Below are 144,179 nucleotides of genomic sequence, written 5' to 3' on the forward strand. Positions count from 1 at the left end.
GCGCCATTCGACGGCCAACACCGCGGTTCCTGGTGTGTCCACTGTGCCGTGCGTGTGATCATTGCTTGTACAGCCCTCTCGCAGTGTCCGGAGCAAGTATGGTGGGTCTGACACACCGGTGTCAATGTGTTCTTTTTTCCATTTCCAGGAGTGTATATAGAAGGAAACATTCCACGTGGGAAAAATTATATATAAAAACAAAGATGAGGTGACTTACCGAACGAAAGCGCTGGCAGGTCGATAGACACATAAACAAACACAAACATACACACAAAATTCAAGCTTTCGCAACAAACTGTGCATGGGGGCTTTATTAAATACTAATTGAAAATACTTTTAGTTTTTAATAGCTGTAAGTCCGATTACGCTGTTTCGTAAACGGTTGGCCCTGACTAGTATTATTACGCTATCTGACTGCAAAGAACAACAACAAAGAATGAAATGAAAATTTTTGTTAACACAATTAATTAATTAAGTCCCCAGCAACTATAAAACCTACAAAACCAAAGCACAAATGTAATTGTTCTGTGTGTGGGAGTGTGACTCAATGTACACATCTGGCACGGTTCTTCTTCAACAAGACAAGAAATTTCAAATACCATTTATACTGACGTGATAAAAGAAAATTACAAATACTATAATTGCGTAAGGAAAGCAAAATTAAACTCTAATACAAGAACACACGCCAGATGCTTTGTTGACTGAACCTGTAATGACGCATTATTTAGGACACTGAAATAAAAAGAAACGGAGTTAGTTACCTCATTTATATTGATGAAAATCACTCTAATCCTTACAATATATCTCTACACCGATTCTCTACTACCACACCTCAACAAGACTCTTCAGTATCAGATCTCAGCAAGCACTGCCTACTAGCACATCTCAACAAACACTCCTCTGCTACAACATCTCAGCACAGACCAGCCCGAGTCCTCGACAGGCACTGACTACTACGAGCTCTTGACAAGCACTGACTACTACGAGCTCTCAACAAGCACTGTGAAGGCGGCTTAATAATACTCTTTGACGCAAACTCTGGCGCAGTGGCTCAGTGTAGCCACCTTTCATATGCCCCTCCTCCACAGGCCAGAATTTGATGGTATTTTTGCCAGCATTGGTGGTGAAAATACTACCAAATTCGTCCACAAAAATACAGACAAAAATAAAAGATAATATTAATACCTAAGTATCACATAATTAGTTAAAATTTTGGCTTTGCACTGACCTTTCAATAACCTAATATATAAAATACAGTAGGCAATACAAATTCTTTTCATACATGTGGCTGTACATAATAGTTTACACAATACACAAAAAATCAGTTTATACAAATGTTCACATAAAATACTTTTAATTGTTCAAAAAAAAAAAAACAAATAGTTGATAATTCCAGCCCAGAAATGGTCAACAGGTGCAAACACCAACAAGTGACATCATTTCAGTAAAAGCAGTCCATCAGTTTCACCCAGCAATGTTGAGCAGGTGCAGACACCAACAAGTGACATCATTTCAGTAGAAGCAGTCCATCAGTTGCACCCAGCAATGTTGAGCAGGTGCAGACACCAACAAGTGACATGATTTCAGTAGAAGCAGTTCCATCTGTGGCACCCAGTAAAGTTGAAGAGGTACACACAGCAACAAGTCACATTAGTTCAGTAGAAGCAGTCCATCAGTGGCACCCAGCAATGTTGAGTAGGTGCAGACACTGGCAAGTGACATCATTTCCATAGAAGTAGCTTCATCTGTGCACCCAGTAATGTTGAGCAGGTGCAGACACCAACAAGTGACTTCATTTCAGTAGAAGCAGTTCCATTAGTGGCACCCAGCAATGTTGAGTAGGTGCAGACAGCAACAAGTGACATTATTTCCATACAAGTAGTCCATCAGTTGCACCTAGCAATGATGAGCAGGTCCAGAGAGCAGTCCATGATATTCACTATCACTGATCACACAGTTCATCAGCAGAAATTAAACATGTCTTAGTGGCACCAATCATGTAGAAAAAGTGCAAGTAACAGTCCATAATATTCACTATCACTGATCACACAGTTCATCAGCAGAAATTAATCATTCCTAAGTGTCACACATTATGTTGAAAAAGTGCAGGTAACAGTTCATAATATTTACCATCACTAATCAGACAGTTCAGGCATGAACAATAGTTTGAATGCACATACAAATGCTTTTACACTAATCATACAAATCATAACAAACACACAAATGATGTCAGATAATTTTCATATTAACTATTACAAATACTCAAATATCAGTAAACCTATAATATTTATGGGTGTCAGTGCAAGCCACAACAAACAAATAAAATAATATTTAGGAGATAGGTAGGTAGGATTAGGAAAGGAAAACACACAAAACACACTCACTCATCTTTCATCCACATTAAGTACTACTGTGTAATTGAATAGTGTTAACTGTGTAAATGTAATTCTGTCAAAATTTGATGTTCATCTTGTGTATCAAGTAGTAGTGGCAGCAATGTATAACAGTCAATAATAGTTAAGTCAACGTCATAGACATCATGTCAAGACCAATGTTTGCCAAACCAGATCAAATGTACTGTTGTTGAACAATTGTCAGTGAACCAAGATATGCAAATACTTCCTCTCTTCAAAAAAAAGTATATACTGCTTATTGATTTAACAAAGTGTGTGTATAGACTATCTTCTTTCTACTTTAGTGTTCTAGTCTGCTATCTTCATCCTCCTTGTTCCATAAGACCAACAAAAAATATATGCTCCTCACTTACTTTACTTCTTATACACCAAAACTCCAATAATCATCAGCATCACATAATCTCAATACTTCAATAATACCTCTTACGTCGATACATATAAACCTTATCATTAATAGCATTTACCTTACCTCTTGTCCACAAAAACTCCAATAATCATCAACTTCATACAATCTCAATAATACCTCAATAATACCTCTTCAATACGTCGATACATATAAACCTTATTACCAATATCACTTCACTTCCATAACAACTCTTTCCTCTAGTCAGTCTCCTCGAACAAGTACAGATAAAATCCTAATGCAAACCTCATCATCCCATACAATCCGAAGACACATTGTCAACACACAACCTCTGTGTAATCCATCTGACCCAAATCTTCTACTCATTATGAATTATAAACAAAGAAATGCATACATGACCTCTAACAGACTTAGTTCGAATAATTCTCAGTAATTAAGTACGAGTACGGAGTTTGAATGATAGTAATATTTCACAGTGTGTACACCACTTCAAGAATTATGGCAAACAGAAGCAAACATGTGGAGTATTTCTTGTGTCAAGTGTCACTTCCTATTTCAATTGCTCGCGAAAAATGCAGTGTAATAACTGTCAATGGTCTAAACCTAGTTTCGGTATGTCATGTCGTTAGCTTCCTTCCTATTAGCATAAATTTATACAGCTTCCATAAAACCTCCAGCTCATGTGACTTCAACGAAGTTCTTTGTACCAATGTCGTTCGTCGAATTATAGCAGTTCATTTTCTTATCTTAAAAATATAAGGCACTGAGCGTAAGCAAAACAAGCAATAGCGAGTAAATATACCAGTAGTGAACAGAATGTCAAAAAGTGGATGCAGCACAAATCCTACAACGAGGATCTGCCAAGCAAACAATCTGTAATTAATCCAATAGTGTGACCTAAACTCTCTGTTTGTACACAGTATATCAGCATTTCTATACACCAAATTAAAGAGTAGTTATGACAACAACAGATATGTATAAATATGCAATCCATACGCATAGCAGAAAACATGTCATTAGCATCATATCAGCATAAGCAAATAAGTGTTCATATGTAATCTTAATAAGTAAACATGAAGGCGCAAGCAGATAAATCACAAAGTATAACTTACATACCTAACCACATCAGCACAATAAATCAGGGGACAATTATAATTTAAATAAATAAGCACAGCAGGCACATAATTAAAAAATATGACATCAGTGAAAAAGCATAGCAGCCAAGCGATGCATAATATACACAAGTTACAACCCAGTTCATTAATAATCATTGTCAAAATCAGTTAACGTACGCAAGCACGTCGCTTCACACGTAAATTCATAGAACATGAAATTAGCACAAAGTATGAATCACGTAATCGCGAGCAGCAAATTACGTCTAAAGTACGTACCTAAGTGGAAATATGTTACCTGAAAAATGAACTCAATTAATAGTTACCCTTTTTAGTTTATTAGTTTCTTCTTCGAAATTACATTCTTCCTGAAAATTTATCGATAGCAAGTCCTCTTAACGTCGGAGACACACAGAATTTACCTGAAGTTCTTAAATATTTTATAGAACCGTATCCTGAAAAATACTGAATGTTAATAACATAATTCATCAAGTCACTATAGCTTTATACTGAATTTAATCGGAGAAATTAAACTGTGTATTTGTTTACGGCTGTCAGTGCATTCGCACTGAGCGCTCGATCAGCTGTAGGCGCGTGACGTAGGAAGCAATTGTTCGCGGTCAACGACTGCCTTGTGCGGCGCGCAGACTTGACTGTTGCTTTGAGTATGTGCCGCCGCCAAAACACAGCGCGGTATCCTTGTACTCTCCGCATGTTTACATCTAGCTGTTGGTTTCTCAAAAGTATGTCATCCCACAAAAATTTTTCAAAAGTATATCATTCCACAAAAATTTTGGAAACTACGAACCTCACGTTTTGTGGTAGGTACAGCATAATTACGAATAGCGTCTAATTTTTTTTGGATGAGGAAGAATACCTTCTGTAGAAATAAAGTGACCGAGAAATTTCACCTGAGAACGACCAAATTCAGATTTTTCTAAGTTCACTGTAATGCCAACTTTTGCAAGAATACGTAATGATGAATCCAAAATTTTGTTATGCTCAACTCCAAGAACGTTTAGCAATAAGAAAGTCGTCAACATACGAAGTAATATTGTCACGAAGATAAACAGGTAACCTTTCGTTTAAACTACGAATGAATGCTGCAGAAAATATAGTAAGTCCAAACGGTAATTTCCGAAGTCACTTTTGGGTAAATTAGTCATATCAGGTTATTGTTTACTTACTCACTAGATGGACTGATAGTCGACGAGTTGGTTTGACAGATGCAAAGAATAGTAAAAGAGTAGGCAGCGGTGCAGAAAACTAAAAGGGAAATAGCACCACTACAGCTCGGGGCCCTATGCTCGCTACGGCACATATTCACTTAGAGTAGTGAATCCCCTGAGGACATTAATAGCCGCACATAATTTCCAGTTTGTGACTTTGTGGCAAATCTGGCGGAAGTGCGTACGTAAATTGATCTAACCATGAACATGGATGTATGTCATTCTTAGAATTGCGGAAGATCTTAAATTTCCGAACAGTCAAAAAGTGTTTATAGTCAAAGTTTTCGCCTCGTGGCGACAAAGACCTACCACGTCTGTCCCAGTCCGAATGTCGATTATTGTTAAATTCACGCGCCTGGCGCTCTCTTGTTGCATCCCGTAAATGAAACAAATTATTTTCTTCAAACCCCTCTGATATCTGTGATTCCAAATTTCTTTTGCTGTCTTTTCCTACAATTTCGCCTTCGATCTGTTTGACTTGCTTTCGTAATGCCTCAACTTCCCTTTTCACGCGTTCATTAAATTTTCCCTGATTTTCAACATGCTTATTTATGTTCTGGTACTCTTCGGTTTCTGCAAATGGCAATGGTGCTGTATCATCCGAATCTCTGTCCCCATGTAAACTAAGATTTGTCAATTTATCTGATATCTCCTCAACTCTTTCCGCTAAATCACCTATTTTTTCTTTCTGTTTATTTACGTCTTCCGTAAGTGTCGCGACTCGGGTTTCAGTATTGACACATTTGGTAGTTAACTGTTCATATTGTTGTGTTAGATTATTTATTCTGTCATTTGGTACGGATTCCTCGATTCTCTCAAATATTTCTTTCTTATCGTGTGCACGTTGTAAATTTAACTCTGAAAATTTTTGTACTATCACGCGATCTCTTTCTTCCTGTTCTCTATCCTGTTCCTTTTGTCTGATCTCTACTGCAATTAATCTATTATTGTGAGCATTCAAAATCGGTTGTACTTCTTCTCTGATTTCTTTCTTTAATTCATCTTTCATATTTTTGAAACATGTCCCTATTCGTGAATCTATCCGTGTTTCCAAAGTTCCTATCTCTGTTTTTAATTCAGATCCTAACTGTGATACAAGTGAGTCTAACCGTGTTTCCATTGTTCCCATTTGTGATCCCAGTGAGTCTAACCGTTTTTCCATTGTTCCCATTTGTGAGTCTAACCGTGTTTTTAATTCTGATCCCAAATTTAATATTACACCCATCAACTGCTCCATGTTAAATGGTTCAGAATTCTTTTCGCCCCTAACATTTCCCGCAAAACTAACTTCCTTCTGCACAGCCATAAGGCTATCTGTGTTCGATACTATTCCAGAATCTTCTGTCGTTAATCTCGGATTCTGTGAATTTTCTGATTGAGAAAAATTTTGAAATGGTTCCGGACTATTTTCCCGACTTATTACACTGTTTTCCACTTCATTATCCATCATACTGTTTTCCTCTGTTGGCGAGTTCGCAATGTTAACAATTTCGTCATTCTCACTATTCACCATTTTCGCCTTTTTCATTGATCGCGTAATCATTTACAAAACATAAAAAAATCGTCACTGTACGAAAATTACACACAATGACTCTTTATCTCCAACAATACCATTTACATGAAATGTTTCCCTCAAACACGATTAATCGAACAATTGAAATAATTGCACTAAATTGTCAAACGCGTAAACAAGACAACAAATCAAATTCTGAGAAAAAATACCATTAGAAGAATGACAATTACCAAATCTACACATGCAAAATAGACTACAATTACTAAACTCAAATTACTACAACAATACTACGGTCTACTATTTTTACAATCAGAAGATTCCAAGGGAGGATCCGAAGCAGCGGTCGCCACGTGCATGGGGGCTTTATTAAATATTAATTGAAAATACTTTTAGTTTTTAATAGCTGTAAGTCCGATTACGCTGTTTCGTAAACGGTTGGCCCTGACTAGTATTATTACGCTATCTGACTACAAAGAACAACAACAAAGAATGAAATGAAAATTTTCGTTAACACAATTAATTAATTAAGTCCCCAGCAACTATAAAACCTACAAAACCAAAGCACAAATGTAATTGTTCTGTGTGTGGGAGTGTGACTCAACGTACACATCTGGCACGGTTCTTCTTCAACAAGACAAGAAATTTCAAATACCATTAATACTGACGTGATAAAAGAAAATTACAAATACTATAACTGCGTAAGGAAAGCAAAATTAAACTCTAATACAAGAACACACGCCAGATGCTTTGTTGACTGAACCTGTAATGACGCATTATTTAGGACACTGAAATAAAAAGAAACGGAGTTAGTTACCTCATTTATATTGATGAAAATCACTCTAATCCTTACAATGTATCTCTACACCGATTCTCTACTACCACACCTCAACAAGACTCTTCAGTATCAGATCTCAGCAAGCACTGCCTACTAGCACATCTCAACAAACACTCCTCTGCTACAACATCTCAGCACAGACCAGCCCGAGTCCTCGACAGGCACTGACTACTACGAGCTCTCGACAAGCACTGACTACTACGAGCTCTCAACAAGCACTGTGGAGGCGGCTTAATAATATTCTTTGGCGCAAACTCTGGCGCAGTGGCTCAGTGTAGCCACCTTTCAGGTATGAGTGGCGGCAACTTGAAATTAGCGGAGATTGAGGCCTGGCGGATGACGAGAAGAGAGGATATACTGAAGGGCAAGTTCCCATCTCCGGAGTTCGGATAGGTTGGTGTTGGTGGGAAGTATCCAGATAACCCGGACGGTGTAACACTGTGCCAAGATGTGCTGGCTGTGCACCAAGGCATGTTTAGCCACAGGGTGATCCTCATTACCAACAAACACTGTCTGCCTGTGTCCATTCATGCGAATGGACAGTTTGTTGCTGGTCATTCCCACATAGAATGCATCACAGTGTAGGCAGGTCAGTTGGTAAATCACGTGGGTGCTTTCACATGTGGCTCTGCCTTTGATCGTGTACACCTTCCGGGTTACAGGACTGGAGGATGCAAAACCTGTCCCATGCACCCTCCCACCACCACCTACTCTAGTCCTGTAACCCGGAAGGTGTACACGATCAAAGGCAGAGCCACGTGTGAAAGCACCCACGTGATTTACCAACTGACCTGCCTACACTGTGATGCATTCTATGTGGGAATGACCAGGAACAAACTGTCCATTCGCATGAATGGACACAGGCAGACAGTGTTTGTTGGTAATGAGGATCACCCTGTGGCTAAACATGCCTTGGTGCACAGCCAGCACATCTTGGCACAGTGTTACACCGTCCGGGTTATCTGGATACTTCCCACTAACACCAACCTATCCGAACTCCGGAGATGGGAACTTGCCCTTCAGTATATCCTCTCTTCTCGTCATCCGCCAGGCCTCAATCTCCGCTAATTTCAAGTTGCCGCCACTCATACCTCACCTGTCTTTCAACAACTTCTTTGCCTCTACACTTCTGCCTCGACTGACATCTATGCCCAAACTCTTTGTCTTTAAATATGTCTGCTTGTGTCTGTATGTGTGGAGGGATATGTGCGTGTGTGCGAGTGAATACCTGTCCTTTTTTCCCCCTAAGGTAAGTCTTTCCGCTCCCGGGATTGGAATGACTCCTTACCCTCTCCCTTAAAACCCACTTCCTTTCGTCTTCCCCTCTCCTTCCCTCTTTCCTGATGAGGCAACAGTTTGTTGCGAAAGCTTGAATTTTGTGTGTATGTTTGTGTTTGTTTGTGTGTCTATCGACCTGCCAGCGCTTTCGTTCGGTAAGTCACCTCATCTTAGTTTTTATATATACATTAAAATGTAAAATAATATAGAATAATCTGTAGCCAATAAGATGGACGGCTTCAGGAAAGGGAACTGCACTAGTCAGTTGAGCGAGTATGTTCGGCAAACGGGAAGTGTGGCTGGGGACGGGCGGTGGAAGAGTGCTCGTGCAGACACGAAAGTGGACAGTTCTGGTGTACGTACGAAAGGGAACAGTTTGGATTGAGACGCGAAAGCGGACAGTCGGTCTTTAGGCAGCTAGGAAGTGAAACGACTTAGAAAATTTTGCGTTGTGTGGTATCACGGGACTTAGTCTGAGCAGTGAACAGCTGCGCGCCTGGTGTAAACTAGGTAACTTTTCGTGTAAATGACGAGGTGGAGTACCGGACTTGCATTTCGCGATGAGATTGTGAATATTCAAACTCTGTCAAATGGATATGTGCTTGAGTGTAACAGTAACTCTAAATAGGACCACTTTCGCTATTAGTTTGCTTTCTGAAAAAACATTATTCTAAACAAATCGCAGCTGTGTGACCTAAATTATTTATCGGTCATTAATTTAGTTCCTGATATTATTATTACTGTTATATATGTTATATTAACTTTGTATTTCGCAAACTTTCCATCAGACAGAAAATTTAGCCAAAGGTTCATAAGTGTCTAATTTGGGGCGTGTAATGCATTTGAGCCAAGGCATTTCAATGAAGGGGAACTGCGTGTGAGCCCGAACATCTTTGGGATGTTAGGTCGCAATTGGGGGCTCGTCCAAGATAGGAATTTGGAAAGCATTAGTTGAGGGATAAGAATCTTGCAAAGTGTTTTAACAGGATTGGATTTTGGAAAAAGTTAGTTGCAGAATATTAACTCTGGAAAGTTTTAGAACTGGATTTGAATTCTGCAAAGTGTGTCCAAAAGTATTATCTGAACTTCGCCGGCCGCTGTGGCCGAGCGGTTCTAGGCGCTTCTCAGTCCGGAACTGCGCTGCTGCTACGGTCGCAGGTTGGAATCCCGTCTCGGTCAAAGATGTGTGTGATATCCGTAGGTTAGGTAGGTTTAAGTAGTTCTAAGTCTAGGGGACTGATGACCTCAGATGTTAAATCCCATAGTGCTTAGAGCCATTTGAACCATTTTTGAATCTCAACTTCGATAGGCAGGAGCTCTCGCAAAATTTAAATGTGAGATCGGTTCAGTACTGAATACTACGTTTCTTTAACCCTTTCAGAAGCAAAATTAAAAATAAATAATTTTTAATTTTTCCTTGTTTTTATTGTATTAATTTTCATACAGTGAGACAGAAAAATGTAAAAATTAGATGAAATATACATAAATTGAACACTTACAGGGTGGTTTCAAATGGAGCCACTGCCTGCTAAATGTCTTCTTCCTTTTTTTTTTTTTTTTTTTTTTTTTTTTTTTTTTTTTTTTTTTTTTTTTTTTTTTTTTTTCGTATGGTTCTGACGGGGTACTGCGATGGCCAGGACTATCTTTGAAGACATTACTGCCTACCAGGCCTGTGGCAACATGTCTTCAAAAATCCTTCAGCACTTGCTTCACTGTTGGATTACATAATCGAAACAGAATAAATTTATTTCCAATAGAAATATCAACTATACACCAAAATAGTCTTAGCCACCACCTTCATAATTTCCTGTCTACTGCATAAAAACTGTTGATCGTATCTGCCTTATCGACACATCCCATATTTGCGCTATATGATTTCACTATTTTTGGGCAAGGTACCTTCCATCCTTTTGTTTACGGCTGACTTCTTCAATCCATACAGGCAAATCAATTGTAGACAGCAACATGACTACATGTTTGTCTTTCCATTTGATGCAGGCATTGCCATCAGAACGAACTGGCCAGTCAAACTCTCATCTTTGCAACTCTTTGTCTGTTTTTATTGTAGGAAGTCCTTGTCTGTGTGATCTAATTGTTCCACAGGCAAAAAGTCCGTCATCTTTTAGCTTCTGTAAAAGTGAGACACTGGTAAAAAAATTATCAAAGTATATGTGGTATCCCTTTCCTTCCAAGCCTTTACACATATCTCTCAGAATTCTCTCTCCTAAGGATTTTTCCGCTATGGCTTCAACTTTTCCAGTATATATCTGAAAATCACAAATATATCCAAGCTTATCAGCTCTGACCCAGATTTTGTATCCCCTCTTGATTGGCTTTTGGGGCATATATTGTTTGAATGCGATTCGTCCTTTGAACTTCACCATGCATTAATCTATAGCTTGTTCCTTAGTAGGTGCTTAGAATTCTTTGAAGTTTATCAGTATCTGATTGATTAGTGGACGGATTTTATATAATTTGTCATAATTTCTGCTCTCCCTTGAAGGCATAACAGCATTGTCATTGATGTGAATGTGTGTCAAAATCCAGCTGAACCTTTCCACTGACATTAGTGAGGAAATGTACTCATCTCGAAGTTCCTTATGGGATGACCAGCAATCACGATAATAACAAGGTTTCTTGATTCCTATTTGAATGTTTATAGCCAAAAATACTTTTAGTTCTGCTTTAGAAAGAGGCCTGAAATTGCCACTTTTCTGTGTTGCATACAGGTTAGACTGGAAAACTATGTGTTCTAACACAGTGTCACAAAACAGACACACACACAAAAAAATCTACTGGTTGCATACCTTCACAGTCATTTTTAAGTTTTCCTCATACACCAGCTTCCTCTGAAAAATTGGCGGCAAAGTTCATTGTACTGATGTCCTATCTCCATGAAAAATTCACAATGGAAGACAGTGGCAAATCGTCATTAGTGCTGAAACTATCATCACTGTCATTGTCAAAATGGTCCTCACTTTCCGAAATAATTTGAGATAAAACAGGTGTTTTCATTCGCAAATCCAGATCACTATCTTCAGATAGCACACCACTTTCACTGCCACTGCTAGTGCCAATCTGTGTGTCTGTATCTGAAGGAATATCTGCGAAAAGGCACTCCAGAATTTCCTCATCCTATAGTCTGTGAGAATATATCACGTGAAACTGGGAAAAAAAAAATTCGTCACACCTACTAATTGTGCCGTTACAGGAGCAGTGGTTTCAAATGGAACCACCGCAACATTCACGGAAATAAATACATTATTTTGGTTATTATGGCAGTACATATAGTATTAATGTAAACAGAACAGTATTCTATATTTAATACATGCATAAAAGTTACCTAATACAGAAGAATGCAGTCACAATTTGAGAACAAAGACGTTCGCGCACAGCGTACAAAAATGGCTATCCAACTCGCCTCACTATGTGCTAATGTTTACAGATTTTGAAGCGGTTCCACTGACAGCCGCTAGAGGGCAGCACCAACTAGGCTGCTGAATGGTGTCCCCAATTGTAGCCACTGCCGTTTTGCCACAAAATGAGAAAATTGTAGGTGGTTTCAAACGGAACCACTTCCCCTGAAAGGGTTAATAGTTGTGAATTTACAGTTTTAATTCTCACTGTTTAACGACAATCTGTGATCTAAGTCTCAAGACTGTGGCAGCTTAGACATTTTGCGTGGGGGCTCTGGGCTACAAATTCTGCAACAGTTGTGTGCACCGAGTTTTAGCAGTGTTTAAGAGTGATAAAAAGAAAACAAAAAACGCCGAAGAAGAGGCGACATCGAAAGCACATGGTTCCAGCCAGCAGTGGAATCTTCAACGGCGATTCATCGCTTAGCGGCGGCTGCAGCACCACAGCAGAGGCTACGAGATCTTCAGCATCAGCTTCAACTGCAACATTGGCAGTAATATCATGGCAGTAGGATCTAGCACGACACAGCTTAGTAGCTGCACTGATAGTGACATTATGTATGCTTCTGTATTTCAATCATTAATAATAGATGTCGATAATATTAAGCAGTCGGCCAGTTTGTGTGGGTCTGAAAATACTAGCGAAGTAGGGCAAATAGTCCGAAAACAGACAAGGTACATGAATTTGTGGGAGACATGATGTTGCAATTAATGCAAATGATAAGAGGATTGGTATCCAAAATTGAGTCTGTTAAAACTGATATGGGATTCAAAACTGATTCTATGAAATCCGATATGGGATCTAAAATTGATTCTGTTAAAACCGATATGGGTGACGTAAATTTAAAAATTGATTCGGTTCAATCCGAATTAGTTTCAGTTGTGAAAGAAGAAATAGGTAAAATGGCTAGTGTAATCGCAGAACTGATAGACGGAAAATAAAAAACCATTCTCGATGAAATGGGCAAAATTTCTGATGAAGTTAGGATACTTGTCTCTAAGGTAGATCAAGCAGAGAAAAATTTCAGTGATAAGGTGGAGAAGTTGCAGGCAGATCTGGGAAGCAAAGTAAGAAATTGTATGAGTAGGCAAGATGCTCTAACGGCTGAGACGACAGAGGATATTAGCAACTTATCCGTTCGAATAGGTAAAGGGGAGAAAGAAGTAGATAAAATACATGAACTAGTAGAATCTTGCATTCGTATTGAAAATAGTGAAGTTAAAAAGCAAATCAATGAAACAAAAAGCGATTTGAATTTCTTAGCTGCACATCAAACCTCTACAGTGATCATTGTTCCGTGGATGAACTCAGGATCGGTCAAATGTTTTGGAGACGATGGGAAATATCACCCAGTAAATTTTCTAGCAGCATGCAGAGATGGTTTTATAAGGGGAATTTCTGACGAGGCGAAGATAAAATTCGTTAAAAGACATTTGGAAGGTGAGGTACAATCGTGGGCAAATATACACAGTGATACGTTCACTACCTACGAAATATCTGAAAGCAGTTTCCTGAACAAGTTTTGGAGTGAAGCAAAGCAAACGCAACTTCAAAATGAGTTTCTGAACGGGCCAACATTTAAATATGGGAATGGGTCGATGCGAGAATTTTGTAAACGTGAACTTGTGAGATTAATGCATGTGAAATGTCCATTGGGAGTGCTTACTGAAATTATGATGTTGAAAAGGTGGTTATGAAACGGTAACAGGAACCCATCCAATGATAAATTTCAAAGGAGTAATGGGAACGGATACTTTCGTGACAGGGACCGACACCAAGAACGTAGATTTAGGGACCGGGCGAAATGAACGAGCGTAATGGGAGATTGGGAAACTAAGTTTTGTCGCATCTCAGGTCCGGAGATGGCAAAATAAACCGGCTATGAATAGCATGCGAGTAAACGGAAATGTGACAGGTGTTAGTAAATCGGCAGAAAGGCGCCAGAATTTTGAAATGAGATTAGTAAGAGATGAGAATCAAATAGGCAAATTTTCCAATCAGATAGTACATAAAAGGCGTAATCCTAAGATAATGAAAGAAAACGATAAAGCCAATGATGACGATTTAGGGCTAAATGATTTGTTTTACGAATGTGAGTCGAAAGAGTGTGTGAATGTTAACACAATGAAAGAATCCATGTGCCAAAAGGGGGCTGAGGTGGAGCTGAATTTGGTGGAGTTAGATGGTATAGAAAATTCAAAAGAAGTACTAACTAGCGGTAACGATTATAGTGATGAAGGTGATGATGTTTCAGGTGATATTGTGACGGCGAAAGTTATGAAAGAGGTTAACAAGGGCGGGGTGCAATAGTCTCGTCAGCTGAAACTTCCTGGCAGATTAAATCTGTGTGCCGGACCGAGACTCGAACTCGGGACCTTTGCCTTTCGCGGGGCAAGTGCTCTTCCATTCTGGAAACATCCCCCAGGCTGTGGCTAAGCCATGTCTCCGCAATATCCTTTCTTTCAGGAGTGCTAGTTCTGCAGGGTTCGCAGGAGAGCTTCTGTAAAGTTTGGAAGGTAGGAGACGAGATACTGGCAGAAGTACAGCTGTGAGGACGGGGCGTGAGTCGTGCTTGGGTAGCTCAGTTGGTAGAGCACTTGCCCGCGAAAGGCAAAAGGTCCCGAGTTCGAGTCTCGGTCCGGCACACCGTTTTAATCTGCCAGGAAGTTTCATATCAGCGCACACTCCGCTGCAGAATGAAAATCTCATTCTAGTCTCGTCAGCTGTTGGCGAATTTGTGTGTGTGTATCGGCAGATATTGGTGAATTATTTTTGAAGGAAGGTGGTAATGATTTATGTGTTGAAGTTACTGGTATTGATACTTCAGAGGAAGAAATCTGTTTGTAGGTATCTTTCTACTAATGAAGGTGAACCCAAAATTCTGGATGTATCTGTGGATCTTAAATGTTTGTTTGAGAATGAATGTCGATCTGAATTTGATGTGCGATCTTCAATTAATGTGGTGCAGGAGCATGTAGGAGAGGAAAAGATATTATGCTCAGGTTTAAATTTAATGGTACTGTTGATTCTGAAATTGCACGACACTGTAGCTATGACTTACGTGATGTAACGGCAAAGGATGGTGAAACTATGAAGGGTTCTTATATTGGTGATCTGTTGATGGAGGTAAATGAGGTTTTATGTAGCGAGTTGTATTATGTATCAGCAGTTGTTCAAAGTGCTGTTTGGGAAGGTGTTTGTAATGATGTGAAAGTAAAAAGTAATGCTTTATTTCATGATAATGATGTAAAAATATAAAAAACAGCTCTTTTTCATCATGAGCTGTTAGAGAGGGGAATAGTAGAGAAATAGTCTGAAGATGGTTCGAAGAACCCTCTGCTAGGCATTTAAGTGGGAACTGAAGAGTAATCATATAGGTGTAGTTGTAGATGTAGATGTTATTAATGGCAAATAGTAAAAGTGTAATGCCCCACAAGACCTGCCTTCACAACACAGCGAAAGAGATTTCTGCATACAAAGCAGGAAGACCTCAGCTTTTTGGTTAACTTACCCACATGCTGGCGCCACTTTGGTTTATTATCCATCTGATGCCCAGGAACTTCACACATGGGGTGCCATCCAACGTATGCCCATTGATCTCTGTTTCTGTGAAGTCTGGTTTATTTGTTTGAAAATTGCATAATATAGGTTTTTAAAATTAAGTATTAATCTTTAGTTGTAAGCCATTCATAATCCTCTTAAATTGTTCTCCTGGCTGTGTCTCGTGTGGATGTGTTTATCAATATTATGTGTCATAAATAAATGTTACAGTCTTTGAATACCCCTCTGAATGTCCAGGGCAAATCATTTATGAATACCAAGAACAGGAGGGGAGGCAAGCATCAAACATTCCAGCACACCATATATAAGGGATGATCAAAAAGTTACTCTCTGACAGCTGAAGAGTCCAAAATCAGTACATGAATCAGACAAAATGACCACAAGCATTGAGGCAATCATCCTACTCATGCACTAAGTTATAGATACCAGTTTGGTAAAACACCATGTCCTGTGGCATGAAGAAGTCCATTAGTGCCTGCTGTGTATCCTTGTCCGACAGGAATCATCGACCCTTCGAGGCCTTTTTCAGAGACTGAAGACATGATAATCACATAAGTAGAGATGAGAACTATAGGGTGGATGCTCAAGTGTATCCCACTTCAGCTGGCATAGCTTCTGCATCTTGTGTTGAATAGTGACCACCGTGGAACATGGTACACCACTTTACAATGGTGGTTTTGGATGGACATGCTGCCCCATAGACATTCTTCATTCTCTGATGGATGTCTACTGGTGTTTGTCCTTCAGCAGCCAAAAATAACAGCATCTTTCTCCTGTTTGAACACATGTGGTAATAAAATTGCCACAGTTTATGTTTCCGCATTTACCACACAAGTCGGAAAGACACGAATGCAACACTAATCCCCTCCCTAAATATCACTGTTTATACTCCCACATGAGTCACACTCCACTGCACACATGCTGCAGCAATTTCATTAAATAGAAACTTTCTGACTGACACCTACATGATGTTTTCCCAGCCTGAATTGAATCTTATTCTCGTCATATCATTTGCTGACCTGACCTCATGTTTTCTGTTGTCAAGATGTGACCATTCAAGTGGAAGACTTTAATGTCACGTCATTTTAGTTTCCCTAGCATAACTTTATAATCTACCAAAAGCTACTGCATATTTAAGTCTTTCAGTAAATACACCTTGACTGATCTGGTTACAAAGATAACACTAGGATGGTGCTACCAAGTCAGCATAAGATTTTAATATTTTGGCTGATATAGCATCATGAACCTCATTGTAAAGGCTGAATACTACTAAATTTTGAGGTAAATTCTTGTGATTGTCCAAACTGAGTTTTAATAAAACCTCATAAAAAGAACTGCTGAATTTTGTCACATGAAGGTGCTTACATTTAAAGTTAAATGACTATAAGCAATTCCTTTCATTGTCACAGACAAAGTTGCATAGAGCAACTATTGCATGCATTGTATTACGTATTTTATTGCTGTGTCTTGTTGTGTATAGTCTGCTTAGTGTTTTGTCTATGGTGTAAATTCAGTATGCCTGACCTGTGCAGTGCATGGAGTGTTACTTACGACTTACAAAAGATACTAGTTTGAGGACAAGATTGAGTCAGGTGCTGATGTGAAAGAAAACTTGCAAATTAGGCTATTGTGCATGAATGATTGTAGGCCTTCAGTGCACTGATGTGCCTTTCCAAGATCAACTGAAGGAAGCATGCATTGTGCCTGTGACGTTTTGTCATTTATCCACAGTTTACTGTTTACCATGTAATTTTAAGCTATAGTGGTATTTTCTTGTAGAGTGGTGAGTATTTACCATACATCACAATTACACTGCATAAGTTAAATAGTAGCTTCATTTTGCTACTCTGCTATGATCCACTCATTGCCTAGTTAGCTGAAAATTGTACTAGAGAGAGAAAGGTTGAGGTGGGGAAGGGGTGTGGGAGGCTTGGTTTCAAAGAAGAATTACCCACATTCAAAGTGCCTTTCACAACACCAGTATAGTTTTTACAGCTGCTCTTAGTGAAGAACTTTGCAGAGCATGGCAGGTAAAAGAAACTCATATACACTGCCTAACAAAAGATAAAAAGTAAAGCACCCAGAAAAATAGGCTGGCTGTCAATGTACGTTTGTACATGTCCACACCATTGGAAGGTATGTAAATGATAAAACGAGTTGCAATTTGTAACACACATCTGCACTTTGTACCATGGATGGCATGATGATTTACGTTGGCACTTGCCGACCTGAGTTGGCTGTAAAGCCCTGCATATGTATGACGAACTCCTCTGATGGAATGGGCAGGCTATGAAAGGAGGGAGAGTGGTTGTGGTGGAGAGAAAAAGAGAGAGAGAGAGAGAGAGAGAGAGAGAGAGAGAGAGAGAGAGAGAGAGAGAGACGGAAGAAGCCTGGGCGTACGTACAGAAAGCATGGCATCAAGCGAGTGTGCTGGTGTTTACTTGACAGAAGCTAAGCTGGCCAGAACAGTTAGCTTCAGGCACAGAGAAAATGAAAGGCACGGTGACTCAAAGTAGAGAGTGGTGCATGTAACATGTCTCAAGTGGCTAGATACACTATGAGATCAAAAGTATTCGAACATCCCCAAAAACATATCTTTTTCATATTAGGTGCATTGTGCTGCCCCCTACTGCCAGTACTCAATATCAGCGACCTCAGTAGTCATTAGACATCGTGACAGAGCAGAATGAGGTGCTCTGCAAAACTCACGGACTTCATACGTGTTCAGGTGGTTAGGTGTCACTGGTGTCGTATGTCTGTAAGCGAGATTTCCACACTCTGAAACATCCCTAGCTCCACTGTTTCTGATGTGATAGTGAGGTGGAAACATGAAGGGACACAAAAGCTCAAAAGCGTACAGGCCAACCTTGTCTGTTGACTGACAGAGACCACTGACAGTTGAAGAGGGTCATAAAGTGTAATAGGCAGACATCTATCCAGACCATCACACAGGAATTCCAAACTGCATAAGGATCCACTGCAAGTAATATGACAGTTAGGCAGGAGGTGAGAAAACTTGGATATCATGGTCGAGCAGCTGCTCATAAGCCACACATCACACCGGTAAATGCCAAAAGGTGTCTCACTTGGTGTAAGGAGCGTAAACACTGGACAATTGAGCAGTGGAAAAACATTGTGTGGAGTGACAAATCACGGTACACAATGTGGTGATCCTATGGCAGGGTGTGGGTATGGTGAATGCCTGGTGAACGTCATCTGCCTGCGTTTGTAGTGCCGACAGTAAAATTTGGAGGTGGGGGTTCTAGTACCTTCCGCCGCGGAAGTCGAACACGCGCCAGAACAAATGCACGTGGTCAGCCCATAGAGGGCTCCGCCTCTGCGGCGGCTATTCCGTGCAGCGGCTCTCGCGCAGCGAGGGCGCCACCGCTATGCCACATGCAGACAGCGGCCAATAGCCTCTCCCTCCGGTTTCGTATATAGGGACCCACTCTGCCCTAGTCCAGTCAGTCTGGTACTCGCTCTGGATTTCATTTCTATCTCGGCGGTACTGCGTTTTGGTTGTTGCTCGTTGTTGACATTTGCCTGGCTCTGGTTCTGAGTGGATTTACTGTTGGCGTGTGGTGTTGTGGTTTCCACAAGCCTCCGTTGTTTATCTCTACCTTGTTGTGTCGGTCATAGCCGGTCGTGGTCAGTTGTTGTCAGTTGTCGTTGGCCTGTCGTCCGACTCATCCTGTGTTTACCCGGTGGTGCGTGCTCCACCGCCAGCAGCTTCCCCGCCTGGTGGCTCCAATCCGCAGCCCAAGGCGTTCCTGCAGTTGGTTTTGGTTACTACAGGGGTGTTATGGTGTGGTTGTGTTTCTCATGGAGGGGGCTTGCACCCCTTGTTGTTTCGCATGGCACTATCACAGCACAGGCCTACATTGATGTTTTAAGCACCTTCTTCCTTCGCACTATTGAAGAGCAATTCGGGGATAACAATTGCATCTCTCAACATGATCGAACACCTGTTCATAATGCACGGCCTGTGGTGGAGTGGTTACACGACAACAACATCCCTGTAATGGACTGGCCTGCACAGTGTCCTGACCTGAATCCTATAGAATACCTTTGTAATAATGTGGAATGCTGACTTCATGCCAGGTCTCACCGACTGACTTTGATACCTCTCCTCAGTGCAGCACTCCGTGAAGAATTGGCTGCCATTTCCCAAGAAACCTTCCAGCACCTGATTGAGCATATGCCTGCGGGAGTGGAAGCTGTCATCAAGGGTGGGCCAATACCATATTGAATTCCAGCATTACTGATGGAGGGTGCCACAAACTTGTAAGTTATTTTCAACCAGCTGCCTGGATACTTTTGATCACATAGTGTACACGAAATGATAATGCGGCTGCTGCATTACTGGAACATTTGCAAAAGGTACAGGTATTCGCTAACATTATATGCTCATCCTCTTCGTTGTACATTAATTTACATTGCATCGGTATCACATTGCTCATCCTTGTGGTCAAAGCGTTCTGTTCTGTGGATTGGGCAGCCTTTGATTTAGAGACAAAATGGTAGCTTGAGTGTGTCATGTTAGAGAGTGGTGTTGGGATCAATCATGTATAAATCCAGCTCACAGATTTTAGGGATTGTGGGAACCCTGAACACAACAGTACGTCATGGAGGTCTGCATCCTCATGAGTTACCTCTTGTTAGACAGCATCACGGTGCCATTTTTCAACATGACAATACCCTTCCAAATATGAACAGTGACTCAATGAGCTGTCTGTATGATTTGAGGTACTCCTTTGTCCAGCAAGATCCCCAGATCTGTCCTCAACAGAACATTATGGGAACAGCCTGGACAGCATATCTCTCTCTGTCAGCATCTGGGAAATCAAGGAATAGTTACAACAGTTGGAGGCCAGTTTGCTTCATCAGAGGATACAACAGCTTTGACACCCTTCCCAACTGAATCAATGCCAGCATCAGAAGGGATGCAACATCATACTTATTAGTGGGCTCATACCATCAAGTTCTTTCTAAAATTTCACAAATTTTTGCAGTCACCAAAATAACATCATATACCGTCTCAGCTTGTACAGTTTCATTTTGTTTTATCCTATCCTTCCAAGTGCTGCACTTTTTGTTTCAGCCAGTGTGTTACATCACAATTTTCTTATTGTATGTCACACAAAGCATTCTACACTCCTGGAAATGGAAAAAAGAACACATTGACACCGATGTGTCAGACCCACCATACTTGCTCCGGACACTGCGAGAGGGCTGTACAAGCAATGATCACACGCACGGCACAGCGGACACACCAGGAACCGCGGTGTTGGCCGTCGAATGGCGCTAGCTGCGCAGCATTTGTGCACCGCCGCCGTCAGTGTCAGCCAGTTTGCTGTGGCATACGGAGCTCCATCGCAGTCTTTAACACTGGTAGCATGCCGCGACAGCGTGGACGTGAACCGTATGTGCAGTTGACGGACTTTGAGCGAGGGCGTATAGCGGGCATGCGGGAGGCCGGGTGGACGTACCGCCGAATTGCTCAACACGTGGGGCGTGAGGTCTCCACAGTACGTCGATGTTGTCGCCAGTGGTCGGCGGAAGGTGCACGTGCCCATCGACCTGAGACCGGACCGCAGCGACGCACGGATGCACGCCAAGACCGTAGGATCCTACGCAGTGCCGTAGGGGACCGCACCGCCACTTCCCAGCAAATTAGGGAGACTGTTGCTCCTGGGGTATCGGCGAGGACCATTCGCAACCGTCTCCATGAAGCTGGGCTACGGTCCCGTACACCATTAGGCCATCTTCCGCTCACGCCCCAACATCGTGCAGCCCGCCTCCAGTGGTGTCGCGACAGGCGTGAATGGAGGGACGAATGGAGACGTGTCGTCTTCAGCGATGAGAGTCGCTTCTGCCTTGGTGCCAATGATGGTCGTATGTGTGTTTGGCGCCGTGCAGGTAAGCGCCACAATCAGGACTGCATACGACCGAGGCACACAGGGCCAACACCCGGCATCATGGTGTGGGGAGCGATCTCCTACACTGGCCGTACACCACTGGTGATCGTCGAGGGGACACTGAATAGTGCACGGTACATCCAAACCGTCATTGAACCCATCGTTCTACCATTCCTAGACCGGCAAGGGAACTTGCTGTTCCAACAGGACAATGCACGTCCGCATGTATCCCGTGCCACCCAACGTGCTCTAGAAGGTGTAAGTCAACTACCCTGGCTAGCAAGATCTCCGGATCTGTCCCCCATTGAGCGTGTTTGGGACTGGATGAAGCGTCGTCTCACGCGGTCTGCACGTCCAGCACGAATGCTGGTCCACCTGAGGCGCCAGGTGGAAATGGCATGGCAAGCCGTTCCACAGGACTACATCCAGCATCTCTACGATCGTCTCCATGGGAGAATAGCAGCCTGCATTGCTGCGAAAGGTGGATATACACTGTACTAGTGCCGACATTGTGCATGCTCTGTTGCCTGTGTCTATGTGCCTGTGGTTCTGTCAGTGTGATCATGTGATGTATCTGACCCCAGGAATGTGTCAATAAAGTTTCCCCTTCCTGGGACAATGAATTCACGGTGTTCTTATTTCAATTTCCAGGAGTGTATATTGAGTGACTCATATTCATGAAAGTATTTTGGACACCACATGTAGGCGCTGTATAAATTGCACCTGAGGATAAAATTCCTGGAACATTTTACAGCAGACCAGGACACTGAAACTTCCTGGCAGATTAAAACGGTGTGCCAGACCGAGACTCGAACTCGGGACCTTTGCCTTTCGCGGGCAAGTGCTCTACCAACTGAGCTACTCAAGCACGACTCACGCCCCATCCTCACAGCTCTAATTCCGCCAGTACCTCGTCTCCTACCTTCCAAACTTCACAGAAGCTCTCCCGCGAACCTTGCAGAACTAGCACTCCTGGAAGAAAGGATATTGTGGAGACATGGCTTAGCCACAGCCTGGGGGATGTTTCTAGAATGAAATTTTCACTCTACAGCGAAGTGTGCGCTGATATGAAACTTCCTGTCAGATTAAAACGGTGTGCCGGACTGAGACTCGAACTCGGGACCTTTGCCTTTCGCGGGCAAGTGCTCTACCAACTGAGCTACCAAAGCACGACTCACGACCCGTCCTCACAGCTCTAATTCCGCCAGTACCTCGTCTCCTACCTTCCAAACTTCACAGAAGCTCTCCTGCGAACCTTGCAGAACTAGCACTCCAGGCAGAGCACTTGCCCACGAAAGGCAAAGGTCCCGAGTTCGAGTCTCGGTCCAGCACACCATTTTAATCTGCCAGGAAGTTACATATCAGTGCACACTCCGCTGTAGAGTGAAAATTTCGTTCTAGACCGGGATACTGTTGATGAGAAGAGAGTACCCTTTGGGGGTGCATCAGCTCCTTATTTGACAATTAACAAACTAAGTGAAATGGACCATGCGTATTAACATTTTGGCTGAATGCAAGAAAGCTTAGATCAACTGTTTTGAAATCTTCTACAGAAGTTGTAACACCAAGATGAGACCACATGTGCCATTCACAACATGAATTGTACTGCATTTTGTGATGAGCTGTTGCAGAATTCTGATGCACATTCGTAAATCACATTTGAATATATAATCAAAATAATGTGTGAACTGTCATTTTATTTGTCCATCCATCCACTCGTTCAACCTGGTGCCCTATATGCAGCCAATGACATGTCATGACTCGTATGGTACTTATCCAGTTTCACAGAGAACCAACAATACCCATATACAGGCTACTGTTAAAATGGGAGTTGCCACTCCCTAAGGCATTTTAACGGTACTGCCAGCTCTTTTACCCTCAACTCCCCCAACCTGCCACCCTCACCCACAAGCCCTCCAGGTGGAAACCATGCACCCTTTCTTTCTGCATCTAGTGTCTAGTGTGCACTGCATGGTCAAATGTGACATGTTTCACAGGAGTGATATGGGAACCAACGAAGTAGTTACCTAAATGGATGTGGAAAACCACCTTAAAACTAGAGCCAGGCCAGCTGGCACATTGGCCCTCATCGTTAATCTGCAAGGAGAAGTCAATCTGCGTCCGGCACACCTCCCTGTGTCCCAGAAGTGGACACATTAACACACTCTGAAATCCAGGTGGAGTAATTTAACTGTCACTACACAGTTTAAAGTTATTCATGCTTAAACCATGGTCTGGAATCCTGACACCCACCTCCCAATACATTTACTTCCAACTTATTTTCGTAGTTTACAATAAAATTCAGTTTCAGTTGAAGTATGATGAATCAGACGAAATACAAAAATAATTTACATGTACACTTTGCTTCCCCATTTAGGGCTCACAACAGAGTTATGTGCTCTAGTCCAGAAGTATTGAACACGTTCCCATCCACCACTATGCAAAAATTTTCAGTGGAATATTAAAACATGCACCTCGTTTGTCACTCTTTCTACAAAATTATCTCAATACCTATATTCAAGGACTAAGTCATTTTAGCTCCATGGCACTCTGCACAGCTGCATAACACATAGTAACATACTGTAAACAGAACTTGTGTGTACAGATGTAGGAAAACGTTTTCTGAGAAAAATGCCAAAGGACAACCAGTAACCAGTTTGTATAACAGCAGCCGCTTTCAAAGTTAGCAGCTTCCTTTCTAATTTACTTGATTAAATTTAGCTGGCATAATCATGAGTACTATTAAGCAGTATAGTGATAGTTTTATTGTTAATGTGTGTATAAATTAAGTTTCTATGATGTTCTTGTCTTTTGTCCATGTATACATTTATTTGCTCTGCATCCCTGAACGTTTTTCTCCTTGACAGGATCTATGGAACATGATGAATGAATGAACTCTTAAGCAAGTCATTTGGCATGAACCCAATTGTTTCTCCTATTTGGCTACTAATAATTGCATTTTAAATTAAACTTAGTAGCTTGTAAAGAAATTCTAAAAAAATTTACACAAATAAACACTACTTGCACCATTAAACAAACTGGGAAACATAGTGCCAACATGCAAAAAGGAATAAATAATGGCATGCAAAATGAAGGGAGAAGCAAACAAATGGATGATTTAAAATCTGTTTACAGTTGCCATAGCTACAACAAAACAACATAACATCTATTGAGAAGAGATTTATTTTGTATTATATTGAATGGGGAGAGAGGAAGACAATGCAAACAAAGTCATTAACCTGCCCAAAGAAAAACAATCACCTGTTACTTGGACAGAAATTGCTCTGAAACAAATGAAAAGAGTGCAGTCACCTGGATATCATTAGTTAACTTATACAGGGATCACCTTATTACCACACTGCCCGGTATCTTTGGAAAATTGTAGGTTATCTAGAATCTAAGTTCAAAGAACAGCATGGATTTGGGATAACAGAGGAACAATTGGCCTTATATTTACACTCCAACAAATAACAGATTTCATAACAGTGCACTTAGATTTGGAGAAGGCATATGACAATTGTGCTGAGGTACAAAATATGAGACTGCCTGGGAAGGAAAGAGTGTCTCCATCACTTTAATGACAGAAGTTCGGATGCTGTATGGTACATGTAAGAAGAGTGAACAAATAGGAACCAGACAGTCAAAGCGATTTAAAACAAAAAGAGGTGTACAACAGGGCAGTTCTTTCTCCACCTGTACTCCCCATCACACTCATGGATACTGTAAGGACATAAAAAAAGTAAAAATAGACCTAAACATTCTATTTGTATACGATACCATATTTGGGGTGAAACCAAGATAGAGGTACAGAGGAAATTGGATATGCGGAACACCACGTTCTAAGAGTTTGTGTTAACTGTGAGCAAAAACAAGACAACAGCAATGAGAATGAACAGAACACCCACTCCAAGTAATATATTTCTGGAGTGTGAAGACTGAGAATGTCAATAATTTCACATATCATAGTGTTAGGGCAAGTAATCACAGTATCATTCTTGAGGTTCTGAGCAGCATAACCAAAAGATCTGAATTCATCAATTTAGTACAAAGACTTGTCTCGGATAAGGTTGTTCCTGTGTACACAGACCATGATCATCTTTCCTTCTTCCCATCATGCCCTCTAGTTTGGAGAACTGTGTCATAAAAACAAGGCACATAAATCACTATAAACTTATGATGTGAAATGTCTTATGTCTGTTCTACAAAAGACCAGGGAGGCAAGCTCAAAAATGAGCACATAATGAGAGATATGCAAGTGGAAGTGACAATGCAGGAAAGGTTGAAGCACTTTTGCTGTGTGAAACAGATGCAGACTAACAGAATTATTCACCTGTACTGGGAAAGAAATGCGAGAGGATAAAGTACAAGAAAGATTGGCTGGACCAAACTAAAGAAGACCTTGAATGGAAAGGAGAGCTGTGACGAGGGAGAAAATCTACCAAGACAGAAACAGATTGGTGCAAATCATTCCTTGCTGGAAGAGCTCCCTGGTATTTATGACAAAGATGACAATGATAATGGCAACAACTATGACAATGAACATCTACAGCAAAATAAAACAATCTTGTGTACTTCCAGTTCAAGAATGGAAGTGAAATTTTCGTGTTCTAGATCCATTCAAGAACACGTACACTTAAAAACAGGATATACAAGGCACTTAAGGTTGTGTCTGATGTGTTTTCCATTAACGGAAAAATCATGACTTAGAAAGTTGGAGGGGGGGGGGGGGATGGGTGTTAACTAAATATCAGTGATTAAGGAGGGAATCCACACTTTTACTCAAATTACAAATTATAACTGCCAATGACATAACAACCTTTATGGATCACTATTTGGGCAACAAATATGGATGAGTTGCTCACCAACATCGCCTGCACACGGGGCAGTGAGTTAAAGTTCCTCTGGACTAAACACATTACAGATAACAAAGATTTGGTCAACAAGTCACATTTATCCCCTGATTGGTATCTGGATGCACTCAGGCCTGGGCTGAAGGCCCCCAGAGGGCAGTGTAGCAAGGATACAGTTGTTGGAGGCTTTGCTACAGTGTGGAAGATCCCAGCATGACAATACCTCAACACAGATGAAAGCAGGTTAGGAGCTGTGGACTGAGGGAACTAATGCAGTGGGTGAAGATGATGGGACACATACACTTTATTCGGCCCCCACTCCTTGGTACATTACATTTGGCTGAACAGACAATACTGTTGGTTTAGAACCCTACTACCTTTTGTTTAGGGACCCAAAGATAGATTCCTAGAGTCGGAATAAACAAAACCAAATTGGATGTTATAATGTTATCAAGAATGTGGTGTAAAATCGAAAAACAGGACATCCTTATTATTGAGGAACATGGTGGAATGAAAATTCAGGTACAGCCTTTGTTGTAAACAAGAAACTGAATACCACTTTACAGGTGTCTCAGAACTCTCAAGAATGATATCAAGATTAGTTTTAAAAATAAACAAAATATATCTATGTAGAATTATTTCATGTCCACACAACAACCTATGTGATGAGGAGCTAGAAGACCTTTATGCAAAATCACACAATCTGACAAATGACAGCAAATCCCACTACATGGCAGTGAATGTTAATGCAAAAGCAGCACAAAAACTGAAGACTGATTCTTCAGTGATTAATTATGGATATAATACTTGACATAACTGAGGACATAGGCAAGTAGAAATAGCTGAAACAATAAATACTTGTTCTTAACAAATTTAGCAGCCAGCTATTCTCTTCCCCACAAAGCTTACTGTACAAGATTGATAAAAAAGCGAAGATACAAACAGTTCCAATTCAAAATCAACAGGTGAAGCTCTGGTACCAAGATGTTCTAAAGTTCCTTTATATACGTCAGTGTCAGCAAAAATGTAGAATAGAATATATCAGTATATTGTCTGTGTAACTCAAAGAGTGTTCAACTTTCAAACAGTTTCACTGAATAAGAAATTTCTTCAAGAAAGTGGTTATTATAAACAACACATATCATGTCACACATGTAGCCAACTGAGGCTTAATTTGGGTGGACAGTGGGTGCATGAACAGATATAAATAAAAACAAAAGTAACAAAGAGGTAGCAATATATTTTCTGGTACATTGAAATTATACAAAATTAAAATTCAAAATGAGAAAAAAATGCTTTTGGTGAACGTGAAATAAGAACAAAATTAAAATAACACTGCAGATATACTGTGATTTTAAAAAGCAAAAGAAAGCTGCACAGACAGCAAATTTCTAAACATTATTGAAACATTAATATGGCTAAAAATAAAAACTACCAAACCATTGACAAATGTAAAAAAATAAATGTATAACAAATTCTTTAACATTAATGGTTTGTAAACAAAACAACATTTTCTTAAACATTATTAATTATACCCTATGAGACCACTATGTAAGAATGTTTTCATGAGGTAACAAGTACTACACATCAAATACTGTCACTGCTTGTGTTTCCTCATTATAAAAACTAGTGTCTTGTTTCCTTTACATAAAATAATATCATTATATACACCTAGCAACAGTCAAACAAAACACACTAACTCAGCACCAAGGATAAAAATAGAAGATTATCAATGAAACTATTCTTGACAACAAATACATACACATATTTGATCATGCACCAATATTTCCATTTACACATTCATGTACTACACAATCATGCTGAAACACACTGTTGGCTAGTGGCTTCAAGATTAAACTCTCAACCACACCAGAGAACAACTGAGAATTTCACTGTATTAATATGATTTGCAGGAACAGAACTAATAAATTCATTCATTGTTTCAAATTAGCTTTACTATTTTGATCAGAACTGGTTATTGTGTTAACTAATCAAAACAGATACTTTTTCCTTATGAAGCAGCCTATTATTCGTGCACCATAACCGAGAAATAGTAATTTATTTTCGAACGGAGTAATAAATACTACGGAAATAAATTTGTGAAAGGCAAACAAGACAATTACCAACATATGGGGAATACGATAAACTGCTTAGAGACACAAATGGGGACTTTAACAGTACCACACCCAGAGCTACATTCTCTCTATGTTGAGAAGTAAGCTTATTAGGTGACACGGAATCAGGGGAATATAATGTTTTCACTCGCCCCCTCTCCACAATTATACTGCTCTCTCCTTATGCCACTGTTTGCATTCCACCAAGGACTTTCTACTATTATACAGATTTTGTAAAGGTACTTTTATAAGAAACCTTGACACTTTTTTTTTTTTTAAACAGGAACTATAAACTAAAGATGATTTTAGAAAGAAACATTAACTAAAAAGTGTTGATAACTGTGTACTGTCAACAAATTAGATGTGAACCAAATTAGAACTACTTATTTCTATACAGAAATATACAGAAGGCTGTCACAGTATTCTCAAGTTCTGTTTCTTCGGGGAGGGGAGGGGAGGGGAGGAGGGTGGGGGGTGGGAAAGACTTTACTCCTGAAATGCAGTGACCAATTGCAGATCAGAATATTACCATCAAATTTGTCTTCTTGCATAAAACTAAAACCAGGTTATAGTCACATAAATGCCTATTTAACAACAAAAGAAACAAAAAAATTGACTTCATGATTATCAGTTAGAAGATATCATAAGTGTACAATAAAGTAAACTATCTTCAACAACACTCTTCTTTGCTGAAAATAGATAATGGGTCAGAGTTTACAATGCCATTTCACTCTTTGTTGACAGGTAACACAAATTTTATTTAAAAAATAAACATAACAGACAAACTCATTTGCATCTTTCTTTCACTTGAAATAATGAAGTTGTCATAAAAATGTAATTTTTACTAAAAGAAAGTCTGTATATTATTTTGTACCCAAGCTTTCTACAATTTTGTAGGCACAATCTGATAACATTTCCAGCTCAAGCAGTTTGTGTTTACAATTAAAACTGCTAAGCATACTCCAATGAAGAAATGTAATTTTTCCACAACAGTATCCATCATAAACAGTCAAATGGTCATCAATAAGACCTGCACCAAGGCGGCCGGACCTGGCCTGTAAGGGGCCTCCCAGGCAATTATGCCAAATGCTCATTCCCATTTTCCACTGTTGCCAAAAAAGCAAGCAGTGTTAATTCAAGCAAATGGTTACTGAAATTATAGGTTACATATGGTTTCCTGACAAAAGGAACTGAAGTGCCAGTTCTGTGAAGCTAAAATTTAATTTAGAAATATGAGGATTCCCTACAATATTTTAGAGCAATTTAACACCAGTAACGTCAGAGTCTTTTGTGACCAGACCATTGTATGTACCACTTACAGATTGCTGCATTGATTTACTTCCTCTACAGCATGTTGCACAGAAATGAAGATGTAAATATAACATAAGAATTAATGATAAGTTGAAACACCTGACAATTGAAAAAGGAGGAAAATGGAAAAAACTCAGCTTTTGTGGCTTTTAATGTTTTCTACTGTCTGACCAAGGAAAGTATTTCCGAAAAAGAGGAATCTGTAAACATCTAATATAAATTCAAGTGTTACAAAGTCTTTTCTGAAGGTATTAGCCAGGACTGTAGCCTTGTATGGAAGTGAAATGTGGACGATAGGCAATTAAGACAAGAAGAAGATAGAAGTTTTCAAAATGTGGTGATGCAGAAAAATGCTGAAGATCAGGTGGGAAGGTCAAATACCAAATGAGAAGATACTGAAGTTAATTGGGGAAAAAAGAAATTTATGGTACAACTCGACTAAAAGAAGGGATAATTTGATAGGGCACATCCTGAGGCATGAAAGAACTGTCAAGTTGGTAATGAAAGGAAGTCTGGGGTGGCAAAAATTTGTAGAGGGAGACCAACGCTTGAATACAGTAAGGGCATTCAAATGGATGTGTGTTGCAGCAGTTATTCAGAGGTGAAGAAGCTTGCACAGGACAGATTAGTATGGAGAGCAGCATCAGTCTTCGGACTGAAGACCACAACAACAGACAGACCTGGTGTATCATGAGCCACTTTCCATGAGGAACTTCAACAGCTCAAATGAACAGTACAATGTTTCAGGTCAATAGCAGGCTTGAAAAAGAAAATTACAGAAAATTTGCTGCATATTTATCAAACACTGTTCATGAAAACATCACATACGAAAAGAAACAGATACAGACTAAGTTTCTACAATTTATATAAGAAAAAGGCTATGGAAAACTGATAATTTATCAAGCAAGTGCTATTACTCTTAAATTAGCTATGGACACTTTCCTCAAAATCTGCTTTTTAATTCAAGTCCAAATGGAAAAGTACTAATTTTTCTTAAATAACATACTTCAGTATTTCAAGAAAAGAGAACTTTGGCGTTTACAAATGCTGTAATTTGAATAATACTTCTATACAACCCATTATGGTCAGAATCACATCATGCACTCTGTAAATTATAGTACTTTTGAAAAATATGCTATACATTTATTTCTAGTAAGTACACTTTTACAATTACAACTGGCTATTCAATAATCTGGTCAGTTATTAAAAGGTACACAATTCTTTGTATGAACAGTACTGAAAAAGACACAAAATTTCTTCACAGACATCTCAAAAAGCAAAATGGAACATGTCAACCAATACTTGGCAACAGATTCTTGAGTTTTTCAATCTATTTACTGTTTTTCTTATCACCCAGGACAACAAATTTTACATAAAAGAAATGTATTTACTTCAAATCTTCTGTAAATATGAAATAATCTAAAATATTAAATTTAAGAATCAATAATCTGTCTCATGTACAAGTAAGTCTTGTTTTATCAAAAGACCTAGTTAAGTACTCATGACCAACTAAAATATTAACACTGTCATAGCCTTCATTTTGTGACAAGAAATTACAATATTATAACTAAATTTCTGGATTTGTTCCACAGTTCATAAATGCATTTTAAGAAAATCAAGAAAACAATCCCCAGTGTCAAATATATTGTATTTATAAAAGAATCATTATGGTATAACCTACTTCTCAGAACAACAGTTTATTAAAGATGTAACATCAGGTAACAGTGCAAAGATCAATTAGAAGAATAGAAATACTGAGAAGGCGCTCTGTACTTATGCCTACACACAACACATGGAACAATAAATGTCAACAAAAACTATCTTACTATATCACACACAGTTGTCACCCCACACATATACTGACAACATTAAATGATTCTAAATAGTGTCAATAGTTTTCAACATAATATATTCAGTTATCACATTTGTGTAATCTAGAAAAGTTCTAAAGCATAGATGCAGTTTACTATTATTTAACTAGTGGAAATCAGTTACTTTTCTATTAGTAGTGCCTTGGCCACACATTAAGGTGACGTACTTCTATAACCACAGGATAGTTTTATAGAATGTCTTACAGTACAAACTGCAATACAGGAATCTTTTGAATTCTTCCACTACATGAAATTTCACATCTGTGTTTTATAAGAAATGCACTAGAAACTACAGTTCTGCAACTCTGATCTATGTAAGGTAACTACCAGTGAACTTCATCGCGATTAAAACACTTGGCTATTATTCTGCAAGAAAGACATATTATAACAGGAGCTCACTAACCATTTTCTTCTGCACATTATGCTGGACAGAAATCTTCGGCTACAATTTTGGAATATGCTAGCCAGTATTCATTCTTGTGCAAATATATTTTTGAAAATGAGACTGAATAAAATGTTATGATTATCTTCATTTATAATGCAAAACCAGAACTCCACAGGCCAATAATATGGAAAGTGCAATTATTAATACACATTACAATGAATTCAACTGTAGGTTGATATGATATAAAATCAATAGGCAGAAATACCTAGAGTTGCAAAGATGGATCTTCTTAAGATTAAATCATTTTATCACAGCTGAGAACAGAAATTAAGAAGACAATGTTATAGGGAATGATATTAAAATACTAATGTTGAAATTTTTAAGCATGGTAAAGAAGAAAACTGACATACAGGTATAACACTGTTCTCCCAGCTCTCCTCAATAAGGACCTGGTCACGCTATATAAGGCTGCATCTATTTAGGGCTTGGCCCTTTATAGAAACATCCTTTTACAAAGAACATTATAGTGGCATTAAGCAATTTTTAAGCTGGTGACAGATGCCTTGTACAGCTAGCTTCTTAAAACTTCATTCACAGCTACATTCTCTCTTAGTTTATCATCTGCAAATATTTACAGAAAGCACCAATCACTTTTCAGGATCATCTACCATCTATAAGATTATAATGTTCATTAAAGATTTACAAAGTTAGAAAAAATACTCAAAGGAAGGAAACACACACAACCACTGTATAGTGTCCCCTGTATATCACAATAAAAATGGGCAAGAGAGACACACCACTGTTCAATGATGTAACAGTTCACTTTGCTTTTGTTTCAAGTAAGTAACTGTCAATTCTTGCTTTCCTCCATCACAGCTCCACCTGCAGTGTTATTTTTTCAGTTGCTTGTATCTAATAAATAAAGTACAAATTAATAAGAAAAATTCAATGCAAAAGCACATTACTCTCAAAAAATGTAAATAATTTATACATCCTTCAACTATGTAGAATATGCATCAATGGTACTTATCAAAAGCATTACCACAGGAAACTTCAATAACTTCTATGACAGCATGAATGTTAACTAGTGCTTATAAAAATATAAATAATGCAAAATGATGAATGAAAAATAAATATGCAAATAATTGAAGTTTCCCTTAGTCACAAACAAATGCCACAAAATTCTAGTCACTATTATGGATTTTCTGAATGGTTCACCAATAAAGTCTTTCTCATTTTGATTTTTGTACCAGAAGAGACCACCTCAGGACAGAGACTGGGCTGTATACTGACAGTACCAGTTCTGTGACTGTATATTTTAGTCGACTCGGGCCTTGCTTCTGGTTTTTCTTAACTGTCATACGAAGTCAAGTTCAGATTTGAAAGCCTTCTGACGCTTCTCCAGATGCCTCTCCATTAACTTCTTCAGCTCAGAAACAACAAACACCGTTGACGTCAGACTGACGAGGAACAAAATATCTGCACAAAAATGAAAGCAAAATTAGGTCCTGCACTCAGAACACAGCTCCGCTGTACATGATATGATAAGGGAGGCAGCAGATAAATAATCAAGAAACATTCCTCAACATCAATCGCTAAATGTATTTAACCAACTTTATAAAGATATGGCCAAAACACTGTATCTGTGTCAGTCCTTTCAAATGATGCATGTACATGACACAGAAATGAAAATAAAGAAATGCAAAAGTAGCAATGTTAAAGTTGTCCTTGAGCAAACGTCCAACTGCTTAGAACAAATTCCTTCTTTTCACAGAAAAAATCAACAAGTCCTTATCTAAACATAGTCAAGTAGATTAAGGTTAGTCTCATAAAAATCAAAAGACTTTCTTAAACTATGCAGGTTTACAAATTCTTAATTCAACAACCTAGTCTGTGTGTGAATGCCATTTCTACAGAAAAGTGTCATTTCAAAAGGACTGCCTTCTTCATTTATTCAGACGCACTCTTATTTCCACATTTATGAACTGTAAAACACCACTCTCAACATAAAACTAGAACAAAAGGAAATGGGGATAAGGGGCTAGAAATGTCTGTTTATGTCCAATCTCTCTAACTTCATTTTAAATATAAATGTTACAGGTATGTGTACAACAGAAAGCAGAATATTTTAAAACTTCTCTATACAGATTTCATCTGTAGTTTTAATGGTATTGTTTAATTTGACGAACATGTGAAAAGAAATCCTATTGCATAATAGCATCATTTTGCTGGAGAAACAAAGAAATTCACAAAATTATTGTTTATATCTTACCGCACTCTTCCACTTTGCCCACTTGCTAAGAAGTCAACAATACAATTAAATGATAATTAATTGAAACCCTCAGCTGCTGACAGGTGTTGTGGGGGAATGCGGACAGTTGGGAATGCGGGTGTCACGGGAAGCGTGCAAGGGATAAGTCCCTGCAGTCACGATATTCATCTGCATCCTAGGGGGCTCAGATGGATAGTGTGTCTGCCTTGTAAGCAGGAGATCCTGGGTTTGAGTCCCAGTCGTGGCACACATTTTCGGCTGTCCCCATCGAGGTATATCAACAACACCTGTTGGCAGCTGAGGGTTTCAATTAATTATCATTTATTCTAGAGAAGCTGCATGGTCATCAATGGTATCTGTTCTTTCGAGAACAGTGACTATCTTCATATAAATACAATTAAAAATGGGAAACAGAAATGTTTTCCCAATGTCTTATTCTGTATCCACCTATAAATACCAATCATTTGAATTTTATGGCAATCTGTGATTACTGTTTTTTCCCAGAGTGACCAACAGCATGTATTTGTGTGTCCAGCTGGGCTGACAATTCTAATTTTCTATGCAATATTTAAAACCAGCTAACCCAGTTATCATCTTCCTGTGCTGAGAGACAGTAACAATGTGTGTGTGTGTGTGTGTGGGGGGGGGGGGGGGGGGGAAAGGAGGGGCGGGGGTGCACGCTCTAGATGGCAAAGAATAAGCATGCACATAAGACCAAAACTAAAAACGGCATTTTTCTCTCTACAAGACCAAGCCACACAGAACATAGCAAATGTGACAATGTCACTTTCAAAGATTGTGCGAAAAAAGCAGAATCTTCGATTTGGCTGGACATAAAGAAACAAACATACTGTATACACACTCACCTACTGCTTCAAAGGTACCCACACAGTTGTGTATCCCATACCTTGATAAATGATGATACAGTATTAATCACGTGTCAGTAATTACAGTGAGACAATGGAATTGGGAACGCATCTGGCTATAAGAGAAAAACAATTTTGAAATGTTCTTTGACTCTTAAGTGCCTCTACATATATTGTTTTGTTTCAGTTTCCATTCTGCCTAAACTGTGACTCTTAGGTTTATGACGTTTAACTAGAAGGGAAAAATTCGTACAACAGGAACAGAAACCCTGTCTACATAAGACACGCAGTTCTACAAGGTGAATGAAATTACACTTGGAATTTCATCTAATATCTTTAAAAGTGACATATGGCTTTCAGTTTTAGACTTCTGATTTAAAACTGTGAAAAAACTTATGGATAATGATTATTATTACCTGTAAGTGTAAGAGCTTCAGTTTGGAACACCTTCTGAAGGGGTGGGAAATAGACAACAAGCATCTGACCTAACACAGAAAGTGACACAGCAAGCAGAAACATTTTATTACTCAGGAGACCAACTGTGAACACTGATTTAGTCTGTAAAAGAAAAAAAAAGACCACACATCAACAAAGTAACACTAAAAAATACTTGCAACAAACAGAAACTAATGATTATTTCCTTGTGTGCTTGCACTTCCAAATTTTTACATTAACCTGGGGATAAGTGTACATTTTATTATGGAATATCATTTAATCAATGTGCTGCATTAGAATAAGTGACTTGATGATATACAGTACTGAGGTGAGGTATGAAACAGTATACATGGTTTGTATAGCATGATGTGAAGCTGATATGATGTACCATTAACTTTGACTGTAGTGATTAGACTTAGTTTTTGTAGATACTGTATTATAAATGTGTTGTTAGGTCACCAAAAATTTCATTACACATCATTTACTGTCTTCTCTATACCTACAAACATCAGTGTCATGACTGCTGCTATGACCCTCCTGTCCATGGCCCCTATATAAGAGGAGCACGATGCAAAACTCACATTCTTCAATTTTCACATAAATCCAGACAGGGACACCATATTTTTTAGAATGCCGAATGGCACCAATATGACATTCTTTATTTCAATGATATGACAAAATGCACACTATCATTTTTCGTTAAACATAGGATATTGTGAAGTTACATGATTGGAAAGTTGCTGAGGACTATCAGTGAAAGACCTTTTCTGGAGTTGGTATATGCTTTCCTTAAGATATATGATTATTTTATCCGACTAATAGTTTCAAAGGGAAATGTGTAATTTTATTTTACTCCAAATAAAGTCACTTATTCATTTAGTTCACACTGAAAGTCCTGTTAGAGATAGGCAACCATGACATAATATAGTATAGTATAAATGACTTTAAAAATGCTTGTTTGTAGCTGAAAACAATTCTCATAGCTGTTTTTGCAGGTTTCTTTTTCTTTTTTTCTTAAATTTCCACATTCACAACATGTTTTGGACCCAGCCCATCATCTGGTGACCTGTCAGCACTTATAATTTGGGATTACAATTACAATTTATGTTAATTTCTTCCATCTGAGCATTTCTTCACAGTAACTATTCTTCACTCTGTTTTAGTTTCCAACACTTGTCATTGTCTTACCCGTCTATTTTTCACTGTCCCTGTCCCACCTCTGTTACATAAAATGCACTTAGCTTTTCACATTTACGAACTCGTGTGTGATGTTTAAGCATGATCTCTGTCTTGCATATTACCCTGTCTTCCACCTTTAAGTTCTCATGTTTTCAAATCACATCTGATGCAATCCCCAACAATCAGTCTTTTCTTCTCATCCCACGTGGTAAGTCTCCCCTGACCTGAGTTCCCGAGTTCTACCACTTTTCCTAGACCTCTCCAGTCCTTTTCCTTGACCCCTCTTCCCTTCCCTTCAATCCTTCAGCTTGAAGAAGGAGCCACAGGCTCCGAAAGCTTGCCTAATTACAAACCTATTTTATGTGTGTGTTCCACCACCACTTGGTGAGTAGATTTTTTTATCTATCCAATTAAAAATAATACATATAATAATATAGCATATAATAAATACAAATAATACATATAATAAACAATATATAATACAAATAATGAACATCCCAATAATGCAAATGCAAATACACACAATTGCAAGGCTCACAAACATACAAAAATAATTTAAAAAATCGAAGATGTCAAAATAGGCAAAAATGTGCATACTACATGCAATTATGTAAGCTTAAGAGGCTGTTGTAAATGCTGCACATCAAGAAATGCATTTGGTATATCAGGTGCAATAACTTCCCACTTGCAAAGACAGAAACCAACTGTACCAGAGCCAGAGCTGCAGTTAATGCACACTGTGGCCAATGTAGGGCACCTTGCGCTAGCACAATGCCAGGTGGCCAAATTTTTATTGCTGGCACATCACTAGACCATGGGCTGAGCCAGAAACATGTTCCGAATGTGGAAATAAAAAAAAATAAAAAACAGCTACGAGATATTTGCAGCAACCAACAAGCATTTTTAGAGTCACTTTTGTCACTGATTCATTTCAGAAGAGGACAAGAAGTATTAAAGACAGGAAATGAAACAGCTTGACTGTAGAGCAAGGGCAATCTCTTCAGCCAGGACAATGCAGCTGTACAGAAATACCTTTCTGTATGTATATGTACTCTACAACTACAAAGAAGGATTTGTCTCAAAGCTAGGAAAGTTCTAAGTGTTATTTATGTGCCTCCAACAATTTAGGGCCTTAACTATTTGTTACCAATAACCTTAAGTCCTCAAATTATTTATATTCCACCAAGGACTTTGTTATCATATTAATAATGTAAACTATTTTATTTATGCTTTTCAGTCAGTAAATTGATTAAGAAAATATGAAGTACAGACAATTAGTTTATTACATCAGACTTCAAAAGAAACTAGCAAATAAAAAATTTTTTCTGCTCTTTGAATTAATTCTGCAGCAGTAACAGAGTACTAAAAACAAAACTAAACTAAAATCTTTTACACTGAAATAATAGTGACTCTTAAGTAGAGAGACAGAAACAGAAAAAGAGAGAGAAACAGAAAGAGAGAGAGAGAGAGAGAGAGAGAGAGAGAGAGAGAGAGAGAGAGAGAGAGAGAGAGAGAGATTTAATTAAAAATACATGAACCTTAAGATTGAACAATAAAATTAAATCTTTTTTTTTCCTATGAAACTAAATTTATAAAATGAAATACAGACCTGTGACCGGCAGCTAAGGGCATTGAACATGTCGAAGAATACAAAACATGTGAATGTCATTGTTGTGTCCCTTGGTGTTATAACATTATCGCTCATCTGTAAAAGCAGGAGATGTGTTAGTCCAGAGGGAAATAGCGCAACACAAGACAAACTCTTATCACCAGAGAACTGAACATTACTAGGAACAGTTTCACGGTACCTCTCTCTTGAAAACCCATAAGGTTCCAGCTATAATTATAAGAGCTGACAACAGCACATTCAGTATAAGTGATTTGGTGATCATTGGCTCCTTAACATTTCTAGGTTTTTGTTTGGTGACATCCTTGTCTACTGGTTCAACGCCAAGACTAGGAGAAAAACAGTTCATTAGTAGCCACCACTGAAGGAAATAATGTAACACGAAGCAGCTCATTAAATTAATAATATCTCTATTCCTTATATTAGCTATAAAAAAAAGAGTTAACTAGTTTTTGTTGGAAAACTGCTAGATAAGTAGCAACTAACCTCTGAGCTGGTGGGCCATCCATAATAATATTAATCCACAGAATCTGCATTGCATTTAAGGGATTTGGTATTCCCATCAAAGTTGAAAGTGCTATAAGTGAAAGAGCTGCTATACTTGTACTCAGTTGAAATCTGACAAAATTTCTGATGTTGTAGAATATACCCTTCCCTTCTTCAATTGAAGATCTGAAAGTTGAGGAAAAAATCATATTTTTTAATACTTATATGAGTTTAAGACAATGTAAAACAAAATATTAAATAAGTGCTCTCTAGGTGAATGAATTCACTACAACAAAGGAAAATCTATCATCAATCCAAAAGTTGGTTTAAACACAACAATGTTTTACTACAATTTTAGTAACAATTCTAGTTCAGTGTATCTGGAAAGGTGCATTCAATAATTATGGAAAATTGTAAGTTGGTGTCTTAAAAATTTTCCAAGATATTTGTTCACAAATTTCGATAATTTAACATTGGCAGAATAGGACATACAATGTCCCCTAAAAAACTTTTTCATTCTATTTGCGTGACTATCAACAACTCAACTATAAGGACATTACTCCTCCCATTACTTTTATTCCACTTTATATCATATCCACTGTCTCTTCAAAAACTTTAATCTCAACAGGATGTAGCCATGTCATATATTTTTTGTCAAAACTACAGTTTTCACATGTATCAAAATCCACAGCTGGACATGTTGATGGACATCCTCCTTCCAGAGTGAGTTTTGACTTTGCAGCAAAGTGTGTGCCAGTTTGGAACTTCCTAGCACATTCAAAACTCTGTGCTGAATCGGGATTCAAACCTGAGAGTTTTGTATATCATGAGCAAGCACCCGACTGATCGAGCCAGCAAAGCACCACTTAAAGCCCACCCTCAAAGCTTTATTTCTACCAGTACCTCATTTCCTATTTTTTAAACTTTGCAGAATTTCCCCTACAGACCATGCAGGAAGGTCCTAGAAGGAAGGATACTGTGTAGAGATGGCTTAGTCAAAACTTAAGGGACTGTTTTCAGAATAAATTTTCATTCTGGAGTGAACTGCACACCGATATGAAACTTCCTGGCAAATGTGAGCTGTGTGCTGGATCAGGACCCTAACCTGGAACCTTTGAGAAGTTTGGAAGGCAGATGAAGAGGTATCAGCACATGTAAGCTGTGAGGCCAGGTCATGTGTCGTGCTTGGATAACTCCATTGGTAGACCACTTGCCCACAGATGGCATAGGTCCTAGGTTTGATTCTTGGTCCAGCAAACAGTTTTAATCAGCCAGGATATTTCAGAATCACACTTGCCTCATTTTCACACAACCATACCAAAAGCAAAAAGTTCAATGTACTGGAAAGTACAAATGACTGATAATAGAACTCAATAATTTATATAAACAAAATAAGTTTAGAACTCATCGCATATAATACCACACATCACAAACACCCATTTTAGAGCAATAAATGAATAATAACAATCAATTGTAAAAAAAAGATTTTCAGATGAGTAAAGGGCCAAAATGGTTTTAAGAGAAGCATTCTATATTAAAGGGCACCTCTGCTCCAAGTATATTACGTCCATTTTCTTATAATAGAAATATTCACACAAAAGAAAATACCACTGATCATGTGAAACCACTTTTCTACCACCACTGAGTAAAACTTTACTAAGAGCAACATGGCTCATGGTCTTTCCAGATAAATCTCATTTTCTGTACATCATTAAAGTACTATTTCCATAAAAATATGTTCACAAGGAAATTACTTATCCTTGTTTTTAATACATATAATGCTACTTACATAATGGTGTGAAAATCATCATCAACAAGAATCATGTCTGCTGCTTCTTTGCACACATCAGTCCCATTCTTTCCCATTGCAATTCCAATGTCAGCTTTCTTCAGAGCTACGCCATCATTTACTCCATCTCCTGTCATTCCAACAATCATGCCATTCCTCTGAAACGCCTGATCACAAACAACATAAAATGATAAAGCTTGCAGTTTCTGCAGAAATAAATAATGTGAGAAATATTGCACAATCTGAATTACCTTAACTATACATAGTTTGTGGCGTGGAGTGACTCTGTAAAACACGCTAACACTGTTCACTATCTGTTCCAGCTGATGATCAGTCATTGAGTCTATCTGATCTCCAGACAGAACCTGGCTGTGGATAGTATCTAGGCCAATCATTGAAGCTGCAAACAAAGAATTAAATCTTATTCCAGAATACAGTTACACAATTTACCAGCTAGAGAGATACTGTTCAATATTTGCAAATATAAGCATTTAGATGTTAAAACTGACGATTTACCACACCACACAAACTTAATTGGATCTATTTCTAATCTCTTTTATGAATGTTTCTGTCACAGTGTTCTATAAATTATTCTATAGAAGGTGCTACTGAAACATGAAGAGATCTCTAGAAAGAATCTGTATAATTGTGAACATCTCTTTAAACAACACTGGCTTGTTAATATCAAGGCAGCACAGAAGGAAGGTTTTAATATTGCAATGTGGCAATCTTTGCTGGAATAGGCTTGGTCATCACTGACATGTGCAGGGAAATCTGGCAATGGGTGATAAAATGCAAAGAATTTTGTCAACTGACTTTCCAACCATGGAACAGTAAACCCTACACCTTGATTTTACCTCCTGAAGCATATGTTACAGAAAAACAAACAGATGAGCATTTGAAAGTGACCTAAGAAAGCATTTGATGCATAGCAACACACTTCTACAAATGCTGACTCAGAAAAATAAAACTGGCTGAATTTGGAAGAAGATGAAGAAATGGATTTAATTTCCTGTTGACAATGAAGCAATTAAAAATAGAGCACATACTTGGACTGGGCAAGAATGAGAACAGAAGTCAGCCAGGTCCTCTTCAAAGGAACCAATACAGCATTTGCGTTAACTTGTTTAGGGATATCACAGAAAACTTAAAAACAGGTCATCAGATGATGATTTGACCATGTTCCTCCTAAATGTGAGCCCTGTGCTTTAACTGCTGTGTTACATTCTTCAGTAGTTCATATTCAAGCATAGGGTTTATGAACATCATCAATAATTACCTGTTTAAGCCTATCATCAGATTACAAACACTTTGAAAAAACAAAGGAGACTTTAAGACAAAAGATATTAAAATACGCAAATGGTGTACAACAAGCTGTCCATGAGTGGAGATGTATGGATATAAAAAACTGAGTCTAATGACAATTTTATGAAAAGGATAGATTACTGCTCACCATATAGTGGAGATGCTTAGTCACAGATACGGACAACAAAAAGACTGTCAAACAAGTAAGCTTTCAGTCAAAAATGACTTCATCAGAATTAGACAAAACACACACACACACACACACACACACACACACACACACACACACACACACACAAAAATCACAGTCTCTGGCAGTGAGTGATGTAAGAGACAAAATCTGTTGGCAACCAGAGACTGGTCATCTGTGTGTGTGTGTGTGTGTGTGTGTGTGTGTGTGTGTGTGTGTAAGACTAAGTTTCAACCCAGTGATTTTATTTCACAACTCATGCCTCATCCATCTTAACAGTTTGATTGGATTCTTTTTAAAATGATCACAACACAGCTCATAAATGTGTTATTGCAATTGTTTTTGGTAAACATTCCACAAATGAGGCACTCCTCAAGCACCAAATTTTCTCAGAGAGAATTATTTACATGATGCTGAACAAATTCATCTCCTGACATGTACATGCCATCAGCTATTCCATCATTAAAATTCCACTTCACTACTGTGCAATTCATCAATAATTTCCTTTGTGGTTGCAGTTTTGGTATGTCCTTAATGAGGATCATCTGCAAGTATGGCATGCTTGAAGAGTGCCAGACATTTCTTGGTCATTGAAAAAGAAGGAAAACACTTCTGATAAATATTCACCATGTTTGGATTGAATTCCATGGTGATAAACTATCTGAAATGAAAATTCTACGACAGGTTGGTATTCCAGTCAGTCTTTGTGAAGGAAACACATGATTTATCTACTTTAAAAATCCACATAAAGTATTTGTCAGTTCCAGTTATATTTTGGGCAACATATATCAATATAACAAAGTGTCACTGATTTCAGCATCATCTCTGAGAGGGAGCAAGAACATTTTCCTCACATACTGATCTGTTATGAGTTTAGCCTTTAACTTTTTAAATAATTTAAGTCATTTAACAGAAGAGATGAAATCATTTAAATTATGAGCGTTTTGATAAACACTGCACCTAGAATTACATGACTGAAAGCTGCCCCAAAGGGCAGTGAAAGTAAAATAATTAAAACAATGTAAGATAACTTTAAAGACTTCTTGCTAGAGCACTTTCTTACCTATAGCAGTTGCAGTTTCCTGTGCATCTCCTGTTACTAGTGTTACTTTCACACCAGACTGCACTAGTGTTTGTATTGATTCTCGTACGAATGGTCTGGGTGGATCACAGATGCCCACTAGGCCAGTGTACACCAAATCTTGAAGTGAACTGCCTCTTGCCATTCCCATCACTGGGAAAAATTCAGAATGATATCACTAAATTAACACAAAGAGTTATCAAAAAAATATTGCACAAAACATTTATTTTAGCAACTACACAGTTATCTGAAACAATACTTATAAGCACATAACTGTCAAAGGTCATTACAATACAGTTACTGTCAGCCACATTAGAAATGCACCTTACTTTAACGAGAATGAAAATGGAACAGCAGTTAAACTTTAAGTCAATCTACATTGAGGTCATTAGAGATAGAGCACAATTTCAAATACAGTTATGAAAAGAATTTAGCAGTTAATTTATGAAAGGTCTCGTTCTGACATAAAATGATATTTTCTCAGAATCACTGTAATTTGGTGAAAACATGACAAAATTTTGTACACACTGTATTTGTTTATAAAACAAATTATTTTGAACAAAAGAGGAGAATTTACTTGTGGTTCACTGAAACAGAAATAATAGAACAGTGCTATTAGATACAGAACTTTTCTTATTTTCAAGTTGTATCCCTAGTCTTCTGAACTCTTAAGAAAATAATCTTAACTAACAAGTTACTGCACCATAAAATCTTAAAGTGAAACAGTTATCCACTGACAAAGGATATTAACAGACTAAATGTAAACAGTTTCCAAGGAGACAAGAGGATGAAGGGGGGCAATGGCATTTTTCCAACAAGTACAAATAAAGTGAGCTCACATGCATGAACGAAGAACCATGAAAACAAATCCCTAGGCATGAGCAGACAAAATGATGTGTTAAAATTGGGACTGAGACAGAAAAAGAAGGGGCAAAAAGCTAAGAATTCAGCTTAATAATATACTCCGAGCATACAGCAGTTACACAAGACAGAGATTCCTGTTTACGGAGTTCAGATGGGAAATGAAACTGTTAACTGTCAACTCTTAAACTTTTTTTCTGCTGCTGTGCAAGAAAAGCACAAAAATCACTCATTGTGTATGTGACTTACATCTGTTGTTGCAAATATTACATGCAGCTTTTTATATGAAATGTACAAAAATAATTTCTGTGATGAAAAATATTGCAAGATACAGAAACATTATAAAAATTGTTTGCTTTTTCCTTAAGTGTTCTCCACAGTCCTCTCAGTCATCACCTGCATTCAATGTATTCAAAATGATTCTCTGTTAATCCATAAGGCACTCCAAGCCACATCCAGTAAACCTTACCTCTGAGACCCTTTCTGCCAATCTCATATGCTTCAGCAAGATATTCCTGCTCTTTCTTGGCATTGAGGGGTTGTACTGTACCATTTATTAAGTATTTTGTACATTGCTGAAGAACTTTCTCAAGAGCTCCTTTCACAAAATATGTCTCCTCTTTATTCTGAAAAGGTAAGCACAGTTAGTCATTGTAGACCTTATTTCTCACATTAAATACACATGAAAATCACTACTGAATATCACAAAATAATTTCTTGCACTTACATCACCATACTTAGGCACACATTTCACAGCCATCATCTTCTGTTCAGAACTGAATGGGTACTCTTGGAGTCTAACGTATTTGTCTGCCACTCCATACATCCCATGCTGCACGGTAAAACAGAAAAGACATTTTTAATAAACACTCCTCAGAGTGAAACCTATTCATTCAGTGATTAGTAAAGTAGAACACAGCACACAGAAAAACTAATATACTCAAGAATGAAGACGCCATAATTCCGCACATTCCATTGCAACAGTACAACATTCAACTCACTTGTTTACATTGTTGAGAGAAAACTTTACTAAAAACTAACAAATAGAAGGCAGTGATGTGGAGTCACAGATAGGCACAACAAAAAGACTGTCACAATTAAAGCTTTCGGCCATTGACCTTCGTCGAAACACACACACACACACACACACACACACACACACACACACACACACACAACTGCAGTCTCCGGCAACTGAAACCACACTGCAAGCAGCAGCACCAGTGCACAATAGGAGTGGCGACTGGGTGGGTGTAAGGAGGAGGCCAGGGTAGGGAGGGGAGGGGAAGGGAGGGGAAGGGAAGGGAAGGGATAGTAAAGTGGGAGTGACAGACACTGAAGTGCTGCAGGTTAGATGGAGGGCAGGGTAGATGTGGTGAGGGGGGTGGAAACAGCAGAAAAGGAGATAAATAAAAAGACTAGGTGTGGTGGTGGAATGACAGCTGTGTAATGCTGGAATGGGAACAGGGAAGGGGCTGTATGGGTGAGGACAGTGACTAACGAAGATTGAGGCCAGGAGGGTTATGGGAATGTTGGATGTATTGCAGGGGAAGTTCCCACCTTGCAATACAGAAAAGCTGAAGGATATCATGTTTGGCAGCGTATTCAGCAACAGGGTGGTCCACTTTTTTCTTGGCCACAGTTTGTCGGTGGCCATTCATGTGGACAAGCAGTTTGCTGGTTGTCATGCCTACACAGAATGTAGCACAGTGGTTACAGCTTAGCTTGTAGACCACATGACTGGTTTCACAGGTAGCCTAACTTTGATGGGATATGTGATGTTAGTGTCTGGGACTGGAGTAGGAGGTGGTGGTGGTGGTGGTGGTGGTGGTGGTGGTGGTGGGAGGATGTATGGGATAGATCATGCATCTAGGTCTATTACAGTGGTATGAGCCATGAGGTAGGAGATTGGGAGCAGGGTTTGTGTAAGGATGGACGAGTATATTGTGTAGGTTCGGTGGACAGTGGAATACCACTGTGGGAGGGATGGGGAAGGATAGTGGGTAGGACATTTTTCGTTTCAGGGCACGACAAGAGGTAATCAAAACTCTGGCAGAGAATGTAATTCAGTTGCTCCAGTCTTGGGTAGTAATGAGTCACAAGTGGAATGCTCCTCTGTCTTGGGTAGTACTGAGTCACAAGTGGAATGCTCCTCTGTGGCTGGACGGTGGGACTTTGGGAGATGGTGGGAGACAGGAGAGATGGCATGACGATCAACAAGCTTTGCAGTACAAAGTTTTAAAATTCCAAATTCCCAGTCAAGTGATAGTAATTCTGGAAGGGCACTTGACCAGAAAAAATTTTATTCCATATTTCCAGAGTCGATGGGTAATTGTGAACTGTGCATTTTCACTTCCATTTTCCATGTTTTGTCCAGGTTCAATGGCCGCTCTTTGACCTATTCTGCTGTCATCCATGACTTTGTTGAGGCTCGTGGGCCACAGGAAATGACCTGTGGGATAGTAGAGTTCACTATCGAAAGTGGTTTTTGCTTCTCAGACATGTCCATGTTCACTACAAGCAAGGGCATTACTACATCTTTGCTATGATTTCCAAACAACATTTTTTATCTTTAAAAAATAAATGTGTGGTCAAGATTATAAGCTTGTAGAAAAGGAAGTTTTGTCAGTACTGCACAAGTCACATAGTTTGCAACTTGCCAGCAGGCTTTCTAGGTCATTTTTCCATGCCAAACAATGTCATCAGAACTTGTGCTTTCTCCACAGTCATCTTAAAAATGATTCAGTCTTTTCTTATAGTTTGCAAGCAACTTGCTTACTATGTTGTTGTTGTTGTCTTCAGTCCTGAGACTGGTTTGATGCAGCTCTCCATGCTACCCTATCCTGTGCAAGTTTCTTCATCTCCCAGTTCCTACTGCAACCTACATCCTTCTGAATCTGCTTAGTGTATTCATCTCTTGGTCTCCCTCTACGATTTTTACCCTCCACACTGCCCTCCAATACTAAATTTGTGATCCCTTGATGCCTCAGAACATGTCCTACCAACCGATCCCTTCTTCTCGTCAAGTTGTGCCACAAACTCCTCTTCTCCCCAATTCTATTCAAAACCTCCTCATTAGTTATGTGATCTATCCAACTAATCTTCAGCATTCTTCTGTAGCACCACATTTCGAAAGCTTCTATTCTCTTCCTGTCCAAACTATTTATCGTCCATGTTTCACTTCCATACATGGCTACACTCCATACTTGCTGACTAGAGGTACCATTTATGCTAGAAGATTAACAGCGAATGACTCCTGCCTTTTCCTTAATAATAGAGCCCCTCACAGGGATATTTTGTCCTTTACATTGACTCTCCTTGCAGATGGGAGTCCACTTCATCCCTCCATGTGATATGTTTCCAGTAATCCATAGTTTCTGCTTCAGGATTATTGAAGTAAGGATGGTGGAAACTCAAAGATTTTTCTACGCTATTTTTTTTTCACCCCAGTTTCCAAGACCCCAATATTTTCATCATTTTGTGTGAGAATCGATTTTTATAACCGGTCTATATACTGCAGTACATTACACATTGTTGAGTAAGCAGAAGACTGTCATGCAGAACTTAAAGATGACACAAGAATGACAAAACAATTCAAATTACCGAGTATTGACAGGCGCTAACTTCAAACTATACTGTGTATGTAGAGAGTCTGTTATCTGACATATACAATTTCTTTGATTTATTGATGTTTAATCAAGAGAATGAACAACTATTTTGCTTTATCAAGAAATTTGATTTATTGCTGAGGTTCGAATTAACAAGAGTCTACCAAATTTGGCTTAATTTCAGTTACATGATAAATCAGATGAATCTAACGACTGTAAGTTCGACTAAATACTTAGGGATTACAACTACAGATAACTTACATTGGAGCGATCACACAGATAAAGTTGTGGATAAAGCAAACCAAAGACTACAACAACAGGTCTATTAAAGAATTTGCTTACACTACATTTGTATGTCCTCTTCTGGAGTGCTGTTGTGTGGTGTGGGATCCACATGAGCAAGGATTGACAGAGAACATTGAAAAAGTTCAAAGAAAGGCAGTTCATTTCACACTATTGCAAAATAGGGGAGAGAGCACCACAGAAATGGTACATGAATTTGGGTGGCAATCACTAAACCAAAGGCATTTTTTGTTGCAGTAGAATGTTCTCATCAAACTTCGATTGCCAGCTTCCTCCTCAGAGTGTGAAAATATTTTGTTCAAGAGTGATCATTATAATAAAATACGCAACACAGAAAACATAAATGGAACACTATGAAAGAGGCGACTGCTATTTTTTGGACACTAATACGGAAGGAACAGCAACAGGTTCACCAAACAGATTTTTAAATATCTTTGGGGCAAGAAGTCAACAATAGCCTGGATTCAAGAAGTTAGGAAAGATTTGCAAAGAAACAACATAACTGAAAAAGATGCAACGGAAAGAGAGATTTTCAAGAGGAAAGTGTTAAAAATGGAAGACTTGCAAGGCAAGAGGAAGAAGAAGGCAGGGTCAAAATGACCCGAGGAGAGAAAAAGGATACATAGTGAAAATATGAAAGAATACTGGAGGAAAAAGAAACAACAACAAAGAAGAAAGCATTGAAATTGGTGTGTGGTCCTTAGATGACCCACACGAAGAAAGAAAGAAGAAGAAAATAGGATAAATCAGAGCTTGCACAGAAAGATTTAAGTGTTCATTTTTCCCACACACGGAGAATGGAATGGTAGAGAAATACCTCTACATCTACATCTACATCCATACTCCGCAAGCCACCTGATGGTGTGTGGCGGAGGATACTCCGAGTACCTCTATCGGTTCTCCCTTCTGTTCCAGTCTTGTATTGTTCGTGGAAAGAAGGATTGTCGGTATACCTCTGTGTGGGCTCTAATCTCTCTGATTTTATCCTCATGGTCTCTTCACGAGATATACGTAGGAGGGAGCAATATACTGCTTGACTCCTCGGTGAAGGTATGTTCTTGAAACTTCAACAAAAGCCCGTACCGAGCTACTGAGCGTCTCTCCTGCAAAGTCTTCCACTGGAGTCTATCTATCATCTCCGTAATGTTTTCGCGATTACTAAATGATCCTATAATGAAGTGCGCTGCTCTCCATTGGATCTTCTCTATCTCTTCTATCAACCTTATTTAGTACGGATCCCACACTGGTGAGCAATATTCAAGCAGTGGGTGAACAAGTGTACTGTAACCTACTTCCTTTGTTTTCGGATTGCATTTCCTTAGGATTCTTCCAATGAATCTCAGTCAGTCATCTGCTTTACCGACGATCAACTTTATATGATCACTCCACTTTACATCACTCCTAATGCCTACTCCCAGATAATTTATGGAATTAACTGCTTCCAGTTGCTGACCTGCTATATTGTAGCTAAATGATAAAGGATCTTTCTTTCTATGTATTTGCAGCACATTACACTTGGCTACATTGAGATTCAATTACCATTCCCTGCACCATGCGTCAATTCGTTGCAGATCCTCCTGCATTTCTGTACAATCTTCCATTGTTACAACCTCTAGATATACCACGGCATCATCCTCGAAAAGCCTCAGTGAACTTCTGACGTTATCCACAAGGTCATTTATGTATATTGTGAATAGCAACGGTCCTACGACACTCCCCTGCAGCACACCTGAAATCACTCTTACTTCGGAAGACTTCTCTCCATTGAGAATGACATGCTGCGTTCTGTTATCTAGGAACTCTTCAATCCAATCACACAATTGGTCTGATAGTCCATATGCTCTTACTTTGTTCATTAAACGACTGTGAGGAACTGTATCGAATGCCTTGCAGAAGTCAAGAAACATGGCATCTACCTGGGAACCTGTGTCTAAGGCCCTCTGAGTCTCGTGGACGAATAGCGCGAGCTGGGTTTCACACGATCGTCTTTTTCGAAACCCATGCTGGTTCCTACAGAGTAGATTTCAAGTCTCCAGAAAAGTCATTATACTCCAACATAATACGCGTTCCAAAATTCAACAACTGATCGACATTAGAGATATAGGTCTATAGTTCTGCACATCTGTTCGACGTCCCTTCTTGAAAACGGGGATGACCTGTGCCCTGTCCCAATCCTTTGGAACGCTACGCTCTTCTAGAGACCTACGGTACACCGCTGCAAGAAGGGGGGCAAGTTCCTTCGCATACTCTGTGTAAAATCGAACTGGTATCCCATCAGGTCCAGCAGCCTTTCCTCTTTTGAGCGATTTTTATTGTTTCTTTATTCCTCTGTCATCTATTTTGATATCTACCATTTTATCATCTGTGCAACAATCTAGAGAGCAAACTACAGTGCAGTCTTCCTCTGTGAAACGGTTTTGGAAAAAGACATTTAGTATTTCGGCCTTTAGTCTATCGTCCTCTGTTTCAGTACCTTTTGGTCTCAGAGTGTCTGGACATTTTGTTTTGAACCACCTACCGCTTTGACATAAGACCAAAATTTCTTAGGATTTTCTGCCTAGTCAGTACATAGAACTTTACTTTCGAATTCCTTGAACGCCTCTCGCATAGCCCTCCTCACACTACATTTCGCTTTGCGTAATTTTTGTTTGTCTGCAAGGCTTTGGCTATGTTTATGTTTGCTGTGAAGTTCCCTTCGCTTCCGCAGCAGTTTTCTAACTCTGTTGTTGTACCATGGTGGCTCTTTTCCATCTCTTACAATCTTGCTTGGCACATACTCATCTAATGCGTATTGTACGGTGGTTTTCAACTTTGTCCACTGATCCTCAACACTATCTGTACTTGAGACAAAACTTTTGTGTTGAGCCGTCAAGTACTCTGAAAGCTGCTTTTTGTCACTTTTGCTAAACAGAAAAATCTTCCTACCTTTTTTAATATTTCTATTTGCGGATGGAATCATCAATGCAGTAACCGCTTTATGATCGCTGATTCCCTGTTCTGCATCAACTGTTTCAAATAGTTCGGGTCTGTTTGTCACCAGAAGGTCTAATATGTTATCACCATGAGTCAGTTCTCTGTTTAACTGCTCGAGGCAGTTTTCAGATAATGCACTTAAAGAAAAAAGCTTGTGCTTCTCTAAGGTGGTTTGATAAACCTCTGACAGGAACCTAACTGAGGATTGCAGAGTAATCATGTAGACGTCAATGTAGATGTAGATATATGAATGTCATATCAGAATGCTAAAATTGGAGTTTTTTATTACACATACTTAAGGTATAAAATGAAGAAAGAATACCACCAGTCCCTTCTATGAATCCTTTTCCTGGAAAAGATATAACTACACTCATTTGTAACTAAAAATGAAGAAAAAATAATTAAACAGAGTAAATGCACTTCACCTTCATGCCCGCTGCTAGCAGGGCACCTTCTGTTGGCTGACCCAGAAGTGTGTCAGAATGTATCACGGCATTGTTACATACGCAGCCAACCTGAAAACGGAAATTTTTTTACTGATGAAATATTACTGTGCATGTACAATGAACTTACCAAGTACTTCAGAAATGAAGGGGATAAAGGAAATTAGACAAAAAATATATATCTGATATTATTTATCAATATCCCAGTCATTATAATCCTACAAATTAAATGTCAATTTGTTACTTACATCAAACAATACAACAAGATTTCTAAAATACTGGACAAGAGTTGACTTGCGAGTACTGAACAATGTTTCATCTAAGAATATCTACTCAGAAACCTAAGAAAGTTTCCCTCTGTGGTAAAAATTTTAAAAATGAGCACAAATTATTATTAACTAAAGATCATTTTTTTAGATGAAATGTTGTGTTTCTGCATATTTTTAGCAACAATAATGAATGATAGAATATGTACTAAAGAGGATAAACATGGTTAAGCTTCATGAAGTTCTTGGAATACTGTAAGTGTTGTAAGAGAACAAATGGTAAACCCAACAATTCAGTTAACAAAGTCACCTAAAATGAGACTCATATGTGATTTAGCAGTTTATTCTCTGACCATAAAAGGTGAACAAATTACAAGCGTTATCAAGATGTGAGAGTAGAATACAGAGTGAAAAAGAATGATTTCAGTATAAGGCCACCACTATCTCCAGCAACGCGTTATAAAGGTTATTGCATTTTGTTTCTCCACCCAATTGGCTTTGCATCTGTACTGCACTGAAAACAGGGCACAACAGTTTAAATGTAGAGGGTATGCGCGATGTGTTTTGTTTCCACTTGCTCACAGTTGTTAACAACAGTAGTACTCGTTTTACTTTTAGCCTTCCGGTTTGCATTCCGTACTGCTCACTTTCATCCTGCATTTGTTTTTCCACCAGTGTGAACTGTATCTTAACAGAGGTACACAACTGTATGGATAGGTTTAGTGACGAAAAATTGGCTGATATGCACCTGGTGCATTGGTTCGCTGAATGCAATGGAAGCGCAGCACAATGACTATCTTTTTATTCGTACAGTGAAGGCAGTTAATCATAGCACACTGTTTCATCTGAGGTTTGTGGCATTACTCTGTGTTGTGTGCTGTACGATTGTTGGTTAGTTCAATGATTAAAGAGACTTAATTATGAGGTCATCAGTCCCCCCCCCCCCCCCACCCCCTAACTAGAATAGTACAGTCAACCAAACTGCACACTAAAGAAGGGCCTAGTGTGCAAAGTCCAAGGAAAGAAAACCCCAAGGTCTACCAAATGTCAACAAAGCCTAGAGAAAGGAACAAGGTAGAAGAAAAGGGGGAAATAAGAGGACCCCCAAGGGCAAAAAGTGTGATGGAGGACAGACCCCCAACCCAACAATACCCAGAAAAACTAGCGATACAGACAGGGTGAGAGGAACACAGGAAAACAAAGGAAGAACGCACACTCAAACAGAACACACACGAAGGAGGAAGCGAGTCTGAAAGATTAAGGGTCTGCAGCAGGTTGGCTAGATTAGGACAGTCCAGCAAAATGTCAACAACTGTCAAGTGGGCCAGTGGGCACCACAATGACAGTGGGGCAGATCCTTGTATGGAGGAGATGACCATGAGTCAGCCAAGTATAGTTGATGCGCAGCCAGCAAAGAATGATGGATTCCCTGGAAGAGACCGCCTGGAGGATCTTCACAAATTCATGATATCCTTTATTGCCATAATGTGTTCAGCAAAGTCAGAGTATGCCATTCCGTGCACCAAATCATTAGAACTTTAAGGTGTAATACCATTCTAAGGTCCCATTCCGAAATACCGATTTCAAGAGGTGGCTTGCCGGTAGCCAATTTGTCAACAAGTTAATTTTCCAGGATGCCACTGTGACACAGGGTGCAGACAAAGACCACCGAGTGTCCACACTGTTTGAGGGAAAAATGAGAATACTGCATAGTCAGGACCAAGGGACATCAAGAGTAACACTGGTCAAGATCTTGTAAACTGCTCAAAGAGTAGCTACAGATGACGAAGGACTCACTGGTGCAGGAACGGATATGCTCAAGAGCACGAAAGATGGCTACCAACACCACAGTGAAAACAGTGGCCATCAGGCAAGGAGCAGAGTTAATTACATCCTGCATGAACTTAATCAAAGCCAACATCACCAGCAACCATCAGTACAGATTACATATGAACCCCGAAACATGCCAAGAATGGAGAAGAACTGGTGGCAGAAGGCCTCAGGATGAGCAGAGTGTTTTGGACCTTGTGATGGGACAAGACAGAGCTGTTGATGGGGGTATGCACTGTGGAGGTGTACACAATGTGGTCCAGTGAAGAGGTGGTAAAACGTGAAAGCTGGAGTTCAGAAAAAGGATTCAGATGCGGATGGCGATTTTAACACTAGACATGGGCTGCCATTGCAGGAGGTACATGTCCGTATCTGGAAAGAGGAGATGGTAATTCGGGTGTTCCAGGAAACAGTGGATGCATAATGCCAAAGTCATCAAATGATGATGGCACAGAACCTCCAACAGTGGAACCCCTACCTCCACTAGGAAGCTTATCATGGTCATTGTCTGAAAAGCACCAGTTGCCAATTGTATCCCACAATGGTGTATCTGGACCTGAATCTGTAATATCAAAGGTGATCCCGAGCCATACACGAGACTCCCATAATCTAAATAGGACTGAATCAATGTTATGTAGAGCCGTATCAGAGTAGAGCAGTGCACACCCCAATTGATGCTGCTGAGGCATCGAAAAGTACTGAAGTGCGACCACCATATTCACTTTAGTTGAAGATGGGGAAGCCACATCAGCTGGGCATCAAAACCAAGTCCCAAAAAACAAAGAGTCCACCACACTGAGGGCCTGGCCATCAAGTTACAGATTCAGATGGGGACACTCTGTATACCGATGACAGAAATGCATAATACAGGTATTGGCAGTTGCAATATAGAGGCCAGGGAAGAAAGCCCAAGACTGCACTCAGTGTATTGCTCTCTGCAGTCTGCACTCAGCAACACCCATCGTAGACAAACAAAAATAAATGAAAATCATCAACATACAAAGAGGCCCCACAGCTACCAGCAGACCACAGAGACATAACAAGAGAGGGACACTCAAAACAGAATCCTGCGGAACCCCATTCTCCTGCAGATGGGAGGTGCCAACATGTACCTGAAACGAGTGAGATGAAAGAAAGTTCCAGATAAAAATCTGGAGTAGGTCACAGAGGCCCCACTCATATAAGATTGCAAGGATGTCTTGGTGCCACGTAGTATCATAAGCTTTACATAGATCGAAGAAGATTGTAACAAGGTGTTGATGTCAGGCAGATGCCTTAAGGACAGCAGACATCAGGGGGATTAAATCACCTGCAGTAGAGTGCCGTCAGCAAAAACCACCCTGAGTGGAAGACAAAAGGTCCCAGGATTCATGGACCCAACACAGCCTTCGACTCATCATATGTTCCAGTACCTTGCAAAGGACATTGGTTAAACAGATTGGACAACAGCTCTCCATCTGAAGAGGTCGTTAACCAAATTTCACAACTAGAATAAAGACACTTTTTCACCACTGGTAAGGAAATTCCCCTTGGTCCAGAGATGGTTAAAAAGGGCAGGTATATGGCACTGGCAAGCCATCAATAAGTGTTGAAACGTTCAGTGTGGTCCAGGAGCCATGTCAGAGCGGAGTGCAACGGTGCTGGCGAATTCCTACACGCTAAATGGAGTGTTATAAAATTCCAGGCAGAGGGGAAGTGAAGATAAAGGAAGTCATTCCAGACTGTGTTTGAGAAACTGAACATGGGTGGATAGTGGATCAATGTTGAGGCCTGGGCGAAATGCCAAGCAAAATGCTCAGTGATAGAGCCCCGACTGGTGAGGATAATACCATTCAGGGAAATTCCTGGGATGCCTGTAGGGCGACGGAGGCCAAAAATGTGCCTGATCTTTGCCTAAATCTGCGAAGAGGGAGTCTTCGGCCCTGTGGCAGTGACATATCATTCCCAATAAACCCGTTTCTAGTTTCTAAGATAATGGGTCCAAGCATGAAGCTGTCTAAAAGCAAGGTGGTGCTCAAGAGATGGATGCCGTTTGTAGTGTTGGAGGGCACAACAGTGGTCTTTAGCAACCGGCAATTTTGTGGGGGTCCACCAAGTGACAGACATACGTTGACATAAATCTGAGGAAGAAGGAATATCGAAAGCAGCTGCTCAAAGGATGGCCTCATTCAAACTCCTTAAGGACACTCAGTGCCATTATGTGGTGAAACAGCTGGGATGGCAGCCAAAGAAAAGGCATCCCAATCCACGTTAGTAAATGGCAACCTAGGAGGGCCTCTAGGCGAGTGATGGTGAAGACCAGATAAGGCGATCGGAAAACAAGCGCTGTCACACAAATTGTCATCAGCTCCCCACTGAATGAAAGGGAGGAATCCAGAGCTACAGATGGAAAGATCAATGGCCAAGAAAGTGCTGTCTGTGACACTAAAGTGTGTGTGGACACCACTGTTGAGGAGTCAAAGATCAAGCCCTGCCATCAGGTTTTCAACAGTCCTGTCTTGGTCAGTGGTCACAGTATCACCCCACAGGGGGTTATGGGCATTAAAATCCCCAAGGAGAAGGATGGAGGGAGGGACTGGCAGAAGAAGTTTTAGTCAGTAAGGAACCAGATTGCATTCTACTAAGTGATTCAAATCCATCACACTTACCTTAGACATTTTCTACAGAAAAGAGGACTTGGCAGTGGCAAAAGTTTCCCCTCCTGTCATGGAATAAACCTAGTAACGGGGACAGGGTTATATGCAAGCCTGCAGGCCTGGCCTCCCTCCAGGCAGCCCTTACCTTAATAAGGGCTGCCTGGCATGACAGTCACTGCTAGGAGTTCTGATGCCCCAAAAAGATAAGCAACCACTCCTAGCAAACACTTGGCAATGGCAGTCCAGGTATCAGAAGTGTGATCCCTGTGTTGTCAGGGGGCTCAGCCAGATGGGTAGTTGGGTACGTAACAGCCCCACCACATGGACTGGCTACAAGTGCTGGTGATGTATTGCAGAGGTGAGGGGTGGGGGTCTACGCTAGGGAGGGAAGGGTGGAAAGAGGGTGAGGATGGGGGGAGAGGAAGTCGTCACCAGAGACGCTAGGGAGGGAGTTCTTCCACCAATGGCTCACACTCAGAAACAGAATTTAGTAAGAAAGGTCAAACCCCACAGGGGACCAGGAAATGCCAGAAAAAGAGGGGAAATGGAAGCATAAGACTCAAATCCAAAAAGGAATAGCAGAACCAAGGGAATAGCAAGGTTGTCAAAAAGGGAAATACCAAGGGAGAAAGAGGGAGGGTGCATTCAGGGGGAGGAGCTAGGGCGGGAAGGAGTGGATTATGGGGAAGGAATGCAGCCTGGAAGAAAAGAAAAGCTGCAATAGCTTGGGGCCCCTTGTGTACCACACACACACACACACACACACACACACACACACACACACACACAAGATCTGTGGGGCAGGATGGAGGATATATTATTCACGGCTGTGAAGGTATTAACACAGAAACAAGAGTAATTGTGCTAACAAACTGAATAAATCGTAAGGACATTATTATTATTATTATTATTACTTTACTTTCTCAGACGTTAAGTCTGGTTAAAAATGGGAAGTGACGCGGACCATGATCAAGCGTCACTTCCTTTTAACTGTACGGTGTATGTTATATTGCATTTAGGAACTTTCGGGTAATTGAACATGTATCAATAATTACGGATTTCTGTAATTGTATATTACAGAAATATTGTATATTATTATTATTATTATTATTATTATTATTATTTTGTAATGAGCTGCCAGAGGCTGTGGGTCCCTTAGACTCAAACAGTCAGAAAGTATCCATTAACAACCTCTAACCTCTATAAGTGTTGGTGGAACTTTGGTTCACACTGTATAGACAAGTTTGTTTTATCATTCACACCACATTGCTGAATGTAGGCTGGACTAAGAAAAACAATGTGGTAATACTGAAAATATGGGAGGCATACAGAAAGACGTATATTCAAAAACTTGGGTGGAATACTTCAGGCAGAATTTTGAAGGAGGAGACCACACAAAGAGCCTGCCCTTAATCTTAAAACATTCTTTTGATTCAAGAGATCAAACAAACCACTAACTGCATTTGTGGACTTCAGGACAGCATAGAATCCAAACATTGGCAAACACACTAGAATAATTTCGAGCTGCTAAAAGACAAGAGAATTTATCAAATATGTTGTTTTACTGAACAAGCACATACTCTTATAGGTTGATCTGTTTCAAAGCAGGAATTGTTGAAGGTACAAATCAGAATGAAATTGGTGTTATTTAGGAAACAAGTTGTCAAAATATGCAAGTCCAGTTTCCTCATTCCTCATACAGCCTTAGTCCCACCAAAAGTAAGAATTAACAGCAAATTTCAACAATGAGATTGATGAGCCTATCAGTCAATTTGTCTTTACGATAAAGAGGACATAACGCTGATTAAAAACTTTTAAAATTAGGAACTATTTTGTAAATATTACTACTTATGATGATGATGATGATGGTGATGATCTGTTTTCAGAAACTAGAACAATTTCTTGTTGGTTAATCAAAAAGTAAGTTAGCTGCAGTGTGGACAAGCATCAAGCTAAACATGCAAAGACCCATTGTCTGTTCCAAGTTGTTCTCAAGACCTTTCCTGGCCACTAACAAACTTATGTCCGACAATGTTTTGTCTATGTGAAAAAAAAATCAATTTGTGCTGTGGTTTGGATTCCAAATTGAGCTCTGGGATTGCACCATATAACTAGATGACTCTCGGCTTAGAGAACAATCAGTAAAACCCCAATTCTTTAAGGAATTGTGCTCTCATGCATAAAACAGCTTCAACTTACTTTACAAATGAGTTGATGTGGTAAATATTTCACATTAAGAGTATAAAGGAGAAAAAGTTTAGAAAATATTTTAAATTATGTTTAAAGTTTGTTGCAAGGCACTAGTGCTCTCAGTCTCGGACACTGTATGATGTACCTTCATTCGTGAGACGTCCAATTTCGGACAGTGTGCGTCCATAAAGTTCACAGGCCCACTTACACAGACCATCTGGGTTGGCCCCCTGGCATGCTCTGACAGGCCATCAAAGAAACAGCATTATCTAAGTGATGGCAAAAGGGTGCTCCGCCTATTCTTTATGCTGTATTACTGTCGTCCAGTCAATGTGTTCAGTGCTATGCACAACCTGTACCTTATGTGTTGCTCAACAAAATACCATGTTCCATAAGTTGTGTTTGTTCTTGCTATAACAAAATGGCAACAGGTGAGGGTTACGTTTCCTCTACATGTTAGTGCCAGTGCCAAGTCATCCAACAAACATCTCAATGGAAGAAATACTGAACAACTCATTGCCCAGCAGCAAGCTTTCACAGAACATCGTCAAGCTATTGCTACTGCTCTTAATCAAGTGGCACCTGCATGTTCACAGCAGGTTACTCTCCAGTCAGTGCAACCATCACCATTTCCGGCATATAACGAATCGGCTGAAGATTGGGACTCATACGAAACATGGTTAGATCAATACATCCAGGTTTTCCAGGTGGGTGATGCTTTCTTTCTTTCCTGGCTTTTGCCTGGCATGTATCAGTTGTTATGGCAACATGTGTCTTTGCAAGAAATAGCCAGCTTATCATCTGACGAAATGTGCAAGCTTCTCTCAATCTATTACTGTGACAGAATGCAAGGCATTGTGATGCATGTATAATTTCACCACAATCAGAAATGCCCAAACCAATCTTACAAAGCCTGGACTGCAGAATTACACGAGTTGAGCCATCATCGTAAATTTGTCCCTAGTACTCATCATGAATCCTAAGCTGATCACACGCAGCATGATATTAGTCATCTGGTCCCAGATAGGGAAGTCCATGAAAAACATTTCAATGTGAGAATCTGGCACTTATGGATGTGCTCAACACAGCACAGTCCTTTGAAGTGTCACGGGCCGCAGGTGATCAGATTGCTGTGTGGGGGGAGGTTTCAGAAGGTGCTCAGTCAGTCCCTATTAGGCACCCTGCGAGTATTCAGGAGGCAGGGAAGCTTTTGCAGCAGTACAACCTTTGAATCAGTGTCACATTGGTTATGGCTACAGCAGCAACAGGCTGCGTTACAGCAGCGGCCACGTGCCCCTCTTCTGTCTTGCCTGTACAGCTTCGTCCAACACAAGCACACTGCATGCCCTAAGTGTTGGGTGGTTTGCAACAAGTTTCAAAAGAAAGGCTTCAATGCATCAGTTCGTAGCTCCTCTTCAAATGTAACAGATACAATAGTACCGAAGGACATAAACTGTATCTCTACAATGACTGTTTTCTCAAACAAATTGTTCATTGACTTGCGCATTTTTTATAAACTGCTAAAAATGCAAATGGGCACAGGAGCTGCAGTGACTTTACTAAACGTACAAACATACATAGACTTGGGCTTTCCTCTCCTCACGTGTTTCACGGAAGTTGGTTAGGTACAATGAACAGTAGATTCTGTTTCTAGGTCAGTTTTCCACTCCTGTCTCTTATGAATGTATTGTTTGCCCTCTCATCATGTATCAGCAAATGGAGTCCCCCTGTGCTGAGTTTTCGCCTGTTTTCCCCTGGGATAAGTTTTCAGGTCCACATTACCATGAAAGTGTCATGTGCCCTCTTTTCTATTTTTTTTTTTTTTTTGGGCCAACAGGTGCCTGCCACATTGCGTGACTGTGTGAAGGCTGAATTAGACCATTTGACATCACTCAGTGTCATTCAGCCTATTTCTTCCAGTGAATGAGAGACACAACTGGTCATAATTAACAAGCCGATGGGTAAGCTTCGCCCCTGTGGCGATTCAGTATCACGATCAATGCACAATCCATGATGCATACCCTTTGTCCCACACTGATGAGTTGCTCGCAAAATTGTTGCGTGGCACTACTTTTCCAAGATTGATGTGTCAGAAACATACCTCCAGTTCTCCTTGGACGAGGCCACTTGGTGGCTTCTAATTGTCAATACACCTTCGGCCTATATCAATATCAACGCTTGCCTTTTGGTGTCTGTATCCGGCTGCATCAAATATCTCTAAGATATAGTTTTGGGTTTTTCCACTGAAGCCCACCTTAGCCATCTCCAATCACTGTTCTCTGTTTTGCAGTCTGTGGGTCTCAAGTGCAAACTTGCCAATCTCAATTTTCTCACTTGTCAATTGAGTACCTATGTTTTGAGGGTTCTCGCACACAGGTTAAGTTGTTGCACCACCATGCTGATGCGATTGTGGCTTTGCTGCAGGCGATCTCCATTAAGGAACCGCAGCAATTTCTCGGTAAAGTTTCATACTACCGTAAGTTTTTACTAGATGCATCCACTGTTGCTCAGCCAGTGCATGCACTTTTGCAAAAAAAATGTGCCTTTTTCTGGTCCCCAGCTTGTAACTGAGCATTCACTTTCCTTAAATATAAGCTTCAATCTGTCCCATGCCTGGCCACTTTTCACTTGGGCCAGCATTTCGTGTTGGATACAGATGCCTTTTGGCGCATTGTTGGCACACAAATATGGGGATGGGTCTGAATGGCCTATTGCTTACACTTCTAAGACTTTAAGACCTGCTCAGCAGCAGTATTCTCAGATTGAAAAGGAGGCTTTGCTATAGTGTTCACCCTCAAGAAATTTGACATCTTCTTGTATGATTCTAAGTTCCATTTAATCACGAATAACAAGCCACTGGTTGCTTTTTTCCTCCCTTCGGCCTCCATGCTGGACAAGGCATAGCATTGTTTGCAGTGGTGGGCTCTCCTCTTCTTCTACTATCATTATCAGATACACTACCGACTGACAAATGCAACAAGCCAATGCCTTATCTTGTGTTCTGGTCAGTCCAGACCTGGCGTTCAATCAGGACAAGTTACTTTGTTTCTATTTAGATACTGAGAACCAGAACGCAGTTGATGGTTTTCCCATCTCTAGTGCCACGATAGCATCAGCCGTTGCTGTGGATCCTGTACTTAGTCGAGTCCTCCCTTTGGTGCAGCACAGTTGGCAGGGAAAACCCCCAGGCTATGTCTCTAATCCTTTACATAATTCCTTCTGCCTCCAGCACTGCCATTCTGTGTTTGATGGGGTTCTTTTGTTAGCTACAGAGGATGCTGCCCCCTGGGTTGCGATTTCTGCTTCCCTAAGTCATAATGTACTGCAGTTTTTGCATGTCGGTCACAGAGGACCTCTCGCGCCAAAGTTTTGGCTCACTGGCATATGTATTGGCCGGCCATAGATGGAGTCATTACACAGTGTATCACTACTTGCCTCGCTGTGTCCAGAAACAGGTGGCCTTGCGGGCATCTCTTTTCACCTGGCAAACTCCGCAGCACCCCTGGGAGCATCTACAGGTTGATTTTGGTGGGCCATTCCTAAATAGCTATTGGCTCATTGTACTGGTAGCCTATCCCGAATTTCCCCTACAAGGTGCTTTGTCCGTTCATGTCCGCAGCGGCCACAATTTCGGCCCTGACTAAGATTTTTGCAACTAAGGAACTTCTTATACCACGGTTACTGACAACGATCCCTCAAGCTGTTTCTCGAGAATTTACATCTTTTTGTCAGGATGGTGGTGTTCACCATCTCACAGCTACCCCGTTTCATCCTCAATCTAACTGTGAGGCTAAATGCCTAGTTCGGATGTTTAAAACTCAGATGCAGAAGTATGTATCTGGTATGTTCCCTGAAATTGCTTTTGAGAGTTTTTTTGAGTTTGCAACATTTCACTCCGGAGGTGGACAAGAGCCTGGCAGAGCTGCTACCTGGATGCCAACCACAGACCCTCCTCCAACTGATGCATCTGATGCCACGTCTGCTGGGATCACCAGCTCCATGACAGTTCCGGTCAGTTGCACCTGTTTGGGATAATGGTTTCAGCTGCTGGCTGAACTGGGTGCCTGCATCATTGAGCATCACCAGGGCTGGTGCCTGTGTGTTGTCTGCACTTCCGATGGGTGGACGTCCCGACCAGTTGTGGCCGCACAAGGCAAGGCTAGACTAGAGCTCCCACTGCCTCCCCTGCCACTGGTGCCTGTCCCCGTGTCACAGACGGTCTGGTTTGTGCCGCAGAGAGGGTCGCTGGCTAGCAGATCGCTGTCCGGGGTACCTGTCTTGCCCCCCCACACCCCCCCCCCCTCTCCTCGTAGGTGCAGCCCTCTCTGCACATGATGCCAAGGCCACCACCACGGTGACCTCAGTTGATGGGTCCTGTGCAGCCGTCATCTCCGACGCCCCTGGTGATGCCTCCGATGCCAATCACTGACCTCAACAAGGAAGTCACTATGGAGATGCCATTTACAATCCTGCCCTATGGTCTCTCACTAGAGGAGGGATGGTTGGCCATCCCCCCCCCCCCCCTCCCAATCACCACTAGCCGGTGCCTACTTGCCACATGCTGCAGCAGCAGTCTCCATCACTGGGCAAAGAAATCAACGTCAGTGCCATCACTGGCATTTTCCGTGACTCGTAATCTCAGAGCCTTGTGAGAGGAATGGTTTGTTCTTTCTCCTCTTCACGATACCAGTGCACTTTCAGTGCCAGAGCATTTTATCTGCACCTACTGTTTTTTTATGTATGTGTGTATGCATGTGGTTTTCCTTCCCCTAGAAGGAAGGAGTTAGGTACCTTCACTCATGATGTGCCCGATTTCAGAGAGTGCACGTCCATACAGTTCCCTTCCCTGTTTATAGAGGCCACTTTGGACGGCCTCCTGGAGCACTCTGGTGCCCCACCAAAGAAACATTATTGAAGCAATCGCAAACATGCACTCGGCCTATTCACAATGCTGTATTACAGCTTTCCAGTCAAAGTGTTCAGTGCTATGCACAACCTGCATCTTATGTGTTTCTCTATAAAACACAATATTATGTTAAATCATGTTTGTCCTGGATGGGTATAGTCTGGGGAATTTTCACTCTATTTTGAACAAAAGATAGTCTTAAGCATCTCATTGATTACAACATCATATCTCCTGAACTATGAGCTGCACAATTACATAATTTGTAGTACAGAAGTAATAAATTAAAATGCAGCATTTTACTGCATGGGCAGTGAAAATTTAGAAAGTGGCATACATTTTTCCTTCCATCATTTTGTACAGCAGCTCAGTGAGATACAGTGTCATAATGGTTCAAAATTATGTGTAAAGTTAGTTCAAGTCATTAAGTGCTCTCATGCTCAATTACTGGAGTAATATAATGTGGATATTTGCACACAACAAGTTGTGTCACTTCAACTGTAATACTTGTCTTACTGTGTTAAAAGTTTAATGATAGCTTATACTTCTTAATGAATATATGCAGACAACATCTTAAATTTTTAAGTTTGGTCAATATTTACAACACAACACATTGAAAATTAAATTTTGTTGTCCCTGGAAGCCATTAGATAGGTACACTTGAGCTGGGACTAAGAGCCATTTAGTAATATAGACACCCAGTACAATCATGTGGTCATCAAAAGAGTAGGCTGATGAGATCTTTGCTCTACTCTCCATCACAGTAGGCAATAACTGTGAAGGCATATTTGATGATAAAGTCTTTTGCACTGTCAGCACCCTCTTATACACAGCTACAAATGTTTCAGCAACTGCATTTTTCTAATAAATTTGTGACGGCTGAAATTCACAGTGCTAAGATCACAATAAAAATTACAAAGAGGTGATAGATAAATGAATAAAAAGGCAGTAAAAAAGTGATTATCCTATGTATACACTAAATATGCCACATAAAAGTAAAGTTATTTCTTACCTCCAGCAATGTATATATGGATTCTCTGGCACGATCTACACTGTCACATTTGTGAATATGGATCTCTCCCTGATCATTGTAGCCAGCACCTGAGACCTGTTCAACAAATAAAATTTGCAAGATGGAACAGTTTCTCTGGTTTATTTGAGTCATTTGAAAAGAAACTACAAATTAAACCATTTTGGATTTTATTTCCCACACACTTAACACATTCCATTTAGTCATTTATAATGAAAGAAGCTGCCAAAACCAGAAAAATACAACAAACTCTTTTGTTGTGCAGTGAAATTTGGATATAAAGAAAAAGACAGTGTGAGTGTGTTCTTTGGGCACACTAATGTGGCAAAGTAAATATTACTGTGGAAATCAGGTCATTGTAATTTATATCAATTTCCTGTATTACCGTATTTACTCTAATCTAAGCCACACTTTTTTTCCGGTTTTCGGAATCCAAAAAAATCTGCGGCTTAGAATCGAGTGCAAAGTAAGCGGAAGTTCTGTAAAATGTTGGTAGGTGCCGCCACAACTAAGTAATGCTGTCGAATATATGTAGCGCTACACAGGAATGCTTTGCAGGCATAAAGATAAATACTGGCGCCAAAACCTCTGCGTAAAAAAAAAAGGTAGAAGACGAGCTTTTTTCTCCGCCCTGAGTTTCGACCACTGGATTTTCATACATTATCTAGCGAAGTAAATACAAATTCCGTATTGTTCATCTTCGAATGTAGCAGAATTTCAATGTACTACGAAAATCCGACTGGCAAGACTGTTTGGGATGGTTGTCAACATGGTCAACTCTACGTTCTGAATTTTTTCCTACCTGTGAGAAGAGATGGTTGCTAATAGGAACTTTTATGTATTGTGAATCACATGCAATGCTCTCTTCACCATAAGAATAATATGAATATAAATATTTTGCCATGTACAGGGTTATTACAAATGATTGAAGCGATTTCACAGCTCTAGAATAACTTTATTATTTGAGATATTTTCACAATGCTTTGCACACACATACAAAAACTCAAAAAGTTTTTTTAGGCATTCGCAAATGTTCGATATGTGCCCCTTTAGTGATTCGGCAGACATCAAGCCGATAATCAAGTTCCTCCCACACTCGGCGCAGCATATCCCCATCAATGAGTTCGAAAGCATCGTCGATGCGAGCTTGCAGTTCTGGCACGTTTCTTGGTAGAGGAGGTTTAAACACTGAACCTTTCACATAACCCCACAGAAAGAAATCGCATGGGGTTAAGTCGGGAGAGCGTGGAGGCCATGACATGAATTGCTGATCATGATCTCCACCACGACCGATCCATCGGTTTTCCAATCTCCTGTTTAAGAAATGCCGAACATCATGATGGAAGTGCGGTGGAGCACCATCCTGTTGAAAGATGAAGTCGGCGCTGCCGGTCTCCAGTTGTGGCATGAGCCAATTTTCCAGCATGTCCAGATACACGGGTCCTGTAATGTTTTTTTCACAGAAGAAAAAGGGGCCATAAACTTTAAACCGTGAGGCATCCAGAAGCTTTAAACTGCGCACACCATCGCTGAATGGAGTTAGCAGTTGGTGGATCTTTGTTGAACTTCGTCCTGAAGTGTCGTTGCACTGTCATGACTGACTGATGTGAGTGCATTTCAAGCACTACATACACTTTCTCGGCTCCTGTTGCCATTTTATCTCACTGCGCTCTCGAGCACTCTGGCGGCAGAAACCTGAAGTGCGGCTTCAGCCGAACAAAACTTTATGAGTTTTTCTACGTATCTGTAGTGTCTCGTGACCATATGTCAATGAATGGAGCTACAGTGAATTTATGAAATCGCTTCAATCATTTGTAATAGCCCTGTATTCTTTCGTGTTTGCTGCTATCTCATTTAAATCCTGTCTGCCAAATAAACTACGAAACTACTGTGAGACAACAGCAAACGTGGAAGAAAATACATTTCATGTCATGTTTATATTCATATTATTCTTATGCCCAATAGTGATACAGTCAGAGATGAAGCACGGCAATTGACTAGATTTTTAAATCTAAGATGACTAATTTCTGAGCAGAATGTAATGTACAAAAGAGGCGTCTGCAAAGATTTTCAAACGGAGAAAAATTTTAGCTAAACTCTCGTTCAGAACATCATCTATCATACGCAGTAGATTATTTGGTTCTTGTTGATCATTATCAAAGAAAGCAGCAGTGTAAGTAACAACAAATAGCAGTCTCTTGCCACTGTTTCGCTAATGAGACAATTCCTCCCTTTTTTTTAATTGTAAGCGACGGTAGCGCGCACAAAAGCAATGCACTGCCGCGAGCAGCGCGACAGGTCGTAAACACACATTATCAGCATGCGACAAACAATGCATGACACAATACAATAATGCGTTTTCAGCTTAGAGTGACGTAAACACCTATAACAAAGAGAACGGCACTTATCAGATTAAATACGGACAGAGCGCCTGACGCATAGCAATGGCTACCTGATAAAGCTTAACTGCTAAGCTTAAGACTCGAACCAAGCTACTGTAGCTGTATCGTCATTCATTCGACCTAAATTGTGTCTCATATTACGATGGATCAACTTTGTTTCGATTTGGAGGTGCGGCCTAAAACTTTTCTCTCCCCTTGAATTCAGAGTTTCAAATTTCAGGTGCGGCTTACATTCGGGAAATTTTTTTTTTCCTTGACTTCGAATATCATTTTTCAGGTGCGGCTTAGATTCAAGTGTGGCTTGGATTCGAGTAAATACGGTACTATCTATAGAGCACACAACAACAAATTACGTTGGAAAGTCCTGGTCTGTCACAGGCATATCCTATTCCAGATACAGGTCACCTGTGAAAGCAATCATGTCATATACCAGCTGTGCTGCAATCATTGCACAGCATTCTAAGTGGGCATGACCACCAACCAGCTGTCCACCAGAATGAATTGCCATAACCAAACTGTGACTAAGGATGAAGTTGACCATCCAGTGGCACAACATGCCACTAACGACACAACATGCTTGCGTTCAATGCCTTCTCCACAATCCGTGCCAGTTGTATCCTTCTCTGCAACACCAGCTTTTATGATCTACATAATGGGAGTTATCCTTGCAACACATACTGCACCCCCATAATCCTGCCTGTCTCAACCCCTGCTAACCCGCTGTTCCCACAATCTTTACACAACAGTTTCTCATCATTGTGTCCTGTCATTCCCTCCCAATCCATGTCTCCACATCACCTTCATCATGTGACACATCTCACTGTCCCCTCTACCTGTGCATCACATGCCTAGCCCGTGCACCTGCCACATTCCCTCCCGCATTCCTACCTTGCACATCTACTGTCTCCCTCCCAGCCACTGGTTGCACATCACTCAACCCTCCTCCTGCTTCCTCCATTTTCCTTTTCTCCCTCTACCTGTCCAACCTAACAACCCCACCCCTAGTCCCAGTCCATCACAGTTGTGTGAAGCCAGCAAAATTTTCATTCTCTTTTGTGTCCGTCACTCGACGACTTAACACCTCTGCTATTCGGTGAATGAACCCCTTTTACTCCCAAATATTTGCAACCTTTTACTCCTAAATACTTACAACAAGAAACTCTGTAGAATTTAGAAGACATGCAACTTGCACCACTGCCTATATGAAGCAATTCACATGAACTGTCAGTTTACAATACAAAACATTGTAACAACACAAAATACAACTTCTACTCATGAAGTGTATAGAAGATGGTACTTAGCATAGTACCAACGTTAGGGCTTCTTCCCATTTGATTCACATAAAGAACATGGGAACAATGCCCACTTAAATGCCTTTGTACATGCTTTAATCTTGTCTTCATAGTGGCAAGGCAAGTGATACCTGGAGAGGGTTGGACATGGTCACATAAAACTGTGATAAATTCGAATGCCGAATAGATTCATTGGAAGAATGTGGAGAAAGGGCAGTCCACATATGAAGCAGGTACCCCTCAGTAGCTAGTATTGATAGAGGACACAGGGAAGATGGAAATAAGATGGTTGATTGGTTTGTGGGGGTTGAAGGGACCAGACTACGAAGGCCATCAGTCCCTTATTCCACGACCATGAAACGTCCACAAGGAAGAAAAACAAGCAACGAAGACGACAAAGGATGACGCAGAACAAGAAAGACATAGACAAAGACCAGAAAAAAGGAAGTAAAAACACACAGTGTTACAGTGGTTGGCCGAGCAGGGAAACAAAAAAGGAAAAGCCAACCACCAAGAGACACAGTAAAAACCCCAACCTAAACCGTAGGCCAAAGGCCAAACTCAACACAAAAAAAAGACACAAACCCTCAGATTGAGCAATAAAAGCCCCCTGTGCGAATAAAACTTAAAACTAATGTCTGTCTGAGCGCAGTTAAAAGTGGACAGGTCAACAAGATGTGGACAACTGTCAACGCTGATCCACAGCGACATAGAGGCAGGTCCTCGCTGCGCAATAAATGACCTTGTGTCAGCCAGGTATGGCCAATATGTAGTCTAAAGAGAACAAATGAGTCCTTGTGAGAGACTTACGTGGAGGAGCACCACACACCTGTAGTTTCCTTGATAACCCGAAGTTTGCTGGGTGAAGGCAGGGTGTGCCATTCGTCACCCCAAGTACCAAGGACTTTCTGCCGCAGTAATGCCTGGAGATCACATTCTGAAAGGCCAATTTCCAGGGCCGGTTCGCTGATAGCCTGTCAACACGTTCATTACCCGGGATGCCGACATGACCCAGGGTCCACACAAAAACCACGGAGTGATTGCAACAGACAAGAGTATGGATGGACTTCTGGTTAGGCATCACCAGACGAGAGCGAGGGAAACACTGGTCAATAGCTCATAAACCGCTCAGGGAGCTACTACAGATAATGAACGACTCACCTGAGCAGGAGCAGATATACTCTAGGGCGCGAGAGATGGCGACCAGCCGGCAATGAGTGTTGTTCATAATGATCCCCTAGAGTAAGAGCATAACCGACATGACCAGCAACCAGCAACCATCGAACCATCGGTAACACAGCAAGGCTGGAAAGAAAGTTGCGGCAGAAGGCCTCAGGAGGGACTCAGTCCTTCGGGCTGTGCCAAATCCAGCCGAAGGCATGGGCAGGACAACACCACGGGGGTATACATATATGGGCCCAGAGGGAGGTGGGAGAGGGAAAAACTCAAGCGCAGAGAGAAGAGCCTGGACGCGAACGGCGATCTTACACCCTGACTGGGTCGACATTCTGGAAGATGGACAATCGAGTTGGGGAACGGGAGACTGTAATTTGGATGCCCGGGCAAGCTACAAACATGTGCAACATAAGCGGCCAGTAGTCATTGGCACCGGATCCGCAATGGAGGGACACCAGCCTCCTACAAGTATGCTGTTTACAGGGCTTGTGCGGAAAGCTCCAGTTGTGAGTCGGATGCCACAGTCAAGTATTAGGTCAAGCAACCACTACACGGAAGGCGATGGCGAACCATAAGCCAGGCTCCCATAATCAAGACGGGATTGAATAACACCTGATACAGTCAGAGAAGGGTATACTGATCAGCACCCCAGCTGGTGTGACTGAAGCAATGTAGAGTGTTAAGATGCGGGAGCCAAGTCAGCCGGGCATCAAAAAGCAATCCCAAAAACCGATGCATCTCCACCACAGAAAGAGGTTCGCCGTCAAGATAACACCGTGGGTCAGGGTGAACAGAGCAATGCAGCCAAAAACTGGAAGCCGCACGATATGGTCCAAGACTGCACCTAGCAGATAGCGCCCTGCAGCTGCCGTTCAGCAACCTCAGTGCCAGTGGAGCTATAGTACAAGCAAAAGTCATCAGCATACAAAGAAGCCTAAATGGACATTCCAACAGCAGCAACTAGCCCATTGATAGCAACTAAAAAGAGGCAGACACTCAAGACAGAGCCTTGCGGGACCCCATTCTCCCGGACTCTGGAGGGACTATGGGAGAGACCAACTTACACGCAGAAAGAATGAAGCGATACAAAATTCTGAATAAAAATCGGCAGCAGGCCCCAAAGACCCCATCCATGAAGTGTGGTGAGGATGTGATGCCGCCATGTTGTATCATATGCCTTCCGCATGTCGAAAAAGACAGCAACCAGATACTGACGGCGGGCAAATGCTGTGCAGAAGGTAGACTCAAGGCAGACCAGATTATCGGTGGCACAGTGGCCCTTACGGAACCCATCCTGGGACAGAGCCAACTAAACCTCCAGCTCACCATGCGTGTCAGCAACTTGCACGGAATGTTGGTGAGGCTAATGGGGTGGTAGCTGTCCATCTCCAGTTGTGGAAATAAGAGCAGTACATTGCATCGCAGATTCGTTTAGTAAGTACAAAATTATCTGCAAGATGCTCATCGAATTCCACTTTTAACATTACCCTGTTTATGTATGCCAATATGGCTCTGGTTGCTGCACCTCTGTTGGATCTGGCTGAAAAGCAACTGGTGAAAGTAGGTTATTTCAAATAATGTTGTTCATATCAGGTTCACGGTCCAAAGCACTTTAATTGTGATTTGATATTAAATAACCTACTGTTTATCACCAGATCGAGTCTCATTTAGTATCCTTTATGCACAGATAATGGGTAACCCACACACTACACTCGATTGACGTCCTATAATGACGACGATGGTCTGAATGCAGTAACCTAAGATAAATGCTGATTCACAATAATTAATGTACAATAAGTAAATCACTAATAGATTCACTAATTATACAGTCCTTCCAAGTATATAATCATTTCAAAATAAAAACGACGTTCACAGTAAGCACACTTCGAAAATAATACACTTCACAGTTCAATACTACTGTCACAGTTTGCAGAACGCATTATTAAAGATAAACACAGTTCTAGAGATTAATTGCAAGTTAACAATCAATCCTTTAACGTAGTCACTAAACTATAGAAATATCCTGCAGATGCAAAATTTAGATAAAACTTGGCACATTGTACGAATTGTAATTTATGCTAATTTGCCTACAGTACACTGTGTGATAATTTTTGACACAGATCTTGCTCACATTATACACTTCTGCAGATTGATTGAAATGGCTTCCAGCAGTCTATCTTTTATAGTATCGCAATAATAAGCAATAGATTCAGCTATTGTTGATATTGTATTTTTACAAATTACAATTAAGTATCTACATGCCCCATTAACTAAATAGTGGGGAAAGATTCTTCTGTATGTGAACTTTTAGATACAACAGTAACTGCTACTGTGTGCTCTCTTATTTGCCAAAATGTGGTATTCTATTTCAGTAACAATGTTTTAACTATAAATGCTAATTATTCTGAAACTAAATGAGCGCAGAAGTTGCTAACATATTTCCAGCATTAGCTCTATAAATACTGTAATTGTTGTGTGTGTTTTTCCTCTTCTCTATCCAAAAGTTAGTAACTGGGTACAAGTTAACATGTGAACAATGATGATAAAGTTTTATATTACTGGTATCTTGCAATCAGCACAGTTTTTAGGTAAATGAATTATAGCAATGGCTTCTAATTGACTGAATGAACATACTTGATAAAGTCAAGTTGGCTAAGTGCTGTGTTAATATTCAAGATTTCTGGTACTGTGCACTTTGTCATATAAATGATATCTTGGAGATATTTGCTAAAATAAATGAAGAAATAAAATTTTGTGGGCCACAAAACATAATCGGGGAGGGGGGGGGGGGGGGGGGGGATACACCTGCTTTGTTACACAGCGGCAGACTTTACAAGAGATGTCTTCTGCATCACTCTGTGGTTTTCTTTAGGAATTCCTAGAAGTGTCAATGAATGTATTACTTCCTCCTACATATATCTGTGAAACTGCAGGTCACACGGATACATATCAACAGTTATTCTTCCCACATACTATTTGCAATTAGAACAGAAATGGGAGGAAGTGACAGTGGTACACAATGTACCCTCCCTCATACACAAATGCCAGCATCTGACTAGCATCACAACATTCACGTTTTCAGCAGTAATGTGTTTTACTCTGAAACTTGAATTCTGTGTCACTTACATGGGCAACAGTTCTTTGTTGACAGATGGCCCTTCGACGTGTTCCTATTTTATTTCCCAGAAATACATCATTGTTTATACAAGAGGTAATCATTTGGTTCCACTTTGTGTCCTTAAACAGTACGTGCGTATCAAATGTATTAACAAGCACCTTTACTCACCTCAGCCAAATACCCATCTGAAGTTACAATGACAGTAACAGTCATTTCATTCTTGGTGATAGTGCCAGTCTTATCTGAACATATAACATTTACACACCCTGGAAAAGAAAGTAGTCAGGTCTGAAAACACATTGTCCGAAAATCTTACTACTGAAAAAAATATCTAATATTATACAAAGACACCAATGACAATATACCAAAACATGGCAAGATTTTGCACTGGTAATTTGACAATATTGTTATCTGGATATGCAGCAAAAGTGAGTAGCCAGTGACTCATGAGAACATGTAGTTAAGTGGCCAGAGAACTTTAGATGTCCGATCTTTTCATCATGCACAGAAGTGCATAGCCACTCAATTTCCAGCCTCTGTTCACAACTGACAAAATTCTCAATTGAAAGCAATTGGCTGTCATTCTGTTGGCAAAAAGTCAACATCCATATGTTATCTAACTTAACACCTGCTTCTTTCCTGATGTCAGCCAGAGATAATCACCCAGTCAGCAATATGTGATGACAGACTGCTCTCTAAGCAGCTCTATAAATGTAGGGCTTCCTCAAGTCCTCCATATAATCAATGTTTACCTCTGATGATGTTTCCCACAGTTGGAAACAAAATGCCAGATAATAGCTTTATACATCAACCGTGGCTTCTCATTCTGGAAGTTTTAACTGAAGTAAACACCAGCTGTGAAAGCCTACATTGTATGATTCTCAGAACTTTCTTCAACGACCCCCTTTTCAATGAGTATGCAGAATAACTGTTGTTAGAACTAATATAAACAAGATTATATCTGCAAAGATAGCATCCCCTAGGGCAATAGGAAATTTGAAAATAAGCAATCAAGGAGGTCTGATTGGAGACTAAGTATAGGAAGGGGGCAAACATTTTGTTATGATTTGTTGTGGAGATTCATTAGTAAGAGGACAAGCTGAGCGCGCGCGCGCACACACACACACACACACACACACACACACACACACACACACACAGTCTTTACAACATGGTGTGCTGGACCAGTGGGAAGCAACTTCATGAACTGTTTCAGATATCACAAAAACAGTGAAGAAGTAGCTGCCTGCAATTGACTGTCAGATGGGGGCTGCACACTTCACACTGTAGCAGCTCTCAGTACAGAACAAGTTGGTTATAAAGTGCAATGAATGTTTATAGTTTGACACTGACAATGTGGATTGACAGACAGTTCAGAACTTTATGTGGTCACTTCAGTTCAATGCTCTGCGTATCTTGCAGTAAACTCTGATGCGCTGAAACGTAATTTTGCTTTTGAATGATCATTAGCTTTATTAGAGTACTTTTGACAGTTAACAATACTGAGTGCTAGTTCCTGCTTGCAATCCAACGAACAATATTATACCTATCAACTGATCCAGATATACACTAATACAGTAAACTACCCAGACCACAATTTCATTGCAGAGCACAACTTATTTACGTAAACTTTTAATGCGTGCTGCGTGTAGTGACACAAAAAGGACAAAAAGGTTTCATGTAGCTTTTGGTAACTTGGGTGAGACTGTTGCTGTGTTCAGACTCAGATAAATTAACTGTATCAGTTTTAACTACTTAACATTCACATACTTAATACAAACTGTCACTACTAAACAAGGCATAGAAGCTTTGTTAAAAGTTACTGACAATGCATACTAACCAACTAACCAAAGAACTTACACGAATTTCACTGTATGCTTAGAAAGTATTATTATAATTTACAGTGTGTTGCTCTGTTGTTTAATGAGTGAATTTTACTTTATGTAAAAGGATAGATTGCTACTCACCGTAAAGAGTTGCAGACAGACACAACGAAAAGAGTGTTACATATTTAACTTTCGGCCAAAGGATCCATCAGAAAAGAGCACAGACATACATACACACAAGCAAGCACACCTCATGCACACATGTCTGCCATATCTGGCAGCTCGGACTGGAATGCAGCTGTCATGAGCTACAAAAGTAGCAGTCTGCAGGTTGCAAGGAAGGGGAAAAAACAGCAAGATACAGGCAGAGGAGAGAAGAGTGCTGTCTGGCAGAGCATGCAAGGATAAGATGGTGGTATGACAAGACTGTCACCAGCTGGAGCATCAGTTGGCTGTGCATCAGTCAGGAGGGGGGTGGATAGCAGTGAGCAGGGAAGGAGAGGAGCAGGGAAGGGAGAAGATAAGCAGGTGCATTAGCAAAGGGTGGCACACTATGAATGTGGCGGGATGTAATTAGGGAGCAGGTGACAGGACAGAGGGGGTAGAACCTGCTGGGTAAAGGGTGTGAGAATGGTACGTTACTGTCGGTTGAGGCCAGGGTAACTTCAGGAGCAGATAATGTGTTGTAAGGATAACTGTCATTTGTATATTTCAAAAAAGCTAGTGGTGGAGGAGATCAAGATGGCTGCAGTTGTGAAGCAGCCATTGAAATCAAGCATACCATGTTCAGCTGCATGTTGTGTCACAATTTCACAATGGCCATTCATCCTGGTGGACAACTCTTTGGTAATCGTACCAATATAAAAAGCTGTGCAATAACTGCAGCAGAGCTAGTCTATGACATGGCTGCTTTCGCAGGTAGCCCAGCCTCTGCTGAGGTAGGATAAGCCTGTGACAGGTCTGAGATAGGAGGTGCTGGATGGGTGGATCGGGCATGTCTCACATGGGTTTGGGATTAGGAGTGGCACAGGGATGGACTAGGATGTTGTCATGGCTGGGTGGGTGGTGGAACACCACTTTAGGAGGGCTGGGAAAGATCTTTGGTAGGATGTCTTCTTCTCCGGCCAGATTCTGGAAATTGAGGCTCTTGGCTAGTTAGAGTCATTTTGCTGTGTTCTGAATTGGAAACTGCGTAATGCTCCAAGATGTTAAAAAAATGTAGTCCACCCTGCTGATCCCAGAAGACTGTGAATATTACATTACAAGCAAATGGCTGCCTCCAGATTTTCTTTTTTGTTGCAGAATAGACATGTCACCACTACATGGGCTGCATTCTGGCGTCCAGCTCATAGTGGTGATCTCTGGTGCTGAGGATGTTCATAAAATTGTCACCTTGATCATCGCATTGGTCCAGCAGGACCCAGCATATTTCAAACTGATAAATTTTTTGATCTCGTGCAAGCCTTGTCAGACCCGCATCTTGTCTAAGGAATTATAGCCAACATTCAGTTATGCACACAATTTTTGGGCATAATCTCTCGATCATCGTGAAAAAGTTGATTGAGAAGCTGTTTATTACGAGGTATGGCAGCTGAGGAAGGTCGACTACACCACGACTTGTTATGCATATCTTATTTACCACAGTTAAAATGCAGTAATCACCATCCCACATCATACATGTTTGCTGTATAATCTCTGTACAACTTTGGTGGCCTTCGATGGATTAACAATAACACATCTCTGTCTAGTAATAACAATAACACAGCTCTGTCTAGTAAGCACCACAATGTAAGGTGCCCTTTTGGACTACTCTCCTGCTGCTATCTGTTGCAGGACTACAACACCATTAGTGGGAATATAAAAAAAAAATATAGTACTATACAAAGATACCTTGGCTCAGACAGCCACAATCAGCACACAAAAATAGGAGGCATTAGTTTCGGAGTGACCCTCTTATTTGTCCAACGCTTTCCCATTTCTGCCAACTGAGGGTTTGTGGGAGAAAAAGTGAAGGAAACTCACAAAAAAAAAGTAAAATGGTACTAGCCTTACTTGTCCCCAGCTGACACTTTTGCATTTTCAAATCACAGATTATTGTTTTGCACCAAAAATGTATGAGGGAAACTAAGTGATAATAAGAAATATTTATAGGAACAAATGGAATTATATACCTAAGGTTTCAACTGTAGGCAACTTCTTGACTATTGCATTTCTTTTCGCCATGCGCATTACTCCCAAGGCCAGTGTCACAGTCACGACAATGGGGAGGCCTTCTGGTATAGCAGCAACGGCTAAGCTGTAGACCCATGAGAAACAAAATAACTTACAAATGTTGCAATACATGGATTTAGAACAAAATTCAAACGTGAACAACAACAACAACAACAACAAATGAGACAGAAATGGCACATCTAAGTGTATAGCTGTCGAAACATATCTGAACTGTAGCATTGTTGTGTAATATGTGGAAATATTAATTAAAGGAGTAGTTGCAACTCTAGCTTTCAACATTAAAAAATAATTCTTTTGTTAGGAGGATAGAAAGCTAATGACCAGTAGAACAGGTAAGATTTACAGTGAGAAGCAAAAGTCACACCATCTCTGGATTAGAAAAGGCAGAAGGTGAAAGAGAATGAAACTTATATTGTGAGTTTTTCTTAATCACCCCCTTCCCTCTCTCCCTTACCCCGTCCCACCCTCTCTCTTCAAGCTTCAGAGTTGAAATTTTGTTATCTTTCCAAATGGATGGTGTTGAGTCAACTGACACATTTCAGATTCAAATACAATGCACATGCAGCCATTTTTTCATACTTCCATCAAAGAGGACAACAGAGTATGAAATCATGCAGAGTATCATGTTAGCTCCGTTTTTTTGTTATTAAGAAACTAAGTATGTGAAAAATAACTGGTGTTCCTTCATGCATCAGACAAACAGCAATTGACATGTGTGAATATCTCCTGAGAATAAATGTAAAGTGTTTGGATACTGCTGAAAAAGGAAAATTAACTTCAGGAAACTGTAAAAATTACTAAGACAGAAATGCTGCCGAGTACTTAACTTTAGTAGGTGCAGGCCTCAGTACTGTTACACTCAAAACAGTAGTCTCCTTGCTTTAGGAACAATACATTCCTTCTTCAGGAAAGAGAGAAAAATTTGCTTTGAGATGAAAAGATGGTGGGGGGCAGTTCACTCAGATCCTGTCCTAATATGAACCCACCTGTTACAAGAAGAAGGGGGGGGGGGGAGATCGAAGGGAAAATGGGTAGTATAATAATAATAATAATAATAATAATAATTTAACGAGTGAAATAATAAACAAAAATGAGAAATGGTGACCAGTACCCAACTGATCAAAAACTTAACACTTGACAGGTACATTTGGGTGTTTGTAGTGTTAAGTATGCGAATTTATAAAAAAAGTGCTAGAAAAAGAGCAGTAGCTTGAAAGCTATAGTTATAAATCTCTACAATATTTGTGCCTACGTTCCACTAATCAAACTGCTATAGATTAGCAGCTGTCCTCAGTTTTGTTTGTTTTAAAAATGGTTGTAGGTTAGAGATGAAGCATGCACACAACCAAGAACTAACAGCATGTAAGGATACACTGTATTTTGAGCATACCCTTCAACATTCTGCGAGACAGTACTCTTGCACTTTATGTTAAAAAGAATGCAACAGTTTGAAATAGTGCAAAAATAAGGCATATTAAAATATGGCACAAGGACTGGTACTTATGACATCAGAGTATAATATAATCAAATGTGGCTTAACATTTTAAAAATTAAAATAGTCAGTTTTTGACAATGTAATAATGTATTACTTCTCACAGTTACAGAAGTAATTTCTCATTGCTGCAGACAAGTGTATTCTGAGCAGAAAAACAACAGCAAGTACATGACCTGAACTAATATTTGGTGCAATCTTTGGAAGATTACAAGATAACACTCATAATTTTGTTACTGTGTACTATTGTTGGAATTAAATCAAAGCAAAACGTAATATTCACCTAAAGGGTAAGAGCTACGGCACATTATGAGTTTAAGTATAATACTAAAATAAATATATAAAATTAAAATTTTAACCTAACAACTGTCAACTGCTCAAACCTTCGCAAGAGGAACAAGACAGCAAAGATCTGCCTCCTCTACCCCACTCCCTCCCCTAGTAACACCATCCTCTGTTTGCTATGTGGGAAATCTGGACAATTTAACAATTTGTTCAATGTCTACGAGACCTTATCGGGTCATGCCAGCAAACAAATTGTGATAACAGTCACCAGTAAAACTCAAAGGACCTGCACAAAGTGTCATTGCAGCATCCTTAAATGAATGTTTCAAGTAGTCAATGTTACTGGGATTTTAGGCCCAATTTTTTCAAACTCAATAATGGTAAAACTGTGCTTCTAGATATGGAATGTCAGTTTGCCAAATAGATGTGTTAAACTGAACCACTTTTACTAACAGTACTCCTGCTTTCCAACAAAATGGACTGACAGCCCATATTACTCAAAGGAGTTATGTGTTATGTGGTTTATTCATCTCATTACATACAATTTTCAAATCATTTGATTTGATGTACAGGAGACATGTCAAGGTGTACAAAAGAAACTTTTTTCACTTTTTTAAGAGAAATACAATCCCTGTGTTCAGATTGTGAAGCTGTCCTCAATGAATTCATCGACAGAATAACAACACTTTTCCACCAGGAGAGTAAAGAGCAATCTTTTTAGTGAACCAATCTCCATTTTAAATATATTACTGCCTTTTATTTTATTGAAAATTTTTAACCCCATATACTACATCTACATCTACATTGATACTCCGCAAGCCACCCAACGGTGTGTGGTGGAGGGCACTTTACGTGCCACTGTCATTACCTCCCTTTCCTGTTCCAGTCGCGTATGGTTCGCGGGAAGAACGACTGTCTGAAAGCCTCCGTGCGCGCTCTAATCTCTCTAATTTTACATTAGTGATCTCCTCGGGAGGTATAAGTAGGGGGAAGCAATATATTCGATACCTCATCCAGAAACGCACCCTCTCGAAACCTGGCGAGCAAGCTACACCGCGATGCAGAGCGCCTCTCTTGCAGAGTCTGCCACTTGAGTTTATTAAACATCTCCGTAACGCTATCATGGTTACCAAATAACCCGGTGATGAAACGCGCCGCTCTTCTTTGGATCTTCTCTATCTCCTCCGTCAACCCGACCTGGTACGGATCCCACACTGATGAGCAATACTCAAGTATAGGTCGAACGAGTGTTTTGTAAGCCACCTCCTTTGTTGATGGACTACATTTTCTAAGCACTCTCCCAATGAATCTCAACCTGGTACCCGTCTTACCAACAATTAATTATATATGATCATTCCACTTCAAATCGTTCCGTACGCATACTCCCAGATATTTTACAGAAGTAACTGCTACCAGTGTTTGTTCCGCTATCATATAATCATACAATAAAGGATCCTTCTATCTATGTATTCACAATACATTACATTTGTCTATGTTAAGGGTCAGTTGCCACTCCCTGCACCAAGTGCCTATCCGCTGCAGATCTTCCTGTATTTCGCTACAATTTTCTAATGCAGCAACTTCTCTGTATACTACAGCATCATCCGCGAAAAGCCGCATGGAACTTCCGACACTATCTACTAAGTCATTTATATATATTGTGAAAAGCAATGGTCCCATAACACTCCCCTGTGGCACGCCAGAGGTTACTTTAACGTCTGTAGACGTCTCTCCATTGATAACAACATGCTGTGTTCTGTTTGCTAAAAACTCTTCAATCCAGCCACACAGCTGGTCTGATATTCCGTAGGCTCTTACTTTGTTTATCAGGCGACAGTGCGGAACTGTATCGAACGCCTTCCGGAAGTCAAGAAAAATAGCATCTACCTGGGAGCCTGTATCTAATATTTTCTGGGTCTCATGAACAAATAAGGCGAGTTGGGTCTCACACGATCGCTGTTTCCGGAATCCATGTTGATTCCTACATAGTAGATTCTGGGTTTCCAGAAATGACATGATACGCGAGCAAAAAACATGTTCTAAAATTCTACAAGAGATCGACGTAAGAGATATAGGTCTATAGTTTTGCGCATCTGCTCGACGACCCTTCTTGAAGACTGGGACTATCTGTGCTCTTTTCCAATCATTTGGAACCCTCCGTTCCTCTAGAGACTTGCGGTACACGGCTGTTAGAAGGGGGGCAAGTTCTTTCGCGTACTCTGTGTAGAATCGAATTGGTATCCCGTCAGGTCCAGTGGACTTTCCTCTATTGAGTGATTCCAGTTGCTTTTCTATTCCTTGGACACTTATTTCGATGTCAGCCATTTTTTCATTTGTGCGAGGATTTAGAGAAGGAACTGCAGTGCGGTCTTCCTCTGTGAAACAGCTTTGGAAAAAGGTGTTTAGTATTTCAGCTTTACGCGTGTCATCCTCTGTTTCAATGCCATCATCATCCCGTAGTGTCTGGATATGCTGTTTCGAGCCACTTACTGATTTAACGTAAGACCATAACTTCCTAGGATTTTCTGTCAAGTCGGTACATAGAATTTTACTTTCCAATTGACTGAACGCTTCACGCATAGCCCTCCTTACGCTAACTTTGACATCGTTTAGCTTCTGTTTGTCTGAGAGGTTTTGGCTGCGTTTAAACTTGGAGTGGAGCTCTCTTTGCTTTCGCAGTAGTTTCCTAACTTTGTTGTTGTACCACGGTGGGTTTTTCCCGTCCCTCACAGTTTTACTCGGCACGTACCTGTCTAAAACGCATTTTACGATTGCCTTGAACTTTTTCCATAAACACTCAACATTGTCAGTGTCGGAACAGAAATTTTCGTTTTGATCTGTTAGGTAGTCTGAAATCTGCCTTCTATTACTCTTGCTAAACAGATAAACCTTCCTCCCTTTTTTTATATTCCTATTAACTTCCATATTCAGGGATGCTGCAACGGCCTTATGATCACTGATTCCCTGTTCTGTACATACAGAGTCGAAAAGTTCGGGTCTGTTTGTTATCAGTAGGTCCAAGATGTTATCTCCACGAGTCGGTTCTCTGTTTAATTGCTCGAGGTAATTTTCGGATAGTGCACTCAGTATAATGTCACTCGATGCTCTGTCCCTACCACCCGTCCTAAACATCTGAGTGTCCCAGTCTATATCTGGCAAATTGAAATCTCCACCTAAGACTATAACATGCTGAGAAAATTTATGTGAAATGTATTCCAAATTTTCTCTCAGTTGTTCTGCCACTAATGCTGCTGAGTTGGGAGGTCGGTAAAAGGAGCCAATTATTAACCTAGTTCGGTTGTTTAGTGTAACCTCCACCCATAATAATTCACAGGAACTATCCACTTCTACTTCACTACAGGATAAACTACTACTAACAGCGACAAACACTCCACCACCGGTTGCATGCAATCTATCCTTTCTAAACACCGTCTGTACCTTTGTAAAAATTTCGGCAGAATTTATCTCTGGCTTAAGCCAGCTTTCTGTACCTATAACGATTTCAGCTTCGGTGCTTTCTATCAGCGCTTGAAGTTCCGGTACTTTACCAACGCAGCTTCGACAGTTGACAATTACAATACCGATTGCTGCTTGGTCCCCGCATGTCCTGACTTTGCCCCGCACCCGTTGAGGCTGTTGCCCTTTCTGTACTTGCCCAAGGCCATCTAACCTAAAAAACTGCCCAGCCCACGCCACACAACCCCTGCTACCCGTGTAGCCGCTTGTTGCGTGTAGTGGACTCCTGACCTATCCAGCGGAACCCGAAACCCCACCACCCTATGGCGCAAGTCGAGGAATCTGCAGCCCACACGGTCGCAGAACCGTCTCAGCCTCTGATTCAGACCCTCCACTCGGCTCTGTACCAAAGGTCCGCAGTCAGTCCTGTCGACGATGCTGCAGATGGTGAACTCTGCTTTCACCCCGCTAGCGAGACTGGCAGTCTTCACCAAATCAGATAGTCGCCGGAAGCCAGAGAGGATTTCCTCCGATCCATAGCGACACACATCATTGGTGCCGACATGAGCGACCACCTGCAGATGGGTGCACCCTGTACCCTTCATGGCATCCGGAAGGACCCTTTCCACATCTGGAATGACTCCCCCCGGTATGCACACGGAGTGCACATTGGTTTTCTTCCCCTCTCTTACTACCAGTAAGCCCACCCTCTGCGACTGCCCGGATCTTGCAGACTGAGGGGCAACCTCTGGAACAGGACAAGCAGCCATGTCAGGCCGAAGATCAGTATCAGCCTGAGACAGAGCCTGAAACCGGTTCGTCAGACAAACTGGAGAGGCTTTCCGTTCAGCCCTCCGGAATGTCTTTCGCCCCCTGCCACACCTTGAAACGACCTCCCACTCTACCACAGGTGAGGGATCAGCCTCAATGCGGGCAGTATCCCGGGCAACCACAGTCGTAGTCCGATCAGGGGATGCGTGGGACGAGCTGGCCGTCCCCGACAAACCCCCATCCGGACCCCCACAGTGATGCCCATTGGCAACAGCCTCAAGCTGTGTGACTGAAGCCAACACTGCCTGAAGCTGGGAGCGAAGGGATGCCAACTCAGCCTGCATCCGAACACAGCAGTTGCAGTCCCTATCCATGCTAAAAACTGTTTTGCAAAGTATGTCTGAACTAATCTACAGGGAGCGCAAACAAATCGACAAAATTTAAACGATTATTAAAATACAAGATTGCCTAGTAAAAGCAGTAATGCTGCTACTTGCGCACTGCTGACACTGCTCGGCGGCGGAAGGAGACTAAGCGAAATTACACTATTCAGGTACTAAAACACGATGCTACAACTCTCAAATACTATAATACGCCCGAAATTTATGAATTAAACAATGCAAGAACCAAAAACACGCAAAGAAATTAAGAATTAAACTATGTAACAAATGAGTGAGCTAGGAGTATACGACTTGCTGCTGCAGCTGCTAATCCAACGGCGGCAGGGGCATAAAGTTTTAAACGATGTGTTGGAAGTTTGAAGTTATCTCTGTGGCGAGTGCTGTAGTTGTGGTCAAAACGGAAATTGTCTAGTGTATGTTGATTTCTATATAGGAACATCACCATCTCATATATGTAAAGTGAGGGGATAGATAGTACTTTTAAATTTTCTAACAGTGGTCGACAGGATTCCCGTTTTTTTGCAACACACATGTTTCTAATTACTTTCTTTTGTAATAATAGGAGCCTAGTGACATTTGCTGAATTTCCCCAGAAGATTATGCCATAACAAATAACTGACTCAAAGTAGCAGTGATAAACTATCTTTCTGGCATCCATGTTTGTGGCACCTGACAAAATACACATTGCAAATGCTAAGTTGTTCAGTTTATTTGCTAAGTAATCTATGTGTACCTTCCAATTTAAATTTTTGTCAAGATTTAGGCCTAAGAACTTCACGTGGTTTGCTTCTGTGATATCCTGATCATTGCAAGTTATCTTTATTTCACTCCTTTCTACTGATTTAGCTTCAAATTGCATCATTTTGGTTTTAGTTACATTTAGTTTTGGTCCATTTTGATAGAACCAAGATTCAAGTTTTTGTAAAGTATTTTTGGCCTTTTCTGGAATATTTTCAGATACCTCATTTTCAATTAGAACTGAATGTATCATCAGCAAATAAGACTGAATAAACATCAATAGCAAGTGGTAGGTCATTTACGTAAAAAAGAATGAGATAGGGACCCAATATCGAACCTTGTGGGACTCCTTGGGGAACTGTTTTCCAGTCTGATGAATAATTGGTTCCATTTGAAGTTAAAATTACTCTGTTTCCTACCTGACAGCTAAGAGCTAAACCATTTTAAAGCAGTGTCTCTGATTCCATACATCTAATTTGTGGAGGAGTAATGCATGGTTCACTGAATCAAAAGTTTTAGTCAGATCACAGAATATACCTGTGACCTTTCTACCTTTATCTAACGTGGAGCATATTTTTCGGATAAACTCATTTATAGCATTCGCAGTGCTTTTACCCTGTTGGAATCCGAACTGGTTTTTAAAAATTATATCATTTACAGTAAGAAAGTTATTAATTTGTTTTGCTGCAATCTTTTCAAACACTTTAGAGAAGACCGGCAAGAGAGAGATAGGGCGGTAATTCCCCATATCTTCTGTCGATCCTTTCTTGAATAGAGGTTTGATCTCACGATATTTCAATACCTCTGGAAAGAATCCCTGTTCATAAGATTGATTTATAATAGTTGACAGTGGTTGGGAAATAATATCGTACACATACTTGATTACAGATGATGTTATTTCATCCCACCCATGTGAGGTTTTGTTTTTTAGAGACAATATTTCCTGTTCCACATCCCTTTGGGTTATTTTTTCAAATTGTTTAAAAGATGTGTTCTGGCTGTTTTCCAAATTTGTGATGCCCTGATAGAATGTCATATCCACATCCGATCTTACTACGTTTAGGAAGAATTCATTGAAACAACTTGACATCTGAACAGGGCTTACTATAATTTCATTTTCATGTCTAATTTTCAAAATCTCATCAATTTTTACTTTGGCTCGTAGTTCAGACTGAACAACTGACCACACTGCTCTTGTCTTATTTCTGTGTTCTCGTATGAATTTATTATTTGCCATTTTTTTAGCTGCCGCTACAACTTTCCTAAATACAGCTTTATACTGTTTGACATAAATAACAAAATCTGGATTTCTGTTTGATTTTAACTCATTGTGGAGCTCTCTCTTTCTGGCACTAGAGATCTTTATCCCTGTTGTAATCCATTTGAGTTTACCATTAACTTTCTTTTGCTTATATCTACGAGGAAATGATTCATTAAATACCTCTAAGAAACAATTTAAGAATTTGTCATAGTTTATCGAGCTTGAACTATTGTAGTCAACAGGCCAGCTTATTATACTTAATTTACTGCGGAATAAATCCATTTTACTTTTACTGAGATCCCTTTTTATACACACTTCTGGAGGCCTTAGGTTATTTGCTTTTGGGAGCTCAATAAACAGAGCTGAGTGATCTGAAATACCCAAGTCTAAGCAGTATTTGTGCTTATTTCTACTGTCAAATTTGTAGTTAGTAATAATATTATCAATGCAGGTCACTGATCTGCTGTTTTCCCTAGTGCATTCTGAAAAATTTAGCTTGAAACCAGATTTCTGAATTAAGTCACGAAATTTTGTGGAATCATTGCTTTCAACTAAGACATTTAAGTTGAAGTCTGCTGCTATAACAACTTTTTTCTTACTTTCTTTCTGAAGTTTTTCCAGGAGGCATTCGAATTTGGTTAAAAACACTTTTGTTACCGCACATCCAGGAATTCTGTAGATTGCTATAACCAGTGTATTCAGATCACTCAGTTCTACAGAGCAACTTTCAAACACGCTCTCTTCATTTAAATAATTAAAACTCTCTCTTACTGTATAACTTACGGAAGAATTGACAAGAATGCAGGAGCCTCCACGAGATTTGCTTATTCTACAAAAGCTAGCAGCTACCTTAAAATTATTAATACTATTTAGTACTTTTACACTATCTTCTGTTAACCAGTGTTCATTTAGGCAGATTATTTTAATATTTACGGATTCTGAAAGCAGAATTTTTAGTTCGTCAATTTTTGAGAATTTACGATTTGGTAGTTCTGCCCCTAAGCCATTTATATTCCAGTGCATCAATAGATCATTTTTGCTTTCAGTTATTTCACGTGCATCCTTTGTTTGGTACCTAAAGTTTTTATTTTCAGTTTGAATTTTTTCTTTGTCACCCCTATCACAATGAATTAGTTTCCCTTGCTTCTTAGGACTTTACACACGTCTATGAACATTTTACTAAGGTTCACAGAGCCTAATCTATTCAAGTGCAGGCCGTCTTTTCCCAGACACTTGCAGTTTAAGAATTTGTTTGGGTCAATGAATACTGCACCGAGTCTGTTGCACTGTTCCCTAATGCCGGTATTTATCCTGTTGATGTAAGTATCACTTACCGATCTTCGATGTTGTTTATACGAAATGTGTGGAACAGTTGTTATCAATTTTGAAGACAATGCTTGGTCTGTACGGTTACTGGATTTGACTATTACATGTTTTTTCCTTTGGTAACCTCTTTTAAACCTTAAGTTTTTGATGTGTGTCTTGAGTCACACAAGTCACTGTTAATGAAGCTGCATGTATATCAATGAATTCTTAAGTGTTATCACCCACTTTCAATTGGCTAGATACTATCTATTATTTGTGTATATAACCAAACAGTAGCAATCTAAAAGGTCATCCCTCCTCGGATGAAATAAACTATTAAATACTTTTTAAGTGATTTTCACAAAATTCTGTTCATTTAATTTAGCCAAGATGACATATTGGCTAACTACTTAAAACAACTGTACAATATCTCGATAAAAATCTCAGGCAAAGTAAAAGAAAATGTTTTTGCCTTACTACTTTAAGAATCAACGATATACGAGAAAACAGGCTGCTACTTACTGTAAAGATGACACATTAAGTTGCAGACAGGCACAACTAGAACACACTTCCATATTAGCTATAGCCACAATCTTCGTCAGAGAAAGAAAGAGAAACACACATCATTCATTCATGCAATCAAGCACACCTTACACACACAAGCAGCTGAAGCAGGTGTGTGTGTGTGTGTGTGTGTGTGTGTGTGTGTGTGTGTGTGTGTGTGTGTGTGTGTGTCTGTGTGTGAGAGAGAGAGAGAGAGAGAGAGAGAGAGAGAGAGAGAGAGGTAGGTCTGTTTTTCCTTCTTTCTTTCTTTCTTTTTGTGACGTAGGCTGTGGCCAAAAGCTTCTATGCAAGGGTCTTTTACATGTACCCGCAAGCAATTTAATGTGTCATATTTACAGAAAGTAACAATCTATCTTTTCCTACATTATTGATATTCCAACCTGAAGTTTCCATAGTTTACTTTAGGAATTATGCAAAAAATAAAAAATAAATAAAAACAAAATAAGTTATCTGTGGCCTTCTTTTGTTTAGTTTTTCCACAGTTAAAGTATTACTTCCGGAACTTATTCTTTAAATTATTGTCAGACTTTATGTCACATAAATGAAATATATAAGGAAATAATAGTGCTTTGACTACTGTTTCTTGAGTACAAAATTTTACCATTAAAACAATTTGCACGCATACACAGCATTGTGCTTTGTGAATGACCTATGAATGATCTTACAGTACAACTCATTCTAAAGCTGATCACTTAGCAAGATATACATTATTCTTATAAGAACAGTAAACTATTAAACTGAAAGACTACAATAGAGATGGGTTGTATTAATTTTTTGTACCTGACACCAATGGTGAACATATCAAGAATAGGCCGGCCTTGAAACCAGCCAAGAATCATTATGAATCCAATGATGCAGAATGAATAGAATGACAATTGTGCTCCTAAGATATCCATGCTTTTCTGCAAAGGTGTTTTAGGTGCTTCTTCAGCTTGCATCATTTTAAATACTTCTCCAAATTCAGATTTTTCACCTGTATTTACTACAATCCCCTACAAGTAAAATTAAAAGTACATTATGAGGCAAGTCTATCAAACATAATTAAAACTCAAATATTCACTCAGCTTCTAGTTTCAATTTAAAGCACAGACCTGACACACTATGTAAATAAAAGTTGAATTAGTAGTGGTTAAGGAACTTCAGAATTTTTTCAGCAACTTTCAGTTAAAGTATTCTTAACTAAAGAGATATTAGACAAATATAAAGGCAAAACACATACTTGAGGTACACATAGAAACAAATACAATTTTAGTGCTTACCTTTCCATTTCCACATCTTACGAGTGTCCCCATGAATGCAATGTTTTTCATGGATGAATGACCATTGCTTTTTAGAATGGGAGCAGTAATCTTGTTTGAAGGTTCTGTTTCTCCAGTAAAACTGCTCTCATCTATAGCCAGATCGATTGCCTGAAAATCACAATGTTAAAAAAAAATCCTATATGAATTGTGTTGCAGTATGGTTTTGGCACCACAAATATGAAGCACTGAGCATGAAGCAATGTGGAAATACTGTGTGACATGTCTGGAAATTGATATTGTGGAAAGGAGATGTGTGTGAGCTGAAACAACCGAGATAATCAAAAGTATCAAGAGTATTTATTTCTACCTGTACTTTGGCACAGTTCTGAGGCAGAATTTCCTGCATACGTTCAATACCTACAGTGTACACACAAGCACTGAATGACTGTGCTGTAGCGAAATGTCACTGATGTGTCACTCATTCACTCATTACTAGTTTACATGCATCCATGCAGAGCATATTAATTTGCCATATGCAACATTTTAGATAAAACCCACCTTGTTAAGAGCTTAAATGTGTTATTGTAATGTGCAAATAACGCCATGTTAATAATCCTGTATCTGATGTAAGCTGCTTCTTGAGAGTAGTTTATTTTTATCAGTCTAATTGTGGACATTTGCAATTTCTCCACACTGCAGTGCACCAACTGTACTAGACAATCTAACTAAAATGTGTTTTACATGCATTCACTTCCAACAAATCCTAAGCACAGACCATAAAACTTTTTATCCACCTGTATGCAATAGCTTACACGCTGCTGATACTGTTTGTCTGACTAATTGACAAAAGGACTTTATTAACCACACACAACACACGGCTACGTAACTGTAAGGATTGTCAGTGCAATGATCTCATGTTGCATATTCTTTCCACAGATATAATTACTCCTATGTCCCGAGACCTTCAGATTGATCACACTACTATCCTTCACCCCCACATCTTTTTGTGTGTTTTTCTGTACTTTCATGTGCCACTGACACACATTTTGTTGAACCCCGAACCTAATCCCCCCCTTCCTCCTCTCTCTCCTCCATGATTCTAACACTGACCTCGTACAATCCAATTATACCTGCAGTCCCCTCTCTTCACACGTATCAACCCGCTGAAATGTACCCCACTATTACCTTCTCTTTGATTTCATTTTGTTTTCACATGAATTTTCGTTCATTTTCATATTTAACTATAGGCACTACTCCCATGTGTTTCACCTTTTTTCACTATACTTCATCTGTTTGTCCTTTTTGTGATTTTTCTCACCTATTTTCATGCGTTTTTTAATCTTCCATTTGTGACAGTTCAGAAAAGTTTCCCTAACACTAACCAGAATCCTACATACTGTTCCTGCACTGTAGCCTAGCTTATGGAATCCCCAAATGACCTGACCATCAAATTACTCATCTCTAGTCGAGAACCCTGGTCAAATTCAGTCAATCTACTGCTCTCATAAACCCAGTTCTGCAAAACCACATAACTGAGGCCCAAACCTCCTTGCAATCCCTCCTCTCCATTCATAAAATTCTCTTGCTCTGCAATAGCAAATTCCTACAGCCTATCTGCCAGACAAACTTTTGCCGTCCAGAAACTAGAGCAGCATGCACACAACCACCTCAAAAAACTCTCCAATCTATTCACCTCATACTCCCATGGACTACCACCATACACCCCTCCATCAAACCTCCCTCACATTCCCTACATAGCTGCCAAATTTTGCATCACAGACCTACTACATTTACTACACCCTCGGAAACTCCTTCCCACTACCACAGATTCCAAAACTTAAACAGACTCACAAAACAGTCATGAACCTGTCCTTCAAAAGCCTCAGTCCCACAGACCTATCAGTCTTTTCCAAAGGACTTAACATCTGTCCCACTTACAAATTCAGTCACATTGGGCTTTTTAAAGACCTGCTCTCCTTCTCTTGACCCTTATGTGGAAACACTTCTTCACCACCAATCCTACCAATCACACTAAATTGAAAAGCAATACTGAACACTGCCTAACTCAGGTTTTCAAATCTCATCTGGTGCAATCCCCAACAATCACGCTTTCCTTCTCCTCCTGCGCGGTAAGTCTCCCCTGACCCACAGTTCTGGATGACTTTTCCGAAATCTACCCCTTTTCCTAGATCTCTCCAGTCCTTTTCCTTCACTCCTCTTCTTTCCCGTTCAACCTTTCTGCCTGAAAGAAGGGGCCACTGGCTCTGAAAGCTTGCCTCACTATAACCTCCTTTTATGTGTGTACTGCTGCCACTTGGTGAGTAGATTTTTTATTTATCCAATTACTTCACTGTCTCTGTGCTAGGATGAGAATTTCTGTCTTGCCCTAATTTGCTTGCAGGATTATACGAAATTACAAAGATGGAGTACTTGTCAGTTTGAATTTAGTATGAATTCAACAAATACAAATAGTTGCAGCAAGAAAAGTCACAGGTTTTACTCACTGTAAAATGTCTCTGAAATGTTGAAGAACCTGAATTGGCTGACACTAAGATAGACAAACTATTCTAGTAAAGCAGCCTCAAAAAGTTTCAAGAAGCAGTATTCAATGAAGAATCTACGGATATGCTACAGCATCATATGTAATATGCCTCTAAGAGCTATGAAGGCAAGAATACATTAATTACCTAAATGCATCTGTACATGATGTAATCATTCTCCCTGTGCTCATTATGCAAATGGAACACTCTGAAAGATGACCAAATTCGAATTTACCTCCTTAGAACCAAGGCCACTAAGGGTCCCAGATTTGTATACCAGGTAGAACTAACTTAATCCTTTAAACATGGCCACAACAACATTTAAATTAAGAGTTTGTTGTTTGAGCAGTTTTATTCATTACTTGGCTGGCTGTAGACAATATTTATCTGTACAAAATCAGATCACACAAGCAAAAGACACTTCTGCCTGTGCCACCACTGATACGTCACAACATAAATAGAAAAACTGTGAAGAACAGAAGATTACGGCACCAGTGAGGAATGAAACAACCCGACAACTTGTGCAGTACTGCAGCTGCAGCAATTCAGGAAGAGGAGTGACTTCCATCAATTAACAATAAATAACCCTCTCTGCCAGTCAACAGACCACAGAATTGGAGAAGATGCAATTAACTGACTACTGAGAAAACTTGTCAGGAAGACTATCACCTGCGTTAGCATAAACATTTCCTGAAACATATCCCACTGGTTGTGCAGGAAATCACAGTGCTGTTCTTGACAATAACAATATCACTGATTTACCATTCTGTACACATGGACTCCAGAAGGCAATTACTGCAGTGGGGTAGTTTCAGGATACAACAAAAGTTCTGTGTCAATTAAAATGTTATTTTGAGAAGGAAATGATGGTCAAAAATCAAACAACTGATGAGAGATGAGTAATGACAGTATTCTCCTCCATATCATTCTATCAGAATTTGCAACAGGGACAGAATGCATGTATTTCTGCTAATGGGTTTTGAAGGATAACCAGATAGAACAAATGGAACATAAATTTCATTGACTTTGGCTTTAGCTTTCCTATTACCATACAGGTTTCATAATTAATTTCCCGAAAATTTCTGTATCTCACTTTTAGTGTTGATTTAATCTGTGTGACAACCAGTTTTATGGGTACAGAAACAGACTTACCTCAAAGAGTCTTATATCTGCTGGCACTCTGTCTCCAACATTCAGATGAACAATATCACCAGGTACAAGATTTCTTGCCAAAAATGTCTCCAGTTGGCCTTCTCGGAGACTGGAAGGAAATGCAACCATTTAAAATTAAAAATTGAAACAAATTACAGTTTTAACTGGAAAACGAACAGAGATAACTTACCAATGGCATGATGGAGGAACAAGTTTTGTTAGTTCTTCTAGAGATTTCTCAGAGCGATACTCTTGCACAAATGCAACTGTGACAACGATGAGAATGGCCTAAAATGTAGAGTAAGCTCAATTATAAAACTGCTACAGGTACACATTAGAATGTTTGAACCAAAAATGCACCTAACATTTGGCAACATATTACATACCACTGTTATGCTGACAGCATCATCGAACTGCTTCATACACACACTAACTCCCGCTGAAGCCAATAGCAGCAAAATGAGAGGATTCTTGAACTGGAAGAGATAGAAGACGCGTTAATGAAAAAAGTGCTGTTTTACCACCTAAGCCCACACTATGTGGTATCTTCTGCAATTTTATCAGTATACATACTAATACAACATAATTGAACATAAAGTGTTTTTGCAGGCCATCCATGCCTTTTTTCTTGATTTGGTTGAATTACTTCCACTTTGCTATCATGAAGTAATTATAGAGGCTGGAAAAGAATAGGAAACACTATAAGAAATGCACACTTGAACATAAATGCAGATAATAGCCAAGCCTGTAGGTGGTGTCATCGTATTTGACAAAGAATGGCACCAACGCAAAATCCTCAATATGTTGCAAATGTTAATCATGATCAGAACAGTGTTCTGTGTAGTCCTAAGTGCAATATGTCAGAGCTAAGTGGATTTGAACACGGGCAAATTGTTGGTGCTCTTATAGCGAGTGCTTCCATCAACGTTGATGAAGTGTTTGATATTTCACAAGACACTGCATCGAAGATTTACACCGCACACTGGGAAAGCATAAAAATTATCTGTTAAGTCACAACACAGAAGAAAGTGTGTGTTGAGTGACAGTGTTGTGAGCATAGAAGAGGACTGTGACAAAAGTAACAGGATGAGAGCTGCAAAGGTCACTGCAGAACTGAATGTCGCACTCATGAATCTTGTCAGCACTAAAACAATATGAAGAGAGCTTCAGGGGCTGGGTACTGTAGGGCAAGCTAGAATTCCAAAACCACACATCAGTGATGCAAATGCCCGTAACAGGCCCTAGGCTTACACACTACTTAAACTAACTTATGCTAAGAACAACACACACACACCCATGCCCGAGGGAGGACCTGAGCCTCCAGCAGGAGGGGGCGCACAATCCGTGAGATGGCACCTCAAAACTGTGCGGCCACATTGCGCGGCATTACGTCATAAAAAATAGTATATAACCTACACTACTTATTACAATTTCACTGTTCAACAGTTGCTCTCCATCACACCAGCAGAAAAACTACAATTAACCATGTCCCAGATGATTCTTTATCCAGCCACCTTCAAATACGTAACGCTGTCTATTACAAATGGTTTTCTTTCCAAACAAGTATTAAATTTAAGAAAACAGGGACATGCAAAGCTAGTTACAAAAGTATATTCTACATTGTCTGCAGAAGTAAATCAGCATTCATTACTTCCAGTGGTTGCTCATAAAATTTTTTCCACCTCTTTTTCGCCACTACAACACTCCAGCAAAAAACCACAATGTTTTACAGAAGACCCATACCTCCACATGCTAGACGAAAGGACAATACAGAATTTTAAGACATGAAATAGTCTACCACTTGGCAAAGAAGCGGATAACTGAAGGACAATTCCGTTTACCACCAATTGCTCATAGTGATTTCAAACCTAATATCAAGATATCTGCTTACCATGATTGGAACCACGAATAGCAAGTGTCTCACACACCCGAACCTTCAGACATAATCAGACATTCAGATTGGCAGCAAATGATGTGTGTCGATAGAGTATCAACCATAACATTGATTTAGTTCATGCTGTGTGTTATCGTCCAGTAGAACGTGTAAGTGGTAATTAAAAGTAACATCAGAACTATGGAGTATGAAACCTTATCTGTGAGCTAGGATGATGAGCATCTGTGGTAGGTCGTTAGATCATCATACTAAAAGCCCCAAGTTTGAAACTGCCAGCTGGCAATCTTTAACACTTTACACGTGAAATTGTTATATGGGAGAAATTCTGATGTGTAAAAGGACATTTCATAGTTTGTAGCAATGTTCTTTTGGCAGGTTTTCACTTCGTTAGTTGAAAGGAGGATATAAGATGAACATCAACAAAAGCAAAACAAGGATAATGGAATGTAGTCTAATTAAGTCAGGTGATGCTGAGGGAATTAGATTAGGAAATGAGGCACTTAAAGTAGTAAAGGAGTTTTGCTATTTGGGGAGCAAAATAACTGATGATGGTCGAAGTAGAGAGGATATAAAATGTAGGCTGGCAATGGCAAGGAAAGCGTTTCTGAAGAAGAGAAATTTGTTAACATCCAGTATTGATTTAAGTGTCAGGAAGTCATTTCTGAAAGTATTCGTATGGAGTGTAGCCATGTATGGAAGTGAAACATGGACGATAAATAGTTTGGACAAGAAGAGAATAGAAGCTTTCGAAATGTGGTGCTACAGAAGAATGCTGAAGATTAGATGGGTAGATCACATAACTAATGAGGAAGTATTGAATAGGATTGGGGAGAAGAGAAGTTTGTGGCACAACTTGACCAGAAGAAGGGATCGGTTGGTAGGACATGTTCTGAGGCATCAAGGGATCACCAATTTAGTATTGGAGGGCAGCGTGGAGGGTAAAAATCGTAGAGGGAGACCAAGAGATGATTACACTAAGCAGATTCAGAAGGATGTGGGTTGCAGTGGGTACTGGGAGATGAAGGGGCTTGCACAGGATAGAGTAGCATGGAGGGCTGCATCAAACCAGTCTCAGGACTGAAGACCACAACAACAGTTGAAAGTAGCAAACCTATTGGGTACATTTACATAGATAGGTGTGGTGTTATCTGTACAAATGTATGCAATACGTTTGCTACTTTCAACTAATGAAACAAAAGCAGACTGCCAAAAGAACACTGCTACGAACTACGGAATGCCCTTTTACACATCAGAAAAAAATTTCTCCCATGTAACAATTTCACACGTAAACCGTTAAAAAATAAATAAATAAAAAAAATAAAAAATACTTGCCAGCAGGCGGTTTCGAACCCGGGACTTTTAGTATGATGATCTGACACACTACCAATTCATCTACCAGAGATCTCCGTATCAACACCTCACATACACACTTTTCCTCTACTCCGTAGTTCTGGTTTTACTTTTAATTACAATTTACACACGTACTACTGGAGAACAACACACAATATGAACTAAATTGGTGTTTTTGTTGATACTTTATCAACAAACACACACACACACACACACACACACACACACACACACATACACACACACACACACACACACACACACACACACAAAAAACAACATTTGGTACTGATATGAGTGTTTGACATCTGGAGGTTATGGTGTCAGCAACATAAGAGCAGACACTTAGCAGCTACTCAGACATCTCTCCTCAGCTGTGGTTCAAGTATGTGAAGTTAAGTAAATGACACAAGAGGTACCTCATTCATATAAGGCTCAGACAAGAATGTTACCCCACATAATCGCATTGTATAAAAATTATAGTTTCTGTAAGCTGTCATCAGAATCAGACGTGGCCAATGTGAATCATGTACTACTGGCATGCACTAAGTATAAGAAAGCACAAGAAAGAAGAAATGAAGGTTAGGGTTTACCATCCTGTTGATATTGAGATCATTAGACATGGAGCACAAGCTAGGATGATTTCAATGACGGGGAAGGAAACCGGCTGTGTCCTTTCAAAGGCACAATCATGGCTTTTGCCAGCAGTGATTTAGGGAAATAACAGAAAACTTGAGTCCGTATGGTCAGACCCGGATTTGAACCCGATCACCCTCTTAACTGCAAGTCCAGTGTGCTAACCACAGTGCCACTTCGTTCAAGGGAAGCACAAAAATTACCATATAGGAAACTGGTTGCAAGGGGTTTTTCCCTTACTTACAGCCAAAAGCTTTAGTTCAGCAACATTTCCTCTGTGTATCATTGCTAATGTTGGCAGCAAAAGCATTGGAATATTAGCTTTCTTTGTATACTTGCATTGTTTTATGTCATATGGAATAATTTTCTGGGGCAATTCTATTAAAGACACAAAGTACTCATTGCACTTGAAAATGGTAATACCTTGTGTCCATCCCTGAACTTTATGTAGACTACTGTTTAAAAAATTAAAAAATGGAAAACTACAGGCTGAAATATCAGCAATATTAGTAATTGAATAGACTGCTACTCACCATAAAGATGACACAATGAGTTGCAGACAGGCATAACGAAAAGACTTATGTATTTAGTTTCCATCAACGTGTTCTTCAGAAAAGAAAAGAAGAAACACACACTCACATGGTGCAAAAGTACAGCAGCTCGAGGGGGGTGCTTGTATGCAACTCAATGTGCTATCTTTATGCTGAGTTGCAATCTATACTTTTCTTAAGACTGTTGTTTAAAAACTTAGGCATACTAACAGCAGCCCCCCAATGCATTAACTCACTCACAAAGTTCGTTGTGCAGAATAAGGCATCATTTGAAAATAGTACTAGAATTTAAAAATATAACACTAGGAACAATTTCAGCCTCCACTAGTCACAACTTAACCTTACCCTGCATAGAAAGGAGCAAAGTATGAAGCAATAAACATATTTGACCACCTCCCTAGTAAATTAAAGGTGTTAACAGACAGTTGTAAAAACAAATTAAATTAATATCTACTTCACATATCATGGTGAACTGTCATGAATATGAGCCAGAGGAGATGAAGAAGGTGAAGAAGAAAGAAAAAACTAACTTCAATCACATTTCTTCCTCCAGATTTCTGGTCTTCCAACTGTCGAAGTTGTCAGTACCAGGCATTACAGCATAAAAAGCATGTGTGTTCAATATTTTCTGAATAGCAACCACCCAAGAACGTTCAGGAACAGTCACCTTTACTTTGTGTGTTTCTATCCTACAACCCAATGCCTCCAATTTTAAGCTGGATTACAAATATTAAATTATTTTGTAAACAATTATTAGATGTTGTCATAAAATTGAAGCTTTCTTGACAATTTATATCGGCTACGTGATTTCTGTTTCTTGGGATTTAGTCTGTGCCTTAAAAGACTATTTTTCTGCCTTACATGTCATCTCTTGCTGCAGAAGACACACTTGGAAGTTAAGGCATGGATGATTTCTACCTACGTAACTCCTCAGCCAATGAATGTTAATAATTTGGGAGTAAATAAGACCACTCACAAAATAGTAGAAGCTTTCAGCCGTCAATAGGCAAATAAAACAAGAATTAAAACTTCACTAGCACGTGTGCTGTAGCTCATTAAAGGATTCATATGAGAACTAGAAAAGTATTCACTTTTTTTGTGTGCCTGTCAGCAACTCAGCACTGCTACTATTCAGTGAGAGGTCTCCTTTACTCCAAATTATTTACATTCTGCCAGAACTTCCCTTACCACATTTATACCACACAACAATTGGATTATACAATGGTTGTATTTGATTTTAGGCTTTCCCCATGTATATGCTGCTGCCAAGATTCTCAGCTGTGCTGCTACATCCTATCACCAAAGTTCCGTGACATTTCAGCAAATAACCATTCCACCATCAACACGCGGTTCTGATAAAATAGTGCGACCACTGTGTGCTAGCATTATGTATTCCTGTCGGTCCCAAATTTGGGCCTCGCTGGCCCCATGCCAGGCTCAGTGGTGGGAGGTCGTGTGGCTGTGGTGAGGGCTATGGTGGCGAGAGTCTCAGTAGCCTTGCGCCTGTTGTCTCTGTCGCATCTCACATCCAGATGCCACATTCTGCTACCGCTGATAAATTTTGGGACTCCTTTCCCAAAGAAGCCAAATACCTGATAATTTTATCAACAGGGACCTGGGCTTCCAAATGAGCAAGGCACGCAAGCCAATACAAAACTCCATCAAAACGCGACATCTGGAAGCAAAATGTCACAGGGATTATGGGCGGAAGGCAACCGAGTTTTCCAATCACTGCAGCTGCACCCCCCCCCCCTTCCCCCCACCGAGCACAGCAAAAGGCCAATCAAGGCCCAACCTCTGGACCAGCAGGCATAAATACCATCAATCGTCAGAACATAGTACACATATCATTCCAACAGCACCACCTAGTGATGGCAGAGTGGTTATTCACTGAAATATTGTGGAACTTCAATTATTGGATCCAGCAATATACAAAAAATGTTGAAAGTAATATAATTTAGACAGACACACAATCTACTCACCAAGAGGTGTCATGAAAAAACATGCAATTATAAAAGATATGGAAATGTGCAAGTTTCAGAGAAAATAGCTCCTTTTGACAGAAGGGCTGAAGGGAAAGAAAGACAGATGAACAAGAAAGACTGGCAATGTTTAGGAAATGGGGAGACATATGGAAAAGTTTCCCAGAATTCAGGTCTGGAAAGAGTTACTGGAAAGGATGAGAAATAAAGACAGACTGATTGTGCCCGAATCGGACAATATTTGAGAACCTAAGAACTTAAAGGTAAAATGCAGGGTAATAAGTAAGACAGATTACTGAAAAAAAGTGTGCAAGAGTCAGTGTGAGTGGACAGCTATGTGCATTACACAATGTAGACAGGCGAGGAGAACAGAAAAAAAACAGAAAGGTAACACAATAAAGATATTGTAAAATACTAGGGAACAAAGAAAAGGAACTGTTACTGAAAAGAAATGCTGCAACCACACAAAAGTAATGTAAATCTAGGCCAGGTGGGTGGTGAGAACCAAGCATGTCTTAATGCCACCTGCACAGTTCTGCGATACCAGAGAATCGAGATGGCACGTGTGGTGAAACAGGCATTGAGGGTATGACTGTATGACTGTCGTGGTTTTGAGCGTGCTCTGCAGTAGGATATTGTGTTGCCAGTATAAACACCCCCCCCCCCCCCCCGCCCCCCCCCACCTGTCCCTATTCATCCTAACTGATAACTTGGTGACAGTCAAACCAATGTAGAAGGGTGAACAGTATTTACATATCAGCTGGTACATGAGATGGGTGATTTCACAAGTGGCTCTTCCTTTTGTAGTATGTTTTGCCAGTTAGAGGACTGGTGTAGGTGGTGGTAGGTGGGTGCGTTGGGCAAGTCTTACAGTGGGGATTGTCACAGGGGTAAAATCTATGAGTCACAGGGTGGGGAAATGGATGCAGAAGGAGCATAGTGTCTGACTGCCGGGACATTGTGAAAATATCCCCAAAGGTCTACCTTAGAATGTCCTTACTTCTGGATGTAATCCCACTCTTCACATCCCATTTTACAGTTTCAAATATAGCAATCTCTTGCACTTACCCAACTAATTGTGAGCTATATATCTCATCTGTCAATTTCCTCCTCCAGAGTTCTGTCCTCCTATAAAATATTGCAGTTATCTGTCCCTCATGTTTACTTCGATCATCAGCCAAGCCAACTACAAACTGCAACAACAGGCCTGACACCGCCTCAGAAAACTATCCTGTCTTTTCCTAAACTACTTCAACAGTGATGTTTCCATCCCAGTTCTCACTCCAGTGCCATAAACAGCCACATCATCAACCATCACTTGTCTCCTACAAACTGAGCTTGGCCAACTAGCTGAACATCCCCCAGCCTTCACCACTGCCTCGCAGAGTAATGGCAACCCACAATCACATGAACCAGCCACAATAGTAGTGAGTTCTCATCTAAGCCCCTCCTGAATTATTCATATTCTCCAAAGGTTCCACTTTCAGCCCTAAACCTGCATTTAATTTGTTGCTTTAGTTAAGAACCCACTTTCCTTCACATGTCACATTAACTGAAATTATCACTTTGCAGCCCAATCTCAAACCTTTCTAACAGCAGAACTGACACTGAACCCTACTTTGAACAGTTTCATTCAAGATCCCAACTTGATCCACCACAATTACCTCAACAACACTCCGTGCAAGTTATCTGAGAATTTCAAACATCCAACGGTGCTTCGCCACCCTTTCTCACGTCCCTGCAGCATGATCTTAACCTGTCCTATGCAGGCTTTTTGTTCCTTAAAAACTGATGACTTCATCATTCTTCTAAACTGGCAGACGAGATCTATCATTGTGGACCTGACTGATAAGAGTATGTAACCATGGCTCTAAACCAGTTTTCTGGCACTTCCACGTACAGCACCTGCCACCAAAATTCCATCCCTCAGCTGAAAACTGAACTAGAGTCCCCCCTTAAAACCTCAGGCCCATCACAGGGATTAATAACACAATCCATATAAGTTCTTACCCTACTCAAACCACACACACAATTTTTACCTTCTTCCTAAGATCCACAAACTGAACAACCTTGACCATCCCACAGATGCTGGCTTCAAAGCACTCACTGTATGTCTCTGTCTACCTGGGTTGATCAAAACATGCAACCTATAGTACAAATACTTCCCTTCCTATGTTGAAGAGACCAACCATTTCCTAAATCAGTAGTTCCCAACATTTTCTACCGGGCGTCCCTTTTTGCAATCTCAGAATATCTCAAGTCCCTATGTTTGTTTATTTATTTAGTTTTATTTATCGCTTCTTTTGAAAACTTTATTTGACAATAATCTGTAATCCTCACTTTAGTAACAGAAGATTATCAAATGTAGAATAATACGAAACCGTAATGTTTGAAAGGTCTTGGCAGTTGAAATACAGCAGAAATGTCTTTATGTCTTACTTAAATACCTATACACTTTGCACATGAAACATTTTTTTATGTGATGGGAATCACAAAAGTTCAGAACATCAGTGAGATGGCTGACATTGTTTCTCTCTATGCAGCTCCTGAATGTTTGGTTTAAAACTAGTTAACACACATCTAACAGCACTCTCCACATTCAGGCAACTACAGTATTTTGTTTTCATGATGGTTAGTATTGAGAATCCAGTCTCACATAGGTACATAGATGAGAACTGTGTGAGGACTTTTACGAATGCCTCGCCATTCCTGGATAAATAAGAATGAAATGGGCCCAAAATTCTTCCAACCCCATTTGTTGACACTGTTATCTAAAACTCTACCCACAATTCAATTCAACTCTTGTATTTCATCAGAAAGTCCATGCATATCAATGGTGGCGGGTGACCTTGCTAATTTGCACTGCCACTCCACTGAAGGCAAGTGAGAAATTTAGGTTTCAAGTCTTTCCAGATGTTCGTTGATGATAACTCTCCACTCATTGGAATCACTGTTGCCTATCTAGAAGTTCACGGAATTAGGAATGACGAATAGTTAGTAATGGGAGCATCCAGACGACACTTCAATAGTTGTGTCTTTTCCAAGAAGGCACTTATTGCATCATTGGCATCTATTACGGTGTTATTTCTACCTTGTACTTTCAAATTCAGATTATTCAGGGTTTCAGATAGGTCTGCAAGGTATGCTTGGGAAAATATAAAGCTGTTGTAAGTGAATGAATGATGAAGCTCATCGTTCCCTTGACTCAAAAGAAATAGAACTATGTCTGATTTCAATTCATACAGCCTGCTAAGCATATTGCCCTCTAAAAGACACTGACTTTGTGTATGAAAGATTAAAAGATTGGTGTACAACAATAACATCATATCACTTGACTAAATTTTATTATCTATGCCAATAGCAACTTTAAGTGCTGTGTTCAGTTTTTCAGGTAAAGCTAAGGCTTGTCAATGGATCACACAATGAGAGTCACAAATGTTAGAATGGTTTTCTTTGGCAATACTTAGGAAGCCAAGACATGAACAAATTTCTGTAAATGCCCCAAAACAAATGATTTTCAACCAGAAATTCATTAGAAGCAGAAAGTACATAATAAACTCTTGATGCCGTTTCTACGTTTTTAGAAAACAATAGTACTTCCATTATTTTCTTCTCAACTGCAAATCAGTAGTATAGTATTAAGTGATACTGTTAAGCTACATCAGTAGAGTCATTACACTGTAAGGTAAAAAATTGTAATGTTTCAGTCTTTCAACTAGATGTTCTTTCACATTCAGGGTCACTTCTTTGGTCCTACGCACCCTGGTGTTTGAAAGTGACGTTTTGTCCATCTTTCACTGATTACCTTCTCCAAAAACAATTTTGGTTGCTTTAAGAATGGAAGATTTCATTAACATCTCACCAATAGTATGAGGGTTTTTTGTCTTTGCTATTAAGAGAGAAATTTCATATAATGCTTCAATAACATTCTTGTTTCCCTGCTGAAAGATCTCAGTAGAGTCCTGTTTCACGCAACGTAAAAAAATTCTTTTTCCAACTAAAGAGTCTTTTGGTTTATTTTTCAATACTGGGTGAGCTGTTATGAGACATTCCAGACACAGGCCACAATGCGTTGTTACTGAGGACATTATGACACACAACACACTGTGGTAGTTTCATATGTCTCTTCCAATAAACCCAAATCCATATTATTATATTCTTCATTACACAATCTTCTTTTAGCAGCGATTTTCAATCAACATCCAGAACCAATAAAATAAAATTTACTTCTACACAGCCCAACAGGTGTAACATTGAGTTAAGAATGGAGAATACAGATTGAAGACTGTTGCGTCAGCAACATGTCAGGCAAAACTGATTCTGCCAACTCCACAAAAAATAGATTCACATAGTGTAATAAGGATATAAAAGTTTTGACTTGTCTGACAGCACATTTCTGCCTCCTTCTGTGTTGTCTGCACCTCCCCTCCCCCCTCGTCCCCCATAAATCTCTCTAACCTCTCAGGTTGGAAACCACTGGTCTAGATCATATGAAATCTAGCGTCTGCCCACTCCCACCATACACCTTACTTCTCACCACTGATGCTACCTCCTGCTATGCCGACATTCCCAACGTACATGGTCTGCTGTTGAACATTACCTTAGTCAGTGTCCACCTGCTTCTAAACCTATGATGTCCTACCTGCTCAATTTTATCAACTTCATACACACTAACAACTACTTTTACCTTTGAGGGGTAGACATGCAAACAGATTGCGGGAACAGCCATGGGAACCACGATGGTTCCTTCTTATGCCACTCTTTTCATAGCTCACTTGGAGGGGGCTTTCCTGGCATCCATAAACCTTTGGTTTCGTTTAGATATGCCGATGGCATTTGTGCCATATGGGCTCGTGAGACTGACTTGTTGAAATTTTTGAAATCTCCGAATAAAGTACATTCTCACAGTTAAATTTCACTGGTCCTATTCCAAATCTCATGCCACTGTCCTTGATGTTGACCTCATCCCCACTGAGGGTCAGCTAGCACTTACCTTTACAGTAAACCCACAGACAACAGTACTTACATTTGACAGTTGTCATCCTTTTCAGTCAAACATTCCCTCCCACACAGCCTTGGCATTCAAGGCAATGTACTTTTTCAGATGCAGATTCTTTATGCAGTACACCCCCATTCTCACTATGCAATTATACTGTCAGCCTGGTTCAAAATGAGATTTCCTGGTATTTCTGATCCTCCCAAAAAAAAAAAAAAAAAAAAAAAAAAAAAAAAAAAAAAAAAAAAAAAAAAAAACATACGAGTACTCTGTAATATCCTGGTCTTGAATGCATTACTCAGTTGCCTTCAAATGAGGCCCAGTCTTTGTGTGATTTTTGCCCACATCACCTGGATTCCCTCCCCCTCCCCCCCCCCCCCCCCCCCAATCTCCACACTATCCTGGTCAGACTCTGTGGTCCCTTCTCTACCAGTTACCCTACTCTGTAGCTTCTATCCCTGTTATGACCCCACTGTAAAACTTGTCCAATGCCTTCTATACCATCCTTGTGACTGCAAAACATATTATAAAAGGAAGAGCTTTCTGTGAAATGACACATCATATACCAGCTGTTATGTAAACACTGTTTGCCCTTCTACATGGGTATGAGTATCACCAACTTATCAATTAGGATGAATGAACACAGATGGGGTGTATATTGGTAACACACAATATGCTGTCCGAGAGCATATTCAACAACATGACAGTCACTGGTCTAGATTTACATTAGTTTCTGTGGTCACAGCATTTCTTTTCAGTAACAATTCCTCTTCTTTGCTCCCCTTTCTTTTTCTATACCTCCCCCCCCCCCCCCCTCGCCTGTCTACCTTGTATAATGAACATAGCTTTCCACTCTTGCACACTGTTTCTTTCAGTAATACGTCTTACACATTACCCTACCTTTTACCTTTATGTTCTCAGTTTTTCAAATACTGTCCAGTGAAGTGACAAACTATCATTCTTTCCTTCTCATCTCATCCAGTAAGTCTTCCCTGAGCTGGGGTTCTGGGCAACTTTTCCATAACTCTCCACATTTCTTAAACCTTGCCAGTCCTTTCCCTTCAACCCTGCAGCCAGAAAGAGGCACTGCCTCAAAAACATTGTATATTTCAATACCTTTCATATGTATTTTTTCCTCCCTTTGCTGGCTGAGTAAATTTTTTATCTATTCATATTATATTTTTGGACAATAATTGAAGTGACATAATGCATACTCTAAGATGTGTCACACTGGTTACTTGCAATAACTCCTTTTAATATGTATGAAATTAAGAGAGAGAGACCCAATCACACAACTCACAGAACCTTATTGGGTCATAGTTAGAAGATACAGTATATGTACAACAACATTTCCATTGTACAATGATTGGTTACTTTTCCCTCATTCTATTATTTCTATTCTTTCTAGGTCTTTCAGTACCACAATGATGCTGTAATTGGTAAATGGAAACACTCCAAACTTCTCTAAATGAACTCAAATTGAGTAGCCTATTTTGTCTTTTTCAGGTTCAGTTTCACTGTCACTGTTTAGTGATTTACTGATGGTGCTCTCCTCAGAGTGTACCAAGTTAGAAGCAAGAATAGAAAGGTGGTGAGGAAAATCGATACACAGCATAAAAATACTATCCAGGTACAAGTAGATAAAGACTGGAAATAAAGAAGTAAGCAATACAACATACCTGTTCAATGTATTTCTTCCATGTAGGCTCCTCTTCTTTGACAGTCAGTTCATTGTAGCCAGTCAGCTGCCTCCGAAGCTCTGCCTCCCGCCATCGGAGGCCAGTCCGAAGGTCGGTGCGCAGCCGTGCTGCCACCTCCTCAGTGCCGAGAGTGCTCGCCTCATTTGTTATGAGCCACATGTAGTGCTCATCCACCTGAGCAGTGGGGTAATAATAGCATAATTGTCGCCAGAAGCATTAAGAACTATTCATGCAAAGAAATTAAATGAAATAACAAATAAACCAATTAAATGAGTCACAAACTTCATATTCAAGCACAACTGCTCACCTCCCTTTAAAATTACAATTGCCAAGGAAGCTAGAGTTCCCATTCATAAAAGAAAACTGGGAATGGTAAAACTCAAACATTACATATTTAATATCAATTAATAGTGATCAATGTGAAATAAATAGTGAAAAGTGCGGGCAAGACAAACTACAAAAAGAGAAAAACATGCAGAGATGTTCATAAGGTTGACAAAAAATGCCAAAACAAGAGCCACACATTAGCTTAATATACGCTTTAAAAAATACAACCTAGGTGAATAAGTACAACACATTACACATGAAATTATATAGAGCAGGCGACATTCACAGCAAAAACCACGACGCTGAAGAGTGTACACTTCACAGACCATATAACATCTTTTGTTTTTATGCTGATGAGTTAATGCATAAGAATGATAATTTCGATGCATATATCTTATAGAGCTTATGTACTGAGTGTAACTTCCACTGAGTGTAACTTCCACTGGTTGCTCCCTCAATTTCCAGCCAAGTTGCAAGTATCTTCACCATAACTAAATTTGAGTAATTTGGGATGCAATATCTAATATTGTCATTAAAAACAAATTCATCATCTCTGGAAGTCTGCCTTCTCATGTTGAAGCAACCAAATGAGCAAGAAAACACAAGAGAGTACTAACACCATAAGACTCAAGTTTCTAAACACAAAAATGCACAATGTATGACTCATTGCCAATGACACAAAACAGACTGACAGTTCCTGAATGAAAAACAGACGATACTGCCTTCAATTTCTTCTAGTCTACAAAACAACAGCATAGTGGTATGTATGTTTTGCAATTCACAAATGAGTTTAGGCCCCTATATAAAAATAAAGTAAAAAAAAATTTACATTGTGCATCCAACTGTCCTACTGTAAACCACATAGGCCTAATATCACATACAAAGACAGCAACAAATGATTTGTCAAGTAACATAGAATCTGCTAAATGAAAATATTTATTCTACACATACATTCAAAGCTGTTTATACTTGGATTAACATTAAGTGGCAGTTTCCAGACATCTAGTTTTGTCTCGCAATAATGAAGAGTTCAATATACATTGGTAAAATGATAATGAATATACCAGGATGACGCTATTGATGGAATATGAAAACAGAAATAAACATTTATACGTTTGTGGACAGCTCAGAAGTAAATGCCTGTCTGCATATGCTGGAAAGCCATACTTCCAAAGCGCTCATAGCTGCAAATTTTCCGGATCACGTAAGAACTGAATGAAGCTGATACATGGGAGAGATGAGATTCTTCATATTCGCCACACAATGATACATTTTCAAATTCAGTGTGAGGTAGAAAGCTGTCACATAAAAATGGTTACTGAATGGAACTAACAGTACAAGTTTGGCGAGTATTCGAAAGAGACAAGGAAAGAATAGCACTAGCTACTAAAATTCATTGATACATCCAAATGTGTCTAAAGCTAACAGTTGCAAGTCTGTAATTACTGTCCGTTTTCTTTTCTTTTTTCGAGAAGAGCAGAAAAGGACGGAAAACTGTAAACACAGGAGTATGTATGACATACAGACATTGTATTCTTCTCGATAATCGGTTGATGACATTCGGCATGGCTGAATGGGATACTGTCAACGCACTAAGTGTAACGTTCCAATTCATGCTAATAGCTACAATATATGCAGCAGAGGGGCGCGTTTATTCATGGAGCGGCACGAATTTACCAGAAAATACGATTCAGGCGCAATTTCATCTTCTAAATTTCTTTTGGCTGCGAAGTGCGGTACTTAAAAATTCATGTACTCAGAGGGAAAACTTCTTTTAAAGTTTGGAAAAAAATTGCTAAAAACAAAGCTAACTACTATTCGGCAAAAATGCTACATATGCCGTACACAGACTTACTTCATGCATGTGCTCGATAAATTAACCTAGATTCGTGCTCTTCCTACTAATTTTTACTGTCAATCATATGCAACACATAAATCAGCATTGTTATTGATTAACTACAAATGCATGTAGACCAATAACTTTTGCGACACACTTTTTCACTGCTTCCCTAGCTGATACTGATGTCAACGAACGATAAAACGAAAATTATTTAAGCACGAAGTATTATTTTCAATAAGTGTGGCAAAAACTTTCACATGCACTAATCAATATCGTTGAGTCCTACTTCTGCCAGACCACTCACTTCACTTAAATTTATACTTCCACTTTCTGGGCTTCCTACCGAGTCTTCATAGCACTTGTCGGCACGTGCCTGCGACAGTTTCTCATACTTCGTATTATTACTATGTTTCATTTTCAGTGATACGGCTTCACCACACTACCTGCGTTTAGCTTTTACATGACAAGACCTCCACCGCAACACAGCTACACACCAACTAAACTTCGACGGGCTTCTGTACGGCACTTCGACATAAAGATGAACCACACACCCCATAACGGCTGATAAAAAATTTACTGCACAACTTCACTCCACTGAGTGTCAGACATTGAAAGAACACTGGCAAACTAATTGATACGTCGCTAATGTTTATAATTATAACAACAAACAATGTCGATTAAGATGAAGAAGCTCTAAAGTGTTGCACTATGGGTCATCTTTGTTACATGGGCTTTGGAACCCTGTGCAGCGCAGCTGCGCCAGCAGACGAAATTGATGAAACAGCTTCATAACCATTCACCGCCTCTTTCGAAGACTTGCCGACGTATGCAGGAGAATCTGCGGGTGAAGCAGAGACATGTAATTGAGAAGGAATTGTCACTTGCGCAGAATACATACGAATTTTATTGATGTAACGGGTCAGTTTCTTTTGTCGTCTCTGAACGACGGTTTTTGCCGCTTCTTTATTAATTAAGACCACAGCTATTTTACTTTCGATACGAGTTGAGACTTAAATATTTATTCGTATTCTATTACAAATCGTGTATGTTACAAGACTAAAAATGTTAGTGTACCGGAGACTGAATTTCTTGTACGACCCTTCATTGAGAAAGTAACTGTCAGCCACGTCAGTTACGAAAACATACGGCAGCGTTCACATGGAAAAGCGACAATTGCGCCCTACATGTATGCCACACTAACTGATAAGTTCTTAACAATGTATGCTTTGTAGCGCAGATATAAATATTATGTGTTCCATGCCAACTAAAGGCAGATTCATAGAAGCTATTTGAGAAAAATTACGATGCCTGGACAGGGGTTTGAACTCTATTCGTTTCGAACGTGATTCACTATGCTGCCTGCGATGTACTGCAGTTGGATGATGCAAAGTATATTTAGATAACCTCGTTTTTATTTACTGAGGCCACCCCGTTAACCCCCCCCCCCCCCCTCACGCCAATATAAAATACGACACACACACACACACACACACACACACACACACACACTTTTTTTGTTGTTTTTTTGTCGTAAGTGTTCTACGTCTACATTGCCATCCCTGCATCGGTAAGTAGCTTCATTGTCTAGTTCAAGATTGTGGTAGCTTCAGCTGGTTATTGTATACCTAAAGAAACTTGTGGAATATTTTTCCTACCGAATTCAGGACTTTATCGAGCTACAGGCGGTGTTACACGGATTTAGCGGGATATTTTTGGAGAGAGACTAACTTTCTGTTCTATGCGCTTCTATTATTATTATTATTTTCGATTATTCCCATTTAAGAGATCGTTTGAACTTGAATTCCTTTATGATGATTGTTTATGTTTCTTCTGAGCCCAGATTTTCTTCATGTGTTCACTGTGTTGTTTCTTTCGCTCCGCTGTCCATTTGCATCCTGATCTCTTCTGTGTTGTGGTGTCAAATTTATGTTTTTTGATGGTGTTCCTGAATTCAGTTCTATTTTCTGCATCGTTTACTGTTATGTGTGCTTGTCTGACGTCCTCTTAAACTTCTTTTATCCATTTTGTTTTTTCCCTGCCTCAGTTGATGACTTTAAGAATTCGCTTTGAAATTCTGTTTTCATTCATCCTGTGGATAAGTCCGTAGAACTGCATTCTTCTTTTCCTTATTGTATCCGTAATCTTGTCTGTGTATTTATACAATTCTGATGTTGGTCTCTTCTTCCAGATTCCTTGCTCTTGTATCGGGCCAAAAATTTTCCTGAGAATTTTCCTTTCTTGTTTCTCTATTTCTTTGATTTTAGTTTGACCACCTATTTGTGTTTGTTTCAGATGCATACAGTGCCTCCGGAAGTACGACAGTGTTGCAGTGCCTCAATATGCACTTCTATATTATAACAGAAGTTAATGAACTGGTAGAGTCTGCGTCTACGCCTGAATTTACAGGCCGCTATACGATATTTGGCCTATGGCATGTAGGGTGTCGAAAGACTGCTGCACATAAGTAAATTTGTTTAAATTTATTGGCATAATTATTATACGCGAGGTTCATGTGAGCGGACGTAATACGTTTGTAGACACAAACTTTGACCCGTATTCTTTCGAAAAATTACGGGTAAGACTTCACATAATGCACAACGGATTTCCTGTAGCGTATCTTATCGAAGAGCGTTGGTAATTCTTGTGGCCCTCTGGCACTGAGTAAACCAACCTACTACGAAACGCGGTGGTCTTCTTCGAAAATTGTTTGTTTCTTCTGTTAATTCAACTAATTTCAATGACTAACCGGCGACGATGCAATCAAATATACCAGATCTTTTCGCTTAATGTTCATTACATTACACCTCATTAAGCTGAGAATTACCTGTCACTCGTTACTTTGTCAACAACAGAGCCAAGTACGTCAGCATTGGTATGTGTATCCTATGAAAGCTATACGACTGAGTTCTCGCATCCTGTATGGTTGATGTTTGGCTTGAGAAGGCAAGCCGGTGGCCGACAGTTAATACCAGAGAGTGAATTTAAATCAGAGATGCGTTAGTAATCATACAGTAAATAGCTGATTCTTTAAAGAATCGAACTCCCATGTATACAATAGCTTCAGACGTCGGTTTACTTCACAAATGAGTTATACTTTAAGCATGTAAGCGAAAAAAGTTTGGAAAAGGTTTGAAAGCATGCTTCAAGTTTTTTGAAAGTCGCTAAGTGTTCTCATTATGAAGCACTGGATAAATATAATGTTTTCCACACGTCTCAATGTTTATGACGCGATATCTCCTAAACTATATGTCGTGCGTTGATGTAATTCTGCACGTACATTCGGTGATGTGGATACTGTCTACAAACTGCGTTTCGAGTAGAGTCGGTAGTAAACAAGCAATAAATTAAAATTTCACGGCTGATGCCGAAGTTTTACTGCATTAACATCTAATATGTAATAAGCGACAAACTTTTCCTTTCGCCATTTTGCGCGCGAGGGGGACAGGGAGTCAGCGAACAAAAGTTTCGTAAAGTTTGAAATCACGTGTAAAGTCTGTTGGAAGTCGCTGAATGCCCTACTTCTCAAATACTAGATGAAAAACGTAGGGGGATACATGCGTGCCATCCCGGCATTTGCCTGAAGCGATTTAGGGAAATCAAGGAAATTCTACAGTACAGCAGGATGGGTGGACGCGCGGTTGAACCGTCGTCCTCCCGAATAGCGAGTCCAGTGTTCTAACCACTGTACTACCTAGCTCGGTGCCTCAATATATATGTATATATATAATTTTGACAGTCGTAAAAATTCATATATATAGATATTACTCAAACAACTAGCTGTCAAACTTGAATATCTATGACTGTCAAAATTATAAAAACACATTATAATAAGTGCAACATGAAATCATCGGACAACTTTAAATCTTTACTGAAAAAATATTACATCCAACGAATGCGGACAGCAGCAGTTTACTCATAGTTGACGTATGTCAGTTTTCAACGTCATAACATGTACTGATAAAGGCAATAAAGTCGTTATAAGCTTATGTAAAAATACAATATCAAGCTGCATGTTGTGCTCTAATTTCCTCGATAAGCAAATCGGTTAAAGAAAAGCAAAAGAAAAAAATCTGCACAAACTATACAGTCTACGCGAGCGAAGCAGTAGGCACTAAGCTAGTATTTGATAAAATCTTTTCTCTAAAAATTAATTGTTTCTTTTCTTAATAACTAGTATTATGCTAGGATAATGTCGACCCCCAACATCACGTGATGAAGGCGGGTCTGAGGGATGAAGGTGAAAACGTGGGGACGGGGGGGGGGGGGGGGCAAATGGCTCTGAGCACTATGGGCTATGGGACTTAACTTCTAAGGTCATCAGTGAACTACTTAAACCTAAATACCCTAAGGACATCACACATATCCATGCCCGAGGCAGGATTCGAACCTGCGACCGTAGCGGTCGCGCGGCTCCAGACTGTAGCGCCTAGAACCAATCGGCCACTCCAGCCGGCAGGGGGGGGGGGGGGGGGGGGGGAGATAGGATGATGCGTAACGTAGCAGGTCCGCTAATGTTTTCAATGTGTAGGTGAACGACGTGCAGTCAGGATCAGCAGCAGTTACAACTGTTCGCTGGTAATGCTCTTGTGTAAAGTTCACCGGGCAAAAAATTTGTTACCCCCAGGAGACATCACGTTAATATCGTCAAATACAGGCGTTGATAATGATGTCAGTTCAGTGAGGAAGAAAATGCACAAGGTTCTTCAGGAATGCCACATCCAGTTGCAGCCACTAATTGATTACTGAACCCTTCAGAGTTCTGGTAACTGCTGGTGTGTTACCAGCTACGTTCCACCTGCTGTTGCAAATACGACGCCTGTCAAAAAAGTGAAGCACTAAAATGACATTGGTGGATGTCAATGTAGCTTCGTACACGTACACGCCACCAGCAAGTATGTAAACGATTATAGTGCGTTTAAAATTAGTTGCGACTTTTGACAGTTCAGTACTCAACGAGTGGAGGGAATCGTTGTTACCAGTGAGTGTTGAAAACGCCAGTGGATAGAATTATGCCAGGCCTTCTCGACGCGGAACCGGGCAGGCTCGATTGACGGCGTGAAATGCAAGCTGGCCGATCTGCAATCTTCCTCAAACGATGTAAAAGAAACTATTCGGTAATAAACTCTGATTCTCGCACATCTTATAGCTTAATTTCTTAGCTTCATGACGAAAGCCTATCATTTCGTTAATGGTCATAGTTACTGTGATATTTCCATATTACGTAACTACTGCAGGAATTCTTAAAGTTTGCAGTGAAAAATAGGGATCGTTACGAATTTACATTTAGTGCGTGCTAGGTCATGTTGCATATGAAATTTAGAAAACATATTGAATTATTCTTTAAACTTGAAAGGACATCGCTATCTGTCTCCAATATCGAGAAAATGTAACGTAAGCAAAGTGCTCTGTCACCAACGCACGCGCCAACGAAAAAGTCAGAATGAAATATTCATAAATCCCTCTTATCTTATAAACGGGCTGAAATATTGAAACAAGATTTTGGAAAATGATAGCATGAAAAGAGGAGATTATTATGCCATATGATTATTATGCGAAACTTCCATATCTATGGCGATATTCAAGCAACTACATGTTTCTCAAATGAAAAAAATGTAATTTTTTACGATCATAAAATAAACACGCACACACGAAAAATAGGACTAAGCTAGACATAAAACGTAGCATAGACATAAAAATTATGTAACTGTTCACCACTGCCACGAAAGTCATTCCCCTAAGGTAGTTGGAGAACCTGATGTAAACAGGAGAGCACCCTAAACACCAAATTGACAACTGCTCTCTAATCTCAGTTCAACAATCAAATCAACTGTATATCTTCAAATTATCCTCGCCTCCCACCTATAGTGGACAATATAAAGAAAAGTGGCACTGTTAATGTTAAAGTACATCTGTCTATACATACATGTAATAAATAAATAAATAAATAAATCGGGTAAGTAGTAACATAAAACAACAACACCACCACTCACACACATAAAATGAAGCACCACCACAAAAACTAAATAAAAACACACACAACAGTCGCCTCAAAGCATAAACAGTAAACTACTGCATTGTATTTTAGGCACTGTATCTTTCTGTATTGCATTTTTTTTATTGTATGATGCTAACTTTATTGTATTCCAATGTTCTCCGAGAGGATATATGAAATAATCATGATGTAAAATATTCGATTATCTATAGTACTTGTACCGTATCTCAATATGACAAATAACCATGCGGTGCATTTGACCTGCGGTCGTCGCACGGTGGCGCTAGCAGCAGTCCACATACACAGAGGTGTGTTGGTGCTTGTCAGAGTCCGGTGCAGCGAGTAAGTATGCAGACGTTTTCAGACGTGCTAATGGTGACTGTGTGTTGAAAATGGCCCAAAGAACACATATTGATGACGTTATGAGGGGCAAAATACTAGGGCGACTGGAGGCTGGTTAAACACAGCAGGTCATAGCACGGGCACTCCGTGTGCCACAAAGTGTGATCTCAAGATTATGGTAACGATTCCAGCAGACAGGAAACGTGTGTAGGCGCTCTAGTATGGGACGTCCACTGTGTACAACACCACAAGAAGACCGATATCTCACCATCAGTTCCTGCAGTTGGCCACGGAGTACTGCAGGTATCCTTGCTCGGGGCCTTACCGCAGCCACTGGAACAGTTGTCTCCAGACACACTGTCTACACACGACTGAAAAGACATGGTTTATTCGCCCGGAGACCTGCAAGGTGCATTCCACTGACCCCTGGTCACAGGAGAGCCCGTAAAGCCGGATGTCAAGAACACAGTACATGGTCATTGGAACAGTGGTCCCAGTTTATCTTCACGGACGAGTCTCGGTATAGTATGAACAGTGATTCTCGCCGGGTTTTCATATGGCGTGAACCAGGAACCAGATACCAACACCTTAATGTCCTTGAAAGGGACCTGCATGGAGGTCGTGGTTTGATGGTGTGGGGTGGGATTATGATTGGTGCATACGCCCCTGCATGTCTTTGGCAGAGGAACTGTAATAGGTCAGGTGTATCGGGACGTCATTTTGCACCAGTATGTCCGCCTTTTCAGGGGTGCAGTGGGTCCCACCTTCCTCCTGATGGATGATAACGCACGGCCCCACCGAGCTGCCATCGTGGAGGAGTACCTTGATACGGAAGATATCAGGCCGATGGAGTGGCCTGCCTGTTCTCCAGTCCAAAACCCTATCGAGCACATCTGGGATGCTCCGGTCAATGTATCGCTGCATGTCTTCAAACCCCTACAACACTTCGGGAGCTCCGACAGGCACTGGTGTAAGAATGGGAGGCTATACCCCAGCAGCTGCTCGACCACCTGATCCAGAGTATGCCAACTCATTGTGCAGCCTGTGTACGTGTGCATGGTGATCATATCCCATATTGGTGTCGGGGTACATACGCAGGAAACAGTGCCGTTTTATAGCACATGTGTTTCGGGACGGTTTTCTCAACTTACCATCAATACCGTGGATTTACATATCTCTGTCGTGTGTGTTCTCTATGTGGCTATGCTATTAGCGCCAATTTCCTGTAGTGCCACGTTGTGTGGCACCACATCTTTAATTTATGAGCACGAGTTCAGATTAAGTAGGGACCGATGACGTCAGCAGTTTGGTCCCATAGGAACGTCCCACAAATTTCCAGTTTTTTTCTGTATCCCCTTCACTTCTATGCCCGCCACCCAAGAACAAGTAATGGACTCCCTGCAACGTTCTATGACTTGCCGCACCATTGGTCGGAGAGTAGCAATAGCCAGATTAGGGATTGCAGTCCCACTAATAGGTTGCCATTGACACCACAACATAGAAGTCTACATGTAGAGTGGTGCTGTGACCGGAGAGGATGGACTGTTGTTGAATGGTGTCCTATTGTGCTCCTCGAGAAATCGCAGTTCTGCACATCAGATGACCATCGTCAGCGAGCATGGCAGCGGTCTGGGGAGCAGTCCCACACTTCCAATGTTTTGGAGAGACTCAGTTGTATTATTCCTGGCGTCACGGTATGGGGAGCCATCGGGCATGACTTCAGGCCACGGTTGGTAGCGATTGAGGGAACTCTGACTGGGTAACAGTACGCCACGGTCATCCTGCATCCTCAGGTGTTACCTGTCATGCCACTGCATCACGGTGCATTCTTTCAACAGGATAATGCTCGTCCACACATTGCATGTGTCTCTCTGCCAACAGTGTGCGTGATGTTGAGGTACTAGCAAGACCATTAAGATCCCATGATCTATCCTCGATAGAACATGTGTGAAATCAGCTCAGACGTCAACACTATGCCAGTGGCAATCTTCAGGATATCAAGGACCAGTTACAACAGTTCTGTACCAGACAATTTTGCAGGTAGGGCAACCACAACTATGAGTCTCTGATGGTCCATCATGGTCAGGGAACATCGGCTGGTTGAGCAATTGTCAATGACAATGAAACTCACCAGCAGCTGTGTAACTTAAGGACTGAAATTTATGGCTCTATATGACGTTTTCGATTGTTTGGAGAGATCCATCTGGGGCCTGAAGATGACATAGTGAAATGCTGAAATTAGTAGCCTTCAAAATAAAATAAAATAGCATTTTCAACCGCACGGCTGTGGGTGAATTTAATTGACATTGACGGCTATGGGTAGTCATCTTGGGTATTAATAAACCGCTTCACCTGTTTTTAATCCACTATTATTGGATCACTACCAGTTTCGTGGCACTAAAAGCCACGTCTTCAGGTGAACATCTGTATAACAATAAATTCAGTAGGAATGACAACCGTGAGATATATACTGGCATGGTAAATTATTTTAAGGTTTAAAAAAACGTTAAAAACTTTAACATGAGGATATGAGAATGTCAGTACTCACACGACTGAAACATTAGAGCGGAAAAGCTCGGAACTTTTTCACTCAACATTCGTTGTCCGTCAGAAAAAAACACCGCTAAATGATGGTACGTCATAAAATAAAACAGCCGGATGCCAAAATAGTGGATGGGTCCTAAACAAGTCGTATCATAGTGATCCATTGGTAAGGAGACAATAACTAAAAACTATTAAGACCTCGTTTTGGGCCATAGTGAAAAACCTGCGGTAGCCACAAAATGGAGGGATCTTCTGCCTTTCCGTCAATAGCTGGTTACTTGATGATTTTGTCCGGGTAGAACGTCCCGCCATTTTGTCTCACCCACTTCTTGATCTTTCATTATGGCCCAAATTTAGGTCTTAATAGTTTTTATTTATTTTCTCCTCACCAATAGATCACTATGATATGATTTGTTTGGGACCCATCTACTATACAGGAATTGGGCTGTTTTATTCTATGACATACCGTCTTTTAGCAGTGTTTTGCTCTAACGGGCAACGAATGTTGGGTGAAAAGGTTCCGAGTATTTCCGCTCTAATGTTTTAGTGATGTGATTACTAACATGTTGATATTCTCGTGTTAAAGTTTTTAATACGTTTAATATTTTTAAAATCTTGAAATAATTTAACACACCTTTGTCTGTCTCAGGGTTGTCATTCCTTCTCGATTTAATGTTATACAGATGTTCACCTGAAGTGCACCAATAACAAAGGACTAAATACAGCTGAAGCGGTATATTATCACCCAAGATGCATTCTATACCAGTTTGCCTCAGGTGAGGATTGTTCAGCTTTACGACACTAATGCGTGCATCGAAGCCAGAGAACTGTCAACTTGTTTATAAATTTGACTCGATTTTGGAATGATTGAAATAACATTATTCATCTTCTCAGTCCATGAAGTTTCATTTCATTTCCTCCTCCACTTCTAGCTGCTCCTTTTTTTCAGTCTGTGAAGGTGCAGACATTTTCTGTGGCATAGCGATTTACCGAACTGGTCGATATGCGACAGGATGCCTTCGAAAGGCAGAAATATATGTGTGAATCCTTGGATAACGGCATACACATAACGAAGATTTAGAAGTTAGGACAACACGTCGTCACAAAGAATGCTGAAATAAGGATTCTGATTTACGTCCACGATATACTGAATGAGTAGGCCAAGTCATGGCACAGAAAACATCACAGAACCACCCCCGGCCTGAACTACACCTCCATAAACTGCAAACATCTACATCTGTACCATAGGAACCACTGTAATTACAGGGTACGTTCCGCTGTACCGATTATTATGGCTTTTCGCCGTTCCATTCGCGTAAGGAGCGCGGTAAGACTGATTGTTCAAACGCCCCTGTGCAGGCTGTAATCTAATCTAATGCTCACGACCCCTATGGTAGCGATGTTGTTGTTGTGGTCTTCAGTCCTGAGACTGGTTTGATGCGGCTCTCCATGCTACTCTATCCTGTGCAAGCTTTTTCATCTCCCAGTACCTACTGCAACCTACATCCTTCTGAATCTGCTTAGTGTATTCATCTCTTGGTCTCCCTCTACGATTTTTACCCTCCACGCTGCCCTCCAATACTAAATTGGTGATCCCTTGACGCCTCAGAACATGTCCTACCAACCGGTCCCTTCTTCTCGTCAAGTTGTGCCACAAACTTCTCTTCTCCCCAATCCTATTCAATACTTCCTCATTAGTTATGTTATCTACCCATCTAATCTTCAGCATTCTTCTGTAGCACCACATTTCGAAAGCTTCTATTCTCTTCTTGTCCAAACTATTTATCGTCCATGTTTCACTTCCATACATGGCTACACTCCATACGAATACTTTCAGAAATGACTTCCTGACACTTAAATCAATACTGGATGTTAACAAATTTCTCTTCTTCAGAAACGCTTTCCTTGCCATTGCCAGCCTACATTTTATATCCTCTCTAATTCGACCATCATCAGTTATTTTGCTCCCCAAATAGCAAAACTCCTTTACTACTTTAAGTGCCTCATTTCCTAATCTAATTCCCTCAGCATCACCCGACTTAATTAGACTACATTCCATTATCCCTGTTTTGCTTTTGTTGATGTTCATCTTATATCCTCCTTTCAAGACACTGTCCATTCCATTCAACTGCTCTTCCAAGTCCTTTGCTGTCTCTGACAGAATTACAATGTCATCGGCGAACCTCAAAGTTTTTATTTCTTCTCCATGAATTTTAATACCTACTCCGAATTTTTCTTTTGTTTCCTTTACTGCTTGCTCAATATACAGATTGAACAACATCGGGGAGAGGCTACAACCCTGTCTTACTCCCTTCCCAACCACTGCTTCCCTTTCATGTCCCTCGACTCTTATAACTGCCATCTGGTTTCTGTACAAATTGTAAATAGCCTTTCGCTCCCTGTATTTTACCCCTGCCACCTTTAGAATTTGAAAGAGAGTATTCCAGTCAACATTGTCAAAAGCTTTCTCTAAGTCTACAAATGCTAGAAACGTAGGTTTGCCTTTCCTTAATCTTTCTTCTAAGATAAGTCGTAAGGTCAGTATTGCCTCACGTGTTCCAGTATTTCTACGGAATCCAAACTGATCTTCCCCGAGGTTGGCTTCTACTAGTTTTTCCATTCGTCTGTAAAGAATTCGTGTTAGTATTTTGCAGCTGTGACTTATTAAACTGATAGTTCGGTAATTTTCACATCTGTCAACACCTGCTTTCTTTGGGATTGGAATTATTATATTCTTCTTGAAGTCTGAGGGTATTTCGCCTATTTCATACATCTTGCTCACCAGATGGTAGAGTTTTGTCAGGACTGGCTCTCCCAAGGCCGTCAGTAGTTCCAATGGTAGCGATATGTAGGGATAATATATTCCTAGAGTCATCATTTAAAGCCTGTTCTTGAAATTCTGTCAGTAGACTTTCTCAGGATAGTTTAGGTCTATCTTCAAGAATCTGCCGGTTCAGTTCTTTCAAAATCTCGGTGATACTCTCCCACGGGTCAAACAAACCTGTGTCCATTCGTACTGCCCGTCTCAGTATACGTTCAATATCCCTTGCTAATCCTACTTGGTACGTATCGCACACACTTGAGCACTATTCTAGGATGGGTTGCACCAGTGATTTGTAAGCAATCTCCTTTGTAGACTGCATTTCCTTAGTATTCTACCAACAAACCGAAAACCTGTGCCTACGACTGAGCCTGCGTGACCGTTGCAATTCGTGTCTCTACCGTTACACCCAGGTATTTGAACGAATTTACAGATTCGAACTGTGACTCATGAATATTATACTGATAGGACACTATGTTTTTTTCGTTGTGTGATGTGCACAATTTTACATTTCTCAACATTTAAAACAAGCTGCCAATCACTGCACTACTCAGAAATCTTATCAAGATCTGACTGAACAGTACAGTTTCGTTCAGACTATAATTCATTGTAGATAACTGCAGTATTCGCGAAAAGTCTGAGGTTACTAATAATAATGACCGCAAGATCATTAATATACAATATGATAAGCAGGGGACTCAACACACTTCCCCGCGGTACAATCGAAGTTAATTCTACATCTGTCGGTGATTCTCCATTCAAGGTAACACATTGCGCCGTCTCTTCCAAGAAATACTCAGTCCAGTCACGTATTTAGTCTGACACCCCGTGCGATCGTACTTGTGATAATAAGCGTAGGTGTCAACTGCCTTTCGAAAATCGGGATATACTGCATCTACCTGACTGCCTCTATACACGGCTTTCAGGATACCATGTGACAAAAGTGCGAATTGGGTTTAAATACATTTGGTCGTCGGTGCCTCGCATAATGTAAACTGAGGCAAAATCTCCACTAGTCGTATCACATTACATCACTGTAATCAGCTTCTTTCCGGTCCCTACATTTTTTGCCCACAGTTTTGCCTGTTCTTACGAGCAATGGCCTTTTGCGATACACCCAACACCAAATTCCATTGCACGCATTTCTCTTTGAAGTGTTCGCTCGAAGCTGGTAGAGATGGACTTAGATTCACGGACAGTAGCATTTCCTGTCAGGTCTGAAACCGACTGTGATTGACCGCGCCTTAAACTAATCTTCGGCCCTGCTTCTTGGAATCTACATTCATGTTTAGAAAAACCAGAGCACCTTGAACGATTGAAGATAGGGCATTCATATTCACACGACATGTACATTAGTATGTTCTGCAGAAATGATTAGCATTTGCACCGTGTCGGCCCGCGTGTTCAAGGTCCACGAGACTCAGAGGGCCATAGACACGCGTTCCCAGGTAGATGCCGTGTTTCTTGACTTCCGCAAGGCGTTTGATACAGTTCCCCACAGTCGTTTAATGAACAAAGTAAGAGTATATAGACTACCAGACCAATTGTGCGATTGGATTGAAGAGTTCTTAGATAACAGAACGCAGCATGTCGTTCGCAATGGACAGAAGTCTTCCGAAGTAAGAGTGATTTCAGGTGTGCCGCAGGGGAGTGTCGTAGGGCCGTTGCTATTCACAATATATATAAATGACCTTGTGGATAACATCAGAAGTTCACTGAGGCTTTCTGCGGATGATGCTGTGGTATATCGAGAGGTTGTAACAATGCAAAACTGTACTGAGATGCAGGAGGATCTGCAACGAATTGACGCTTGGTGCAGGGAATGGCAATTGAATCTCAATGTAGACAAGTGCAATGTGCTATGAATACATAGAAAGAAAGATCCTTTATCATTTAGCTACAGTATAGCAGGTCAGCAACTGGAAGCAGTTAATTCCATAAATTATCTGGGAGTAGGCATTAGGAGTGATCTAAAATGGAATGACCATATAAAATTAATCGTCGGTAGAGCAGATGCCAGACTGAGATTCATTGGAAGAATCCTAAGGAAATGCATTCCGAAAACAAAGAAAATAGGTTACAGAACACTTGTTCGCCCACTGCTTGAATACTGCTCACCGGTGTGGGATCTGTATCAGATAGGGTTGATAGAAGAGACAGAGAAGATCCAACGGAGAGCAGCGCGCTTCGTTACAGGATCATTTAGTAATCGCAAAAGCGTTACGGAGATGATAGATAGACTCCAGTGGAAGACTCTGCAAGAGAGACGCTCAGTAGCTCGGTACGGGGTTTTGTTGAAGTTTCGAGAACATACCTTCACCGAGGAGTCAAGCAGTATATTGTTCCCTCGTACGTATATCTCGCGAAGAGACCATGAGGATAAAATCAGAGATATTAGAGCCCACACAGAGGCATACCGACAATGTTTCTTTCCACGAACAGTACGAGACTGGAATAGAAGGAAGAACCGATAGAAGTACTCAATGTGCCCTCCGCCACACACCGTCGGGTGGCTTGCGGAGTATAGATGTAGATGTAGATGCAGATGTAGATATCGTGGCGCAACACCACCTACCAGTAAAATGCGACTGCGGCTCTCGTTATCACTGTAACCCGAAGGTAACGCATCAGTCTGACTTGACCAGATGTGCAGGTGCTTCGCAGATGTATGGGCGAACCGCATCATCAAATCAGTGAGTTTGAAAGACGGCGCATTTTTGGCATACGAGAGAGTGATGCATCCGTCCAGGTAATTGCTGCTCCTGTAGGACGAAGTGTTTCGGCAGTGCAAAGGGTGTGTGCAGAATGGTTCGCGGAAGGCAGAGGCAGTAGAACACGACGAGATGGATCAGGTTGCACCAAACGCCCCCCCCCCCCCCCCCCTCCGAGAAGATCGACACCTCATCCGAATGGTATTTCAAGACAGATCTGCGTCCTCCTCGACTCTGGAGCAACAGTCTAACACATCTTACACTATAATGGGTGACAGTGTGTCGCCTTTTATTACGTCATGGGTTACGTGCGCGTCGTCTGCGTCTCCGTCTAACTTTAACGAATGTGCAGAAACATGCTAGACGGGAATGGTGCACGGAGCGACGTCAGCGGTGTCAGAAATAGCATCGATAGTGTTTTCGGACGAATCCAGTTTCTGTTTGTTTGAAAATGGTGACTGCACTTGCACAAGACATACAGCGCCAACTCGGAACCTTATGGTGTGGGATGCTATTGGGTACAACCGCAAATCACAGCAGGTGCATGTACAGGGCACTGTGACCACTGTGATCTACTTGAATGGCATCCTGCCACCGGTAGTCATACCCTCTCTGCACAACACCCCAGGCGCCAACTTTCAGTAAGACAATGAACGACCTCATGTTGCTGCACGAACGCGTGCCTTCTTGGTGAACAGGAGTCAGCATTTCGCCCTGGTTCGCCAGATCACCAGACTTGTCGCCAATCGAAAATGAGTGGGATATGGTTAAACGACGGGTGCAGCACTGTGACCCAATGCCGACCATCACAGACGAACTTTGAAACCAGGTGAATGCAGCGTGGGAGGCTATACCACACGACGCCATTCGCAACTTACACGCGTCGATGTCGTCGCGCATGTAACAAATTATCAGGGCTCCATGGCGGACCCCATGACTACAAGGTAACAGAACACGTATTGAAACGAGGTGACTGAAATGCTAATCATTTCTGCGGAACATACTAATGCACATCTCCTTTGAATATGAACTATCTCCAGTCGTTCAAGGTGTTCTGTTTTTATTTTGAACATGAGTTTATTTACCAACACTGTTCTTACGATGTGTAAGATGGCTACGAGTAGTACGACATTCATTGTAGACACAGTGCACAGTCGGTACTGATACACCATCAAATTGGGCAACTTCAGTCAAAGTGTGGTTGTGGACACGTCCAAACACAACTTGTTGTCACGTCACCACGCCGATCCATACTTCTACGCTAATTCCATGCAAGCGAATGGCACACACAGAATACTTCATGGCGATGACTTATTACGTTATTGCGTCACTGGTGAAGAATCACATGATAGCCTGGTAGCAGATTTGCACAACCTGCTGCTCTCCAAAGCAACGACTGTGCGAATAATTTGTCCATTGAGACTGTTATTTCTGATGATTGCAAGGAAACGCAGAGCAGTTCGAACAGTATTTCTCCTTTCAAATGGTTCAAATGGCTCCAAGCACTATGGGACTTAACATCTGAGGTCACCAGTCCCCTAGACTTAAAACTACTTAAACCTAAGGACATCACACACATCCATGGCCGAGGCATGCTATCGTAGCAGCAGCGCGGTTGCGGACTGAAGCGCCTAGAACCGCTCGGCCTACTTCTCCTTTGTGTACTGAATGGCAGCAGCACATTATAAGTTTAGTGATAAACTTGCAGAGTTTATCACATAGCTAAAACACCTGGAAATGCACTCTAAGACAAAAGAAGCGCGCAACGAAGGAATTATCGTAACAGGACATCAATCGCTAAATATGATGTACATGTACAGACAAACAAATGGTTAGAATTTCTAAAAAAAATGGATGATTCTTTAAACAGAAATAGATTCACAAATTGAGCAAGTCAATAAGATGTTGGTCCATATCTGGCCCTTATGCAAGCAGTTATTCGGTTTGTATGTCCACCTGAAGGATATCGTGGCAAAATTCTGTCCAGTTGGCGCGTTAGACCGTCAATATCCCGAGCTGGCTGGACAACCCAGCCCGTAACACACCAAACATCCACAACTGGGGAGAGATCCGGTGACTTTGATGGCCGAGGTAGGGTTTGACAACATGAAGACAAGCAGTAGATTATTAACAGTATGTCATGTCCCAATTACAAACTGAACAGGGAATGCAACAAAAGACAGAGGGGAGCATGTGCTTATAAAAAGACATTCAATGTCGGGAATAGTTATGGATCTGCGAACCATATTAAGGATATATCAATCCCAGCTCAAGCTTAAATATCTGGAAACAATTCTATGAAGCAAGATGGTGTGGAACGATTACTTGAAAACAACACCAGCGAAAACGGATGAAAGGTGTTGGTTTGTTGAATGAATGCTCTAAAAAAGTGTGTGTGAAATCTTATGGGACTTAACTGCTAAGGTCACCAGTCCCTAAGCTTACACACTACTTAACCTAAATTATCCTAAGGACAAACACACACACCCATGCCCGAGGGAGGTTTCGAACCTCCACCGGGACCAGCCGCATAGTGAATGCTCTAAAAGCGCGGCACATATGATAGGAAAAGCGCATGCGAGCTATTCTGGATTGTTCACCCAGTGTTGGGAATTCAAAGAATGCCAGATTGGAGTAAGGTTGCCATCTGTCGCGATATATCGGGACCGTCACCGTTGTCGACCTTCTTTTTCCGACATCCCAGACAAGATCCAATTTTGTCCTGATTTTTCAAAATGCTGTTGCGAGCTTGGCTCAAGTACTGAAGTAACGTCGTCTGTTAGCGCAACATGTAAAAGTAGCCTCAGTTAGTTTTATTTATGTCAACAAGTTTATGTTGACAAGGTCGTCTCGCAGATGGCGTTGCATTTGAGGAAGAGACAATGGGTCTATACTATAACATTTGATTATTTAGGGAAATTTGTTGTTTTCTTTAGTAAATATGTTTGACTCGATGACACTATCTGAAACCCCAGATTGGGTGATGATTGAAAACACTTTGACATACCTGACTAAAAATGGTGCGAAGATTTCAGGCTACAATTGTTTTCAGGAATATACCTGTATGTAAGAGAACAGCTTTTACAAGCAAAACTGCCTCGGAAGAATGGAAGTCTAAACACTCCATAGAAGAAAGGTGGATTTACTTTCATAACGAAAGAGAAAATCTTGAACGCAGATGGCAACTGTCAAAATTATGCGAGTGCTTGTTGTTTATTCCCGCACACAACGCCACTGTGGAAAGATTATTTTCGCTGATGTCGGCCCAGTGGACTGACGAAAGAAATCGACTGTTATCAGGTACAGTGAAATCAATCTTACAATGCCAGTTTAACTAAAAGCTGACTTGCGTGGAGTTTTATAAATACGTAAAAGGAAAGAAAGACTTGCTGAAAAAGGTTAAATCTTCCGAAAAATGTGATGTACCAACTGCTTCTGACGCAACAAGTTCCATGTAATTGTGCTCTAAATGAAAAGTAATTATTTTGAATAAATGCCACCCCCATCTCACTGTGTGCCGACGAGGTCTCAGCTAAATGTGGCAACCACAAACATGAGGCATGTGAGGAAGTCGCAGACGCGTAGCCAGATTGTAACAAGTCGGTATAGCTTGTTGGAAAGTATAACAGAATTGCTCAGTGTACTGGGTGACACAAAAGTCCTTTAAAATTTGAAAATGCCCTGATTCGCGGAATAAACGTCCTTCCTATGTCACCATCCATAACACGGATTCCTACACCTTCTACCCCTCCGCCGGTGTGCCCCAAGGTTCCGTCCTCTCCCATCTTCTCTACCTTCTATATACGGCGGATATGCCGCCGCCTTCACCCCCAGTTCACCTTCTCCAGTACGCCAATGACACCGCCTTCCTTGCCCTCGCCCCCACCCTGCAACGCTCCCAACACCTTCTCCAATCCCATCTTGACCGGTTCACTACTTGGTGTACCCAGTGGTTGCTCAAGGTCAATCCTTCAAAGACCCAGGCGATCATTGTAGGTAAAACAACCCCTTCCTACCATCTCCTCGAATTCTATCTCACCATCTACAGCCGTCCTAGCAACCTCACCCCCACCCTCAAGTACCTTGGCGTCACCCTTGACCGTCGCCTCTCCTGGACCCCCATCTCTGGACAATTCAAGCCAAGGCATGCTCCTGCCTCCACTTCCTCAAGCTCCTTTCTGACCGCACATGGGGTCTAGACCTCTCCACCATTCTCCACACCTATAAATCCCTCATCCGCCCTATCCTCTGCTATGCCCATCCCACCTGGATTCCGCCCTTCCTACCTTCTACAAATCCCTTCAAATCCTGCAATGCCATGCGCTCCGCCTCACCTATCACATCCACCTCCCCTCCCCCACGCAGATACTGTATGACCTAATTGTGTTCCCACATGTCCTCCTTTTCCTTGAGTGGATACGGATCCTCTACACCTCCTGAAAACTTGATCCCCCTCACCCATTTGTCTCTCCCATCTTTTCCCACCCCGGTCGGCTGCTGTGCCTGTACTCCCACATCCCACCTGCCCTCCATCTCTCCACACTCCATACCCTTGCCCAAGGTGGCTTCCGTCAACTCCCCCTCCCTGATGATGCCCTCATCCCCTCCATTTACCCTTCCTACCAACTTTGATCCTCCCCCTCCTTCCCCTGTGTTTTCCCCCCAGGTCACCCTCTCTTCCTTCTCTCTTCCTCCCTCCCTCCTCTCACCCTGGGCTTCCCCTAGCGCCGGCGGCAGTGGTCTCGCGGTTCTAGGCACGCAGTCCGGAACCACGTGGCTGCTACGGTCGCAGGTTCGAATCCTGCCTTGGGCATGGATGTGTGTGATGTCCTGAGGTTAGTTAGGTTTAAGTAGTTCTAAGTTCTAGGGGACTGATGACCACAGCTGTTAAGTCCCATAGTGCTCAGAGCCATTTGAACCATTTCTTCCCCCAGCCCCCTACCTTCTTCCCTCCCCCTCCCTTCTCCTCTGTCAATGGCATCTACATCCTCTCCCTCTCCCTCCTAGCCACACCTTTTCCCTTTGGCAGGTCCCCGGCTTTGTGCGTGAGCAGTGAATCTTCGTGCGCCGGAGATCGTCGCCAGTGTCGTGGTCAAGCGTCCCTCCGTTTGTGCTCCATTGTTCACATGTGTAATTTCTGTCTTCTCTGTTTGTGTACAAGTGCTGAACGTTTTTTTATTGTGACATTGCGCTTGTGAACGGCTACATGTATTTTAATATGTCTCATTGCGCTTGTGAACGGCTACATGTATTTTAATATCCACCGTTTTTCATCCACCATGTTTTGTTTTTTGTCTCTCATTATGCTGTGTGTGTTATTTGTGGTCAAAGAGCGGCATAGATAGGCCGCTACCGGCCCATCTTTCCCGTAAATGTGTTAAAATAACAATAAAGAAAAAAAGAAGAATGAGTCAGATCATCCCTAGCCTGGCTGACAAACACCTGCTGGGAGGTACGACAAAAAAAATGGAAAATGAGTGTATGGCATCGTTAGCCGGGAGGCCCCCATTCGGGGAAGTTCGGCCGCCAAGTGCAAGTCTTAAGTCGTTCGACACCACATTGGGCGACTTACGCGCCGGTGATGAGGATGAAATGATAAAGAGGACAACACAACACCCCAGTCCCCGAGTGGAGAAAATGTCCAACCCAGCCGGCAATCGAACCCGGGTCCGCTTGCATGGGAGACGAACACATTACCACCCAGCTAAGCAGGGGGAGGTACGACTTCTGTGCACAACGGCGCTCCACCACATATTGCCACACATGTGACAGGTCCCTAGCGCACATCTTTTGGTGGGTACCGTGTCCCGAGCCGCCACGTCCGTCATGCTAGCCCTTCCAGGTCCCCCAGATCTCAGTCCATGTGGTTATTGGTTGTGGGATTACCTGAAGTCGCAGCTCTTCCGCGATCGTCCGACCTCATTAGGGATCCTAAAGGACAAATTCAGACGACAGTTTCTCAGCATACCTACTGCCGACATGGTGGGCATTTGTTATAATGGGCATAATCTTTGCAAAAATCAATTATTATGTTCATTATTCCTTTTGTATCATACGAAATGACATCTATCGGTCATTTGGGGCACTTTTTTGTTTCAATAAAACTTCATATCATTTCAAGCATGTGTGCCAAGTTTTACGTCTCTACCTACATTATTCCGCGAATTAGTTCGTTTTCAAATATTAACGGTCTCGCGAAATTTTATTAGTAAGGGTAGCAGAACGGCTGTTGTTCTCTACATACATAAATGTGTACGGTATGGTGTCGAAGTGACTGTAAGAAGGTACAAGACGGCTTAGACCAAATTTCCATTTGGCATGACGAATAGCAGCTAGCCCTAAATGTGGAAAAATGTAAGTTATTGCGGATGAGTAGGAAGATTAAATCTGTAATATTCGGATGCAATATTACTACTGTCCTGCCTGACACAGTTAAGTCGGTTAAATTTCTGGGCGTAACGTTGTAAAAGTGACATGAAGTGGAACGAGCGTGTGAGAACAGTGGTAGGGAAGGCGAATGGTCGACTTCGATTTATTGGGAGAATTTTAGGAAAGTGTGGTTCAACTGTAAAGGAGACAGCAGTTAGGACGCTAGTGCGGCCTGTTCTTGAGTACTGCTCGAGTGTTTGGGGTCCGTACTAGGTGGGATTGAAGGAGGACATCGAAGCAATTCAGAGGCGGGCTGCTAGGTTTGTTAGGTTCGAACAATACGTAAGTGTTAAGGTGCGTTTACACTGCGATTTGTATCGGCACATGTATGAGATACATGTATATACGACTTTGCGACATGTATCGCGACTTGTATGAGTTGACAAGTATCAACCTCATACATGTATGAGCGTGCGTTTACACTGGTTGATATGTATCACTGTGCGATAGCTTCCGACGACGATTTGGAAGTGCTGATACACTTGCTCTTTTGGAAAATGATAGGAAGAAAAGGCGGAGGAAGCGTAGATGGTGGCACAGAGAGTTTCTCGCGAATTAACGCCATATTTTAGAAATTATGTTAGGATGAGTATGGAGGATTTCCGCGGTTTGTTATCACTTGTGGCTCTTCTTGTGTCCAAAACCAACACAAACTTTCGGGAAGCGATTCCACCAGAGGATCAGTTGGCAGTAACACTCCGTTTTTTAGCCACTGGGGATTCCTCGTAAAACGAAGATTTCATGACAAAACATTTGCATTGTCGCGCGATTGCTAATGCCGACGTCTCACACACGATTGTCGGCATCCGTTGTCAACATTATCACGCGAGGCCGCCGGAATAACAGCAAAACATTGATATTCGTGCCAGATACATGAAAAAATTATTTAATGTATGACATACTCTGATATATATAAAACTTTTACCTTCACTTCTTGGGATAAAACTTGCACGATGGCCTCGCAAACACGAAGAATAATGTTGCATATGGCACTTTTTGATATTTTATGCAGGTACATTAACGTCGAAACGACAGTCGGCACCTTCAAAACTCAAACAGCCGCCAAAGAGCCTGGTACTACGCATACGCTAATCGTCGAAATAAGCGGCAGTCGACAAGACGACAGGAAATGATAGTACTGCGCATGCGCGAGTTCTTCAAATGTCGCTCATACATGTCGCGTATATGGCCAAAAAGCGATATACAAAATGTATACGCGACATGTATGAGCTCGAGGGTCCGCATACAAGTTCCGTGAATTTTTGTATGAGGTGATGTATCGCGACATGTCAAATTGACATGTCGCTCATACATATCGCGATACATGTATCCCAGTGTAAACGTACCTTTACGGAGATCCCTCGGGAACTCAAATGGGAATCCCTGAAGGGAAGGCGACTTTCTTTCCGAGAAACACTACTGAGAAAATTTAGAGAACGGGCATTTGAAGCTGACTGGCGAACGATGCTACTGTCGCCAACATACATTGCGCGTAAGGACCACGAAGATAACATACGAGACATTATGGCTGATACTGAGGCATACAGACAGTCGTTTTTCCCTCACTCTGTTTGAGAGTGGAACAGAAAAGGAAATGACAAATAGTGGAGCAGGGTACCCTCCGCCACGCACCGTGCGGTGAGGTGCGAAGTCTCTTTGTAGATCTAGATGTAAATTTACAGAGGTGGTATCAGGGGTAAGCTAACGGGGTCCACTATATACATGATGTAAAAAGAAGTGTCACATATTCCTGCAGGAGGCAGTATTTGCCACAACTAGAATAAACGTTTCTATAATTATATGTCCAGAAACCAACGCATGTTGAGATTTGGATCGTTTTTCTTGTGACGAGCAACGTGAAGTATTCGGTGGTGTAGGCGGGATTCACATGAGACGGTACAGTAGATTACAACAATGCGCAAGTGTGGACACGTGCAAACCCTCGAACAGTCATAAAGATGAGTCACCAGGATCGCTGAAGTATGAATGTATGGGCAGGAAATGTCGGTGACAGACTCATAGGGCAGCGTACTTTACCAAACTGACTAGCAGGTGCTGTGTACCAACGATTACTGAGCTATCAGTTACCAGCGCTATTGGAGGACCTTACCGCTCCAGAAACACAACGATTGTCGATTCTGACAACGATTGTCGTTTATGAGCAACGGTACACCACCCAATTTTCTGCGGATAGTGCGAGAGGCCCTCACCGCAACGTTTCGTGGACGATGTCTTGGCTGTGCAGCTCTGGTAGCATGGCCTGCCCGTTCATAAGACCACAATTCGTTGGATTTCAGGGTAAGGAAACATTTAAATAGCATGGATATACGCCCAGCCTATCGCCAATGTGCAGGAACGTGTGACCGATACATGGGACGCAATCCGCATGGAGCCAGGTGTATTTGAAAGAACGCGTGATTCACTGGGAAGAATGGCGAAGAAGAGGATACGTGGCAACACAGCCTATAGTGTGTGCTTATACGTAAAAGATAGATGGGAATAAGAGAACAGATTGGCCCGTATTTCAACAAGTATTGGTTTCTGGATATACCATTTTAGGCACTTTACTTCTAGTTTTGACCGATACTAACTCTTGTGGGAATACCTGACATAGGAATACATGACATTTCTTCTAAACGTTCAGTACCTCACGTAGGGAGATGAGAGGAATTTAGTCGTAAAGAGAAGAATATTTTTATCTCGCCCCGTAAGTTATTGGGACAGGTCGGAGGGTAACTAAAGCTAAACGCTATTCACCAGGAACTGTAAAGTTCAAACACAGGTAAATGTAGAAATAAGTTTAGGTAGTTGATTCCATTAAATCTTCGCATTACAGAACAGAAAGCGTTTCACTGTCCTTCGGCAAGATAGTTAACTCTGATATCGGAGGGAGCCAACACCTAAGAGCGCAAACATTGCGTGAGATAAGAGATATAAGATCAAAGATATCTTCTGTTACGATATATCAGTTTCGCATACGATTCAACGAGCATTTTCTGAGAAGGCTACCGGGATAACCGGCTGGTACCACCTTCTAACGGCTGTCTCTTCGTCGTGGTAAACACTGACGTCACTAAAATCACGGGATAGCAACATGCACAAACGCAGGTGGTTGTAGTATGACGTACACAAGATATAAAAAGGGCAGTGTTTTGGCGGAGATGTCATTTGTACTCGAGTGATTCATATGAAAAGGTTTCTGATATGATTATGGCCACACAATGGGAAATAACAGATTTGCAGCTAGATGCTTGGGGCATTCCATTTCGGAAATCGCTAGGGAATTCAATCCACAGTGTCAAGAGTGTGCAGAGGATACCAAATTTCAGGCATTACCTCTCACCATGGACGGCGCAGCGCTCGACGGCCTTCACTTAACGCCCGAGAGCAGCGCCGTGTGCGCAGAGTTGTCAGCGCTAACAGACAAGCAACCCTGCGTGAAATAACCGCAGAGATCAATGTGGGACGTACGGCGAGCGTATCCGTTAGGACAGTGCTGGGAAATTTGGCGTTAACGGTCTGTGGCAGCAGACAACCGAGGTGTATGCCTTTGCTAACAGCATATCGACTGCTGCGCCTCTCCTGGGCTCGTGACCACATCGGTTGGACCATAGACGAAAACCGAGTTTCGTTCTGTTATTAATTTTCATTTGCAGAGTTGTACTGCCACACAAATCAAAACTGAATTTATGAAGTCCACGAAGACTCTGCACCGTTACTGAATACCATTTAATTTTGGAGTAATGAATTTAAACGTGGTCGCATGAGCACTGAAGACGAAACGTGCTGCGGCTGTCCAACTGAGGCCACCCTGAAGGAAATCATTGACAAAATCCATGATATGTTAAATTCATAAGATTGCCGAGACTGTAGGCATCTCAACTGATCGAGTGTGTTATATTCTGCTTGAGAATTGGCTATGAAGAAGCTGTATGCGAAGTGGGCGCCGCAATTGCTCACATTCGATCTAAACTTTTGTCTGGCGATGTTTAAAAGCAATCCGCAAGACATTTTACTCCGATCTGTGACTATTGATGAAACTTAATCCATCTTTCCACACCAGACTCAAAACCGCAGTCAAAGCAAAGGCTTGTGAAAGTGCACCGGAAAAGGTAAATACGATTTTGGCAGCCAGTAAGGTGATGCTCAGTTTTCGTGGCTTCCCAAGGAATAAACCTCATAGATTACTTCGAAAAAGGTAGAACCATAACTGATTGCAGTCAACGAGCATTTTGCAGTGTTTGACAGACAATGTTTCCGGTGGGGTGAAAAAGTTGACAGATCGCTGTCGAAAGTGTACGAGTATATCTCTCAAAGGAGACTGTGTCGAGTGAGTTGTTTACGAAACAAACATTTTTCTTTCATTTTTACCAGACTTATCAAACAAGTACTTTTAGGGTATTGGAGCGGGAATAACGGAGTGTCCCCCTTGCGATGTCAACATGTGCCAAGCTGTCTAATACAACAGCCTTCTTGCTATCCCACATACGATTTGGAACGAACACCTTCCGTTCAATATCAGCACAGATGTGGAAACGGAGGCATCTGATAGTCGAACTGTAATGCTGTGTGTGTGTAGGTGTTATGTTGCCGAGTTGTGCAACGAATTGATCTGACAAGTACCCTTTGGCTCCTGCAAGAAGCGATTTCCACCCCACACGACTACAGAAGTCAGACAGACGTTCCTAACGTACCAAAAAGAAATGCCTGAAAAACTTTCAGCAATAAATATCTTCTGGAGTCGTCCGCTATAAGGAAAAGACACAAAAAATTCTATTTTCTTACGTAACTAGTGGGATACTTGGGTACTGGAGTATTGTTAGTTAGTGTAAGAAAAACACTAAACGAAAGGAAAATATTATTTATTGCAAAATCTGAGAAAATCAAGCGAAACTTTTATTTATAAACTGATACACGAATTTCCGGGTTCTTTTCAGAATAGGAGGTTACCTCTCATGGATAGGAATCCAGTTAATGAAATTTATATACAAAGTGTGGGAAAGCTCTTTTATCCATTTTCTTTAAGAATGTTATTTACTCAGCAGAATGGCTGAGAGCCGTGCCTACTCAACTTGAATAATTATCCAATTGAATTTTTCTAAGTATGGTCGAGGCTGTCAAGTGAGAAATGTAATGGAGTGACGTGAATGAAGTAAGTTGTTTCTAATGGAGGAAAGATGGGGCTTGCCTACACTGTAGAATACAATACTGTGAGATGCAGCCGGCCGCGGTGGTCTCGCGGTTCTAGGCGCTCAGTCCGGAACCGCGTGACTGCTACGGTCGCAGGTTCGAATCCTGCCTCAGGCATGGATGTGTGTGATGTCCTTAGGTTAGTTAGGTTTAAGTAGTTCTAAGTTCTAGGGGACTGATGACCACAGATGTTAAGTCCCATAGTGCTCAGAGCCATATGAACCATTTTTGTGAGATGCAATGACTGCTGCCTGCATCATTCGCCGATGAAAAATAACAAAACTATCTCTTTCTATCGGGACTGACCTTCGCCAATCGAACTCTCACTAAGCGTTGATGAAGTCAAGGACTCCTATCTGTCCCTAGTCTAATTACTGGCGTGGTACACCAGTCAGATAACCAGTCCACCACAATGCCACTCAATGTTCACTCGCAGGTGCTAACTAATACTCTGTCTGTGTTCACACCGCACATTGTCGCGGCCAACACAGTGAACATACGATTAATCACGAGAGGCTTAATATAGAGTATCACTCCGTTTCGCTAGCGACAGAAGTGCTCTCTCAGTGCAGTACTGAGTAGAGACTTTGTTCCTCGTGCTCTGCGTACACGCACGAGTGCACTCGCTCTCGCTATGTGTTCCCACTTCAAGAGCGTCACCAGAACGACCCCTCTCCATACAAAAAGCGAAAGGGTATATCATCCCCTGTCTTTCCCTCACTCCTCTGGCTCATTGCGTCAGAAATAGTCCACCAATCAGTGTTACTCTTACAAAGGGGGGAATGGCGCTCCATTTAAGCCGACAAATCCAGAAATATATAGTATCTGCGTTAGGCGTTTACTGACCACTTGTGAGAACTCTGAAACTGCGCACTAGGTCCGTCAAAAATGCATATACTGGGGCTCTCCCAAACAACACAACGGGTTTTGCTTTTAAGGTGAACACACAGGCCATTATCCCTTTTCTCTGGCAAAAACTGTTTTGGTCCCTGTGCGGTTGGCTGGTCGGTGCAGCTGCTTGCTAACCCACCCTCCTACGGACTTTCCAGCGGGCTGGTTGCCTCCGCTGAACAAAATCTCCTGTGACCATCGTGTATTGAATGTTTGTGTATGCCAGCCTCGACTTTTTAATCTCGGTGCGCACTTGCAATTTATTTATTAGATTTGCATATCGATTAAATGGAATGTAAAGTTGACTCTACCCTATCGAGTTTGGGCTCAAATGAAATGTCTTGATACACAGAATACGGTAGTGAGGTCGGAATATGTAGGAAATGAAGGTCAGGAGACCACGCCACGTTACAATGCGCCAACGGAATGTGTGGTTCATTGTAGCCCCTTCGTTTTGTGAACCAGACTAAGAGCCAATTGGAAACCTGGGAAAGTTATGTAAAAAGGATAGAAACCAACAAATGACCTGATGGGAATTTGAAGACCATGCCTCAAGAGAACGGCTCCAATACTTTAAGCACTGAACCGCTTCACTTAATTACTGCAACGATGATTACAAATTTGTGCTTAGAGCACACGGATGGGTCATTAATGCCCACACTGTTTTCATTTATGTGACAAGTATGGTCAAGAGGTATGAAATGGTATGTATATCTGCTTTTCTAACAGTAAGCAAAGTGAAAATGAATAAAACTCTGTAGGCTTTCAAGCAGCGCCTCTAGATTCTCTGCAGTAACACTGCATGGCTGCTGTGGTCGCTGCTGCTAAACAATCAATGAACAGCAGATGTGACATGTTGAAAGACTAAGTGACCTCACAGAGCCCGAGGCAGGGCCAACGAGAAATACGGGCCCACGCAACGAACTTGTGACATCACACTAGTCGGCTTGTCCGCCACACTTCACGAATGCCTGGCTCTGTGCAGGGCCAAAGGGCAGGGCCGCAGAAAGCCAGGACTGGGCCCAGGGCAAGATGTGTGTGTGGGATCCATCTCCAAATATAGCAGTCCAATTTTATCGTTATCTTAAAGAAAACCTGATGATTTAAACTTAATGTAGTTCGAGCAGTATTGGAGAAACACAAAAAATCCTAATTCGGATGAAATATTAAATAAATATAATCTATTATTAAACACTGAACATATTTTCACAAATGCAATCACTCCATGCACAACAGTGCACGAAACCAATATGTTCTACTAAAAAGCCACATGCGAAAATGTGGTTTTTCAAGATGTCATATCACGAGTTCTATTGATCACAGAGATAAGGGGTCAACTGTTTTGGGTAACTCTCGACCTAGCCACCATTTGTATAGTTGTTAGGAGAACTACAGAGCTATGTACAGTAAAGGGCCAAAATTTAAATATTACACGCTTTCTCCTGCCCAGACAAACTGAGCAAATCGGTTGATTCTTTTCCTTTAGGTGTGGTCTAGGGTGGATCTCGGTGTTACAGTAGACCGAGGTAGCAACACGTTTTTTAATCTTCCTTGTATTTAATTGTAATAATTTCACAGAAAGAAAGCTGTTATTAATACATCTGCGTGATGAGCCCTTGAGCTCTTCAGTGTATTTACGCAACGCCACGCGGAAGAAGCAGGCATTCCCATTTGAATAGCAATCTGATAAGGCGATTCTTTCTAAACGTAATACGAAAAACGAGTGCTAGTTAGTAGCGTTTGAAGTGTTTACTGTGGGTATATGGGGCGTGAAATGTATAGCGACAAGTACTTCGATGACTATAAAGTGTTATTTCTACACCCCCTTTCCATAGTGTCCCAACGAGGTCCCAGCTAGATACGGCAACCCTATAATGTACTCCCAGCTACACAGAACTCTGCTCTGACCACGACTGACATTGGAACGTATGCCGTTCGCTGTCAGACGCAACGGCGTGACCTGCAGCCTTCCCTACCATATCCACTTATGTTTAAGCGTGTATTTCTCTCGGTGTTTCCATATTTTTGCTCAAATTCTGTATATTCAAATAAATTTAACATGCCACAGAAAACACTTTTAAAATAGCTTAATTCTATTATTAAATACATTTTTATACTGCGTATTGTGACATCATATCCGGTGAGAGGAGGGACCTCTTCGAAACACATCGAATAGACGCCAATTGTCCCCTGAAGCGAGTTGATGTTGTGATCGGTCATGTGGACCTGCAATATTTTTTAATTTTTGTGAATGACAGTGAAATGCAGATTGGCAAAAGTGCATAAACATGTCGGATGTCAGTCATGAGCGTCTTTTACTTGCTATTTACAATATAAATGCTGAGCTATGAAGAAATGTTTTCCTTTATCAGTATTTACATTGCAAATTGTTACAAAATCTGGTAGCACAAGCGAACTTCTGAACCAGAGACCTCGAATCGATTTTAGCCATCAAATTCATCACATTAGTCGATGAAATGTACCGAACAGCGGCTCAGATTTCAATTTATCGATCCCAAGCGTAGGTAAAGTCACGCACTGACCCCGAAAATGTAAATTTTATTCACTGTTATCTCAAAATTTTTGTACATCCACAACACTTATGGTCCCCTGTTGCAGTTTCCGTCGTAACCATTCAAATGTGTACTGAAGAGCGATTAGCCAGCGATCCGAATTTTCATTCGTATTAAATAACAACGGACATATCTCCTGAGAACTATATGGTGATATTCCTCTGAAATGTTAGCAAACATTACCAATTACGGTATTGTAATGCGAAGGATGAATCGACCGAAAGAGAGGCTACTCATTCGGATAATTCATGTGACGCACAGTGTCAGTGGAATTATCGTTCAATAGGCCTATTTTGGTGAATTTAGTTTGTTTCTTGCTACACACAAAACTGTTTTTAATGCTTAACCGTTCTGAGAGAGCGCACACGAACTTTTCATTTCATAGTGCTTCTCAACCTAAACCAAAGACGGCATTCAATCTCTCCTTAATCTTAGCATACAGCTGACGTAGCTGATATTGATGATGCACAATTGCCCAATGCCCTCATCGCCAGAGAACTCGACGAATTTGAAGATCTGCCTAAACCAACAACGCAGTATCTGTCAGCCCATATACCAGACAGAGCTGAGGTTGAATTTCAATAGCCGGCACTTCATGTGCTCTCAGAACTCTTATCACACCCGTTACCTCGCACGTAACAGGAGAAAGATCAACAGCCGCCACTTTTAACCGTTACTATGGCGATACTGCTAGCGTTCTGAAAGTGCCAGCATTCGCATACGTCAGTTACTCTCAGAGATTTGAACTTCTTAGATTAGAGCAGATTGTTTAATTTTCCAGGAAGGTTGTCGCCGCGTTATCCATTGGTAGCATGTTTCGGGCTCCCCCCCCCCCCCCCTGGTTTGGCCGCTTAGGTCCTTAGTTTCATCTAATTTGGTTTTTCTGTTTTCTTGTACCAAAGGGCTGCTCCAAGCGTTTCAACAGCTGCAAGGAAATCATTGCTGCCGGCCGGAATGGCCGAGCGGTTCTAGGCGCTACAGTCTGGAACCGCGCGACCACTACGGTCGCAGGTTCGAATCCTGTCTCGGGCATGGACGTGTGTGATGTCCTTAGGTCAGTTAGGTTTCATTAGTTCTAAGTTCTAGGGGGCTGATGACCTCAGAAGATAAGTCCCATAGTGCTCAGTGCTATTTGAAACATTTTTTTTTAAATCATTGATTGTTTTGATTGCCTTCGTACATTCTAAATCATCTTGAAAGTATATGTTGTTGAATAGGCATTAGAACAACGTCAATATGATTGCTACACCGACGGAAAAAAAATCACAGCACCAAAAAATAATTAATGTAGGGTAATGAAATTTCGGGAATACATTCGTATAGGTAACACATTTAAGTGATTAACATTGCAAGATCACATTTTAATGTAAACGCTAATAAGACATTCCACATGTGAAATGCTGGTACATTAATAAGCGGTGCAACCGTCAGAATGTTGAATGCAAGCATCCAGATGTTCGGATATTGTGTAGTACAGGCATGCAGATGTGCGGGTATTGTGTTGTACAGACGCTGGATATCAGTTTGTGAGATGGAGTTCCACATCTGTTGCACTTGGTCGGTCAATACAGAGACGCATAAATTTGAATTCAGGGTGCCTGAGATAACCACGAGGGTGCTTCTGTTTTCATACGAAATCACACCCCAGACCATAACTCCAGGTATAAGTCAAGTGTGTCTAGCACGCAGACAGATTGGTTACACGCCCTCCTTCTAAGCCGGCCGGAGTGGCCGAGCGGTTCTAGGCGCTACAGTCTGGAACCCCGCTACCGCTACGGTCGCAGGTTCGAATCCTGCCTCGGTCATGGATGTTTGTGATGTCCTTAGGTTAGTTAGGTTTAAGTAGTTCTAAGTTCTAGGGGCTGATGACCTCAGAAGTTAAGTCCCATAGTGCTCAGAGCCATTTGAACCAACCGACATCCCGGCAAGACCCAATTTTGTTCCTAATTTGCAAAATACTATTGCAAGCTTGCCTGAAGTATTGAGGTAATGCGATCTGTTGGCGCAACATGTAAATGCAGCCTCAGTTTGGAGGTGGATTTACTTTCTTAATGAAACCGAAAATCCTGAACGAAAATGCAAACTGCTAAAATTACGTCAGTATTTGTTTTCTATTCCCGCTCACAACGCCACTGTGGGAAGAGTATTTCCGCTGATGTCGGCCCAGTGGACTGGTGCAGAAATAGACTGCTGCCATGGACTGTGGAATCAGTCTTACACTGCCAGATTACTACAAGCTGACTTGCATGGAGTTTTAAAAATACGTAAAAGGGAAAAAAGACTTGCTGAAAAAGGCGACATCTTCAAAAAAATTTGGTGTACCAGCCACTTCTGCCGTACCAAGTTCCATGTAATTGTGTCCTAAATAAATACTGATTACATTAAATAAATTTTTTACTTCATTTCTACACCCCTGCCGCGACGAGGTCCCAGCTAGATATGGCAACCCTACTTGAGAATGAAAGCCAGTCGGCAGACGGTAAAACAATGAGATTCCACTGCAGATGATAGTACGTTAACTGCACCAATCAACAAATTGCGTGCACCCACGGCATAGACTTGGTAGCGGTTTACAGCATTCTGCATGCGAATCTTCGGTTTAAACGGACCCTCAGTCGCACATTATATTCTCCGGTCAGAAATGGTTCAAATGGATCTAAGCACTAAGGGACTTAACATCTGAGGTCATCAGTCCCCTAGACTTAGAACTACTTAAACCTAACTAACGTAAGGACATCACACACATCCATGCCCGAGGCAGGTTCCGAACCTGCGACCGTAGCAGCAGCGTGGTTCCGGACTGAAGCGCCTAGAACGCTCGGTCACAGCGGCCGGCTCTCCGGTCAGAATGAGTACTGAGTTTTACATCGAGATTCTACATCTACGTCTATACTCTGATAGCCACCTTACGGTGTGTATCGGAGGGTACCTTTGGCAATACTATAATTTGTCTCCTTCTATGTTCCATTCGCGAATGGTGCGTGGGAAGGACTGTTGATAAACTTCGGTATGAACTCCAATTTCTCTAAGTTTTACGTCGTTGTCATTTCGCAAGAAGTATTTGAGAGGAAATAATGTGTTCCTTTACTCTTCTCCGAACATATGCGCCCGCATCTCGTGGTCGTGCGGTAGCGTTCTCGCTTCCCACGCCCGGGTTCCCGGGTTCGATTCCCGGCGGGGTCAGGGATTTTCTCTGCCTCGTGATGGCTGGGTGTTGTGTGCTGTCCTTAGGTTAGTTAGGTTTAAGTAGTTCTAAGTTCTAGGGGACTTATGACCACAGCAGTTGAGTCCCATAGTGCTCAGAGGCATTTCCGAACATATGCTCACGTAATTCAACAGTAGCCTTCTCTGTGATCAAAACGCAAGCTCTCTCGTCAATGCCATTTGCGTTCATTGAGCCTCTCCGTAAACCTCTCGCGATTTCTGAATGATTTCGTGAAGAAAGATGTCGCTGCTCGTTGGACCTCCTCTGTCTCTTTTGTTAATAGTACTTGGTAAGGGTCCCAGATCGATGAACAGTATTCAAGAATCGGGCGAATAAGTATTTTGCAAACCTTTCGTGGATGAATTTCATTTCAGTAAGAGCATTGGGGATGATTAGCAAGAACAGGGGAAAGTAATACAGTAGAAGACGAATGGATAGATTTGAATGATGAAATAGTGAAGGCAGCAGAGGATCAAGTAGGTAAGAAATCTTGGGCTATTAGAAATCCTTGGGTAACACGAAATATATTGAATTTAATAGACGTAAGAAGGAAATATAAAAACGCAATAAATGAAACAGGCGAAAGGGAATACAAACGTCTAAAAATGATATCGACAGGAAGTCCAAAATTGCTAAGCAGTGATGGCTAGAGGATACATGTAAGGATCTAGAGGCATATATCACTAGGGGTAAGATAGATACTGCCTACAGGAAAATTAGAGAGACCTGTGGAGAAAAGAGAACCACCTGCATGGATGTCAAGACCTCAAATGGAAAACCAGTCCTAAGCAAAGATGGGAAAACAGAAAGGTGGAAGGAGTATATAGACGTTTTATACAAGGAAGATGTACTTGAGGGCATATTATGGAAATGGAAGAGGACGTAGATGAAGATGAAGTGGGAGATCTGATACTGCGTGCAGAATCTGACAAAGCACTGAAAGACTTAAGTCGAAACAAGACCCTGGGAGTAGTCAACATTTCGTTAGAGTCACTGATAGCCTTGGGAGAGCCAGCCATGACAAAACTCCTCCATCTGGTGAGCAAGATTTATAAGATAGGCGAAATACCCTCAGACGAATATAATAATCCCAATTACAAAGAAAGCAGGCGCTGACATCTGTGAAAATTACCGAACTATCAGTTTAATAAGTCACGGCAGCAAAATAATGACACGAATTCTTTACAGAAGAATGGAAAAACAGGTAGAAGCCGACTTCGGGGGAGTTCAGTTTGGATTCCGGATAAGTGTAGGAATACGCGAGGCGATACTGACCCTACGACTTCCCATAGAAGATAGGTTAAGGGAGGGCAAACCTACGTTTATAGCATTTGTAGAACTAAGCTTTTGACAATGTTGTGTGGAATACTCTCTTTCAAATTCTAAAGTTGGCAGGGGTAAAATACAGGGAGCAAAAGGCTATTTACAATTTGTACAGAAACCAGATGACAGTTACAAGAGTCGAGGGGCACGAAAGGGAAGCAGTGGTTGAGAAAGGAGTGGGACAGGGTTGTAGCCTATGCTCGACATTATTCAATTTGTATACTGAGCAAGGAGTGAAGGAAACAAAAAGAAACATTGGAGTAGGAACTAAAGTCCAGGGAGAAGAAATAAAAACTTTGAGGTTCGCCGATGACATTGTAATTCTGTCAGAGACAGCAAAGGACCTGGAAGAGCAGTTGAACGGGATGGATAGAGTCTTGAAAGGAGGATATAAGACGAACATCAACAAAAGCAAAACGAGGATGATGGAATGTAGTCTAATTAAGTCAGGTGATGCTGAGGGAATTAGATTAGGAAATGAGACACTTAAAGTAGTAGATGAGTTTTGCTATTTGGGAAGGAAAACTGCTGATGATGGTCGAAGTTGGGAGGATATAAAATGTAGTCCGGCAATGGTAGAAAAGCGTTTCCGAAGAAGAGAAATTTGCTAACATCGAGTATAGATTTAAGTGTCAGGAAGTCCATTCTGGAAGTATTTGTATGGGGTGTAGCCATATATGGAAGTGAAACATGGACGATAAATAGTTTGGACAAGAAGAGAATAGAAGTTTTCGAAATGTGGTGTTACAGAAGAATGCTGAAAATTAGATGGGTAGATCACATAACTAATGAGGAAGTACTGAATAGGGTTCGGGAGAAGAGAAATTTGTGGCACAACCTGACTAGAACAAAGAATCGGTTGGTATGACACCTTCTGAAGTATCAAGGGATCACGAATTTAGTGCTAGAGGGAAGCGTGGGAGGAAAAATCGTAAAGGAAGACCAAGAGAGGAATACAGTAAGGAGATTCAGAGCAACGTAGGTTGCAGTAGTTACTCGGAGATAAAGAGGCTTGCACAGGATAGAGTAGCATGGAGAGCTGCAACAAACTAGTCTTTGGACTGAAGAACACAAGAACAACATATACAGTTCAGTCATAGTCCATCGCTTGACACATACGACAGCGTCATTTTTGGCGGCAGGGAAATGAATGTCCCAAGATGGAGAAAAGTCCTTTACCACTAGACCACGGTGCGGCGACTGGGAACAAGTGTTTCAGAAACAGTGAAGATCGTCAGGAGTGTTCCAGTACTGCGGTAATTAGTGCGTGTCGAACGGGAACGACATTCCGAGAAGCTCGTAGAGGCCGACAACACGTTGGACGTCGCCCAAGAAAGCCAGTGGCGGAGTCTCGTCCTTTGTGTAAAGCAGAGGTGGACGGCAATCTGGTTTGTGCCGCAGCTGACATCGGACCCCCTCCGATCGCTAGGGTGACCGGCTAGCATCAGATCACAGGCGCCCCATAAGTCTACAGAAGCTAACTGATCAACCTATTGAAACATTGCCGTCATCAGTTACGGCTGCAACAGGCTTCTGGAATCGCGGTGGATCACTTGAATCATAGAAATTAGTTTCTGATATGAAGTTCGCTGAGGCCACTTAAGTCATTGGATAGCGATATGCACAGATACAGATGGTGATAGTATCGCGTAAGCAGGGTATAAAAGGGCAATGCATTTTCGGAGCTGTCATGTGCACTCGGGTGATTGACGTGAAGAGCTGTCCGACGTGATTATGGGCGCACGACGGGAGTAAACAGACTTTGGAAACGGAATGGTAGTTGGAGCAAGACCCGTGGGACATTCCATTTCGGAAATTGTTGAATATTTCGAAATTAACAGTGTCAAGAGTGTGCCCAGAATACCACGTTAAAGGCATTGCCTCTCACCGCGGACAATGCAGTGGTCGACGGCGTTCCCTTAACGACCGAGAGCAGTACTATTTGCGAAGAGTCGTCAGTGCTAACAGGCAAGCAGCACTGCGTGAAATAACCGCCAAAATCAATGTCTTTCTTGATGCAATAATTTACCAACAGCCCTATGTACTGTAGAAACTTATTTTATTAACTTCTTATGTGCAACCAGTTTCAGCGTTACATTGATGCCATCTTCAGGCCCCGCATGTCATAGTCGTAAAATCTCTATACACGGAAGGGGCCATATAACTGGATCCTTGGTGGCCACCAAGACCTGTTGCATATCGATTTGATTCACGGATCCAGTTATATGTCTCCTTCCGTGTATAAAGATTTTACTACTATGGCATGTGGGGCCTGAAGAAGGCATCGATGTAACGCCGAAACTGGTAGCACATAAGAAGTTCATAAAATACACTACTGACCATTAAAATTGCTACACCACGAAGATGACGTGCTACAGACGCGAAATTTCACCGACAGGAAGAAGATGCTGTGATATGAACATGATTAGCTTTTCAGAGCATTCACACAAGGTTGGCGCCGGTGGCGACACCTACACCTTTCCAGCCGATTTATCATACACAAACAGCAGTTGACCGGCGTTGCCTGGTGAAACGTTGTGATGCCTCGTGTAAGGAGGAGAAATGCGTACCATCACGTTTACGACTTTGATAAAGGTCGAATTGTAGCGTATCGCGATTGCGGTTTATCGTATCGCGACATTGCAGGTCGCGTTGGTCGAGATCCAATGACTGTTAGCAGAATATGGAATCAGTGGGTTCAGGAGGGTAATACGGAACGCCGTTCTGGATCCCAACGGCCTCGTATCACTAGCAGTCGAGACGACAGGTATCTTATCCGCATGGCTGTAACGGATCGTGCAGCGACGTCTCAATCCCTGAGTCAACAGATGGGGACGTTTGCAAGACAACAACCATCTGCACGAACAGTTCGACGACGTTTGCAGCAGCATGGACTATCAGCTCGGAGACCATGGCTACGGTTACCCTTGAAGCTGCATCACAGGTGTACTCACCGACGAACCTGGGTGCCCGAATGGCAAAACGTTATTTTTTCGGATGAATCCAGGTTCTGTTTACAGCATCATGATGGTCGCATCCGTGTTTGGCGACATCGCGATGGACGAACATTGGAAGCGTGTATTCGTCATCGCCATACTGGCGTATCACCCGGCGTGATGGTATGGGGTGCCATTGGTTACACGCCTCGGTCACCTCTTGCTCGCATTGACGGCACTTAGAACAGT

At 40.9% G+C, this 144,179-nt stretch overlaps 1 protein-coding gene across 1 annotated transcript; it reads right to left on the reverse strand.

Annotated features, from left to right (window-relative positions):
- Nucleotides 1-28,833: 28,833 nt before the first annotated feature.
- LOC124605295 (calcium-transporting ATPase type 2C member 1) lies at nt 28,834-107,455 on the reverse strand. The gene is made up of 21 exons (XM_047136876.1): nt 107,278-107,455; nt 104,786-104,980; nt 92,084-92,173; nt 91,888-91,985; nt 91,698-91,806; nt 88,024-88,173; nt 87,545-87,756; nt 76,431-76,555; nt 72,602-72,699; nt 64,428-64,523; nt 51,573-51,662; nt 44,991-45,095; nt 44,733-44,889; nt 43,385-43,555; nt 41,078-41,226; nt 40,827-40,993; nt 39,038-39,223; nt 38,733-38,880; nt 38,534-38,629; nt 35,727-35,868; nt 28,834-33,651 (listed from the first exon to the last, which is right to left on the reverse strand). Exons 1-21 carry the CDS (start codon nt 107,386-107,388, stop codon nt 33,530-33,532), a joined length of 2,817 nt encoding a protein of 938 aa, XP_046992832.1. The 5' UTR covers nt 107,389-107,455; the 3' UTR covers nt 28,834-33,529.
- Nucleotides 107,456-144,179: the final 36,724 nt, after the last annotated feature.

This window comes from Schistocerca americana, chromosome 3, assembly GCF_021461395.2.
Source record: "Schistocerca americana isolate TAMUIC-IGC-003095 chromosome 3, iqSchAmer2.1, whole genome shotgun sequence".
NCBI classification, from domain to species: Eukaryota; Metazoa; Arthropoda; class Insecta; order Orthoptera; family Acrididae; genus Schistocerca; species Schistocerca americana.

Excerpts from the sequence above, each read along its gene's own strand:
- LOC124605295 (XM_047136876.1), bottom strand. The coding sequence starts at position 107,388 with ATGAAACATAGTAATAATACGAAGTATGAGAAACTGTCGCAGGCACGT. Across the intron at positions 45,096-51,572 it reads TGCTAGCAGCGGGCATGAAG|CATGGGATGTATGGAGTGGC; the intron begins GTGAAGTGCATT and ends TTTACCGTGCAG. Across the intron at positions 38,881-39,037 it reads GATGGCCCACCAGCTCAGAG|TCTTGGCGTTGAACCAGTAG; the intron begins GTTAGTTGCTAC and ends TTTTTCTCCTAG.